Source organism: Scleropages formosus, chromosome 1 (assembly GCF_900964775.1).
Source record: "Scleropages formosus chromosome 1, fSclFor1.1, whole genome shotgun sequence".
Lineage (NCBI taxonomy): Eukaryota > Metazoa > Chordata > Actinopteri > Osteoglossiformes > Osteoglossidae > Scleropages > Scleropages formosus.
The window spans coordinates 42,858,928-43,003,106 of record NC_041806.1 but is presented as its reverse complement, the minus strand read 5'-3'; the positions used below and the strand labels follow the sequence as shown (position 1 = coordinate 43,003,106).

At 42.2% G+C, this 144,179-nt stretch overlaps 3 protein-coding genes and 1 pseudogene across 4 annotated transcripts; 2 read left to right on the top strand and 2 right to left on the bottom strand.

Moving 5' to 3' along the window:
* Nucleotides 1–34,187: 34,187 nt before the first annotated feature.
* Nucleotides 34,188–37,868, top strand: marcksa (myristoylated alanine-rich protein kinase C substrate a). The gene is made up of 2 exons (XM_018743485.2): nucleotides 34,188–34,569; nucleotides 35,971–37,868. The coding sequence occupies exons 1-2, from the start codon at nucleotides 34,474–34,476 to the stop codon at nucleotides 36,682–36,684; spliced, it is 810 nt and encodes a 269-aa protein (XP_018599001.2). The 5' UTR covers nucleotides 34,188–34,473; the 3' UTR covers nucleotides 36,685–37,868.
* Nucleotides 37,869–43,259: 5,391 nt separating this feature from the next.
* Nucleotides 43,260–53,380, bottom strand: LOC108929090 (histone deacetylase 2). 2 transcript variants are annotated; one of them, XM_018743423.2, is made up of 14 exons: nucleotides 53,233–53,380; nucleotides 52,183–52,295; nucleotides 51,538–51,655; nucleotides 50,267–50,341; nucleotides 49,772–49,910; nucleotides 49,133–49,274; nucleotides 48,601–48,693; nucleotides 48,128–48,236; nucleotides 47,541–47,681; nucleotides 46,272–46,380; nucleotides 46,065–46,195; nucleotides 45,456–45,611; nucleotides 44,999–45,056; nucleotides 43,260–43,680 (listed from the first exon to the last, which is right to left on the bottom strand). In XM_018743423.2, the coding sequence occupies exons 1-14, from the start codon at nucleotides 53,285–53,287 to the stop codon at nucleotides 43,650–43,652; spliced, it is 1,470 nt and encodes a 489-aa protein (XP_018598939.1). In that variant the 5' UTR covers nucleotides 53,288–53,380; the 3' UTR covers nucleotides 43,260–43,649. The 2 variants fall into 2 exon arrangements, with proteins under 2 accessions (XP_018598939.1, XP_029113308.1); XM_029257475.1 differs by lacking the exons at nucleotides 49,772–49,910; nucleotides 50,267–50,341; nucleotides 51,538–51,655; nucleotides 52,183–52,295; nucleotides 53,233–53,380 and adding an exon at nucleotides 49,445–49,474.
* A 2,856-nt stretch (nucleotides 53,381–56,236) lies between these two features.
* On the bottom strand, nucleotides 56,237–110,934 carry LOC108929368 (heparan sulfate glucosamine 3-O-sulfotransferase 5). Its single transcript, XM_018743832.2, has 3 exons — nucleotides 110,764–110,934; nucleotides 58,909–59,050; nucleotides 56,237–58,602 (listed from the first exon to the last, which is right to left on the bottom strand). Exons 2-3 carry the CDS (start codon nucleotides 59,013–59,015, stop codon nucleotides 57,672–57,674), a joined length of 1,038 nt encoding a protein of 345 aa, XP_018599348.1. The 5' UTR covers nucleotides 59,016–59,050; nucleotides 110,764–110,934; the 3' UTR covers nucleotides 56,237–57,671.
* Nucleotides 110,935–111,312: 378 nt separating this feature from the next.
* On the top strand, nucleotides 111,313–111,428 carry LOC114912388 (uncharacterized; annotated as a pseudogene).
* The last annotated feature ends 32,751 nt before the right edge of the window (nucleotides 111,429–144,179 follow it).

The following is a 144,179-nucleotide window of genomic DNA, read 5'->3' as shown; positions in this document are numbered from 1 at the left end:
TATTAATTTACGTGTCACTTTCTAGAGGTGGGATTCAACTTCAACATCTGGGTCCAAAGCAAAGATTCCCTGCCTTGTGTCCTGTGCTTTCACACAATAACCCTGCTGAAACTACCAACCAACCAATTTCAGTAACCGCTTGTCCTGAGCAGGGTCATGGAGAGCCGGAGCCTATCCTGGACTCATTAGGTGCGAGGCTAAAGGCGTGGGGGAGGGGGGCACACCATGGACAGGACGCCAGGCCATCACATGGCCCTGCTGAAACATAAATAAATAAATTAAAATCTTATAGCACATTTTAAAATTAATTATAGCTTTATCTGATTGTTTTACTGAACCTAACTCATGAGCACGTTAATATACGTCCGCACTATTAAACTTTCAGTGATTGCAATATTGTGGTCGGATTTATTAACAAATTGAGTTGCGAACAGATTTCCGGTCCCAGTTACTTTTGTAAGTTGAGGACACAGTGTACTGTGTGTAAGGGAAGTTCAAAGGAGCTGCAAGGCAGGGCAAGGCAGCTCTAGGGCAGATCAACTCTGGGCCAAAGTCCAGGTCTCCTTGTGTACGTGTCTGTGGAGAGATCGAAAGCCCCATCAGAACAAGGTCCTCGCAGAGCCATCTGCCCACTACCTCCTGCCGTCACCTCTCTTTCGGGCTTTGATATGGCAGCACAAAGCAGTGTATTGTAGGAGCCGCAGTAACCTGAATGTAAAATGATGACATTTTTGTACACATTTTTTGTGTGGATGTGTGTAAGGGTGGAGAGACCAAAAACTTCCCAACCTCATCTTCAGGCAATTTCAATGCACAAAATCAACGGCAAGGACAGAAATCTGATGCAAAGTCTTAAATACATTAAACAGGGTGATATGTTTTTGTTTTTTTGGCCAACACAATGACCCTTCACTGTGGACTTCTCAGCATACCTTATTTAAAAAAAAAATCTTGGAAAAGACAACACAGAGCAAAGGTGTCCTTCATCATCCCGTTCTGAGGGATAGCGCGCTCCGTAATGACAAAAGCATCAACACTTTCTTTGAAACTCAGACAGGTGCAGAAATAATTCATAAAATGGGCCGAAAATAACCCCTCTGTTCAATGTTTTAATACAGCCTTCTGTGCAGTTGGGCTGCAGTCCAATGTGACAAAGCCCTATTTAGTTAAGATCACTCAGCGAGAAAGAGAAACTGCTCATATGGGGCCAAAAAAAACAAACAATGAGCTCATCTGTTTGCAACCTCTGCCCGCCGCTCCTGTTTGTACGGGCGCTGCCACAGCTCCCTTTATGCTATTACGTATGGTAATGAGAATGCTACAAGTCTTCTGGGCAGAAAAGCAGAGGGGTCCACAGAAACCCCCCAACCCCCAGCCAGCGTTCGGCCTGCTCTTATTGTTTTGCTCGTCTGGGCGCAGCCTACAGTGGCACTACATTTAGTCTGCCAGACCCTGGGCTCCAGAGCCCTGGAACAAAAGGGCCGTCTGTAAGGTCGCAGGCAGCAGGCGCCTGTGCAGGGCCCTCATCCTCCCGGGATAGATGTCAAAGTTGTAAGACAACAGCCACCACCCTGAGCCAAAACAACACTGCAGCTGGAAAAGCGAGAAGGAAAAAGGGTCTCCTTTGCATATGGAGATGAAACAACAAACAACCATCTGTAGTTTCTCACGTGTGTCATCAGTATTACGACCTGATGCTTAGCAGACAAAACGATCAACGTCAACATTCACAGCTTGCAACTGTGTGTGTTTATAGAAGTGGACGTTTGACTGAACCGTAGTGCTATCAGCTGATGATAAGAGCAATAAGGAGGTGAAAAAAATAATGCATGGCAGGTGGCAGCCAGGCTCTTGGAGATGGTTGGGTTACTGATTGGACTGCAGGCCATACCACATACAGGTCCCACATAAGTATTGAACATTCAAGGTTTCACTAACCGTTGGGCAAGGGGGAGTTGCTGGGAATATGACAATGGGCGGAGGGTCACAATAAAGTAGGCGGGAGGCTTGCCCTGATTGACCTCCTTGAGGAGAAAAAAAAAGGTTTCCCAGGGCTCTCAGGAGTAAAGCGAGGCCTACAAACCGTCATCATGGATCAGTGTTTTGAAAGGGCAGAGACTTTCACCCAACCCCCAAATCTTCCCACCACCATCTACCAAGGGCCCAAAGAAAAATTAAAGGAGTTGGACCTCAGGACATCTGTCATAGATGTGTTTTTATATCTGCAGCTATTCCACATATATCTTAAAATTGCATGATCTTTTTTTTTAACTTTGACTACCTTTCTCCTGTACTTGGGGCTTGGATTCCATACTTTTAGATCTGGGAACAAGGGACTAAGGCACATTTGGACCTAATGGACTCCAATTGGACTTCAAGAAGTGGCTCCTTCTGGAATCCCTCTTCTGAGGAAAATTAACAGTTAGTCAGCAGAATGATCATCTGGCAATCATTTTGGATGGAAATTACAGTGGTCAGACTCCAATTTTTGATTTCTTCCCAAGAGGAAATAAAGGGGATTCCATCTTTCCTACCGTATGTTATATATTTCAAAGTCCAAAAAGGAGACCATGGTAACTCAGAACTTGAACTTAGTCTCTGGCATTGCCTTTGATGGTCGTCTGAATTGCCTAGAAAAATCAATGAAAACTGCAACCGTCTGTCTGTGCTGTTCGCCTCCCTAGACAAATGAATCACCCAGAACACAGCAACAGTGAAATACTTTTGAATCACCAATTGATTTACTTTTTTTATTATTATTATTGACAGGGAAGCTTTGCCCTTTGAAAAATAATAGACAGAAACACTAGCCTGCAGAGCAAGTGACAGTTATTTAAATGTCCCTTTGTATGTCCATGAAAATGATTAACAGTCATGAATAATCCCATTATTTTAGCATGTAGCTAACAATCAGAGAACGGTTACCCTTGGACTAGACAATGACTGTTATGAAGAAAGCTAACAAGCGTTGACAACTGAAAACATTCATGGCGTCTGTTCCATGCATTTTTCTGACAGTTTATATTGAAAGATATTATTTTGCATCACATTTATTTTAATAAGGCATGAAGTACAATAAAGGGTGTGTATACATAATACAAGTCTTGTGTCATAACCAGCATAAATTAATAACTTATTACTCTTCAGTTTAATTCCAGATTTATTATGCAAGGAATATAAATTAACAAAGGCAATCGTTGGTAGAATGGCGCTGCGGGGGGGTAGCACTGGTGCCTCACAGCTCCTTAGGGGGTGAGTTTGAACTGGAGTCAGTCGATGTAGAGTTTGCATGTTCTTCCCGTGTTTGTATGGATTTCTTCCCACCGTGCAAAGACATGCTTCAGTAACTCCAAAATGCCCTTGAAGGGTGTATGGTGTGTATTAGCAAATGTAGTTTGTCTTTGCTTGTCCTATTGCAGACTGCCAACCCACTGAGAGTGTATTTCCCACACTCCAAGTTTCTGAAACAGACTCTGCACCACTTTGACTTTGCATTGGACAAGTGGTGACTGATAATAGCTGGAGTGTTTAAATGTCATCATTGTACACAAAATGATAAGACTGCAATATTACCTTTAAACATCCGACCTGGAAAGATTTTGGGTGGACATTCTTACTGAACTAGTACAAATGCTCTAGTGGAGTGTGCAACTGAGGACAAAAATGAATATATTTCATACCCGTTCTTGCTTCCCTACTTCTGGCACAAAACCCTCTGGATGAAATTAAATCTTCGATAAATCGGTTTCAAAAGTTCTTTCAAAATCGCAGAAGGAGGCAGTAGGCAAATGTCTTTCGGCAACATTTAAAAACCAAAAAAAGCTCTTCCTTCAGCTGGCTCGTGGGAGAGCTGAAAACTTTTTAATGTGTTAATACTCGGAGGGTTTGATTCGGAAAACCCGACTGGCAGCTGGACTTCATTCTAACGCAAGAAAGCACAACTTTGCCCATGTTGCAGTCTAAATGCCACGTCTTTGTCAGGACAGGACAGCTGAAGAAAGTCGGCCTCAGGGGATTTCAGACTCATTGTGAATTCAGTTGTAATTTCAGCATGAGAGGACAATGCGTAGGTGTAAAGATGCAGCAAAAACAGTATTACACAAGCAAGTAAGAGTTCTTTGCAACACATGGAGAAAACAATGAAAAATACAGATAGCGAGGCTCAAAATTCCTGGGGCAACATCACTGATTACCTTGATCAGCGAACCACACTGAGTAGTGATGCATGTGACTGCCATGGGGGGTGTTCATGCCACTTCCATCTTCATTTATGGGCCACATTCCAGAAACAATCAGAACTTACCTGCTCAGTGAAAACTAGCATTTTCCTTACGTGGGAAATTCTTAGGAGTTTTGTTTCCTCTCCTCGATTACCTTCTGGCTTTTTCCCTTTTTAATTGCGCATCATTGTTATTACTAACTCTACTTGTTGTATTTCTCTCTGCATGTTTGATTGTAACCATCCTAAAGCAACCTGTTGGGAGGAACGCTATGCAAAAACAAAGTGCGTCAGACTAAATTTTAAAACAGAACTTTCTTTTTTTTTCTTCTTTGTCAACTGGGAATTTTTTGTTCCCCTCACCTCCACGACCAGCTATTTACTCTGCTCTTAGTTATATGCGTCATACCTGCAGTTTTGGATAATTTACAGCAACCTTTTTCCATGCTCCCTGACAGAAACAAATTGAAAACCTTCCACGCAGTGACACTGTCTTGCCGAGGCCTATTATAAGCTAATTTCTCACAACTGGTGTTCTCCATCCCTATACCTGTCGGATTGACATTCAGCAGCCTATGAAACGGAACTATCACAACCCACTGATGCAGATAGTCATCGTTATGGGACAACAGATCGTAGCAACAGGTGTGTCCATCCCAGCAGGTCTGTGTTCACAACCTATATTACTGGACATTCGCACTATTTGTTGGGAAGGAAAGACTGGGACTTAATGTCAAAATGGAGAGATGAAGCCGGTACATCTGGAAGGGGGCTGTAACAGGCAATCCAGACACAGTACGTCACCAACCAGCTCTGCAAAAAGAGCTAAGGCCCACTTGTCCCCTCTTGTTAGTGGCAAGGCAATTAAAACATCAATTTGTAAGCTTTTCTAAAGCTGGGCTGGTAAATTGTTCTCGTTCTGTGAACAGGAAGGCATATGAAAGTTTTTCCTTAGAGTGTGCTGCTGCTGGACCACTAGGTTTGCAACTACCAACTGAACAAATGAGTTGAAACAAGCACCATCAGTGATCCTTCAAAAAATAATCAGTATGATGAATTAAATATTTAAATGTTTGTTTTAATATTGACAGGGGGTGTGGTGGCGCAGTGGGTTGGACCGCAGTCCTACTCTCCGGTGGGTCTGGGGTTCGAGTCCCGCTTGGGGTGCCTTGCGGCGGACTGGCGTCCCGTCCTGGGTGTGTCCCCTTCCCCCTCCGGCCTAACGCCCTGTGTTGCCGGGTTGGCTCCGGTTCCCCGTGACCCCGTCAGGGACAAGCGGTTCTAGAAATGTGTGTGTGTGTGTGTGTGTGTGTGTGTGTGTGTGTGTGTGTGTGTGTGTGTGTGTGTGTGTGTGTGTGTGTGTGTGTGTGTGTGTGTGTGTGTGTGTGTGTTTTAATATTGGTAAATACATTTTTTTTTTATAATTCTTGGGTATCATGAGGAGAGACCATTCTAAGATTTGGGAACAATTTGAAAAGAGGCTGGATTTCAGTGAATAAATAATGTCTCCCATTAACCCGAGCTACTGAAGCTTGGTTTTGGCTCAGCAAACTGGCCTCTCTGTGAAGTGCTAGCGCTTTGGACACAGTGCAGCAGCAGGGCTCCAGAGCTCCAGAGTCGCGGATTGATGCTTGCCTGGAAAATGCTGAGTAGCCAGTGTCATTCTTTTCATAGGGTCTCCTTTTGAGTGGAAAGCTGCACGTTTTGTGAAAAGAAGCACACAGCCCAGACCGTGCAGCACAAAGGACTGAGTGATGAGCCTGACCGCTACTTCTGAAACCTAAAACGTAAAACTAAAAGGCTGGCAACAGAAAGTCAGAGCATATGGCATTGGGGTGGGGAGTGGGGGTGGCTGTGGGGGTTGGGGGGGGGGGTTAAAGCATTCTGTCCGGCTTAAGAGGAAAATGGACAAGTGAAAGGCTGTCACGATCAGTTCTCTGTCCATCCCTGAGGAAGTTCCTCTCCAGCGTTCAGCCTTTCACAGGTTTACCATTTCATGGTGATTCATGGTAGGTTGTTATGTTGGACGATCAGTCTTCGAACGTGTTTTTAACTACTCTCAGACAAAATGGAGGACAGTGTGGTTGTGTGTGTGTGTGTGTGTGTGTGTGTGTGCGTGCGTGCGTGCGTGCGAGACAGAGAGGAAGACTGGGGGAAGGGGGGTGCAGAATCAGGGGGAGCGACCCACCATTTGCTGCTCTGCGGGACGTTGCTGCACCTCCCCTCTCCCTGCAATGCTGGGCGTTGAGGTGCCGTTGCCATGGAGATGTGGGTCAGGGCTCTGATGTGAGAGCGCCCCGTGGATTTGAGCCTGGCAGCGGCTGGAGCCGACAGTAAACTCCAGCTGAATCTAGGTCACCGGGACTCTCCGGAGCGGCGCAAGCCCATGTCTGAGTTTTGCTGAAGTCGGGGGAGGTGGGAGAGTTGGGTGGGCTGCGAGTGGATAGGCGGAGCCCAGGGGTGCTGTCTAAGCACTTATATGTAGGTTGGGGTTCACGTCTGTATTACATTTGATTACATTTGGGCACCCTTAAGCCCGGGGTTGTATAATACTTCTGGCTTACTGTGGCACAAATTGATTTACTCTCCCAAGAGGTAGATAAGTGTGACACAATAACCCAGAAAGAAGTGCCAGTGCAGAACGCTCTAGTGGTGGTACACCTGGGATGTAAGTATTTTAGCAGCTTCCTCCCAGAGTTCTCATAACTGCAGTCATTCATCACACGACTCTTCTTAGTCTGTCTCAGCAGCTTAAAATAACCAGGACACTGGAGCTTCAAAGAATGAGTTGTCATTTCGGTGCTCATTTGGGGGCAAAAAGGAAGGAGGAGGGAGGGCAACATGGCAGAAAACCTCACAACAAACACTTTAAACTCTCTGTTCTTCTGGGTTTTTTTTTTTTTCCCCAAGTAAAAGCATATCCTTATTTCTGTTTTTAATCTGGGTACCATTTAGCGACCATTAAGGAAACGTTTACAAGAATTTACAATTCTGGATAGGGGATATCCATTACGGTGAACCTATGATGAGGAATTCCTAACAGAAGTAATGATAACCCTGGAAGAATTTAGTCATGCCATTTAAACAATTAAACTTTACAGAGCAATTTTCTGTGGTTTTCAGACAGTGAACATTTAACAGGAGTTTAACCAATAATGGAATTATGAGCACAGCCTTCCGTAAAGCCTTTAATACACAGCATTTTACTGCAAGAAAGTCAGGGTAACGCAATGACGCAGGAAGAGGAACTGTGTGCTTAACATTTCTGTGCCGTAACAGAGGCACTTCAGATTATGCCCGATTTTCTCGGATGTCATAAACGTCTTTGTACTCAGAGTAGAGACACCATAAGGGTGTCAGCTAGAGAATATATATATATTTGTATATAGGCCTTTCTCTTCTGAGTCATGAATATTTCTCCATCATGGTCTCTAAACTGTGCCTGACATGTCACAAGTTTTGTATGACAACACTTCTCCGACAAAAACTGAAAATGCTTACATGGGTCACCGATAAACCCTGGTAACTTTGTTCCAATAAATGTTCACTAGTTCTGCCACACAGTCATTATTAATTCTCTTTTTGCTGCAGATGATCTCTCAGAACCTGTTAAGGGATTTTTATCTCTTTGTTTATAAATTGTTGTTGTTTTTTTGTTGGTTTTTTGCACTTTTGCACCATGTGCTGCTTTTCCTTTTGCAGCAACGCCTTATCGCAAGAAATATTTTCTTCCTTTCTGTCTCTCTCTTTCCTCTCCCCCTCCCTCTCTGTAGATTATCTGTTAAACTGTTTGGGGTTTTTTAGGGGACCATGTGAGATAGCACTGGCACTGACAAAACACAGCGCAAATCCATCATGAGCGGTTCGCCGAGGATATCTGAAATCCGCCAGGGCCGACTCCTATTCGAGGCAAAAGGACATCTAAACAAATCTGTAGCAGTGGGTTTAAACATCAGTTAGATGACATGTCTGCCTTCTGTCCTCTGCTGACAGTCTGCTGTCTAAGTCTTTGACTCCCCAACACACCACGTCAGAACCTTAAGCAGAACAACAAAAATATAGCATTTGGATCATTTGCCTAGAACTAGTATCACAAAACATTATTCCCTACATTTATCTCATGCACGGAAAAAAACAAGCAGCTAAACAGTTCTTTCCTTTTTTTCCTGATGTATTCATTTGTGTAAACATTCACCCATCCCTCCATTGAAGTTGATGTCATTATTCTGAATGTACAAACAGGCTGCTTTTTGTCAGACGAAGTTTTGCTTCCAGGTGTTCTTACAAGAGTCCGAGAACAGTCGATGTCGGTCCTTTCCTCCCCCATCTGCTTTGTGCACCATACAGAAATCTGTAGCTTTTCTCTGCACAAAAAAAAGGGTCAGCTTGTAAACTGAGGAAGGCTGGCTGCATTCCAGCACAGATCTGAATGATATGCTGGCTTAATTCCTCTTTTATGCCTGATTCAGATGTAAGACATCAATTACTTCATCTTTATGGGCAGAAACCTGATCCATGGAAAGCAAGGAGCCATCCATTAGTAAACCCACCCTATGGAAATACCTCCAGCAACCTGGAGATCCAGTACAAGGGGTGAGGTCATAAAGTAATACCTGTGTCGAACAGCTTTGCTTGACCATAAAGGCAACAGGAGAAAAGCTGCCGGTTTAATCACCCTGACATTAGACCTGATTATATCGGGTTTAGGGGTTTAAATCTTCTAGACAGGTGATTCACTCGAAACATATTGTGGTTGGATTACAATTTAATTTCATACAAATAAAAAAAAGTGGTCATCTGCACTGAAAATTTCCAGAAAGTAATAACTACAGATACAGTTGTAATATGGCTATTAAAATTCACCCTCTGTCAGACAGTCTTTCAATTCATCAAAGAGAATGATCTGCTCTTTCACAAAAGCTGAACCCTCTTTGCACCAGTGTAAATCCTTTAACACTGTAGACAATTTGCAGCCATTAACCTCTTTGGCACACTTGGCCCTTACCATGACAAACAGAGCCCTGGAGCAGTTGCTCTGTGCTTTTAAAGTTTGGCCCCACTGACGGGGAAAGGGCAGCTGGGACGCTAACATAAAAAAGAGGGGTTCTGGTGCTCTGCTGGACAATCTTTAGTCATGTAAATTGCTGAGCATTGAAGGTGGGGCTAGCTGAGCAATGTCACCCAGGAAAAGGCATTTGAAAGTTTCTTGAAAGGGGTGAAAAACATTCGCTGCTAATTCCCTCAGCAGCCAGGTGCTGGGCCATCGCTTTTTATGCTTACTTGAGAAAGTAGACAAAGTACCATAAAGGTCCCTGGTGGTTCATACAGAACATGTTTTTGCATTACTTCAGGGTTCACTTTGCTATATTCACAGCAGTTGGAATAATGTGACATGCAACAGAGACATTGCAAGCCAGAGATCCCTTCAGGCACAAGGAGACCCTCACTAGGCGCCAGTCCTTGCAAAGCAAATGGAAAAGTCAGAGAAATGGAATGCATGTCATGAGAAATTTGTGGCTGAAAAGCATAATGGAGGTCTAGGGGGCCTATTTTCAAAGGTTCAAATGAACAATAGGTGAAGAAAAGTGCTCTAAAGGGGCTTCCCTTCATTTTGATAAATTAAAAAAGTATAACAGTACCTGCATTTTCTCTAAGATCTTGCTGCATTAACTTTTTTCACACAATGAGTTCTGGTTTAAGCAGCACAATAAAATGAGTCTCCATCCTGGAGTTTGTGGTACTGTACTATAAAACCATGTCCATCCTTGTTTTGCAGATTTCCAACTTTTACCAATTTAAATAGAAGCTTCTTAAATATTTTCATGCAGACACTAATTGTACATCTAGCATGTTGGCCTTAATGCATCCTAAAGACTGATGCAGACATATTTTATGTTGATGAAATGCAGAAGAAAGACCAAAGACAAATTCTTGTTTTCTTTTTCATTTTAAATTGATATTTTATGCATTTCACAAACACTAAATGATGTTTTGCATTTTTCTAAGTGTGTGTATTCAATGTCTCCCCTCTCCACAGGACCACTGTTAATACTAACCCCAGAAAAACCATGCAATGTGTTGATATTAGAGCAGGATGACACAACTGCAACGCTCTAACACAGCTATCCCGAAAGACAACACAAACGCAGCCAGCTGCCATGTTTACCAAAGACGATGATTTGATTCTTTTTTATTTCAAAGTAAAAATGAAAGGATTTACATAACCAGTTTCAGCCCCCTTGTAGGAACTGATTCAGTCTCCCTAAATATCTTCACCATGGAAACTCACTGCTCTGTTAAAATTGTATCAAAATCCTTGTTTCATAAGAAGCCCAGAAGGGGAAGAGGGTCTGGGCAAGGGGGCTTATGAAGTCTCCTTAAACCCATCTTTGTATGTGTTACATGATGTTCTTGATATCAGGGCTTGGGCTTTCATTCAGTTTTGGAACCATTGTGGCCAGGTTTACTACACAGCCAGGAAAAATGGATACTAAGATTGTGACCTGCTGTTGCATAGTTTTAAAACATGAGAGCATTTCAGAATCTTCATACATTGGCTTACTTTTGAGATGTCATTACCTGTAGTGTTCAGCAGTACTAAGATGTTTCATTATCTAATAACAAGATTATTATAGCATTGTGGAATATCCTGAAAACACAGTGTTTTCTTATTGGAGATAACTGTTATAAGCAGGACCCCTTCAAATTATCATGTGTTGACATTCAGGTCATTTTTTGAGAGTGCCAGAATGAAATGAAATAAACCACAAAAAACACAATCGATTCTTAAGCTGTTCAGGACTATTGCACATGAACTGTTTTGAATATAAATCGCACCAATAAAAGGAAACAAAAATCATGCATGTTGATATTTGGTCATATATATTTGGTCATATACTCACAAATTCATTCATTCATTTACACACACACACATTCTCAGAACCGCTTGTCCCATACGGGGTCACAGGGAACCGGAGCCTAACCCGGCAACTCAGGGCGTAAGGCTGGAGGGGGAGGGGACACACCCAGGACGGGACGCCAGTCCGTCGCAAGGCACCCCAAGCGGGACTCGAACCCCAGACCCACCGGAGAGCAGGACTGTGGTCCAACCCACCGCGCCACCGCACCCCTTCATTCATTCATTCTTGATAAAAACTTGTCCTAATGCAGGGTTGCAGTGATCCAGAGTGTATCTCAGAAGAATAGGCTGTGAAGTTGTCGCAGAGCCATCACACAAATGTTCACTAACTCCAACATTCACACACACACCAAGACCACTTTAGAGCCACAAGTTCACTTGAAACATGCGTATTTGGACCGTAGGTCTAAAATTGGTTGCAAATTGCTACCGCTCATTATCCTTAATTAATCTGTCACCCAGAGGAAAGGGCATGGTTTGTGAAGCGTTGGATAGGATCAGGGTCCATAAGGGAGAACTTGTTTATAAAATGTCGAACATTTAGAAAAGAGTGGTATCACTTTGTATCTGATCCTGTAAGATGGCAGGGATGTTCTGAGAGGCCAGCAGGTAAAGACCCAGTGAGAGATGTTTGACAGATCTCCTCTGGTAGATGTCATTCCTTACTCAGCAAAATATCCAATGGTCGTGGGTCAGGGCAGGAAAAAAAATTTAATTTGTAGATATAAATTTACAAAAAGTCCACTTTAGAACCACAGAAAATCGGGTTTGTAAACAAACACACTTTGTCCTACATGTGGGTTTACCAGTTTTTTAAACTGTTACAGATCCTCAATTTAATTCTTACAAACTCAAGGCCTGTTAAATAAAAGCCAGAAGAGCTTTTTGGAGCTCTTAAAGTAAGAGTCACAGAAGCCATTCCTTATTATAATGAAACAAGGGTGTTTTTTTTTTGTTGCAGGATTAAACAGGAATCTAGTTTTCATGCACTGCATCTCATCACTTCAAGAAAAGTGAAACTTGTCCCATCTGTCTTTCTGCGGTTTCTTTTCTGCAACCACATATTTAGGTTTAACATCTGTCTGCAGCACAGATGTAAATGTGTTGAGATACTTACTCTGTAGAATTACTACGTTATTATAGATGCACACAACCACACTTCCCAAGAACACAGTTTTTAAGAAAAGATTAAATGTGACAGTTTACCTTGACTCCTTGTCTCTGGATTAAACAAAAGTTAAAAGCTAACTGTGTGGGGATCAGTCTGGTCCTGACATTCTGACAGGTCCTGAGAAAAAAATGAAATGTGTTCTGTGTTTTGTAAAGATTTTGGAGGTGAGATGGTGAGGATTTTGCCTGGGGCAAGTCCCGCAGCTCTGCAAGACCTTGTTCCTTAAACAGCAGCTTTACCACGGGCCATGGGTTTCGAGGAGGTGTCTTGGGAAGTACTGGTGGTGGCCTGTAGAAATCCCCTTCTTACCCACAAAGGTGGGGTGGTGGGCGGGGGGGCTGTTCTGAAACCCCCTCAGAGATATCACATCAAATTTTGAGGTAGCAAAAAGATTAGAGACCTCCATAACAACTGAAGCTCGTCAAATATCACGAGAGACTGGCACAGAATACGCAGATTTCATACAAACTGAGATGGATTTAAACCCATGTCCAGACCTACAGCCCTGAAACTCTGACCTCCCCCCCCCCCCCAGGACTTCCTGTTGTAAAGTTTGATACTTGCAGACAAATGGGAAAGGAAAATCAATTTACAACTGGGAACTGAAAAACTTTCTGCCGGGGCTTTTCAACACGCCGCACTGAGGATATAATCGTGACATGTTACTAGATGCTATACTCTTTAACAGTTTCACTTGTTGTTTCAGTGGCATTTCAGCTTGAATAGAAGAATACGCCAATGATCTCCGTGTCAGTTAGCCTCATAGGATAAAGAATGAGTTAACTTGGGGAAAGTCATATGTTCTAATCACAAGCTGTGAATAGGGAACATCCAAAGGAATTTACACATAATAACAGGTTACAATGCGCAGAGGTGTCTTCATTTAAAGCTTATACAGCAAATTGTCAGAATATGTTACATCAAGAGTTTTACCTGGTCTAAAAAATCATGAAACATTTTCTATGAGCAGAATTTTCAATGAAACTAAAGGGCTTAAACATGTGAGTGCAGCATAACAGGATGGGTCACAGTTTACCATGCTTTTCCCTTTTTTTATTTTTTAATTAATAAGAGAACAGAAGAAAACTGGGTCGTGGCAACACAGAGACAGGTGCAGTAAACTGAGAAAATGCTAATTCATACGGATGCAAGTAAACACAGCACAAGGGCAAAAGGTCATAATGTGCTGTTGAGCATTCCTACCATTAATTACAGAATAATTCCCATCCTCTTTGCAGTGCAACACCCTAAAGCAAAGTCAATTGTACAGATTTCTTTATTATGCTCTCTCCTTCTCTCGCATCTCACAGTTCCTAAATCACCTGATGACTTGCTTCATTCTTTCACAAAATTACAGCAACAGCCATTGTCCCAACCAAGGCTTGAATCAAGCAGTTAACCGGCTGTGAAACACACACAAGGGACCTGGGTAGATTTGATATTAATTACATTACATCTTTACATATTACATTAAAAGTCCCGCTGATGGTAGAGTGTGCAGAGCTTCCAAGGTGCGGTCTTGGGTGAAGGACTGAATGGGTGTATTTTCTGTGCTTAGTTTTATGCTTTAGTTTAAAACAAGCCGAGTGTTCGGTTCTGGAGCTGGTTTCTGTGTTCTGACGCTGTCTGTTGAAGAGACGACTGTGGCTGAGCTATAACCCTACCGACCCACGTCCGAAGAGCTGCCGTCGCATCAGATAAAACACACAGACCCAATACAATTCAAGCTCATCTGCCTGTATGAAAGCACACTTCACTTCATGGCTAGTACGCACCTCGCAGGCGGAAAGGTCAACGCGTGCTTTTATTTGCATGCCCTGGCATTGGTCAGGAAGACACAAAACCAGAAGAATGATATCACCATTAACCTGCCTCCAGCTGTGAGGCTTTCAAATTAATTTCCCAACGTTTATCTCCGGTACAATCAGTGGTTCAGCACAAAACACTCCTCACAATACACAAGAGAGAAATATCAGTCAATTACCAGCTATGGAAAAATCTCCTAATGGAATTAGTTAACTGATAGCTTATTTGTGGATAATTCATGCAACACAACTAATGTATAACTGCGGATCAGTGATGTAATGGTGTGTGTCAATTTATGGGGCGTGGTCACAGAGCTGTAGGTTGTACGCTGTCTTGCGCACAGCTGTAAAATGAGGACTAGTGGTGTGCGGTGAGTATGAAATACAGCCATAGCCCAGCACTGTGCTGGCCTGCTAACTCTCTGTGACATACAATGGGACATGGTGTCTTTTTCTGGATGAAAGCAAAAGGTCTGCAGACGGTGAAGTGAGGACACAGCAAATGGAGAACTCGACGTTTGGGCAGTTTCTGTTCCATACAGGTCGCCACAGCAACGCGTTTAGGCTCTATATGCCATTCGAGTGGCCTATGGGTTTCTAATTTTTTGGAATCCCCAAGGTGTTCTTTTGCTCTGAAAGGCAGCAAGTACCATATACAGTAGTATAATGCTTAAAGACATGTGCTTGTCTGAACTTTGCCAAATCAAGTCCGATGTTCATGTAATATATCCAGCTGAGTAAATTGTCAGGAATTTGTTTTAGACAAAACTGTCAGTCAATCTATAAGTGAAATAAAGGAATAATGTTGTGAGGCCGAATTCAGCCCTCAAGGACCAGGGAAATCCTGATAAAAGACTGTCACAGAAGGGTCAAACAGGTAACCAATCTTCGGCAGTGGAAGGTGAGCCAGGGGGTATTTTGAAGTATGGTTGATCTAGTCAGACAGGTCAACTCCCCAATGAAGAACTCATTCTCCACTACAAGGACCTGTACTATGCTGAGAAGGTAGCATTTGCAGATATTCTGCATAAAAATCTGGACTTTTTACCTTTGGCTCATTTACAGTATGCATGCAACTGGTAGTGTAGTGGTTAGAGCTATTTCCTTTCGACCCAAAGGTTGCAGGTTTGATTCTAAAATCCAGCTGTAGTTTCCTTGAGCAAGGTACTTATCCTAAATTGCTCCAGTAGAAATGACTCAGCTGTATGAATGGGTAAATAATTGTAAGAAGCTTAACACTGTCAGATGCTCTGGGGAAACGTAAATAAATGTGTGCAACACTGGTCACGTTGTTCCAGTGCACATTATCTTCAAACTCTTCACTTTTGTTTTGGTGTTTATTGCATGCAGTGACTTAAGAGAAATATGAATGAATCAATGAATTAGGCATTTGAAAGATTCGTCACTCTGCTCGTAACAAGAACTGTTTAAAGAATGTTAGTGATGCGGCCACACAGTAGGTCTGAAAGTATCCATGACATTCCTAGGAGAAGGGTCAAGAATTTGATTGCATCAGATGAGGGCAATCTCTGCAATCATACCAAGGAAAATCCTGTACTCTTCCCGTAACATGCATTCCTCACATGTCATAACTCATGTCTCCGGTAACAACAATGATAGTAGCACAGGTAGCACAGGCAACTGTGAGTATCATACCTGTCTGTAGCACCTTCTCTCTGGGACCTGTCTGGCACAAGTTGCAAAAGGCAGTGACTGTATTGTGTGTCGATTGTTTAGCCAAGTGGAGAAACTGTAATACTATACATCCCGTATATCCAGTCATAAAGTTCTTTTGGTAACCATACCCTGGGTCAAAGCTGCTGTTACATTAGAGGCAGTTGCTGTGACAGCATAACTGATGGCCCAAAGCAACATAGGCTCTTTTGAGATCTTCAAAAAGAGTTGGCTTCTGAAAGAATATATTTCACCACAATCTCTCTCCTTAAACTAACAGGGGTTAGCTGGCCAGTGAGACTTTCCACTAGGTCAGAATATAAGTACTTTCTGTGGAGGATCAAGTAGCACTGAGACTGACCAAAGCCTCCTTCTAGTCAGAAGTAGGTCAGATCATTGGTCCACCAGCAATACATGGATTTTATTATTTTTGACAAGGACTTGTGTCTTCCTGGCAACTCCAAAAGGGGATCTCTCTGCTTGTCTCCTATCCTTTGCTGTTTGCTGCTTTGTAGCTGTCCAAACACAAAAAGCAATCTTCCGAAACTAAGATTAATCATGGGGAATTCTTGGGGTTTTGTCTGAAACGTAATTTACTTCCTCCAGTGCCTAGTATGATTTTGAATTCTGTTTGATGTTCACAGAGGCTTGCATTCATTATTTATGCTACTATCCGCAAGCTTTCTGTGAGGAAGGAGAGCATCGGCCTTGAGATTTTCCAGGGCTCTCCCTGTGTTTGAGTCAGTAAAATCTCCATCTTACCTGTATGATTTTTTTAACACAGGGAGAAGTAAGAGAGCTTTATCTTCTTTGGATTCTTAACTTGATTCCTATCCCCCGTGGCTGTGTTTTGAAATACATCTTTGGCTGTAAGATTCCATGTATCCATATGCCTTTCAACATAAGTGCCTGCACAGTCTCCCAGCAGGAGGGCTGCTTCCTGCCTGTTTTACAGGTTAACAAAGTTATTTTAGAGTGGAACCTGGATTTTAGGAATATCATGAACATTTGGTTACTGATCAGCTGTGACTTTCTTTTGCCTAGTGTGTCGCTTGTTGAATCCATTGGAAGACTTCTAGGACCCGATTGTAAAAAACACAGATTGCAACAACTTTCCAACGATTGCAAAGACTGCAGTATCATTTAGTCAAGTCAAGAGTAACTGGAAGAAAAAGACACAAATAGATATGCAGATTGGATGAAAGGGACACAACTATTGGTGTGAAGAAAGAAATGGTTTCTTTCTGGTGAGTGTCATTTATCAACAGAGTTTTTTTTATTGGGCCGTCCAGTCTTGTGAGGCTGTGGTGTTTTTGCTGAGATGGCAGTTCAAAGCTTGTGTAGCAGACCCTGTGGTGAAACAAGAGACAACACCATGGCCAAATATTTAGCACCACGTAGGGTCACCACCTGGCTCCAACTACAGGGTGTGACTTTGCCCTGTGACTGAGGAAAAACAATGGCTGTAACAAAACTGATTTGAAATTTAAAGATTCTCTAATGCAAAAGAAAAACAATAAAATGCAAAACCTGCTGTTTATTCTGTGCACTGAAAAGAAAATATGGGAGAAAGCGCTGCAGTCATAATCCACTGAGATGCCTTGACAAACTGTCTAGACAAAATTTGCAAACTGCTGTCGCGTACGTTCAAATTAAGTATCAGGATTGATGACAGAAATACACTGTCGCCTATTTAAACTGCTTTTATTTGCATTCAGTGGCAAAAGTGGAAAAAAGTGAGGCTCATTGATGTGGTCATTGCTTTAGATATTTTCTTGCCTGGTGATGGTTGTGGATGGGTGAGGGAGGAACAAACAGGGAGTAGAATTAATCGATCTGTTCGACTGGCCAGACATCAATGTCTCGTGACAGACGGCCATGGACAGATGGCTACGGTTGTCTGCGGAGAAGGTGTTCAAACCCACAAGCACTTCAGTGTCCCTCTAACAGCTTGATAAAAAAAATGGTACTGAAAAAAAACAGCTAACCTTTGCTGTAAATCCTGGCTATGGCAAAAGGCCTCAGTCCTCAAACAGGCAAAGCAAACAGACTGCAAAGCTTTTCAGCAGACAAGCTATTCTATGGAATAAAGAGATTCTTGGCCAGCCAGATAGAAACAGATGTTAAATGAGCAACAGGGAAGCTTGCGAGCTCTTAACCCCTAAACTCTGATGAGGAGTAAGCTGGCTACTCTTGGTTCTGACAACGGCAAATCCGGTGGAACTGTCTCTCTCTGGCTTCTAGACCTCTGTTTACCTTCCCGGAGCGCAGCTAACAAGCCAGTCCTTCTGTCTCTGGCTGACGTCAGCTTGGCTCCATAAGCTTCTGTGGAACAGGTCAGCTTGACGGGGACTTGAAAGAATGAATGGATTAGATCCAAAGTCTCTTTGTGTGCACCAGAGTGTTGTAAGGTAAAACTGTTGGTCTAAGGGACACTGACCAAAAGCTGTAGGACTCTCCAAAAGCAATCCAATTTCTTCCTTGCTCTCTCTCTATCACAAACTTAGACCATTTCAGTTCTTATCTTTGTTGTGCCTGTTGAATGTTTTATGCCAATCCAGTCTAGCAGTTCAGCTAATTATTCCAGTAATTGGCAGTGATCATCATTGCCTGCAGCGGCATGAGCATTGATCCAGCTGGGAAGATGTTCCCCAGGGTTTACCTCTCCTGACTGATGGCTAGGGCAATGGACAAGACTCCAAGCCAAAATGCTGTTTTCTCTTGCTTTGTTCAATTTATTACCATTTTATCCTTAAACCCACTAGAATTTTTGTTTAACGATCTGTCTTCATTTATCTTGCCAGGTAATGTCTTTCTAAATCCTTCTACGATCGCAAGTTTATTGTAAGGTGTCCAGTCCATTAACTATAAAGGGAAATCAATTGTACACAACTAAAACGACCAGTGTTACTGTTTCCAATGGTGTCTTTCATGTTCTGACTCCATTTCACATTTCATAATAGTTTTAGGTTTACAAGATTTGCATGTTCATTTTCATTACGATGAATGTTTGAACTAATCCATCTAAAACATGACTGGTATGATTTCTTTTTTGACAGTCCAGCACAGGAATGTGTGTACCTCTCAAAACTGCCTTTCTCTTACTCTGTACCACTACCAAAACATGTGTCTCTATGGAAAAGACAACAATGGTCCTCTCAGTAAATTATTCCTCCACTGCGCTTAACAATTTTGTATTTAATGTAAGGAAGACCTGCACAGCCATCCATTTCAGTAGTAAGTGGTTGCTATGGAAACAAACTCAGATGGGAACCCAAGCTGTATTTAAAAAATTGCAAGTGTACTCAGGCCTTCACAGAGAATGTGTTTTTTTGTTTTACAGTAGGGCAGTATTTCTGTGATGACTGTGTTGTGAGTAAATGTGGGGATTAATGGCCTTGTTGCCGCCTTAAGAATCAAATCTCTTTAACAAGCATATTTTGTAACCAGACCTAAATTACCTGTGAACGGAAATATTCATGACTGATGCTGAAACTCCCAGACTGCTGATGACATTTATGGTTCTGTTGATATTTGACACTTACACAACTACAAACTGAAATGAGATAAATGTGTTAAAATTCTTAAAGGAGAGGGTTTAAACATGCTATAAGGGCCCACAGTAGATTTAACCTTTACATTGTAGGGAAAGATTTTACCTGGAAGAAAGATTAAGTCAGGGGTTGATTTAGTAATGTTTTGGCATCCACCACATGCTTGTGACTTAAAAGTTATGTAAATTTGTGAGGTGGGAGCCACTGAAACCGTAATATTTCTTCACTTTCAGTATCACATGGCTCATAAACAGGGTTGCCCGGTCCTCATTAGCCCCTGTCCGTTGGGACAGGAAAGGCTGTCTATGAATCTGATACTATGATCCCATACTGCTCGTTTTGTCCCTCCAATTTTCACCACTGCTGTTGATGTTGGGTGAACGGGGGTGGGGGGTGGTGTTGAAGAAGAGTATGGTGGTGTGGTGGCAGGGGGTAAGTTACCTAAACAATAAGCGCTGTTAGGAAAACAACAGGTGTTCCAGAGCCATATGAAGCCCAGCGCTGCGATGCAGCCAGCTGCAGCCTTCTCCCATGTCTCTCCTGAGAAGGCATCCGCGGTGCCTACTGGCTGCCTCCATCCCCCACCACCCCAACCTTCTCACCCCGCAATGTTTCTGGAGACAGCTGCAGCAGGCAGGATGTTGGTCTGCCAGCCAGTGCCTGACCCCCCAGCTGTGGTCTCACCCAAAAACGTTGCTCCCCTTCACCCACCCGTACACCACCCTCCCCAGGCCACAGCTCCGGAGGTGTCGAGCTAACTGAGGTGTAGTCCTTGGAGACAGTACACAGCTAAAGCGGAAATGACCTGCCCCAGCTGATGGGAGTGGCAGGGGATGCACGTGTTAGGCTATATCACACTAGGGGATTAGCGGACATAACCGTGTAAAGCAAACAACAAGTTTAATGATACAGGAATGAAGGGGCTAATTTGTGTCTAAAACAATCACACAGTGCTGTGGTTTGGAGTGAAGTTGTGAAACTCTCCAGTGAAACCCATTTGAATATATTTAGTCCTTTTGCTATGTCAGAGACTGATTTTTGATGGATAATCACCATAATAAGATCAGAATGATCTGTCAGCCTCCTACTCTAGGCCAAGGAAACACAGGAGACTAGCAAAACAGATTAGTTACAGATATTTCTAAGTGTCTAAGTAGAAATATTTTTCCAAAAGTATTACGAGTTTTTTGGCTACACGCCCACTACACTTTTTCTGAAAACAGCACACCACCAGGCCAGAGGGTTTCACTTCACACTAGGTACTGGAGTCTGACCTGGTACATGTACCAGGGTTCCTGGTAAAATGCCATGGGGACACACACCAACCCTCACCACAGACAGGACTTGACAGTCATTGTAAATCCCCAATAACAAAAACATATTTTTTATGTTCACTCTTTATTCACATTGATTACTTTTTACAGGAAGGAGTGTGTGGTGGTGCAGTGGGTTTGGCCATGTCCCACTCTCTGGTGGGTCTGGGGTTCGAGTCCGCTTGGGGTGCCTTGCGACGGACTGGCGTCCCGTCCTGGGTGTGTCCCCTCCCCCTCCGGCCTTACGCCCTGTGTTGCCGGGTTAGGCTCCGGTTCCCCGCGACCCCGTATGGGACAAGCGGTTCAGAAAATATGTGTGTGTGTGTGTGTGTGTGTGTGTGTGTGTGTGTGTGTGTGTGCGTACTTTTTACAGACTGGAACACATAACTAACCACTTCGAAATCTTAAACTGCAGCAGAGACTGTAATCTACATACATACATATCATCTTGATGAGTTTATCGTAAACAATGCTTATTTCATTATATCATTTCTGATAAATATAATCGTCGACTCAGGCATCTCTTCTGCATACCCGGCCCTTTTGGCATCACTCAGTATTTCTCGGTAATGTAGCCATGCATTATTGTCATACTGCTAAGAAGGGAGTTAAACGCTTGTTGTCTTGCTAAATAAAATGAACTGGTGCACCATTCACAGAAACTGAAGTCCTGTATTCCACAGTTTCGTGGATAAAAGTTAGAGACAAATGCTTTTCAATTATGCAGGATGTACAGCGGTACACGTGCAGTCTAAAATTAGATGGAGAGGAGTAAAGCGTGACATGGTCTCAAAACACAACCAAAGCTCAGAAACACGTGAGCGCGAAGAGGTGTTTCCGTTCATTTTTACAAACAGTATTTGTTTCAAAATATTACCAAGATGACCCAATCACAGAATTTCAGAGGAAAAATTTGAAAGTAGATGATATTTGCCTGTTTATACAACAGTTCTGCTTTGGTCCTGAAAGAGGCGGTCCTGTTTAACAGGGTCATGTACATAAGTGGCTTCACAGCTAAATCTGGGCTGTTCTTTTGTTTCTATTTCACATCACAGTGAAATCTTAAGAGTGACCCAAGGGTCAGAATCCCATTAATACTCTACCTGAGAGGAAGGAGAGCTTCTGGAGATCATGGACCAATGCAATGCATTGCCATGGAGCTTTGGCTGAGTTAATGATGTCATAAAAGCTATACATAGATTGTGATACAGTAAAGACTACTTCAGAAAGATTACTCCGACTGCTAAAAAAAAAAAACCTATTATGGCAGAGGACTAAAATCGAAAAATACAGATTTTTTTTTTTTTTTACTATCTGTGATAATCTATCCAGATGGTTGAGAACAGAAGAGTTAAGGTGGGGGTTGAATGCACAGTATTTGTGGATAAAACAAATTCAATTCATAGCAAAGCACTAAATGGAAGTCATTTATTTGTGACTGGACAGCTTTCCCTTCCTAATGTTCTGTCTATTTTTATATTTAGATTTTGACATATTGAACTTGTCTAGTAAAATTATGTAGCAGCATAAATGGCTAAAAAGAGTAGGGAAATTTGGATAGAAAGGTCAGCTAAGCAATAAAATAATCACAGAGTGTATTCTAGTCTACTGACGTCATGTGGCTGTACAAAGTGTAGGAATGTTTAGTACGTGTTTATGTTTATGAGGTGTGGACAATACTGAGTGAATAGCAGTATATGCATACATACACACACACACACACACACACACACACACACACACACACACACACACACACACACACTACAGAGGTTTGTGTTTCAATTCTGTACAAATAGTTCTGTAACAACTCAGTGAGAATTTCACTCAAGTTTATATAACAGGAAAAGTGACACTTTGCTGGATGGCCCTGTTCTCTTTCTGGTAATAATAGATAACCCCATATATTGTACTGTACCTCTTGTTCTGCTGTCTCCCTGACCACCAGGCTGCGGTTCGGTCTGGATGGGAGTTAATCTCAAAGCAGCCTGGCAGCAGTTAATCTCTCCAGATTCTGTGGCACATCTTTATGTGTTTCCACTGTTGCCATTTGGAGTCTGATGAGAACAATGTTCCCCTGTGACTACAGACACACTGGAGAGTCAAGCTTGCCATTGGCAAAACAGAAGACTGAATGAGACAAGATTATATCTTGTCTGTGGGGCATCGGTCAGCCTATGGAAGGGCAAAGCCTGTGGAATTCCATGCATGACTCATCTGGGGGTAAAAAAAGTAATGATGGTGACTCCTACCTGCACTGGTAAGAGTGGACCCTCCGGCGAGCTTCCAAATGACATAAATGTGTTCCTGTTTCTCAGCATTGCTGTGAATGAGGCGGTAACATCGAGGGTGGAGGCCCTACGTTGTAGACTCCCTGTCCAGAATTCCAGCCTTCCAGATATGATGCACAGTGACAAGCTTGTTTACAAAGGTCAGATGTCAGAGGTCAACAGCCCCCTCCCTGCACTAAACATGTGCTTATCGTTAACGGGAAAACCGTAGGCCTGGAAGGGAGTATGGACCCCCCCGGAGCTCTGAACGGTAGCGGTCGTCCGCAGCGGGGCGTCGTCGCCAGGCTGCTTTGAACAAAAACCCCAAAGTGAAAAGGGAAAGGCTTTTGATCTCAGAGCTTTTGGAAGAGAGACCAGCGGATCTCGCAGAGCCACACTTAACGCTAAGCAGAAGAGCCGCGTTGATCTCATTAAGTACTCATGCGAAAGCCACAACATTCAAACGGGGGGAGGGCATCAGGCGTGGGATGGGAGATCAATCAGTAATGCAGGAACTGGAGCAGGGAACATGGAAAAAAGCCCAGATCAAGAGAATCGGTCAACAACGACATGAAAACCATTAACCCACAATCATACCTGAGAAAAGGGCCAAAAATGGAGCACTGAACCATGTTTCACTTGTGCTGAACGTCCCAGGTAATCAGCTGTGTAGTATTACTGCACCATTTAACTAATCCATGAAGATGCAAACCACCACCAACCATAATTCCATAGATATGTCCCGCTGTGATGGCATTGAGATATTAATAAGAATTATCATTAATTCATTGCTTAGCTGATGCTTTTATCCACTGCAATTTAGACTCTCTGACGCATTTACCCCGAGGGATGTTTTACAGGACTGATTCAGGGTAAAGACCTTGACCAAGGGTGCTATTAAATAACAGGGAATGGGACTTGAACCAGCTGCTGTGAAGCTACAAGTTCAGGTCCTGGACCACTTCAAAATCTGCTGCTCTAATTTGAAAATCTGAAACCAAAGCATTGGTCACTCACTTGCTAAGGGTCAATCAGGAGTGACTGACTGCTAGATAGTTATTTGCTACTTAAAGATAATTACTCCTTTGCTAACAGTTAATTTGAAGTGAATTTATGGCACAGAGGTTGAGTCTGGGGTTGGGGCTGGAGTGGAACAACTGAAGGGCGTGAGCAGCCTTGATGTCTGAAAAGCACTGTCATCTTGGCATCCTTTCCACCCTCAGTGTGCTGGTCACCTGGCCTTAAGTTCAGCAAGGCGGACAACAGCTGGATTCAACCCAGTTCAGGTTCGCATTGATCTCCAAAATGCCTTTTAATTTCTGGGAAATATGAAGCTCTTGTGAAATTTTTTGTTTCAAGTCAGAAAATGGTCAAATGATTTGCAAGAGCAAACACTTTGTGGATATGCAGCAAACAAAATCACACACAATGAAAGGATTCATTTGGTTTCATGCAACAGTGAAGTGCTTGTTTCCTTCTCGAGATCATGTTTCTTTTTTTGTTATTTCCCAAGTGAAAAAGGCAGAGGGTGTGAGACCTGGCAAGAACACCCCAGTACCCTTTTGGGACAGGCACGTAGTTTCGGTATTGGGTCCCATGAGGTTTGGCGGAGCAGGATGAAGCAGAGCAGGCCTGGCACCCAGCATGCTGGTGGGCCAAGGCAATGACTGGCTGAAACACATGGCAGCCCTGTTGCTGTGCATCTGTGGGCCTGCCGACAGCCCCTGCTGACACAGCGATCTGCACAGACAAAAGTCTGATCGACACTGAGCACAAACAACTGTCTGTCTCTCGGGGGGGCTGTTGTCAATCAACAGTATCTCTGCACAAAGGATGAACTACTACTGAATACAGAGGCATGCAGTAGTCGCCAGTGGCACCTCCGTTAATTTTCCCATAAGTTTCTTTTTTTGTACATTATTATAATTATTATTGCTACAGTTTTTTTGGATTTTGCAGCTTTTCAACCAGTATCAAAACTATAGCCGCTGAAGAGTCCTCTAGAGAAAGGCGATAGCTGAAGGTCTTGGGTAAGGGATAAATCCCAGGAATTAGGTCAAGTTAGGGTTAGGGTCGGTTGATCAAGTGATGATAATGATGATGATTATGATTATAACTAATACATCATTGTTGGTGGTGACTTTTAGCAATTGAAGTAGTTACAAGAGCAGAGCACATCTGTGTTCCTGATTTACATGGGAAACATTTTGACACTTAAATTAAATTTATAAATCTCCTGGAAGATCTTTAAGATTTAACATTTGTGGTATGTTTGTGTATTTTGCTTTTAAAGGTATCTTTTGCTTCCCTAACGAGTCACACCTCCAAGCACCATTCCCAAAATGCAAACTGTTTGGTTCCAGCTGCAAGGCAAAATGTCACATAAACACACACACACACACACACACACACACACATACACACAAATGGACATACAGAATTTTCAGTTGTGGCAATAATAAGCTGTTAAACACCACTCTGAATCTGAAAGTATTTTAATAACCTTCCAGAGTGGCAGAGTGTGTCCTACTGCTTTGATTTGTAAAGTGAAGACCAAATGATAGCATATGCATCAGCAGATTTGGTTATTTTGCACTGCCTGATGTTGGTTGGGAGCATATGCGTCAGCAGATTTGGTTATTTTGCACTGCCTGATGTTGGTTGGAACTCTAACACTTGCTTATTCAGTTTGGTACTTTTATTGTATGATACTGTATGATTGATATTTCATTTTCAGGCTGAATGCAAACACATCATGAATATTTGAGTCTTTGGAAGCACGCTTGTGAATTCATCACTTGGAAAACTATTAACTAACTAGCTCCTTCTCACCCATGTACGTGACGTGGCCAAGAGGAATCAAGAGGACTCGAACATTTACATGGCATCCCAGAGACATTTTGCAGTCAAACACATTTGCTTGTGTAATGGATACCTTGAGCTCCTCTGAATGCCAGTGAACCTAATTAAAAGGCACTTTTGCCTGCCGCCGCTCTGATCGACTTGGAAAGGTTGAGGTCTGTAACTGGGGCCTTTGTGTTAATGTGACCGCCGCAGTTAACTCCTTCGTTCCTGGACCAGCCCATGGCTCATCCTGTCACCCCCACCATCCCCCAGCCCCCTACACACTGACCCATGTGCCTCCCAACCCACAACCCCTCCCCCAACCCAGGCCTGTAATGTCTGCATTCAGTCCACACCTCTGAAACCCTAAACACCCCCTCCCCCAGTGGGAGTCAATCAAAGGACGAGGCGACAATGGGGCAGCACTGCAAGCTTCGTCCCCCCGGACAAAGTGGAAACTGCAATGGATTACGGGCCAGGCTAACTCCACATCTGCTAGTCCAGAGGCACGCCCTGAAATAGAAAAAAAGAAGATATATTCACCAGTGCCCCCCTTCCCCCCAGAAGAGGTGGGGCAGGGTATGGAGAATGGCTCTTAGAGACAAAGCAGTGAGAACAAAACTCAGGTCTAGATGCGCTGGAGAACAGCAATTATGACTGCAAAGCGGAAGGCTCTCCTCTCCTTGGCCTACAAAACAGAGCCCTGTAAAGAGGAATATCCCTTTTCCCCATCATTGTGGAGTGCTTAGTATTCAGTTACTGGTCCTCCTCTGCAGGACTGGCTCACTTATGCATGGTTGGGTTGCCCGCCTGTGAACATGAAGGGTGCCCAAGTCTTCCCACCAAACACAAAGGGCACAGTAAATAAGATGAAGAAAGCTGAAAACTCATGTCTTTGCAGTGGGAAGAAGTGGGAAGGTTTTAAGGAGGTTGTGTTTACACCTCTGTTCCATTCTTTCCAACTTAGTCCTACCCTATCACATTTTCATGAAATTCACATTTTCACATTTCAGTTTACCATTCCTCTTATGGTCCTGTTTTTGACAACGCAGCCTTGAGCGAAACATGTTTTAGCAAGGCTTGGCACAGGTACGGCCAATTTCTGGTCATATGGCTTTCGCTGAAAACTAAAACACAATCTATATGAGGGGTGTGGAGGAAAATTCAGGGTGAAATTAAATTGTGCTTAATATGTCTGTCAACTCTTCATATTCACGTTAGACTCTAATTCAGAGCAAGCAGATTCTTGTCATTGTTTCGTCTTTACCTTATCACAATAGTATTTGCAGTTGTTTTGGCACAGATGGAATTCTAGTCCAAGCCGGTCAGTTCAGTTTGAAACTCATTGGTGATAAAAGCCAAATGCTGACATGACCAATCTCTCTGAAACCAGAGAGTGAAGTGAAACTACAGAGTAGCCTTTAGCCCTGAACTACTTTCCTTTGTCAGTAGTTTCATCAAAGTGGTGCTATGGAGGCCTTCTGCTGTCCGTCAGGTACAACAGAGACTGCACTCCGATCCCCTCTGGCCAGTATAATTCTTGACAAAACTTGTGATTTTATCAGCTCGAAGCTTTTGGCACAGCCCTGTAGCAAAATGGAGGAATTTCGTGAAGCATCCAAAAACCTTTATCAGATTAACCTATAGAAATACTTCTTGGACGCATCACTTAGGAGAAGATCTCAGTAAACAAAAGGAAGACACTGTCTAAATATTATTGTGGCGGTCTCTTGGTGGTCAGCTGTTTTGACATTAATCTCATTTGTTTGGAAAAATGGGATTCTGAAGAACAAAACACCCGAAGAGTTACACACCCTGGAAGATTAAAGATACTTTCTAATGGAGAAAGAAGCAGTTTTAAGCACTCAAGAGTCTCAACTATGAAAAAAGGCTCACTTCAGGGTGAGGTGTTAAACTGTACTTGGATCAAAACATTGGACAGATGACTGCACTTCACAACCCAGAAGTATCTGGTTATGTGCCTCCTGTGTGTTTGCCGATTGAACCAACTATGAGCCCAAATTTACCAACCCATTGAGAGCAGCAAGCAGAGGGCAACGACAGCAGGATTTCAGGTACCAAGAGACCTGGTCAGTCTGCTGTTGATGTGGACTGACGAATCATATGAAAAAAAATTTAGTAATGTTAACATTTCTAATACAGTTAACACTACTTCATTTTATCCTCCCCTCTCTTGTGGAATGATGCTTGATTATTTATTTACCTAATTTATTCACTTATCCATCTTATTTATCTAGATACTATTCTCTGTTTCTTCTATGTATGTATGTATGTATGTATGTTGTATATTGTATTCTGAGCCAACTCAGAAGAATTTTCCTCTAAGATAAATAAAGTTTCAGTCATTCATTCAACAGGTGATTATTGATTCTTTTACCTGCTTTTGTGTTCTTTAAAGCAACTTACAACATAGAGCTATGAACTAAGCTACCTACAATGATTTACCCATTAATGGTAGGGTAAGTAATGGTGAGTCATTCTTAATCACAGCAACCACTTGTGTGGTTTCCAAGGTAAATGAGGGTACAGAAGTAGTTGACCATTATCTTCTATGCATGGCTTTGGGTTGTGACAGAACATGCGACCTTCATACAAACCCAGTAAGTATTGAACCCAGATTCAAAAGAACAAGACGGATGTTCTGAGGTACCATCATTACCTGTTTTGTCTCTGTCCATTTGTAAAGCTGGGAAAATGTCACTGGATGATTTAGAATAGTACAGTACTTTATTCAAGGGCACTACAGCAAAAGCATGATTTTAAGGAAAGTACTTACTGTGAATTACTCTACTAAAAATACCCAGCTGTATAAATTTTACAAACACCGTCAGTTGCTTTGGATACAAGCATCACCAGATATCATCCCACCTTAATAGAGAAAATTTGGGAAAGCAATGGGTGGTTACAAAGGCATTATATGAATTTTTATACATGTATCTAAAAAATGGTCTAACTTTACAATTAATATTGGAACAATAAATAAATCACATGATAATTGTATAAAAAGGTCCACAATGAATGAGAATGAAACTAAATCATATGCATAGTCCAGTGGAGTTGCTGCCATCCATTCAATGTAATAAGAGGAACATTTTTGGTGCTGTGGTGTCATGAATGTTGTGGAAGTATGATTACAACAGCGCTACACTCATGACCTGACCCTTCAGTAGAGTCAGCTCTTTGCACAAGGCCGTTGAGAGGCATGGGGGCCTGTTTGCTTAACATAATCCCTGTGTTGTGTTAGAGGCGTGATCAGCAATCTACAGCACATTCTGCTGGGCTTAAAGTCAGTTACTGAAATTTGATTTCATGCAAATAGACACGAGATGGACTTTTCCCCGATGAGGAAGTTTTGACCAGCAGGTAACAGCTACTGTGGAGACAAGGGACGTCATACCGCAGAATTTACGCCATAATTGATGCACTGAAAGCCAAGTTATACTGTTGTAGATTTACAGTAGATTTCTGGATTGAAGTCCACCTGCTCCCATTTCCTCACCCCAATAAAGTAAGCAAAACTGAAATGACTTCTATGTCCCTCTCTTCATACTGTCAGTACAAGAATGCTGCTTAGCAAGTTTCAGATGCAGTCACCAGACACAGCAAAGCAGAACATAGCACTTAATTTCTGAGACTTTGGGTTCCACAACAAACCACATGTAAATTATGAAAGCGTTTTCTTCTACACGTCCCAAAAATGGGAACCACGGGAAGTAGAAAATGAGCACAAAACATATACAGCCTATTCACCCCCTCCCCCCCGACTTAATTTTCTTCACACAAATTAAAATAAATGTATAATACTAAAAATTTAATTTAAAATAATCCTCTCCAAATGACTCCTTTTGCCACGTATTTGCTGTCAGCAAAACAAAAACACATCAGGAATGGCAAGAATGTTAATTAATTCCAACAAGTCCACTAAAGGTAACACCATCCAGCAGCTGGCTCTTTATTTGTCTTTGGTGTTACCCGTGGTGGATTTGCATTGTAAACTTGTCCTTCTTCGTGTTATTGCCCTCAAGCAAGTGAAAGGCCAGCAGCTTACACATCAGCAGAGCTCCCAGGAAGAAGGCCAATAGGGACAGGATAGAACTCTTTTCTCCTGTAAGGAGGATGATGACAAAGATGAGTGTTTGATGGGCTGCTGAGTGAAGGCATGCAGCCGCAGCCAGGTTTACACTCATCTGCTGGATCTAACAGTCCTGCTCTTCGTCATTCATTTTTACAAGCGGAATGCAGGAAGAGAGATTGGGTGTCAGCTTTGCCGTTGACCTGGAAGTCATTGCATCCTACACTGTCAACTCAGGAGTCTCCATGAACACAGTGATCTGACCCAGCCATCTTTGGTCACTGTGACCACAGATTCATTTATTTCTATCAGACTCATTTTAACACTGCTGGGGTATGAAAAGGCTGCTTCCAGTAAACAATGCAGAACAGTGAAATTATTACTATTAACAGTTTTTACATGTGAACATCATTAAAAATACACTGTTACAAGAGTGCTATTTAGTTGCTGTGAGAGATTTTCTCTTCAGCGTTACTACACAATCATATATCCAGTTATCACTGTTCATCGCCAGACATAGATGTATACCAATGTACAGAATTATGTTGTTCAGAATGCACTCTTCCTGGATTCATTGCAAAGTAGCAGTTAAAGTACATTTCTACGTATAATAAATAATCAAAAACCTTACACTGTAACTAACAATTTCAAAAGCCTGGAATGCCACTAAGCCACAAGAATGCAAGATAAAGGAGAAAAGAAAAACATCTTCACATGAAAAGCCTTCTGCTAAAGTAGAAATACAGAGTGACTCTGAAAATTATTTAATTGCTTAGCCAAAGCTTTTATACAGCTGGAGCTTTAAGTGCAGCAATTTATGTTGTCCACCTAACCTCTAAGAAAACCCATTCTGTGGGCAGAAGCTAGTTTGCCCACTCTGGTTTAAACATTTTTCTTTGATTTCAGGATTTCCACATCTGGGCTGGCCAAAACACCTAAAAGATCTCCAAATTCCTTAGATGTATTGTCCATGAACTCTACTGTATGAGCATTTCTGTCCAGTAAGAAAAGTCCTCTAACCTTTTTTGGACCACTCTGCAGGGCAGCAGGACGGCACAGTGGGTAGTAAGGATATCTCATGATACATGGGCTCTAGGTTCAATTCCTATTTACTCTCCGTGGAGTTTACATGGATTTCCACACACAGTCCAAAGATGTGTGTTTCAGGTGCATCGGTGGCTTAAAATTGTAGTAGTTTCTTTCTGTATCGTTACCATGTCCCAGGCTCTGTGCTTTCAGGACAGTCTCTGGGCCACCACGATCAGCATGGAACGTAAGTGTTTATGGACAATGAATGAATGTAAATGCATTGTAACGTCACTTCAGTGGGAGCTATTATCCATCTTGGGATTTCAAACCTTAAAGGAATCCCAGAATCAAAACAACATTCATTACACTGATGTATTAAGAAACCCAAGAAGCCTTCTCTTGATATATGTGGAAATTACTGCAGTGGTATGTGGAACAAATCACATGATGATAACATCCAGACCGGGAATTCAGAATGTGGGCTATGGCCTCTTTGGGACTGGGTGCTTTTTATCCTCATTGGATCCGATAGAGGAAGAAGTGACTACTAGTACTGACTTTTCGCAAGTGGTTTGCCAGCAATGAAAAGATTTATACCTCACATAGCAGAACCGAAAAAGAGACGATTCTGCATCATCTCACTGTCCATGTTAGTCGTTCTTTAACAATACCGGTAATTATGTGTGTAACCCACACAGACTCGAGCGGAGCTCGCCTGCTGTCACATTTTCATGTTCCTTGCTAAAGTACTTTTGCAGAACCAGACTGTACGGCCAAAGAAGGAAGTTTAACGTGAATCTGGACCGCCGAGTATGTTTCAGTTTACTGCAAATATCTTCCATCCCTTGTGTTTGTATTAACTGTAAAATAAAGGAATGGACTTTAGGTTACAGTGATTCAGGACTGAATGAATGTTTCAAACTACAGCACTATTACTTGTGTTGTAACCTTGAAAGATACCAGTGTTTACAGCTAATCTGATAAAACTGTCTTCAGCTCGAGGTCTTTGGCATTTTGGAAATAATACAAAGGAGGGCAAACAGGTTAGGCAACTTTTTTTTTGTTTTAGCTGCCACCTGTACTCCTGCAAAATAAAAGCAGATGCGTATAATGAGCTGTGGCATTAAAAATCCTCTTCTGCTGGCAGATAAATCACTTTTGTCCTCAGTGAGTGCTCTTTTTAATTCCAGTATTGTCTGTTTTCCTTCGTAACTTGAGCTCGTCCGGAAAGGCACAGCGCACACACGACACGACGTGAATGTGTCACACTTGCAAAAACGTGCATCCCCTACACTTTCGTCTCGGATATAAAGATGCATTTCAATGCTGAACGTACTATAAAATGATAGCTGCGTTAATTCTGCCACAAAAATATCCTGAAATATATTAACTTCGCTGTCTCTCGTCTTCGGCTACTCCTCTTCGCGTATGAGGAGTTCCGCAAACTACACTTATCTGCACTTTCCCTCCTTTTTTTCCTGTTAGAATACCACGTCCACGTGCCTTAACGTGAGCAGTGTCCCTAGCCTAGAGTCCCGAACTTTCCTTTCCTCTCAACGTGCGTAGAAAAAGGTTGCGCACTTTCAATTTCTCTCCGCATCTTCACATTTCCCCGCTTTTCTCCCACCTTCTGGTTCTCCTGTCTGCCTCGTGTACTCGTCGTCGCGCCCGTCTCACCCTTCCCTCATTCTTTTTTTCCGCGCCGCGCGACTCCTAGCGCCCGGCCCCCCGCGCGAGGGGGATGCGGCTGCCTCGCGCGCGCGTCACGTCACCTCGCGCCTCTCCTTCTCCTTCTCGTCCGTCGCTTCAGCCCTGGCTTCGCTTCAGACAGCGAAATCACCATGGAAACCGCATGATTCCCGGCTACGAGACGGAGAAAACGAATTTACTCCTCCATGGAGGAACGAGCAGCACCAAAAAAGCGCTGAAATTAATCCAAATACAAATCCTGCAGCTATGGAATATCATACGCAGTCGCACCACGCGCCAAAACATATCGGAAGATAAAGAAATAGACCGTTCGACGCTCTTTCAGTGAAACTTTTAATACGGTTTTCCATGTTATATAGCGTGGATTCGGGCTCGTCGCCCCTCCCTCCCTCATCATCTCTTTGCTACAAATAGCGGGTCACTTAAATATTATTCGTTCATTCTTTTCATTACGTGTACCTATGATTTACATTAAAAACAAAAAAAAAAGTGATGCCCGTGTTTCTCTGCAGCCTCATTTTCAATAAAATCACTTGCGGTGTGGAATGAACATGCCGGTCTACCGAGTGACTGAAATTGTGAGCCATTACAAGGGGGCCGTTCGTTTATAAGTCTGTTTGTCCCTCTGGAAGGAGCCCCACGCGTGAGGGACGCGGACTGGCGAGATGCAACTGGGATTCATTTGCACAAGATGGTGGACTGTAATGTGGGTGTATGTGGTGTATGGGTGACATGTTTTCTCACATGTATTGCATGTTCTCAATTCCCAATCCAATTTTTGGTTACTCTAACAGATTGGAAAATAAATAAATGAATGTCACAAAACGACCAAAAGGTCTCTTTTTAAATAAAAATGGCCAAAATGTTCATTCTTCTCGACTGGAAGAAGTCACGAGCAATCCAGCATTAATGTGGAGTCCGTCTCCCTTTTCATCATGCCCATCGCACTGTTGCTGCTTTCCTGCAAAATGGATCAGGACTAACGAGCTGCTTTTTGCCCAAGTGTTAGGAAATCTTTGCAAAAAAAAAAAAAAAAAAAAAAAATCTTCTGATTTACAACTTACAGTACACCCAAGACAGTAAATCCGGATTTAATGTCATTGTCTAAATAGTAACTGTCGCTTCTTCCAAAACTCAGACGCTTCTCACTTGAAAAACCCTCCAGATGAGGAAAATCCATGCATTTCGTTATAAAAAGCATTCACATGAACATATAACCATAAAGCAATTATAACAATGGAACAAATTAATGAATAATTACTGAAAACGTATTGATTTGTGGGATTTAAAATATCTTTCTAATTTTAACAAAAGATGTTGTAATTATCACGTATTTGTCTGAATTTATCAAATACTTTCTTCAATTTGCTAATCATTTAATTGGAGAGAATGTAGCTGGGACGAGGGCGCTTTTTTTCACATTTCTAAAATCCGCTCGGTTCCATTGTTCGCGAGGACTGAGGCCCCGCCCTTATTCCCGAGCTCCTTTCTCTGATTGGTCTAGCTGGGTCTTGAATGACGTCACTGCTCCGAGCGCCCATTCATGTGTGTACTTGGGCGTTGGACTCTGCATCTTATTACCAACAAGGGAAATTTCTCCATTTTCCACCCCTGTCTACGGCGGCGCGGACACAAATCTGGGATTTTTATTACTTCTCTTAACTTGGCAGTTTTTTTTTCGTTGCAGTTTTTTCCCCGCTGCAGTTTCGTTCAACAGTGACTGGACGTTGATTTTTTTTGGTTTTGCTTGTAGAGTAAAACTTTGCGGAGGGGGACGTTTGCGCAGAGTTCTCGTGCGAGGGGGAGAAGAGGCTCGTGCTCTTTTGTTCGCGTTTTTTGGACCCGCTCGGTTTTCTTTGTTGCACCGAAAGCATGGGAGCGCAATTCTCCAAGACCGCCGCCAAGGGCGAAACCGCGGCTGAAAAGGCCGGGGAAGCGGCCGCTTCACCCTCCAAGACAAACGGACAGGTAAACGCTGTTTTTTTTATGAATGTTTTAATTCACCGGCTCAGTGAAAATGCGCGCTTTCTAGGTGCGCGCGCTCTGTGCCATTTGCATCGCACGGGAGCCCGCATCCTCGCGCTCACCGGTTCGGTTGAGTACGGAGCTGGACTGAACCCTCGGTGAAAATTAAATATATGTTCTTTGTCACAGATTTAACCATTAATTTGGAAGTACCTGTTTGCCACTGGCCGTGGAGAAACTAAGTCAGTGGACACCGACTCGTGCAGAATCGGGGGGTGTGTGCGTGCAGGAAACCCGATTCAAAACATTTTATGAGCTTTGCGCACCTTTGCTGTCGATCGGACGCGAATTGGTCGATTCGGCGCCGCTTGGGTTGTCGCGGGACTGTTGCTTTGTTTGACGGAGCCACGCTCGCTGCGCTGCTGGTGTGCGTTTTTGGTGCCTTGTTTACGGAGCTCACTAAATTATAAATACTTGTTAAATCTTCGAATCCATAGTTTTTTCCACTTCTCCGTGTCGCAGGGCTGGAAAGTGTGAGATGATGGGAGTTTGATTTGCGAGGTGGTTCTCCGAGATCGCGATCACCACGCCTTTTCCCAGGGATGCGCTGGAGATGCTCACTCTCTGTCACACACCGGGGTGGAGAACCACCAGCCTGTGAAACGTCTCTGTTTCGCCTCCCCGGCTCGATGTGGGTGCTTATAAACAAAAAAAAGAAAAAATCGAGTGGATATTTATTAGGGTATTTTCTAATTGAAGAAGCGTCGTTTCTGGTGAAGGATACGTGATCTGGGATATTAATGAGCATCTGCCGTTTTAATGAGCATCTGCTCCGTTTTGGCGCTACGGTTCAGTGTGAACTGTGGCGGATCGAGAGCGCCCCCTACTGGAGGATTAGACTATTTTTCCTCGTCTTAGTATATTCCCAGAGAAATTCTCGTGAAAAGAGTAAATTGGTAACCGCTTACTTGAAATGGTGGGAAAAGAGAAGTAGGTGTGATTTAATACGTGTGACGAAATAATCCGGTGAGAGTAGGTTAGTGTTGTGGTTATAGCTGCTGTCTTACTCACACAGGACCCAAATTATTAGAATCCCTGCTGTGTTGTACCCTTAGCTTGAGCAAGCCAAGGCACTTATTCTGAAGTGCTCTAGTAAGACTGACAGAGCTGTATAAATCGCATCTCATCATTATACGTTTCTTTGGAGAAAACCATCAACTAAAGATGTAAATGTAGTGTGAAGCAGACAACGGTGAGTGGCGATAACAGTGAGCGGGCAGGAGCGCTACTCCTGCTCAATTTCGTGGTGTCTGCTGCCCCCTCTGTTCTTTGTTGGTACTGCAGGGTTTATGCAAATCCGAGCATGTTTGCAGCCCTTATTAAAGGCTTTCCTTATTCCTGCAGGAGAATGGGCATGTGAAAGTGAATGGGGATGCTTCTCCTGCGGCAGCAGAGGCAGGAAAAGAGGAGGTGCAGGCCAACGGCAGCGCCACAGCTGAGGAGAGCCCAAAGGAGGAGGCGGAGGCAGTGTCAGCTGAAGCAGGCAAGGAGGAGGGGGACAAGGAGAATGCCGAGGCTGCCTCCCCAGCTGCCGAGGGCGATGGTGCTGCTGCCAAGGCGGAGGAAGGTGCCACGCCCTCTACTAGCGGAGAAACCCCCAAAAAGAAGAAGAAGCGCTTCTCCTTCAAGAAGTCCTTCAAGCTGAGTGGATTCTCCTTCAAGAAGACCAAGAAGGAGACGACTGAGGGGGCAGAGGGCGAGGACGCCACTGCTGCCTCCACAGAGGAAGCCAAGAAAGAGGAGCCCGAGGCGAACGCTACCACCGAGGACGCCAAGCCTGCCACGGAGGAGGCAGCAGCACCTGCCAGTGGGGAGGAGGCCAAGGAGGTGAGCTCACAAGAGGCCAAGCCCGAGGAGACAGCGGCACCGGCCGAGGAGGCGAAGGCAGCCCCCGCTCCCGAGGAGCCGAAGGAGAAGGCCGCAGAGGAAAAACCTGCCGAGCCCGAGGCCAAGGCCGCCGAGCAGGAGGTGCCCAAAGCAGAGGAGGCTGCGGCACCCGCTGCGCAGGAGGCCGCTTCCAGTCCAGAAGCCCCCGCTGCCACTGAGGCAGCTGAGTAAGGCTGGAGGCAGCCCAAGAGAAATAGAAGTGGTGAAAGAGGGGGAAAAAAAAAATGAAAAAAGGAGAAAAAGATAATCAAAGACCTTTTCCCTGTTTGTATGTGGGAGCGGTGCCAGGGTTTGGCTTTGGAGAACTTGTCTACATCCAGGGATATTTTAAAGCTTTTCTTTTGTTTTCCCTACCCCCCACAAAACCCATCTCGCTCCATTGTTACCACCATTCCAAGGGGTAGAGAGGTGGGTGGCTTCGATAAGTAATATGGGAAAAAATAAATGCATCCACACTCTGCCGCATTATTTTTTTTTTTTTGCATCAGTATTAAATGTTTTTTTTTTTAATTCTTTTCTTTTTTTGCATTTTTCTACAAAATGTAAACTTGTCAAATGTATGGGCATGCCCATGGTCTGAAGGAGATGGGTAGATAAGCGAAGATATAATGAAGGGGGTGATGTGGTTGGTAGAGGCGCCTTTTTCTCACGCCTGTGAAACATGCTACAGATTGATGTAATGGGTAGTCTTAAAATGGAAATCACAGATGTCTTTTGTGTACCATGCAGTGTACAACACTAAGTCATTTTTTTTCTTTTGCTCCGAAAAGACAAAATACAGTTTCCCAGAACTAGGTTTTAGAAAGTCATTTAAAGAAATCATAGAAGCTTTTCACTTCTCTCATTAGCTGTACCAGTTGGTGATTCAGTAGAAATCCGAGTTGTATAGGCTTTATTGTTTATTGCTGGTTTTATGACCTTAATAAAGTGTAAGTATGTATAGGCGGGGTGTTTTTAACTGTGATTATTGTACAAATGAAATCTTGATCTCAAGAAGCACATGAAGTTTGCAGCTCTTTTCCACCCTGCTCATTTTTGTAAGATAACAAAAGACAAAGTCATCCTGGAAGACCTTTTAAGCAATTTTGAACTCAACCAAGCTGTGATAAGTGGAATGGTTACTGTTTATATACTGTGGTATGTTTTGATTACAACAGACTTTTTTTTTCTTTTTTTTTTCTTTTTTTTTTTTCCAGTGGTCTTTGACAAATTTAAGGAATCTATCAGATGCAATGTTTGTGTAGCATCTTGTCTCTCTTTCTTTTGTAAATACTGGAGAAGCTTTGACCAATTTGACTTAGAGATGGAATGTAACTTTGCTTACAAAAAAATTGCTATTAAACTCCTCTGCTTAAGGTGTTCTAATTTTCTGTGAGCACACTAAAAGCAAAAATAAATGTGAATAAAATTTGACAGCTTTGTCATTTTTGCGCCGAGAACTAACACGCAGCTGTGTTAGCCGTGGTGGGGGAGCAGCTCATACCAGCCAAGTGGCTTGAGTCCAGGACCACCAGGCCACATAGTATTAAGATAACTTGGTATGTTGCCACGCTAAGCTGGGATATGCTCCCTAGAGGGAATGCGCCCCCCACCTCACAACAGTCACTTATTAGATTCAGTTGTCGGGTCAGAATGTGGCCTTAGAACCGGAAGCTGGCCATCAATTCAAATCCCTGAACTGCTACATTTGCTGTTCACCCAACACCCAACTGCACTTCTGACAGTCATAGCAATGCAAATGAGGGCTTCCTGTTGCATTGCTATGACTTCCATCACCTTAAAAAGCTTGTATTTCCTTCATGTCTGATGGGATCTCAACATGTCTCCACCATGAAGATGGGAGCTCCAGTATTAGAGTGTCTCCTGTGATGTCCTCTACTAGGCCCAGGTCACTATTCCACAACAAGAGTTCTTTCTCTTATGGTTAAAATGCTCAAAGTATCAGAATCAACTTCAGATCTCCTTTGGTTGCTCACATTTGCTTTCATGGTAAACTCTTACCGCTATATCACACGTTTGTATCTGTTGTTCTGCTAAAGAGTACAACTTAAAAACACATTAATCAGAAAAAAGTAAAACTATTACAAGCCTAATACATTTTTCATATATTGTGCTGAAAGGAGGAAAAAAAAATTAAAAGGACTGCGAAAATGTAATTTGGACCATAGCACATACTACATATGTCTCTTTTTTGCCATTTACCTCCATTGAAGTTGTTCTGTAGTTCAATAACCCCATATGACCATCACTTTGTACGTGCTATCAACTTCCAGAATGGGCTGGAACACTGATAAAAATGGCTCACACACCAGACAGACACACAACTACCTTAGTATTAGTGCAGGTAACTATAACTATCGATGTGTCCGGGTTGTATTTCAGGTCCAGTAACCTATTATCCGGACTTCACAACCAATCAACAAAATTAAGCCGAAAATACAACCAAAGCTTCCCTCTGAGCAAGTGTGGGAACAGTTGTAAGCTTGTGGTAAATGTGGTTGTGCTGTGATACTGTGTCAGCAGTTTTCCTTCAGACAATCACATTTCTGCACAGGCAGATGCCGGATCTTCAGCAACACGGATGCTTTACAGGTTCTGCAAGATCCAAGTCAAAGAGCGTGTGGAGCTCAACCATCACCCTGATGTCATCAATGCCAGTAAGGCCCTTACTTTCTCAGCATCCTTGTGGCCAATCCCCGCTCCACTGGCAGTTGGAACCACCTATTTGCCCCCACTCTCAGACAGTTGCCACAACATTTGTATAAATTAGAATTTTATGGCCTTGCATTGGCATGCCAAAGCAGCATCTAAGGGACCATTTGGTTCATCCCCATTGTTCTGCACTCAAACAAAAGCTTTTAACTTCTTATGACGACAGCCTCAAGATATGATGCATATTGGAGGCAACCTAAGGGGCCACTTCAAATGCAAATACAGGGAATTTATCACTGGCTTGACACAAAGACTGAGACAAACCACAACCATTAGATCTACATGTGGGACACAGTTGCTGGCTTCCCAGAGTCTCACACACCAGTCAGGCACATTTGCATACACTTACATTTATTAATTTAGCTGATGCTTTTTTCCAAAGCAACTTACAATGTTAAACTATTTACTCTAATTTACCCATTTATACAGCTGGGCAATTTTACTGCATCAGTTTAGGGTAAGAACCTTGTTTAAGGGTACTACTTCTGGAGGTGGGATTCAAAACTGACCCCTTTGGGTCCAAAGGCAGCTCTAACCGCTATTCTACCAGCTACCCTTACCACTTGAACACAACAGTAAAAAAAAACAGAACAAACAAAACTAACCCCCTTACAGGCTAATAGCAGTAAGCAAGCTGTTGGTTCAAGTCTGCGGAAACTTTGTCTACATTCAAGAAGGGTCTGAAAACGCACCTTTTCCGGACCCATTTCGTCCAAGATCTCACCAGCTCATGTACAGTGTAAATGTTCATGCGCTGTAAGTTCACGAGCATCACCAGATACAGCCTTTAATCAGCCACTGCTCCGGCATTGTATTTGCTTGCTTGTGTATCTTATAATACTTAAAAAAAAAAAAAAAAGCATTGGTGGGAGGGTATCGGGATTTGTCTATCCTGTGTCTTATGCACCTACTCGAATGATGACCCTCGGTGCAGCAAGTGGTAGGGAACAAACTAGGTTTGCTTGAGACTTTCATGTCTGCAGCTATGTCTCTTTCTCTTAATGTAATGTATAAATTGTACTTTTACTGAGACGTATGTCGCTTTGGACAAAAGCGTCTGCTAAATGAATAAATGTAAATGTAATGTAAATGTAGGTCCCACTCCTTGCTACGGCAGCAATACTCTTGGTCAAGGACCCTGAATTGCTCTAGCACAAAAAGCCAGCTGTATAAACAGTAAGGTGCTAAGGTACTGTCAGTCACTTTGGATAAAGACTCAGCTAAGCAGAGGATTAATAAAACCAGTAAACAGTACAGCAGGCCAAAAGTAAAGGTCATGCTTTTATGAGCTGGACGTTAATTTTGCTCTTTAGCCACACGTCATTCAAACTGAGCATTTTCCTGGATTAAATCTTAACTATCACGTCTTCAGCTATATGCTTTAAGCCGCACAGGTGTCTTGCACAATGGCTGCAGAACACCGAACATTTTTTGGCTTCTTCACATATTGGTAACTTACTACAAATTTCGTATGGGAGACGACACTTTTCTTGGGAACCTGAGAAAACCTGACCTCGTGTGGTAGGTGGTGGTACTGCAGTAGCTGATTCCGGGTCTCGTTCAGTTCACTATACGGCTGACATTACATGGTAGACTTGACAGTAATTAGTGCGCACACACACACACACACACACACACACACACACACACACACACACATTTTCAGAACCGCTTGTCCCATACAGGGTCGCGGGGAACCGGAGCCTACCCGGCAACACAGGGCATAAGGCCGGAGGGGACACACCCAGGACGGGACGCCAGTCCGTTGCAAGGCACCCCAAGCGGGACTCGAACCCCAGACCCACTGGAGAGCAGGACCCGGTCCAACCCACTGCACCACTGCGCTACCGGGCCCCCTTAGTACACACTGCAACATAATTCAATATTTACAGTGTTAAAAAACATATCATGAATAAAGCTAACAATATTCAATGGACTGTAACCACTTGCGTTAACATTTCTGGAAAAATTTTCCTATGATCAAAAGTTCACAGATCTTAGTGAAGCACTAGTTATTTTTTACTAAAATTAAACCATTTTATTAAACTTAAACTTCAGTCCAAAGCAAACTTTGCCACAGAAAAAAAAAAATACACTTGACAGCACAGTCATCTTCCCTGTTAGCATTGCCCAGATAAAGATTTATAAGCAACACAGGTCAATGGCATTTCAGAACCTTTAGGCCATTACAAAGTGCTAAAACGAGACACTGGATTCCTGTTATGTGAGAATTAGAACTGAAAAATGACCCTTTACCAGAGCAATGTATTTGACACTATTTACTAAAGTCATTACTTCCAGTTGTTTTGTCTTTATGAACCAGGATGGATGTATTTCAGCAATTAATACGTCCTGTTTACCATACTGTGAATTTTTGGTAGATACCCCTAAACTGAGTTTAATTTTTTCCTTTTATGCAATGCCACAATTCCTGTAAATTTACATGGGTTAGACTCATCAATAAATAACCTCGTAATGGAAATCATATTTACTTTGTTAAAGTGATTAAAAAACCTATAAATATTATTTAAAAACACTTTCAAAGGGAATTAAAACGCTGAATCACACTAATTACAAGTGAAAAATTATAATACAGCACCCTCTTGTGGTGGACAGAAACATAACACACCGATCCACCGCAGGGAGTCCCCGGATTACGAACGAGTTCCGTTCCTTTAAGTCGGATTTGTACGTAAATCGGAACAGTTCGGTACGGTTCGTGTCTAACTTCAGTCAAATGTTTGTCTTAGTATATAGTACTGTGTATCGTGTACCTTTCTATGTATAAAAAAAAAAACAAACACTTTGATAAACATCTTTTATATAACAATACAATACAAAGTAATAATAAAGCTAACTACAGTATGATATAAAGATAGAAAAAGATAAATGTTACTACTTATAATAGAGAGAGGAGGACACAAAATGTGTTGTGTAAGTATAAAAAACATTTAAAAAACTAATGTTCGCTTTTCCAATGTTTGTTGGTTTTTCACCTTTAAGCAGTCATGATCATTTTCCTTTTCTTTAATGCAACACTATCACTTGATCACATTTATGCTCTGGTGCCATGGTTACAAGGATAAAAACAACAAAAAAATTAAATCCAAATATAGGAACACACATAAGACACTTAACAGCAATGTGGTCTGTGTCATACTGGGTGGGCAGGAAACTGAGGTGTGTGTATCCAGTCGCAGGATCTTTATTGCCGGTACACAAGGGAGCAGGCGAGATTCATGGTCAGGGACAGGAGTGGGTCGGTTGATGCATAAAGGTAGGTCTTGGGGAGAATCCAATGTCATAGTCAAGGAGGTGATGCAAGTGTTGGGAGCCGTGGACATCAGCAGCAGGAATAAGGGACTGAGGAGAATGAGGAACTGCAGGTGCAGCTTCTTTATGCGCTACTGCTCTAATTTCGGGCAAATGCAGATGTTCGGGGCTTGGTCATGGGCAGCGGACTGAAAAGCAACAATGTCATTATTACTTGTTAAACGGGCTTAGAATAGTTTCTTATCTAGAATGCCCAGGAGGGGTGGGCAACCACTAGCGCATAGACCCCCAGAGGTTTTTCCTCCCTCAACCTTCAGTTGGGAGTTTTTGTTCCTTTCCCCGGTGGCCAGTAGGCATACTTATAGCTCTGTAAAAGTACTTTATTATGGTAGCCATTAGTCGACTGTCTTGTTTCTTTGTTTGTTTTTATTGCCTTACGCCTGTGTTAAAGCGCTGTGTCACTGCGTGAGAAGAGCGCTTTATAAAAATAAATTGAATTGAATAAGAAGGAAGTCTTTGTCCTACCTCAGGCTCACGCGCCCACGAGCCAATGAACCACTGCAGACGTGCAACATTTTGAGTTTGTTATTACGAACCATTGTATGTACAGCAACTCAAATTTTTAATGTAGCAGGCTTTTGGGGGGTTGGGGGGTAGCGGTTCATAACTACAGGTCTTGCGTAAGTTATTAGTAACATTAGTAACCCAGGGTCTGCCTGTACATGTATTTTGCCATAATATGGTGAATAAATAAATCTCACTGCAGTATAAAATCAAGTTTAATATGCATATTCAAAATATCAAAGAAACAAATTCAGTCTAAAAAAGTGTTTTTTTCCCCCTAGAATAAAGATTCTGTTGAAAAACGGATAGAAAATGTACCTGTAAAAAAATACAATAAAACTGTCACGGGGGATATTCAAAGCAAATGCAATTTTTCTCCTGTAAATTAATTTCCAGAAATGACACCAAAACAAAACACCATGACAGGTAATTTATCTGCAAGAAACAGACTGCACAAACATATTACATCTAGGACAACACATAAAAATAAATATAGTTAAGGTGTGGTGTCCAACATGGAGTCCAGAGAGTGCAGAGGTAGCACCCCACAGTCACACCAAGCAGTTCCTTCCAGAGCGGCGGCGCCGTCAAGCACTGCTCATCTGCTCCGTCTTAATGCTGCATGAAAGGAGGTTTTAGTTAAGTTCAGTTTCTGCTACACACAATACACATTAATCTGTTCACTAGTCACACAATGGAACTGCGTTACCTCTAATCTTACTGACTGACTGACTATCACATGGTAACCTTATGCAGGGGTGCCCACCTTATAAATTTCCAAGTAAACTTTGAGATGCACTTCGTGTTATTTTCTCATAAAGAGAGATTGCATACCAACTCGAAATAAGTACTTAAGTGCCACCCAATGTGCAAATGGATAGCAGTTGTGAACAATAAGCACTGCCTAGCATTTTTCAAAGGAGTGGAGAAGCAAACAGCTGGTGAACAAGCTGCAGGAGGTCCCATAGCTTCTACGCGTACCAGTTCTCAGCCATGAGTGCCGCCTCCTTATCATTCTCCACCTCCACAAAACACCTTCAGCTCCGAGCTCATACACAGGTGCTATCTGCACTTCAAGGCAGATGAACATAAAACTCACATTTTTTAAAATTTCTTATAATTATGCCTTTAACATTACGCTCGTATTGGGTATTCTAAAATTTTGTGTGATATGTGGGTATCCTGGAGCTGCAGATGAGCTCAAACACCCTGGTCTAGCCCAGGCCAGAGGTGTTTATTATGCTTTCTTATTTACACCATGTCATAACTCCTGCCAGGAAACTTAAAGAACCTAAGTGAGTGCAGAAGCTGCAGACAGAGAGAGCTAGGCTACGACACCACTCTGCTCCCATCCAAAATCCCCCATAATTTCCAGCCCTCAATGGAGCTGTCCGGGCTGCCAATATCTACTTTTATACTTTTAGCAGATACTTGTCAAAAGCGACACACAACTTAGAGTGAAGAAAAGTACAATTCACTAAAAGACAGTGATACAGAGACACGCAATTTTCAAAGTACAGTTACATAGTTTGATACCAAGATTTTTGGCGGCACACTACTGAAGTAGCTACATACAGAATTAAGACAAATTTACCAAACTGATAAGCCCCTGCACCCCTCCCCTCCCCTGTGTCACATTCAACTTAGGACCTTTTTGCCTAATGTACCAACTCGCAGTCCCAATTAAATTCTAATATAGGCAACAAGCTGTATTCTGTAAACTGCAATTTACTTAAACTTTTCTTTTTTGAGTAAAGTGAATTAGGGCCGCAGTAATATACTTCATGACGGTCTTTCCAGAAAGCTGGAGCTTCCAGCTTGTCTTAGATGTGCTCATATGATGAACAAATTAATGAAAGTATCAAAATGACCATAGCCCATTTTAATTTTAGGGAGATAATGGCAAGCAGCAACAGCAGATTAAAAAGACCCATACCTCTTTGTGTCTGTCTTTTCAGAACTGCTTTCCTTTGATTTTTCCTCCTCTTTCACTTCTGAATCAGGAAAAACAAACACATTCCATTTCTTGCATGACAGGCACTGGTTTCAAGATTAAACAAAATGTTTGTTCTGTTCAATTCCATATATTTAAAACATGCAAAAACATTAAAAACAGGAAGACATACTGTTACAATCTCAAGATGCATTAAAACGTTTTCCTTTGTGCTTTGAAAGTTGATTCCAACTTCTGTTGTGAATTCAGTAATTTTAGAAGTTAAACAGTTTTTCCCCAAACTATATTGATGTTTCAAATCTTACCATTAAAATTCTGTGACCTTTCCTAAAGCCTCGGAGCCCCCGACACAGCAGTTAGCAGACTAACTTAGGATTCATTATGTTTCAGAGTGAAGCAGATGGCAGTCAAACAGAACAACAATTCCAAGAGTTCTCACCGGTTTTCTTTTCTTCTGCCTCCTTCCTATCTTCCTCGACCCTGGCTCGCTTTGTACCCTTTTTATGATTGGCCACGTTCCTTCTTCCGCCCTCCCCTTCATCCTCAGAATCTGAGAACTCTTCATCACAAGCTATTCTCTTGTCAGATGCACGGACTGCAAAGCAGAAAGAAGTCTCAACACTGAAGTTCACAGATTCCTATAGGACTTATAAAAAATGGTGAAGGTGGGAATTCAGATTCCTTTGAAGGCTTTGATTAAATGAACAGGGTGTAATTCTAGTCCACAAGAGCTGCAGGGCACCAGACTTCCACATCACTTAAGCTCTTAATTATTGTCAAAAAATTACTCTGATAAAGTAAACCTCAAGTTTTGGGTTCTAAATTAAGTGCTAATTAATCTGCAATCTAAATCCTGCTGGACTCCAGCCCTAAAGCACAGGAGCTGCCCAACCCTGATGTGGAATAATGGAAAATCTCATTACCCTTACAGATCTACACAAGACTATATGTAACGGTAGGAAACTACAGTGACATTACTGGAAATGCCCTTGGACATGTACACTAAACCTAACACGAGGTGCGAGTAAAAATGCTGGGGCAGCCATACTGGACATGCGCTTGTCTGCATCCTCTGTGTCCTCATCCACAGTGTCCTCAGGGATGATGTCCTCAGGAATGGCTTGCATCTGAATCCCTGGGGCATGGGGCAGCATGCGTAGGTTCTCAAACAGACGCTGCCTGTGGACAAACAAAGACCCATGACTCATTGCATGCATGCGCAGGCACACACAAAATCAGAAGGCCATGCACTTACTTGATCTTGTCCATGTATTCCTGTGTGTTCTGGTTAGTCATATTGGATGGACTTATGTGCAGCTTGAAATCCGGTCCAAAGTACTCAAAGTAATCATTGTAGGGGAGTTCTGCACAAGGAAATGGTTATAAATTAGGATGGACACAAATTGGCTCATCAAGTTACAGTTAAAAAAAATTTTAAAGCCAAAGAAGCCAGGTTCTGTTACTTGCTTCTGTTGCAATACCCTTGATCAAGCTACATACTGTGAATTGATAGAGAAAGAATTTTAAGTGGCTCAGTATACAAAACAATATTGTAAGCCACTTTACTTTGGAGAAGAGTGTTAGCTAAAGGCAAAGATAATTCTAGCATTTTCCAGTTTTTTTACTTTTAAACTGCATTTCTTGCGTTATACCGTTTCAAATTTTTTCATTCTTGCTGGAGCGCACGTGATCCGTTTTCTCATTCAGCCGGTAGATGGCAGTAAAGTCACCAAAACAGCAAATATTTCCACAAATCACACCAAATAGTAGTTTGTAAAGGTTATGTATTATTTTCAGTAAAAAAGTTTCAATTTTAACTTAAATATTATTAAAACAATTACACATTATAAAAAAACCACATGCAATATATTTTAATGAGATTTAGTCAGCAGTAATTCACATTTTGTGCATCAATTTTTCCATTCAGCAGCATGGAAACAATTCAAACGATGGCACTGCACAACCTGGGTTTCTAATGTGTGGCTGAAATGTCTGAAAGACACAGAGTTCAAGGGTTGTTACTGTATTCAGGAGGTCAATTAAATTAAGGCTTCTTCACTCATCAGAATCTTTCCTATTTCCTGAATATTTAACATCAGACCACCTTTGATCCTGCGGTCCTGTAGCCTGAAGAAGTCTTAACATACAACGATTTTATCAGAATGCAGTCCAGGGAATAAAACAGTAAAGTAAATAATTTCTAATTAAGGTTATTCACATCTTGAATGTCTCTCAGACCTCAGGCTGAGGGTAAAAAGCATGTATATAAAAGTAATTTCCAGATTTTATTTTTTTCCCCACATCAAGGGACATGCTGTCAGTATACTGAAGTTACTTCAAGAAGAATGGATCAGTGCTCTATGATACAGCCACTCTCTGTCTTATGCTCTTTACCATTCTCACATCACCAAGGTGAGCACCTTTATTTTACCAGCTCCCTTCCAAATGAAAGTTACACAATTTGTTGTGAGAAGGTTATGGGTGGAGCTACAGAGACAAGAGGGAAAGGAAGTCAGGTTCTTACCATCAGGGATGTCCGTGTCCAGAGCCACAGCTGTCTCATAGGTCCAGCAGCGAGCTACATTGCGGATGGTGTAGCCCCCTCCGCCAAGCATCAGAACGGGCAGGTTGAAGGACTTCATATACTCTACACACTTGGCATGGCCTGGTAACACACAGCAAAGTAACTTTCATACAAGGGCAGAAAAAGGCCACATTACAGCATGTCTACGAAGCACAGGACACCATTACAAAAAGGTAACAAGAAACATATTGTAAGAAGCAAAGTCACAGCTAAGTGGTGTTACTCATACTGAATATGTCCTGTAACATCTTTTATGACACCAATCAGAAGTTTGGAAGGAACAGTCTCGTCTTCATCACAAAAGCACCAGGAATGAAGCATGACAACATGTCTGGAAAAGCTGCCACTTCTCCCACATCAGGTAATGTAGTGGTTAAGGGTGTGGGTTTACCTTCCCTGAACTGCTCTAATTTTAAGAACACCTACCAGCTACATGGATGGGTTTAAAAAAAAAAAAAAAAAAACCTCTAAGCATGAGCGTCAGCTAAGTGTCTTGATTAATGATTTCAATTAAAATGGTTGCTCACCCCGGATGGTGAGGTTGAAGCAGCCAAGGCGATCCCCAGACAGTGAGTCCGCACCACACTGCAGGACTACAGCACTGGGCTGGTACATCTCCATCACCTTGGCCATCACCTGCAGACAATTACCAAACAGGAAGACAATGTTTCTCACCCTACACCCAAAAAACGTTCAGAAGTAAAGGGAAAGCTATATCTACAATTGTCTACATGCAGGACTCAGGTCAAAGAAGTTAATACCACAAAAGGTAGGATTGTGAGATAATGCACCACACAAAATTCATAACTAAGTTGCAAAATTGATCTATGGGAGTATACTGTTGAACAGCAGGTGATAGAAATCATGGTCTACTAGACCTATTTCCATCAATCCAAAACCTCATCTTCCTCACAGACTTCTGCTTATCAAAATGCATGAAAGTGCTTGATGTTCCCATCTACATGTCTCCTTGGCAAACTGTCAATTCTGGCATACTCACCGGCTTAAATATCTGCTCATATGACTCGTCATCAATCCCATCTCTCAGGGGGAAATTGACAGCGTAGTACTTGCCTTTGCCCGCTCCGATATCCTGGGAAAAAAAGTTAGCCGACGTTAATGGCCTTCTCAAAGGCGCCAGAGCAAAGCAGCCTGCGATACAGAGCCACTATTTGTCCTTGTTAATTCCCCAGCCATTTATCAGGGAGCTTTCTGCTCTTCAGCATAAATGTCCACAAAAGCAACCTACAGTAAATGACATAGTCCATTCATCAGCAGAAAATCACCTCGGTTTTCAACAAGAAAATATGCAAATTCATTGTAGGTATTTCCACTCCAGTGAATTGTGGGAATTGCACTAACAGAGAAGCAGAGTACATAAAATATACAGCTCATGTAGCTCCCATGACTGTCGTTCACTGCAACAGGAAGTAAATTACATTTAGATTATGGTTCTAAACATACTACTAGGTTACTAGAAAACAAGATCACTTCAGAATTGCAACATGGAAGTTAGAGGGGGGTGAATTTACTCTTAGGTCTCCTGTTCCAGGGAAGTACTCTCCGTATTTGTGGAAGGACACAGTCATGACACGGTCTGTGGTATAGAAGGCTTCTTCAACTCCATCTCCATGATGGATATCAATGTCAATGTACAGCACTCTCTGGTGGTACCTAAGAGATGATGATACAACAGAGTCAGTTACCTAAGTAGGATACTTGGAAACAAAGTAAAAAATTATTGCCGCCTTCTTCCAATGAAATAGTGATTAATAAGAAGAGCTGTACAAGTCAGAGGGACCTAAAAAATGATTGGCCATGAAAACTGTCTACAAAATACATACACACACATTGTCTGAACCGCTTGTCCCATACGGGGTCGCGGGGAGCTGGAGCCTAACCCGGCAACACAGGACGGAAGGCTGGAGGGGGAGGGGACACACCCAGGATGGGACGCCAGTCCATCACAAGGCACCCCAAGAGGGACTTGAACCCCAGACCCACCAGAGAGCAGGACCCAGCCCAACCCACTGCGTGCCCCCATCTACAAAATACCAGGATGAAAATATCAATGTCAGTAGTCTCACTATCTATAAATCAGCCTTCCACCTGTAAACCTAAAGGTGTTGATCTTCAGCTTCAAAGACAAAAGCTCCTAGTTGTCAACGTACTTAAGCAGTTCGAGGATAGCAAGGACAATGTCATTGACATAGCAGAATCCTGATGCCTCTGATTTCTTGGCATGATGAAGCCCCCCTGCCCAGTTGACCGCTATGTCTGTCTGCTGCCTGTTCAGTTTCACTGCACCAGCTGCAAGGTTAAGAGAGCAAAGGGACCGTGAATGTACACCATAAGCAACAGAGACATTACAACTGCAGAGGTCAATTACGGGCAAATGACATAACATGACATTCTTTGGTAAGCAGAGGAATTAAGAGTAACCCAGGCATTATACAAGTATTTAAAGGACACCAGGATTTTTCATGTCTGACAAAATGGAGATGAGCGTCCAACTACTGACATGGTCACTCAGTTGTTTCAAAAGCCAAGCTTTTCGTTTTACAAAGTTTTCCACCAAATCCAGAAACACGGTAACTTAAGACAAGAAAACTCATGCGTATGTTGATATATTCAGAATTGTTTATATTCCACAGCTTCCCACTCACCAGCTGAACCGCCTGCTGAGAGCTGGCAGAACTCAAACAATCCGTCAAACACCGGACAGTCCTCTCCAACATTGACTGGAAAACAAAATTTTCAAAATTATGCCACCTCATAAACAAAACCATGACATATCATGACACAGATGTTTCCAGGGATTGACACACTCAGTTACATGTTACAGTTCAAGCATTCTTGAGAAGTGGAACAAAAATAATATGCTGATTAGATTTTTTCAGTTTAAACAAAATCTTAATGTTTTGACAAAACAGGGTTTTGGGTATCAAACCTTTTTGCAGTTGACCAGTGGACAGTGAATACAGTGGATAGAATACATCCTTGCCACGCCTTGATTGAAAATGGACATGTGGATCACTGCTTCCATATTATGTCGTCCAAATCCACAACTAAAACTTTATAAATGAAGGAATATCTGGAGGAGCTGACAAAATTACGCATGTCTGTTTTTGTCACACATTATTTCCAGAACAGCTATTTTGATTTTGCCTTTTTATGAAAAGATGACTAATGAAATGCAAACATTTTAAATGCATTTTTTTCCTCTCCCCAGAAAGACGGTGGAGTTGACATCTTAGTGTCGTGACATGGCCGTTCCAAAAATTATTAAATTTATTAATAAAAAACCAAGTATACAAAGATGTGTCACATATATCAAAACCAAAATGTGGAAAGGGGGGCCCTTTGGATACGGCTGCTTGTTGATTTTGCAAATATCCAATTATGACGACTCTAAACTTGTGACATTTTTTGAGAGACAACATTGACAGGAAAAAAAAATATATATATCTGTCACATACAGCTAAATATAAATATTGCCTTGTCCCTTCTATCAGTCTGTATAGGTATTTTATTTTTTCAAAAAAATCTGTATACATTTTTTACATTTTGCAATTGTGAACCCTGGTCTCTCTTAGGTTCTTCTTGATTATAAAGCAAAATAAAAAATTACCCCACAAAACAGGATAAAGGAACAGAGATGCATACAAGGTCATCTAAATATTAATTAAAAGTTAGATGTGTTTTTTTCCAAATTCTCTAGAATGCCTGAGTTTACAAATTATTCAATAGTATAAAACTGAATTCATTTTATTAAATGTGTGAAAGGGACTTGATATAGTTACGGGTTGCTAAAATGCCAATTCATTCAGAGACCTACCTAAATAGAGCCCAGTACACAGCAAAATACAACACTTGATGCAGCTGACCTTGTGACTTAGGACTGAGCCCTAGGGGACACTCCATCACCTTCACTTACATCTCTGCATCTGCTTACTGAACTCAGACATGTTGTCGGGTCGAATTGATCGCAGGAACTTGATGTAATCGTCACTGTGATACTTGGTCATTTCGTCGGCTGTGGCTTTGTGTGGTCTCTGTAGAATGTAGGAGCAATTTAAACAGTGTATTGGGGGGGGGGGGGGGGGACTCCTGAAAGGCCCGTTAACATACAAAGGTAAATGTCTTCTTCAGCCCAGGTTCCTTTTCTTGGTTACATTCCAGTCCTCAAGAACTATGATAAAAATTAAGCAAGTAAACAGAGCACATACTATTGACTGAAGTGGAGATACATAAGAGACAACACAGAGATACGTTACCCTCATTTTAAAATTTTAACACACTATTTGCTGAGGTGTACATGAGCTGCTATTTACCGAAACCTCACAAAAGAATCACTTGCTATGCCATGTATATTATGTGGCTTCTTCTGAACTAGAAAACCTGTCATACACACTTCATGCTGAGAGTAATCTTACTCCTTCTTGTACTATACTTCAGCATGGTTATACCTAATGATGGCCATTACAGCAGAAGTGAAGCCTTTGCAAAACAGACTTATTTTTAACCAGGATTTGAAAGGTATGCTTATAAAGCATTTAATACCAAAATACAATAAACTTACATATATTTCCATTTTCCTGTACAGGCCATAATTTAAAAGCAGGTTATGGGTCATCCGGATTCTGTGGGGTTTCATGGGGTGTCCTTGTCCATAGTAGTAGTTCCCTATGTCACCTAGAAATCAAAACAAGGCTCAGTTAAATTAAGCTACTTGCCTGTTAAATTCACAAATGGTCATGAAACTATTTTTGCAACTTTATGTCAAGCTCTGAAAAGAAGAAATTAAACTAAACTACTAACTAAGACACAGTCGAGTAGTGCGCACATTCAAAGTCACAAGGCTGAAGCTGCAACCTTACGGCATTGCTAAGACAACATGGAGCTACGATCACCTTTTCACTACAGTTACATACTGTCAGAGAATGTGGTGGTTAAGGACATGGATTTGTCACTTGAGTACTGTACTCAGTACTGTATTGTTGGACTAAAATGCTCCAGAAAAATAATACACAGCTGGATAAATGGGCCAAATACAGCAAGGTGGGGTGCAACTAAGAAATTACCCAAGAATAGGAGCAGGATACTGCAGCTTCTTGTAAGAGTTCATACCGTTTTTGTTGCACCCCACAGGTTCGCACTGTACGGCGGTGAGCAGCCTGCACATGCGCAATAGCGACACCGTTCCCCATGTTAGACCTCCATTACAGTTGGGCCTGAGATACGACGAAGACTTTCAATTACACTATATGTGTTTTTCTGATTTTTGCAGTTTGAATAAATACGACTCAGAGTCCAGCTGTTATAATTTAACAGATTAATATTTTTAAACTAGGCCGAGTCCCCTCTGTACGTGAACATTCATGGCTAGCGCGGCTAGCTGGTGGTAGCTAACCGGTGCTAGCACGTCGATGGACGGTAATTAGTTACTCATTTTTGATAAACCAGTCATAAAGCTCCCATTTACGCCCAGATAACATTATGCAATGTGGCGTTATACAGTTAGTTTAGAGCATGGCTAATAATTATTTTGCACGTTGAGTGAGGGAGCGCCGCGGCTATCCTTCCGCCACACACGGTTCTCCGTTCATACAGACGAGGCCCGCATCCGTACCGTCGTAATAGTAGCAGACCTTCTTCTTACTGCCCCCGTGCACGGTGTACGCCATGGCTGAGCGCGAGACTGTGAACCGCGCGCGCTCTTCCTTCCCGGTGAATGTGGCTGAGAGCGTGTGCGCGCGCAGGCGACGAGGAGGAGTGGGAGGTGCAGCTCGCGCAGACGGCGGGGGGGGGAGGCAGTGCCGATGAACTGATACTGAGTACAGCCTTACTTCTGACACACAGACACACACACAGTGTGCTTGTCCCAAACGGAGTCGCGGCGAGCCGGAGCCTAACCCGTAAGGCTGGAGAAGGAGGGGACGCCAGTCCGTCACGGCAGCCCAAGCGGCACTCTATCCTAGACCCGCCAGAGAGCGGGATCCCGCCAAACACGCTGCGCCCCCGTAGCCTCACTGATACTGAATGAATACAGGACTAGAGCTGCTACCAGAAACAGGGCTCCTGTGACACACTGTTACAGTACGAATACAGTGTTCTTACACTGGTACTAGTCACGGCATGGAGCTAGTGGTGTTGCTCTGATACACACTGCTTCTTCACTCACTGATACCCAGACCATGTTGCAGCCTGGATACAGTATTACTCAATGTGCTGATTGAGTATTTTTGCACGGATTCACATTACATTTATTAATTTAGCTGATTTACAATGTTCAGACACTTACAATTATTTCAACTTTTATACAGCCAGGTCATCTTACTGGAGTACTGCAGTTGGAGGGGGATTTGAGCCTGTGACCTTTAGGTCTAAAGGCAGCAGCTCTAAGCACTATGCTAGCAGCTGCCCCGCTGATACTCTCCTGATACCGGATAGCATTGCTGCACCGACAGTCTTACTGTACCGAAGCGGTGTTTCTTTTCTGATATCGGATAGCGTTATCATACCGGTACAGTGTTACTGCACTGATACAATGTTTCTGTATTGATACTGTGTGCTATATACAGTGTTTGTGCAGCAATACTGCCACTGTAGTTATATGGAATAGTGTTTTAGGTTTTCTGCCAAATCTAGTCTTTTTATAAAAAAAAATATATTGAATATGGTCTATACACGGTACTGTATCTGTGTGTGCGTGAAAGAGAGAGAAGGGGGGAACGTTTCTAGCTGAGAAGGCATTCCCCTTCTGCCTCCACGTTCCTTCGGCCTTTTTGATTAATACCCAACATCAGTGGTCGTGCCCTCAAAGTTGCCCATTTCTTTTGCAATTAATGAAACTGTATTAGCAGTGAGAGATTAAAGACACTTATCAAGTACAGAAAGTTGCTGGGGTGTAAAACAAGCTAATTAGTTTTCCATTTGCAAAGATTAATTAAAATGGCCATACACCTCCGCCCAGGCTGTAAATTAAGCTACAGGAGTAGAAACAAACACATTCTGTTGGAGGCATTTCCATACTACAGAACACAATTCATGACATTTTCACAACAATTCAACAGCGCAGTATAATTAGAACTTCGGGTTAATTAATATTACTTTAGAACTGGTAGATGAAATGTGAATGATATGCCTTAATTTAATTTGTTTTCAGTGCTATAACTTCAAAATCATTTTGTTGGGGGCAATGTAATTTGGAGCGAAAGCTTTAGCAAAACCGGAGTTAGAGCACAAATACTAACCCTGCTGCAAGAGTTGCACTTTTATGTAAATGAAATTGAAATTTCAAGAACCACCCACTGACATTTCACAGCTCAAAGGACAGACAGGAACAGATCTTTCTCCTGGTAAAAACTCCTCCAACAGAGAAAAAAATTCAAGAAAATGTTTAATCGAAATGGAAGCAAGTCATATCCACAACCTATTTGTGAAAAATTTCCATTACATGGAAAGGAAGGTTAGGACTGTAAATGAAGGTGAAAATGTTTAAAGTTATTTGAAGGCATTTGAAAACTTTTAATTAGATAGATAGATAGATAGAGCGAATTAGCTGCCTGGGTAAAATTCCCCATAACTAAATACAGTAGGTCCCATACTTCTAAACTTTTGAGTAACAGACTTTATGCTGTTAAAAAATCTTTTGAGAAGTATTTGGGTTTTTTTTTCATAGAGCTAGCATACAATTGAAATTGCGCACTAAACCTTCACCGATTTCGCGATTCGCCAACAGATAGCAATCGTGAATAGTAACCATTCTTTTAAGTTTGCCAGCACCCTTTTCTGGCTCCGGCCACGGTTCGCATACCCAGCCAAGGGACTCAGAGCGCCCACGTGCTTGAAAGAGGTGCCCCAGTTCATCAGAGGGAAGAGGATGGGAAGGAGAGAGTTGACTGCTCTGTTCCCGTCCAAAACACGGAACTGTCATGTTGTTGACGTCTATATTACATTTAGGAGACACTTCTCTCCAAAGCGATGTACAATTCAGAGTAAACAGAAGTGCGTTTTGCCAGAGACAGATAAAACGTGATTTTCAAAGTCACTTAATCTGGTTACGCTTGTTTTTCCTAGTGCACTTTGCATGAGAAATTAGAATTAGAATTAGAATAGAAATGTAGAATTTATTACAAGCCCCTGGCTCACCCCATGTCACATTTAATTAAATTTTTAAGTAACAAACCAACTCTTGGCCCCAGTTTAGTGCACAACTATGGGACCCTCTGTTCTAAATAAGTCCACATACAGTAGCATTATTCTGGACTACCTCAGAATAACCCCAAAGCCATGTTTTTAAATTATTTTCAGAATGTATATTTTATTAAATCCAGAAAATAATTTTCTGCATGTGTATATATAAACACATTGTACATAAGACCAGAAACAAAGAACTGTTGGAAATAATGTGTTATGGCACTTTCGTGGACTGCATGATTAATTGTAGACATGACTACACATCCAACAGGGCACATATTCAATGGGACATGAGACCACTCTGCAAAAGATGAAGTAGCGCACTGATTTCCATGCAGTTTCAGAAAACACATCTGCCTCATGCCAACGAACGGTGCCTTATTGACCTTCGGGTAAATGTTCACTTGCAAAAAAACAAAAGTGAGGCAACAGTATTAAGAGAGACAAGCTGATCTTGTTTATTTTTTTAATGCACAGAATTTGCAGGAATATTAAGAAACACAGACTCTTTAAGCTCAGACCAGTGTTGAAATGTTTGTCTTCATCCTGTTTGAATTAAAGCCTTTTTCGTAGAACTATCATTATACAAAAAACAAGACTGTCTGCACATATTCTTCTCTGGTTTTAAAAGTCTTGATTTGTGTAAAAATAAAAGAAATATATAAAATAAAAAGTATAGTATTTGTTCTTCTTTCTCACATTCCATGGGGAAAAAAAAAAAACATAAAATTAGTTATAAATAAAATCCTTTCCGTTTTGTCACACTGAATTAGTACTGAATATTGAATTTTTTTAGTTTTGTTCCAAGAAATTTTAGTACAGCCCAGCACCAGTGTTTTAGTATTTTACACTCCAGAATTTAGTTTGAATATTTTTGCCTTGTAGGGAGATAATGAAAAACAACACAAAATACAGCAAAACAGAAGAATAAACATGTTCTGTAAATGAGCATGAGACCAGTAAGCAAGGAGAAAAGCAAAAAATATGTGGTTCGTGTGGATTGTCCGTAAAATAACGCTGAAATAAATGCTTGTTGCATAATCTTTACTTTGCTACACATTTTTTGTACTGTGATTTTCCTTGACTTTACCTTGATCCCTTTCCCTGGTGTGATGAAATAATATTATGCTTTTTTAATGACTTTTCTTTTAATTCCGTCAGGAAAATGTATTCTCTCCAGCGCTTTGTAACAAAGCAAATGCAATCAATTTTTTTTCTAGAACAAATAAATTTTCGATTTATTAAATGAAATAGTGGACTCAAATATAATCTTTATCCTTCAAGGCACACACATGCACACTGACGCACACACAGACGAAAACACAAACACAAAACATGACAATGAATGGGCCCACTTGTATGAATTTTGTATGACTCCATCCGAAGAGAACGCAAAAAAGTGCAAAATAATATAATCTGACCGGCTTCTTGTGAGTTCCCGTCACCTGATGGGATGTGATACTGTTTTCTCTAATGGCCTTAATTGTGCAGCTGCGTATCACGTTTCAAAAACGGTATGGCCTCTCTCAGTGTTTCCAGCGTGCACTAAAGTAATCTATCACGGGCACTGGCTACAGATGAATGCTGCTTAAATCAGAGGATGCCAGGTCTGAGTTTCTACTCGTGGATGTAAACGAGAAGCATATGTAAGCGTGGTTACTTACACAAGCATGTAAGCATGGTTAGTTCTCGCAAACTTTCACGTATTTATCGACAACGTAACACTGATCCCATCCCATATTTGGTCACCTCATGATGCTTTTCAGTCTTAGTTTCAAGCAAAGTGCTTTATTATTGTTTCGAAAAGAACATTTCTGAAAATGCCAGAGTACCAACTCCCACAAAGAAGTTTGTAAATTTCTGGTTTCCTCAGGGCCAATTAAATGTCCTCCCGGTGATCTGGTAAAACTTCTGATTGAAGGGGTGGAAGAATTTCCGCAGCTTGGCCACCACTGAGGGGTCCACCTCTGGGTGGGTGCGACCTTTGCTTCCCGCAAGGCACTTGTTGAAGACAATGTTAAAGCGCAGGCAGTAGAAGCCCCTGGTGGCGTTGAAGTACAGGTTGTACTGACTGATCCGCGAGGGGAGGTTGAGGAACTTCTCCACCAGCTGGAGTTCTGGCAAGGGGTTTGTGATGAGCCGGTCCCCATCCACAATGTGGAACTGCTCCACAGGAAAGTACTTGAGCCAGCGCTCCAGGTGTTTGGTGTATATGCTGGTCCGTACCGCTTTATACTTGGTGTTCACCTCGCAGGTGCCAGCGTCGATGGCCAGCTTCTCAAACTTGTGGTAGGTCTTGTTCTTGCGCTCCTTACCCTCCAGCACCTGGGTGTAGTCGGAGATGGCGCGTGTGGTGGGCTCCCGCACGATGACGAGGAGCTTGATGGAGGAGTTCATCTTGAAGATACGCTCGGGGACCTCCTCCGTGATGAAGTAGGCTGGGCTCTTCTCGATGGTGATCTGGTGGGGGAGGGAGTAGGGCATCTTCTCACGGTACCAGTCGATACCTCGGGCATAGTTCTTGTCGTTGTCAAAGAAGTGGATCTCCTGGGAGGCCTTGACCACAGCCGGGTGCAAGTTGAGCATCTCCAGCAGGGCCCGGGTGCCTCCTTTGCGGACCCCGATGATGATGGCTCGAGGAAGCTGCTGGACCAGGTGGTGAAGCAGGTTCTGCTCCTTGGTGGCATTGCCCCTGCGCAGCTCGTGGAGCAGACCACGCTTGTACTGCAGCGTCCGCAGGGGGATCTGCTCATGGGTGTGGGGGGCCGCTCTGCTGTCCACGGGGCAGATGGGCTGCAGCCTGGAGACAAACATACGGAGTGGGAGCGCAAAGAAAGATTGGTACTGGAAATAATCAATAGTCATAGAAAGGTCTAACAGCAACAAACAAATTAACTTTTATCGTGCATTTTAATTTTACCGATAACTGCATTTTTTCATCAACTTTTATTTCTGTTGATTGTCACACATTATTATTCGATGTTGCAAAAGTGATTTTTTGCCACTTGCCAATGTGTCGCCAATCTGATACCCTATGAAATAAATTTTTTTCCACATCTATAGCAGCTATCCCAGAGCAATTCCAAAGTGCACAGTCGGCACGCACCTCTCCAGGCTCCCGACTCTCGCCACGAGGTAGAGGAGGCTCCCGAGAGCGAGGCTGCCCAGCACGAAGAGCTTCTGTCTCAGCAACGCCGGCTGTTTGAACAGCATGGCCCTCCATCAATCTTCAGGACTGTGTCCTCGGCCTGCGGACGGAGCACAACACGTCAGCTGCTAATCACCGCCGGGACTCGTGTGGCCTAATGTTTATTAACACGCTCTCCATCAAGTCCTACAAGTGATTAGACCACACTGGCTGAGGCCCGGAGAGTGCCGCACATCCATTAGTGGCTGGGGGAAATGCGTCTATGTATATATTCATTTGTATATACAGGCTACCGGGTCTCATTGCATTATTGATCTGCTGCTGAAAGTAGAGGGTCTGGCTGTCGCAGCACAATGTGTAGGGCTGAGGTTTGTCAGTTTTGGAAACCGTTTCGTGGGAAGAATTCTTTTGGCGAAAATGTAGATGATATCATATGCAAGTTTTGCTGACATGTACAAATCACGCGGTTCAAAGTACAATCCAGTTCCTTAAGTGGTCTGCGAATTCAGTAGCTCCATAAAATACTATAATAATTTTTCATCTCACATCAGCTAGCAGTATGCACCAGGTAACCAGGTGTGTGCTCAGAGAAATAGCTGCGTCTGTGAAAATAAAATGTCGTAATAAGATGCTCCGCGAAAACAATTGAAAAAAAAACGGATCATAGGATATAGAAGTCTGTTCTTAAGCAGCCACAGCTGGCTGTGCATTCAAGTACTTTCATTTTCAGTAGGAAAGGATCTACAATATTCTTGGTTTGCTTTTGTCTTTAAAATGCGTTGGTTACATTGTGTACACATTTTCATGAACAATTTAAATGCCATAAATATTATAACTTGGTACTAGCCCAGCTAAACGGAAAATTTCTTTTTTAATTACAGAATTTACTGCAGACAGCGGATTTGATGTCCCAAGTATCATAAAAATGTCTGTCAAGGAGGATTCATAGCCATGTGCACTCATGAGATGCACCTGCAAGGGGCAGTATCTCACTGCTCAGTGGAGTTCGGAATCCATGCTATAAAGGAATGCTTTTTTATTGAGGGGCTTTCATCCTGCTTTGTGCAAAAAGATGACTGCGGGGGGAATAAGAAAGCATACACTCCTCCGATCAGCTCTCAGCTGGGGGAGAATGACCGAGACAGCATAGCTGCGGCCTGTTTGGAAAGCAATCGCATTTACTGGTATCCCGGTCGAGTCCTAGGGCACCGAGGGCATCTGCGGAAGGACCACGGACGAGGACCTGTCTTCCGGAGAGTGGGGTGCTCTCCTTGCATGATGCTGGACCAAGGCATGTGACTGCCTTCCTGGACAGAGACCAAGAAGTTAAGGCATCTTTTAAAATAACACCACCCCCCCTCTCTCTCTCTCTCTCTCTCTCTCTCTCTCTCTCTCTCTCTCTCTCCATCCCTCTGTCTACTGCATGCATATTTACACGCTGCCAGTCAAAAGTTTGAGTACACTTCCTGGATACTTGTTTTCATATCTATGTTTTCAGTCCAAGTCATTGGTTTCCGTCGTCCTTCACTTTTCTTCCTGGCCAGAGATCTCCTGCACATTTCGGAGGTATGTTTTTGGGGTTGTTACCTTGCTGAAACGTGATGGATTGCCCAAGTTGTCACAACCTTGATGGAGTGGTATGCTTCTGATGTGTCCCATGATAGCCATTCTGGATGAGATTACCATGGACTCTGTGACTTCAGACCATGACACTGCCTCCTCCATGCTGGAGAGCAGCAACCACACAGGCACAACTCATGTTATCAACATCTTCATGTCTTACAAATTAACAGCAGTTGTACCTACATATTTCAGGTTTTCACTCTTCAGTTCATAATGCCTCCATCACCAATTTTCTGTGTTTTTGGCCCAGGAAAATCTGGTGTAAAACAGGTGTGCTGAAATATTTCACTGGTACCTTATATATATATAACTCTGCTGTATATGATCAGTGTCTATATATAGTATATATATATATATACATATATATATGTACAGCAGAATTGCCATAGACTCTACAGACACCACAAACATGTGTACTCTCCCCCACCACAGATCCACCCAACATTCACATTACAATAAGACATATCCAAAAATACTACAGCAGATGGCTGCTATCATATCTAATGTAATGCACTTTCACTAATACACTGTATAATGGGCATGTGGAGTGAGGCTGCTGTACTGGCTCCTGCAGTTACTCAGAAATAAGTAATATTGCACTTCCTTAGCATCTCAAAGGGCTGAAGCCAAGCAACTGTAATTTCACTGGTATGTAACAATACCTTAATAAAATAAAAAAGCCCCCATAGCAAGAGGCCGACCCCCTGTTTTCGCCAGTTGTGTTCTTTCAGTGAAATGGGAGTTTTCTTCTTGTGTTGTATCAGTAAGATACTACTGCCTAGTGAGTCACTGCTCACTGAATATTTCACTAAAGATCAAGACCTTGGGATTAAATGTATTGTTGAGGGTTTAACGAATACATTTTTGAGTTCATGAGCAAAATATTCAATACGTATATCCACTGCAGGTAAACAAAACCATAGGTACTAGGATTAAGTTTTGAGGTATTTGGAAGCATGCAGACTTCCTTCTGAATAGTACTGTATGTCCGTTATTACCACTACTCTTAATGGACGCTTTATTGCTGGAGGCAGACTGAATAGACTGTACAGTATAGACCAAATTTCTTGAACTGCAATAGAGTACCGTCCTGGGTGTGTCCCCTCCCTCTCCAGCCTTATGCCCTGTGTTGCCGGGTTAGGCTCTGGCTCGCTACGACCCCGCTGGGGACAAGCGGCTTCAAACTGTGTGTGTGTCTGTGTGTGTGTGTGCGTGTGTAATAGAGTACAATCGAAAGTTTTAACACACTGGCTTGACACTTGATTTGCCTGCACTGAAAAACACAGAAACTGGACATCTGAGGAGTGAAAGCAGGTCTTATGAACCAATAACTCACAATTTAAAATATTTGGGTCCAGTTGTTGCCAGTGAAGAAGGAAAAATTCTAACTAATGATGAGGCCATAAAACATTGTCAGTTATGAAAGTGGTTCCCAGTAAGAGTATTCAGACTTTGCACTGCTTCTGGAATTAAGACAATAGTTTTTTTGACCTCAGTGTATTACGGAAATTTCTTCAGCCTTGGTAATAGGAAGGTGGTGAACACACACCAGGACATTTTTGCTCCGAAAGAATATTGACAGATTATTGGTTGGCAGAGCTTTGGGGTAGACAAGCTATAAACAATATTATATATATGAAAATATTCAGCTGCTCATGCTTTCAAAGAGTCTCTCCTTTCTTTAGAAAGCACTTCCTCGCACCCCCTTTTCACCTGTAATCACAGCGCTATCTGCAAATTCCTGCTGATACTCTGGACAGCTGGATTTACAGCAGATTGCCTTGCACAAGACTCCCGTGAAAATCAGCTGTGATTTCTGGATTCTTTTCCAGCTGCTAAACCCTATCTGGTTTCCGTGGTGACTAGACCGAGTCTTCTCCCAAAGCACGAGACAATCGCTCTGCGATCTCACGTGGCAACGTCGTGTGACAGGACTAAATGCAACGTGTACTTACACAAGCAGAAACTGAGAGCAGAGTCATAAATAAGTTCTGTTCCCAGATCTTTTGACTTGCCTGAATAATCAGAACCCAACAAAGATGTCTACTCTGCCATTTTTTAATGTGGACAGCCCTCAGAGGAAGAGAAATGAAGCCATCTTTCACATAAATCAAACAACCGAGGCTACACTCCATCCAAAAGGAATAAAAATTGTTTGCCAATCCATGGCACTAACAAATAATGTCGAGAAGACAACGCTGCACGTGCTTTAGAAGTTTCTAGTTTAAATGACGCCAGCTGCAGAACATTTGCCCAAACTCAAGTTCACGTCAGGTTGACAAACAAATACACGGAACAATAACGCCAACCCAAGGCTAGAGGGGTTTCTCAAAGTCTTCGGAGGGGTTCCCGTTATTATTATTAATCCCTGCATTGCTGGCAACTTTGTCCAAGGCAAATTACAGTGTTGGGTTTGAACAGTAAGTTACTAACAATTATTTGCTCCATTATATAGCTGTATAAATTTTATAGTATAGAGTGCTGCCGCAGCTGTGGGGATCCAAGCTACAGATGCTCTGGCTGCAAGGTAACAGCGCTAACCACTTTGCCACCTGCTGCCTCTTGTTTTTATATTCTTTTGCTTTTACCTCACTGACAGAAAAAAAAAATCCATAATGATGCAGAGGAATATTTGCGTTCTTGGTGGCAAACGTTTAAAAGCTGTCGATAAGCAACCCGAGGCTTTGAAATCCATGTTCGGTGCTGTTCGGTTCCTCGCCACTATTGGCCCTTCTCCTTTCAGACCTAATTTAAATGTTTATTGTATGCAAATCAACGTATAAAAGAGCGCACTCCGTGTTTTGCTGAGCTGCCGTCAGATGAAGAAAAGCTTGGCATTTGCTGTATCATCAGAAAGACAGACACACGAGGGCAGGAAGGACAAGTCGTCTGGCTCCGAAGTGAAGAATGAAAACACATTTTTACGAAGGAAAGCAGGAGATAGAGAGTCTGCTTGCTATTGTATACAGCGGACAGCTACATTCAGTGAAATTGCTACAATGTTTTTTGTTATTTATTCATTTAGCTGAGAATTTTGCCCAAAGCACCTTATAATGTTAGATTTGTGTGCTAAGCGACTACAATTACTTATCAATTTATAGAGCAGTGTAATTTTTTTACTGTAATTCACTGTAAGAAACATACTGAAGGGTGCTACAACAGGAGGCTGGATTAAAACCCTGGTACTTTGATTGCTCTAACCAATATGCCACCTGCTGCCCCTAGAGAAATTTGGATCATCTCTGTAACTGTATTTAAGTTGTTTTCCAATTATATTTTTGTAGGCCAACATTGATAAAACGAATGCATGTTGTGACGTTAATATGTGTTTGCATTTTTGACAAAGAGTTGACTCACTTCTTTACAATTATGATGCATCTGGAATAAAAGGTGATTCTAGTACTGAAGGACAGCTATAATTAAACCTGTCAAAATAAATTCTGTCAGGTAATGCTGACACCCACAAATATAGGCCTAAAATGCATATGTCTGTGTGGATTTATAGAAGCAGTCTGTCTTTTGGGCGCATGCTGGTGTCATCTGTAGCACCACCAAATGAAAAGGGGTCTGCTTATTTGGGGTTCCCGCTGTGGCGGGCTAATTACGCGTCTGGTGGAAGCCTAATTCCGGGGGTCCCATGCTGTGGTCGCAGTAAAAATAGAACAACACAGAGTCATCTCTAAGGACACAGTCAAACATCTAAGTGCTGACGGTTAGTTAACATCAACCAGAGAAGCTGAGCCATAATATTTGAGTCACACGTATTCACAAAGACAGACAGAACAGAACCACATGCATACATGCTCTATATATACAAACCACTGACAAAACACATTCTGGATCCTGTCTTGATGGACCACAAGCAACCTGTCCTCAGACAGCCTTATGAAAATACAGCTTTATTAGCCATTTTTTTTTCTGATGCTTTTCTTCAAGGCAACTTACAGTGTCAAGTTTGTGTATGAAGCGACTTACATTATTACAGTATCAATTCAATGTAAATACCTTGATCATGAATATTACAGAGGAAATGGGGATTTGAACCTGGGACCTTCGATTGGGCAACGATGACTCATCATAGCACACTAAAGTTGCTGGACTTATTGGGAAATTCTCTGGCACCACTCACTACTCTTTTTCAAATCAAGTTTACCATAAAGATGACCAAGTTAAAACACAAACAATGTGGGTAAATGGGCGGTGCAGTGGGATTGGATAAGCAGCAGGGCCACAGTGTGGCTAGAAGGGAGGCCAAAAATGGACAGAAAAGTTCATCTTATTACCACATTGCTGAATTCAGCCAGGGCACCGTATCTGCCCAACACCCTTTCGACTGCCTTTCTCAACTCCATTATCAGCTTGTTTGATCTCATCAGCAGCACTTTACTGTCGCCCATGTGGTGTAGCCGCTGGATGAGAAATAAACATCATATTTGCATTTAATCTCGAGACGCACAATCAGTGGGATAATGTCTCTGGCATCACCACTGGGTGACGGTGATCCTGGCACTTGTTATGAGTCATCATTGAAGACCTGCTCACGAAAAAACAGTGGATGCCAAGTTCCTGTCTTTTTATTGGCATCCATGCATGTGCTGTCTCTTATGTTACAGCTTATATTTGATTTTTTTTTCCCTTTAATAGATTTAAATTCTATGAAAAAGTTAACAAGCAGGTTTCGCTGGCCCTCCCGATGACCCCATTCATGATAGCAGAGAACAAACCAGGGTCATGAATAATTCAGCATGATGCAGTTTTATTACTATTATTATTATTATTATTGTTACTATTATTATTATTATTATTATTGTTGGTACTCATGCACCAGGGAATGATCACGGGTTCTGTTTTGAGTCCCTGCTCGATTCCCTTGAGCCGCACCCCCTCCCGCAATCTCTATGGGCTGTGTCCATTTTGTGATATTGCACCTACATTATTTATCGCCCATCACTGCTGGTGCCTTTGTCCTGTACTCTCCTCTGGCACCGTCTTGTCTACCCGCGCTGTCTACGCACCCTTCTGGGGCCCCACCCCCCACCTCTGTCCCACCATGCCGAGCTCTTGGTGGGACGAATACAGCCACTGTTCTTTTGCGCTGTAAAACACGCACCCTCTTTGTGCTTTGGAGGATTATGATGTAAAACAGTGGGATGAACGTCACAGCGGCAAACACTCCCTAGCCCTCCCTCTCTCCCACAGGCACAGAAAGACGCACACATACACAAACACATACACACAAGAGGACTAGGGCGTCATTCCAACTTTCAGCTTTGAAAATTCCCTGAATCACAGCAACGATGTATTTTGAGCAATATAAGATGTAAATCGTAAATGTTAACGTTTATGCAACGATGCAAAATTATTCCTCACAGGAAGATACAAAAAGCTTTGCAAAACGAGTCTTTAGAAGGTTCTTATTGTACCTTTTGGAGTGCAAAATTAAGATAAAGATGTGTTTTCATGCAGAGTTGTGTACAAGTTAAATTCTGAGTAATTTTTTACTAAATGTGTCTAAACCGAGGTTTTTTTTTTTTCCCCATCAGGTGATCGAATGGCTGCTGAGAAGAGCTGTTGGTAAATCTAAGGCTCTCTTTGAGGGCAGCATCTGTCAGCCAATACCACAGACACTCCAAACAAAGTGAGCGTCAAGAGCGTTTGTCACACCACTTTAGTTTGGCCCTCCACTACTTTAACACTTGATAAATACTGGCTGTCTTTCAGCTGACAGATTGTTACTCCCTACAAACTCCAGCACTAAAAATAAAGTGCTAAGCACGCTATTGAAAGTCCAACTAGTGCGTGCGGTCCAGAGCTTACTGAGTTGATGGCAGGTAAAAATCACAGTATTGGGTGACACCAGCAGCGGCTCCACACTGAACTCAAGCAGACCAAAGAACCCATTTTACTGCTTGCTGCAGACGTAACCTTGAGGCAACAAACGTGTCAGAGGCACCGTGCAGTAAACACACAGCTGTGAGAAAACCTCCCTTCTGTAGACTCCGTGTCGGACCAAATGCCAGTTTGCTTCCAGGTACACTGCCCCAATAAAAATATTATTTTATCAGAGCTGGAGAAGAACAACCAAGACACAAAGACCATCTTATTCATCTGTTAACTCTGAAGTACATTGGAAGGAACCATATACAGTACACACATTGCATTTCCAGTAGGCAGCAGGATGTGTCTCGGTTGTCTGAATTCCACTGGAAAGAAGCACTGAGGGGCAAACAGCTTTTCAGGAGTAGGCTTTCCAAATGCTAGGCCTAAGCACCCAAAAACGTAGGGCAAGGAACTCACAACGCTAAGCCAAAGGTGGCTAAAAGCTAACCCTACGGCCCAAACTAGATATGCCTATGACCCAAAAATATAGGGATTGGACCCGAAGAATTTTAATACTAGACCCCTAAAAAGCTAAGACAACGGCCTCTAAAAGTCAAACCCAGGCCACCAGAATTGTCTGACTAGGTCCACAGAAAGCGTGACCTCTGTGCACTGAAAGGTAGGCAACCCTGATCGCATAGCCTACTGTTAGAAAAAAGCCATGCACGTGTAACCTAGTGCTGTCAGTGAGAAAGTCAACGAGTAAATCTTCAGTAAGAGATCCCACAGCATCTCAGCAGGAGGCAATTACTGCCACTGGGTACACCTAATGGTAGATGTAGACTCCTGGTGTCCCGCAGGGGAATCATGGGTAATTGCCAGGTGAAAGAATGGAGAAATAGCACCCCCAGTGCACTGGCAGAGGTGCGATGGATTAGCAGGAGCACCCCCCCCCCCGCTGCGAATCGCAGCCGCCGTACCCTCAAGCCATCACGTGGCAGTGGCCTACATCTGCTTCACCCATTCATACAGAGACAAGATGCCGTTCCACACTTAACGTTTAAAACGGTGGCACTCCGGGTGTGTCAGGTCAGGGGAGCGATCAGGCATGAGCGAAAAGCGGCGGACTTACAGGTTAAATTAACAGCAAAACAAACTGGGCGAAAAATACAAAACAAATCACAAAAAGAGGAGCTTTCATCAACAATAGCATTCAGTGCTCTTTGAGGAAGTGTAACAAACGCCTGTCCCTCGTAGTCTACTTAAAAACTGTGGCCGCACCTGATCCTCACCACTTAATCAGTGGTGAATGTGACTCTACAATATTCTCATGCTGTGTATCAGAGAGCTTCAACCACTTTAATGACCAAGTTGAAAAACATAATAAAACTAATGAGAAAGAACTAAATATGATGCAGGCACATGAAGTCCACACCCGCTTTCTGCTCCTGCCATGCCCACATTCTAGCTGCGCTGAACCGCCGCGCTAAGCACCCTTCCCGTCTGGATTATGTTTGCTTCTGAAAGATCGCTGCCGTTCCAGCGCAGCTGGTTTTGAAAGCATCAAGAAGAACACGTTCAGGACAGTCAGCAGGCCATAATCATAATGCAGTCAAATCAGATGGAATCAAACAGTAGCCCCTGGGAGGTGTTTGTGTGTGCGACAAAGACAGCATAATTATAAACCTTTGCTATGGGAAATTATTCTCACGCCTCTGCCATTTAAATATTTGTCATGGTCAGCGAAGAGCCTTCCCCATCATCCTGCAAATCAGCAAAACTAGCTATATTTTACTATGACACGTTGAAAATAAACACGAGAATCAGGACAAAGACCCTGAGCTTAATCGCTTTTTCCGTTATTTTTTTGGGGGGAAGAAAACAGCAGGAAAATTTCCATTAAATATCAGATTTAATCAAAACACTAATATAAGATATTTCCAGACTAAAGTGAGTAAATTCACACCGCCCACCAGTTTTCCCACAGAAATAGACATTAGAGAGAAACAACAACAGCTGCTGAACGAAAACGGAAGGAGCTGCAAAAACGCAAGATATATTGCGTCTTTTTAAAGGCTGTCTCTTGCAGGAGTGTGTATATACAGCATGTGTGTGTGGAGGTTGAACCGAGTAATCTCTTTTACAAGCAAGTCCTTCCCTTTCCTCCCCCCCCCCCAGGGACTGGGGGGCTCTGGGGAGACGGGACCAAGATCACGGTGAGATCAGAGCAGCGCGGGCCAGAAGCCCTCCCGACCGCTCCCTCGATCGCCTTGTCAGCTCTGCCTCCGGGGACACCGAAGTGCCGAGACAGATAACACAGCCAGCAGGGCAAAGAGCAGTGTGGCACTTAATGGGCAAATGTGACACACACTTCCACAGATAATGTCACTTATGTTTCTAGAACGTGGGGCTGACTTCAACGGCAGCCTAGGTAACGTACGGTACATTTAGACTCACGGTCATTCAAATTGCCGCCGCCGCCGCTGGCCTCACCTGGAGCGCTCCAGATTAAGCTATTAACGGCAATACTTTCCGCAAAGCGCAAGTACCGTGCAAAAACAATACTCAGGTGACGAGTCCCAGATCCATAACCGCTGATCCACACGGCTTCACTTAAATCAAATGGAGCTTTAACCCATAAAGACCTGCCACACACTGGCGTACTGAGGAAGTCAAGGTCATTTTTGACAACGCGAAGTAAGACGGTACGTGGAAATAGGAGAATCAATATGGGCGAATTGTTCAGTTCAGTCCTGATCTCATGTGAGAGGTTTATTTTAAACCAAATCTGATGTTTTTTTGTTTGTATTTTTGATCCTCCACTGTAATGGAGGAAATAAATGTGCGAGCGCTGCTGGGAAACGACAGAGAGAAACCCAGTTCTCCTTGGTCACCGGTGGGGAGGCGACAAGCTAACTGACATAATTGATCACGAGGGCCCTTGCGGCGAGGCAAGGAACCCGCTTCACTGCCTCTGTGTTTGCCACGCACGGGTTCGCTTTGATCTCCAGCGGCGGGACTCAGAACCTGCGTCTGCCAGGGAAGGATCCCGGGGAGGTGTTTAAAATTTCATCCGGCATCCTCCACAGAGACTGCTTGCGGAAGAGCACTTCATCGCTCCCAGAGGCTGTCGGCAAACAGCGGGTCCGAGCCGCGCTTCCCCCGTGAGAAGCGATGTTAACCCCATGACCACCGCGGAGCCGCAGCAGAGAACGGAACGGAGAGCCCGGCGATGCATTGACAGCCTGCGCCCTCAAAGCGAGCGTCATCCACAGAGCCTTTGACAACCCGCCTCCTTCAAAATGAAACCACTTTTAGCATCTGACACCTTTTCATTTCGGCGAGGGAGAAGCGACTTTAATAACGCGCACACGAATGGGCTCGGCATAAAGATTTTTACCGCGATTTAGTCTTTTTGGCCACATATATGAAGATCAAGAGCAAACAGACTGGCGGACCCATTGAAATGGCCTATAATGCAAATACATGTGAGTCAAAGCTGCTTACACCATGTGCTTGACTATGTTCACACTGCAATATGTGCAAAGTTTACTCCCCCCCAGTGCTGTGCCAACTCAATGTTTCATACACAAGTGAGGAAAAAATCTATATGAAAGGCGGATAATAAATGCCACTGATCTCTCCCATGCCATATCTTAGGCAGAGGGAAAAATTCTAAATTCCTTTCAAAGCCCTGAAAGGGGGATGTTCAAGAAGATGTAAACCTCAGTTACACTGTACTTTGAGTGTTTTTTCAGCATTCCAAAAAGAGTCTGCATCAGTCTTCAGGCATTTTAGGTGGATAACCAAGAGCGTGTGGCATGAAGAGCGCCAGCTGCGGAGGTTTCATTCGGGCAATGTGAAACACTGTTGCTGCAAACTAATAAAACATGAGTGGCCAGAAACTTGAAGCAATACTGCTGTAACATCAGGAAATACACACACAAGAATCAGTCTTATGCGTTGCTGAGCTAAAGTAGTTCTGCATGGAGTTGTGGAACCAAACTCTTTCGCAGATAAGTAAGATGTTTAGTTGCAGTCATTTCAGCTAAAGGTGGCCCATCCAGTTATTGGTTGTGAAAAGCCAGTTACCAATGACTGCACATTTCATTATCCTCCATACCAAGGAAATGACATAAAAACTATACTGGTGTCATTTTTTTTCCTTCCTCATGCTTTATTTATATGCTCAAAGGAAAGCTGTCATGAAACTGAATGCGAAAAAGCTGAAAAATAGAGAACTCTGTACTTGACTGCATGTGTTTTAAAAAATTTTGGAAGATAAATTAAATGACAGCGTGACAGCAGTTGGTAATACTAGAACCAGAGGGAAATAAGCCTTAGGGTACTTTTCTTTGATCAGGTAAGGGGTTTAATAGGGTTTACTTATTTTGATTCTAATCAATTTTAAGGGTTTATTATGTATGAAACCCAAAGTTTTCACCTTAGATAGAATCAGGTCATGTTTAGAGGTCCCGGTGTTCTCAATGTAATGTTTACAACGTGTACACGTAATGTCAAATCTGATTTTAATGTCATTAATCGTGTTTTAAATTGAGTCTGAGCGTACATTGATTGCTTTTCTTTGCGATGTTTTTAGAGTTAAACTCTATTTTGCGGCGAATTGTGCTCACTGATTTAAATAATTGTATCGGAGTTTAACGACGAAGGAAAAAGAAAAGAATGAGTCTATACTTTGCCTTAGCATGATGCTGTCAGATACAGTTATCCACACAACTATGAGACGATCCCCTTTTTCTACCGGAGGGGAAACTGAGCACTTGTGGGAGGAGGCTGCCCGTCCCCGAAAAGGACCAGAGGCACTCTCTCCGCAGGAAGGCCATAGCTACTGTTTATGCTTTGGCACATTTAATGAATTGGAAGTGGATCACTGTGAAGCGCCACCTCCGCCGCTGTGTTTCCAAACAGCGCTTGTCTCTGGCCTTGCTCAGACACGGTCTCATCAGCCAGCCAGCCACCCGACTGGCCAAGAGTCGGCGCCTGTCACCTCCAGCGGACCCCTACGTTTATCATCTCACGCCACCCGGCCGCAAGAGCTCTTTTGAGGCTTGCTAACGAGAGAACAGAGAAACAGAGATCCTCTAAACACATGACCATGAAACAATAGTCCAAAACATCATGCACTAATATTTTGTAAAAAAAAAGGAGGACTGCGGACACCCGGAAAGGCAGTTCATTCTCAGTATCAAAATGATCTGATTTCTTCGTGTTATTAAAATTAAACCTACATGAGGTGAGAACAAGTTAAAGCTTGAGCATTTCTGTATTATCCTCAAACACATTTCTGCCCGAGTCTTGAGGGAAATTTCACACATAATGTGTCTCTAAACACTCATGTTTTTGTTTTTCATGTCGTTGTGTCACCATGGGCATGCAAATCATTAGTTAGGCAAATGAAATATAAAATGCTCATTTACAGAAAAGATGGTGCAGTAAAAGGTGTTGGCATGCTGCTATTGTGCAGGATGGTGAACCCATGGTTCCCTGGGCACATCTTTCTCAGCATCAACGCCCTTACCGTGGTAATATAGTCTGTTAGATCCCAGACACACTTCAGAAGTCACCTTATAGAGAAAACTTCAGGGAAAGGATGCTAAGGAAGCACACAGAATGCTAATGCATTAAGTACCAAAACTCCATTAATAATGTATATAACCTGTACATTATTTTTGTTCTTATTATGTTGTTACCTCTCTACCTAAATTAAATATTAATTATGTCCTGTTTGTGCTGTTCTCCAGGGTTCTTTTTATTGAAAATGTAAATTTTTATCCTGCGAGAAATTCGATTTTTTTTTAGGAAATCAAACTCTTTGTGCAACAAAAGACATGGCAAAAATGAAAATTGCAACATTTTGAAAATGCACCTTAAATGAAGAAAAAAAAAAGATTTTTAGGTCGAATTTTTTTTTTTTTTTTTTTTAAACTGAATACGAGTACAACAAAATTAATGCCAGTCATGGCAGCACTGACAGAAACACATGAACATGAATTCAGGCCATTAAATGAGTTTTAAACCAACATGAGGTGAATGAATGTACCCAACACACAGTTTTCCACAATTCTGACCTTTACATATGAGAGCCCAAGTGTCAGGTCTGCTGGGGAGTCCAAAAAGATGAGGAATGGTATACATTTCAGCAGACACCCCATTATTTGTTCATTTTCCCCACACTCAATTAGTGTTTAAATCCCATACAATCTCAACTGTGATCTATACCACTGACTTTTAATGGTTCTTTTTACAAAGAAAAGTAACCATTGTTGTTTCTTATGGTTGAGATTTGGACAATTTGTTATTGTTTTTTTGCATTGCATCATTATTATACTAGCATGAGAGTTTTCTATTACTTTTCTGTTAGAATTACCCAAAGCTAGGGATTCGGTACAGATCCATGAGTCTCCTCTTTCTCCAGCAGTATTTTGTCTTTCCCTTCGTGATTAAGAAGGCTGTATAGCATATGAATCGGGATGCTGGCTGCTACCCCAGCAACAATTCATGGCGTGTTTCATTAACTCCCAACCACGCCTGCAGTTCTGACTCGCGGAGCACAACGGATGTTGCAGTGTCTGTCCTCTTCCCCTTTTAACCAGAAAGCCAACAGAAACTCTTTATGATAATAATCAATCACAGCAGCTCAGTTGTTGGGGGCTGGAGGTGGTGGAGTGGGGGGGGCTGCTGAAGGTTTCCTAAAAGGCAGAAGTAAGAGTGCATCTGAAAGCCATTTACCATACACTGAAAAGATGGATTTAATTTATGCAGAGCTAAATTAAAGAAATTTTTCCTAATGTCATGTAGCGGTGATAATCAGTTCAAACTCGTTTTGGTGGAGCATTGGTAGATACAGGTTGGGATGTAAGTATCACATATTAATGAAGATTCTGAAATCTTTTGGTGTTAGATCTGTACTCTGTCTTCACAGGGAGTACCAAACTTAAAATATATAGTTCATGCTGATATCTTGTGCGTCCCACTTCCAAATTGGACATCAACATTTCACTGATGCTTCACAGCCCCTGAGCTGTGGTTTCAGATGTGTTTTTGAATCCAGTTCAGTTTGTTCTGAGCCTCTGTGTTCCCCACAAGTTCGCTTTGGTTTCTTCCCACAGTCTAAAGACATGTGTTTCAGGTGAACTGGTGATTCTAAATTGCGCTGAGTGAGTGAGTGAGTGAGTGAGTGTGTGTGTGTGTGTGTGTGTGTGTGTGTGTCAGAGAGATGGAGAGAAACAGATTGCCCTGTGATGAACTAGGATCCTGGCCAGAGTGTGCCCTGACTGATGTCCAGTACTTCTGGAATAGGCTCTGGAAGACCTAGACCTTGCATCTGACAAGTAGTTGATGAAAATGGGGATAAAAATGTAATGCTGACAAATGAAAAACTACTTGCAAATAATTGGCAGTTATCGAGTAGGAGTTCGGTGCTTTGTCCAGTATTGTTTACACCCAGGTAATGCCAAAGAAAAACAAAAACTGGCGTAAAACACTGAGGTCCGCATGCCAGCAGCCATGGTGGATCCCTCACTGTCGTACAGGTAGAGGTCCTGAAGAGGACCTGTTATGGATGAAAGCTACTCAGACACATTTTGCATTTCTGGAAGGCAGCAGAGCAGTGGGAAGAGGAGGCAATAAAACATAAAGCCCGGGCATGCCACTTATTACGATCAATTATTTATATGGCTACATTAGCGAGGCAAAATCCGCCAATTTCGCTGGGAGATGGCGGGGGGGGAGCAGGGTGGGGGGCTGCCAGTGCAGGCTGAGACAGATGGAATCGAAAAGCCTTGTTACGTGCAAACGAAGACTGCAGCGAGCCCGTAGAGCATGAATAATGGATTCGGCGTGTTGCTTCTGGATGTGTTGCCTCGTACGTGCCGAGCAGCGGGCCGAGTGCGAACCTGGCGTGCTTCAACGACATTTTTTGACTGTCGGTAATATGAAGGACATTACTTCAAACCAAATCCACGAAGTGTATCGGAGATAAAATTGTCGTCACCTAAGTCTATGTTTTATGTTTTTGAGAAGGGCTGGGAACAACAGATAAACACATGTTTATGGCTGCAGTACTTTATACACAATAAATCTGTATTTTATATGAGTGTTTTATCTACAGTACATTTACATAATAGATATTATGTATCTACACTAGATATATTGATTTAAATTTTTTCCACCTATGACATTAAATTAAACGTAATCTTAGATTGATTTCGAATAAATGAATGACCTAAATAAATCTTTAAAGAAATTGCTCTGGATCTGAAATATATTAATTTTGAATTAGACAACTCAGATATGGAAAATTTTGAGTACGTTAGAAAAATACTGATGTCTTTACTAAGTTCTTTGGTGCAAATGAGATACCGAGTAACTAATAGTGAAAAAAGTCTCTTCTCCACAGTATTTGTTAGTCACTTCTAATTTATTTAAACTTCAAATGGAAAGATGCTTCAGTTTTTGACAGTAGCAGCTGAATAGAATTTAACACATCAGACTGTTGAAAGAACAACCTTCTCCTTGGGCATCTGAAGAAGGATGGGAAAAAAAAAAAAAAAAAAAAACATTTTAATCTTCCCAGTGTAAATAAATAAAAAATAAAAAAAAAAAAGAGAAACTGAATTATTATTACACATTTCTAATATCATAATAGATGTGACCACGATAAAATGTGATACAAACATGTGATACAAACATAATACTTCACATGGATTGGGTTTTTCCTCTGCCTCACACAATATGAATTGTATAGCCCTTAGTTTAAAAAAATAAATAAAAAAATAAATGAATGAATTATTACATGACTTAGTAACACTGCTTTTTCTACAGCATTTCGAATGTCTTTGTTTCAGCATTAAAGTCTCATAGCACCCTTTTCTTTCCGAAATCAACTTAAAGGGCACTGGTTTATGTACCTGTTTCGCTTCATCGTGTCACTGCGGTCGCAGTTAATCATGTATATAGCAAAGGCGCGTGCAGTTACTCGCCGTGTCGATTGGTCATGCACTCAGCGCACCTTGCGAATGACCTCGTCCAACTCTGCACATGACTTACAGATTGTTCCTGTCTTTTAATATCAACTTCAATTATGAGCTAAAGCTCTGGACTCACCCAGAGGCCCGGGGCTATGCTGTAAAGCTATATTACCCTTGCTGTTGTCTTTCATGACCATTTTTCAGGTTTTATGATGCTGCCGTGTCATTATAAAAATAAAATGGTAATGAAATTATCGAAGCAGGACCTAGTTAGTCTAAAATTGTTTTCGGTATCTGCTGGTAATCAGTCACATAATGAAAGGTGCAAGGAAAACCAGTTTACAAGTTCCTGGAGAAGATTACGATAGCTCCAAAACCAAACGGTGTGTCATTAACTTTTTTATGTTCTGAAGTGCTGAAACGGTTTTTAAGTTGCTCATTTATTGTATAGTACCAAAAAGGTTCATCTTGAAATCTATCATACATCAATAGCTGCTTGCTTGGACCTGGGTGGATGGGATGCCAGTCAATTGCATGCAGTCTCACACACACAAATGCATACAATAACACTAAGGGCACTTTAGAGTCATCAGCTAATCTGCAACACATGACTTTTGACTGAGTGGAAACCAGAGCACCTGGAAGAAGCGCACACAAACAAAGGAGAAGATTCAAAATCCACATAGATGAAGTTGGATTCAAACCCACATCCAATATTAGAGTCTAAGAGCTGTGAGGCACCAGGACTTCCCACTGTGTGGCCATGTTGAACATGACTCATATACAGTAAAATCACCATGCCCAAGAGTTAAATTAACTCTGTGATGAATTAATATTGACCACCCAGGATCCGAACAATACTCTTAAAGCTGATTTATCACTGGTGCTTTTATTACATAAATGCTAGGGAGCAAGAAGGAAAAACCCTTAACATTTACATTTATTCATCTAGCAGACAATTTTTTTCTTCCAAATTGATGTACACCTCAGAGAAAAATACAAAGAGTGCATTACATTAACATACGGAACTTTATTTTGACTTTTAATTTGTTTTTACTCTCCATATTGTAATCACACTTTTTCCACCTTTTCGTTGGTACATTCTGAAACGCTTCTGTTCATCGCTGAGGACATGCACGGTGAGAGCAGTTCATTCACATGTCCACTTCTTTCCAGACTGTTTACTTGAAATTTGCATATTGTTGCCCAAAATACCCATAATGGCAGAGAGGCACTGATGTTCAGATGAAGCCACATTTTTGCAGAGATGAGAAACTAAAATTAATGTTGTTGAAAAGTTCATACAGGGCCTGGGATTACAATGGACTGACTGTACTGTTTGTATCACACACGTTGTACATTGTAGCTGTGTACCCAGAGGTATATGACTTGAGTCCAGGTAGAAGTGAAATCTCAATTTTTCTGCATTTCCTGGTATATAGTGTGAAACTCAGTTAATTACTGAAATCTGTGCACTGTACGTTGGTATTGCAGACGCATTACCTCACTATCGATTTCAGCTTGTTCACGGCCTCATTAGAGCACGGCGGAGAGTTCGCTCACGAGCTCCGTCGGCGCATGTTGACGTGTAAATAAACCCAACGTCGGCACCCTATCTGACACTGTGCCGAGATGACATATCGTAGTGCCTAGAGTGCGGCATCCAGCAAACACGGCACCCCCAGCAGACCTCTGCTGAACCATTAAAACCGGATGGAAGCGGCGCTCATCAGTGGTCACTCGCTGCTGCAGCCACGGGGTCAACGAGTTCAGACAGTCATTCTTTCTCGCTCCCTAATCAATGCGGCTGTAGCAGGTAACCGAGAGGCGGGCAGAAATTACACTGTTTCCCTATTCTGTTTCAGGGCCAGTCCAGAAGAACTATTTAATTGGGTTGAATTATATTGTTCTGCCAATATAATTAGGGAAATTTTGTTAGTTTTTTTTTTTTTCCCAACATTTCAACAAACCAGATTCACTAACTGGCAGAATTACAAGAAAGTTAAAAACAATGCTGTCTGTGTCTGAATCTCTAACAGGGAAGCGTTACTCATGTATGCTTTATAATTGTCATGTTTAATTTAATGGTATTTATCGCCCTCATCACTCCCGACAGGCGGTGTTATCTCAGTCGGTGTTTTTTAGGGTTGTTTTACTACTGCTGTAAAATAAATACGAGCTAAAATAAATCCCGCAGTTTCAAAGGCAACACGCAAACCGTAATGGGTTGCCCTGCGTCCGCATCGTGCGTCTTGCTCGAAGGGGGAGAACGAGAATAATATATGAACCAATTGAAATTCCGACCACTCAAAAGGCAGCCGAATTCCAGGCAACGGGTGATAACTAAAGTGGGCCGTGACGACAGTCTGCCTCTGAGCGTGCGGTGGGGGGTTCTCGATATAAGCTTTACGATTGAAATGGGAAGCTCAGAAGCCATCCGTGCCGATTCTTTTTCGAGCGCATGCACCGGGCATCCCGCTGCCCAGTTTCAACTGAGCACTGCCACGGTCATGCGCGATAACCACCCACCAGAAATTCGTTCCACCTTTTCCTTGAAGAACCATTTCGTCAACAGGCTTTTATTTCCCGAAATCTGAAAGCCTGACTTCGTCACACTGACCGCAGTCATCGGCCCTTCATTAAAAAGGGAGAGTTTCTGTATTATAACAAAGACTTCCATAATACATTATAACTACCATGACATAGCCAAAGCCTTCATTAAAAGTTACTAAGTTCATCGCCTAAGCTGTTTACAGTTTTTACTCAGTCTACAGCTGGGTAATTTTTACTGTGTCAATTCAGGGTAAGCGCCTTGATCAAGAGTACAACAGCAGGAGCTGGATCTGGGACAGGTGGTAGTATAGTGGTTAGAGCTGTTGCCTTTGGACTCAGAAATCACAGGCTTGAATCTCCCCTCTAGCTGTGGTACCCTTGAGTGAGGTACTTACCCTGAATTGACACAGTAAAGTTACCCAGCTGTCTAAATGCATAAATAAGTGTAAAGTAGCTTAACATTATAAGTTGCTGTGGATAAAAGAGTCAGGTAAATGTAAACCTGAGTGTAACAATTAAAAAGCAACAGGTCTAGCCTTCATGCCCTTACTGTGTACTATAACACAGAGGACCTGGGGTGTATCTACCCTCACTGTTGCTCCATTTTATGCCCTTGATTTCGATTTTATTTTAACATTATTAAATAGTATCGAGGCCACTCCCTTTCAACCTTAAAATTTAGTTCTGCATTAAGAATATACAATAAAATTTTCCTGCTGCTGGCAGTGAAGAAAGTGTTTTGGTAGAGTTTTCTTGGGCAGCTCGATTGTTCTTGTCAAAAAGGTAACCGATAAATAGAAAAGGATACAAAATGTGTTTTGTTACCGATTTGAATTTTAGTTATTTATACGCACTGGCAGTCTTAATTTGGCAATATTTTAAAGGAAGCTGTCAGTTCATTTTAAAACAAGCCTATAAAGCTGTGATTTTGCTGACACACAGGGAGAGAAATGAGGGGCAGGATTAATCACGTACGGCAGAAATTGTGTAAACAGGGACATTTCTCAGGCTGTCGGAAGGAACAGGAGAGCGAGGAGGGTGGAGGAGAGAGGGTGACACGGCGGGCTGATGGATGTGCAGAGAGGATTCTGCTCGCTAAACCCTGGCGGTTCAAGGCTGCTGTGCCAACCGGTACGTTGGTAAGGCTGTGCGCTTGACACATTCGCCCTCCTGGTCCCCCGTCAAGCACTGGGGCAAAGTCATGACCAAGGGCAGGTATAGTAGAAGTCATCTGCATCGGTTGGCTCTGCAGGTCAGGTGTTCACATTTCTGTTTACCCAGAATGCTTTACTGGGCATAAGACGAACGCTCTGACCTTCAAACAAGCACTGCCTGTATTGAGAAAATTGAGATGAATATACACCTGTACAGCTATCAGAGTGTGGTTTAATACAAGAAGCCTTAATTTGATTACACACCACACAATGCCACGTGTTATATAATATATAAAAGAAACACAGAATGGTTACATAGGTCATCTCATATAAAATACACACAGAAAAGAAGCACTAGGGCTTTGGAGATCAGCCACTGCACACTAAGCCACTGTCTGTACTTACCATTCACTACCAAAAACCACTTATCGATACAATTTGGGTTCGCGGTGGTCCAGAGTCTATCCTGGAAGCTTACGGTGCAAGACAGCGTACACTCTAGATAGGACTGAAGTTCACTGCAGGGAAATCTCTCACACACACACACACACACACACACACACACACACACACACACACACACACACACACACACACACACACACTGACTGAAACCGCTTGCCCTGAGCTGGGTCGCAGAAAAGTGGAGCCTAACCCAGCAACACAGGGCACAAGGCTAGAAGGGGAGGGGACACAACGAGGACAGGATGCCAGTCCATCACAAGGAATCCCAAGCAGGACTCGAACCCCAGACCTACCAGAGAGCAGGACCCGGCCAAACCCGCTGCACAACCATGCCCCCCACTCCCCTACACACACACACACACACACACACACACACAGTAGCTGAAACTGCTTGTCCCAAATGTGGTCGCAGCAAACCAGAGCCTAACCCGGCAACACAGGCGCAAGGCTGGAGGGGGAGGGGACACACCCAGGATGGGACACCAGTCCATCACAAGGAATCCCAAGCAGGACTCGAACCCCAGACCTACCAGAGAGCAGGACCTGGCCAAGCTCACTGCACCACCACACCCCCCACTCACCTACACACATTAAGGGCAATTTAGTGTCACCATTCCACCTGAAACGCATCTTTTAATTAGAGGAAACCTGAGCAACTACAAGAAACCTGCATGAACACAGAAAGAACATGCAAATCCACACAGACTGAACCAGATCTAAAGCCACCTCCAAACCCACAGTAAAGGACCAGTGAGACACTGTCACCTGCTGCACCTCTGTACTGGCCAGTACTAGCCAGAATAAACAATATGTTTATTATTGTGTGGTTATTAGTTCTGTTTAAACATAGATTTGTTTGGTGTAGGAACAGTGAACATTCAAGACTAAAACTACACAAAGCATGTATTTGGCTACTAGGAGATTTAACAAAATTTTAATTCCACTGATGCATGAGCAAGACAAATGAACATATCTGAGCAGCAAAATGTGTGAATGACAGAAAAATGACAGGTTTTGAAAGTAATCAAAACTCGACACCCAAATTGTACTTTCCAAAGAAGCCCCACCAATGCCACAGAAGACCACACTCGAATAACCTTGAAACTAAAGTGTCAAGACACCTTGAATGCAAAGCATCTTCATAAAAAGAAGCTGCAGAGTAAACTCACCTGTGCTCCCCCCAACACAGATCCAACATGTGCACGAGGTAGGGGGTGGGGTTGGGGTTTAATTCGGGACAAATCCCAGAGAATAATTCACAGGCCCTCGTCTCAGCATCATGTATCGATTCCCCCCAGGGAGCCTCGCCATAATCTGTTCCGTGGGACTGGAGCAAACGGACCCCTCGCCATGAGGAGAATGTTAAAGCATCAATTCCTGAGAAGAGTGTGTGACGATCGATAATGCGGCACGCCCACTCTCCCGCTCCCTCGGGGTGCATCGAGATGCTGAGAAGGAACGAGTAGCGAGGAGGAAAGCAGTGCGATGGCCTCTTGGTGTCAGTTCAGCTCAGCCACTAATAAATGATAGTTATGTTTATCCCTCTGTCTGTCCGTCCGTTAATTTTTAATCAATAATCGCTTGTCCAATGCAGGGTAATGGTGGGCATGAAGTCTATCCTGGAAGCTCTGCGCATGAAATAGGGTACACCATGGATGAAGCACTGGTCCATCAGAAGCCAAAAGGTACACACACACATACACTCCTTCATTCAGACATTCACACACACACTAAGGCTACTGAAGTGTAATCAATTAATTTGAACCATGTCTTTACACAGTGGGAGGAAACCAGAGCACCAGGAGGAAAGCCACATGAACACGGGAAGAACATGCAAACAGCACGCAGACCATCCCTTATTCAAAACCCCATTTGAACCCACAGCGCAGACACCGAGAGGCACTTGTTCTCCCACATCACCCTACTTATTGCTACTGTTTAAAATATGAATATACGATGAACTTTTCCTCGCAAATTTATGACAAAGTGCTATGTTACATTTCCTCTTTCCTGGTTCAGAAGGCTCGGTGAGAGCCATGATCCGCACCGCTGAAAAACAAGGATGCTGTGGGGCTGGGGCGGAAATGTGTTTGCTTAGCAGCGCAGAACAAATTTTCATTTAACTTATGCAAAACACACAAGAGCAAATTCATTTTAATAATTCAAACAGAGGCAACGGATTGTTATGCCAATGAACTTACCCATGTCCCAAGCCTCTCTAATTATAGACTTTGGTGAGCCAGAATGAAAGCAGGTATAGGTGGGATATGGATCAGAATGATGGAGAAGGCAGCTTCGGCAAGGCTGCGGCATCTCCTGCATCCAGTCATCAAATGCATAAAATAATGGAAAAGAGAGCGGAAAAGGTGTCGGTTCAGACTTGCAGCAAATAAACACATCACTGCACATGTGTGCGGACCTCCTTTGCACAGGAGCAAGTGGTCTTTATATTCATGTGAGCGTTTCCCCTCTGGTTGCTCCAGCACTTTTTTTTTTTTTTTTTTTTTAAAGAGGACAAGGGGTTATCTGCTGGCCAGTGCAAACGTGTTTCTGTGCCACAGATAAGAGGTCGGCGGTGGGTCCGCCTGTCTCCCTGTGCTTGGAACAGCCTTGAGGATTCTAGCTCGGCACCTTTCAAAAGGACACCTCTGTTCACCTCTCTGTCGGCAGACCTTCGGTCAAGATCTAAATAATATCTCTTGAGCTTGAGCTTCATTTCACCACCACATAGCTTTGTATATAACATAAAACTGCTTTTTTTTATCACATTGTTTGTGTTCCCAACTGGCCCGAGAGTAAAGCCTAGTTATTGTTCAGTTTCACACAACATGCTCTTCCTGTAGCTGCCCGTATCAAGTTCAAGAGCTGTATCGTGATACCTGCAGGACCTCATCACTCACAATGCCCCAATCAGACTGCTACGCTCTGCCACCTGTAGCGGCCTGGTGGTCCTACACAAGTGGCCCAAAGTCAAAAGCCCAAAGTTTCTTGGTTCTGCATCCAGTGTAGTGGAATGAGCTCCCTCTATCCCTCACAACTGCTGAATCCCTCTCACCATTGAAGAAGGGTCTCAAAACATACCTCTTTCAGACTCACTTCTCTCCTGATCTCCTATCACTATCATCGATATTCAGCTACGTGGGTGACGTATGCTGGTTAAACGATAGTATTAATTTGATTGACTGTACTTTGAGAAACATGTCTGCATCTATATCTATCTGTTGGTGCAATGCAGTTTTATTTTCTCCGATTTCTCTGCTGCTTTGCGAAAGGAATAAGTGTAAATGGTCACGATGGAACGCAGGGTACAAATGCACTGGAAAGATCATGTTTCTGTCTTCTGCAATCATTATATATCCTCCGATTCCCATGGCTTATGTAATAGTCTAAGCTTTGTATATACTGCAGTGCCAGTCAAAAGTACAGTACACTTTGTGGAAAGTTTTTTTTTTTTTTGAGGCATTGTCAGTTTTCAGCAGTAAATCACCCACATGTCTTCTGCAGTGATGCAGGGTGCAAAGACACTGGCCACTTGTGGTTTGCTTTGTTTTCACTCCTCCGCCCAGTTCATCCCATACAAGTATTGCCCAGATTACCCAGTTGTGCTCACGTGTTTGACTGGAATTGCATCATATCGAAAAACAGTGGTCATATATCGCCTCTGTAACAATTATCAAGCACATTTACAGAAATCCAACACATAAGAATTCATCATTTCTGCAAGTACTACCGAACGCAGCTTATTTTAACTGTCTGATTACATTTATTAGTCTGCTGCCTGACTGACACCCTTTTTCAAAGCGACTTTCCCATTTACATAACTAGATGTTATAGTAGAAAAATTAAGGTTTACTGCCTGCCTCAACTAGAGAAGGCTGCTGATGGGACTTGAACCTGCACAAGAGAAGTCCTTGCCCTTTTCCCAGTCTCTATGCTCAATGTGATGTTTATTGGTATGTTGGATTGACTTTATTCATTAAGCTGTGGTGGAAAACATAGGGATAACAGAGGGAATTAGCAAAGCACTGCCTGCCCCCCCGTACAGTAACCGCTACCACGTCCCTGTAACACAGATCCCACTTTTCCAGCTGGGTTGTGCAAATCCTAAGCCATTAATTTACAACACGCTCGGGCTCTGGCTGCATTGTGAGGTGACAACGGTGAAAAACTGCAGCGTCACCTCGTGAGTCCACTTTTAGCTCTCCTGCATCAACTTACTGTATTTATGTGCTGATGCAGCCTCAGGAAACAGATGTCCTTGAGTGTTTCATTCTAATTATTAATGGGAAAAGTTCCCCCCGGTTACATTCTGACCGTGGCTACATGCTTTAAGGCTTGTGCCGAGCCTTGATTACTGTGTACTTACAAGCAAGGCCAATTTGAGAGCAAGGCAGTGCACGCGTCCCCACCCGACCAGCCAGCCCTAAAAAGCCGTAACCAAACTGCCACAAAGACCTATTATTTTCAAGGTGCTCAGAGTCTTGTTGGCAGTTCATATGACCCCTCCTTAGACTTGTGGGTCTGAGTATAACAACACTTAATGGTGATACCAGCACCTTCTACACCACTGAATGGAAATGTGCCGAACCCCTTACACTGCTAGCCAGAGTGCATCAATGCACCTAATTTCCAGTTTATTTGTCATTTATAATCTAGAGATGTTTTTCAATATATTCTGCAGATCTGAAGAATAATATCACTATGAAACTTTGATTTTTTTCAAAGCTCATAGCACCGTGCTTTCCCAGTGACTAACAGCATAGGGAAATGTGTTATGTTGATAAACTTTGTATTACTTTTTTTGCACACCACATATGTACACAACTGAGTTGAGCGCACACACACACACACACACACACACACACACACACACACACACACACACACACACACACACACACACACACACACACACACACACACCATGTGTTCCAAGCAGGGTCACGGCAAGCCGAAGCCTACCCCGGCAACAGAGGGCAGGAGGCTGGAGGAGGAGGGGACGCACCCAGGATGGGATGCCAGTCCGTCACAAGGCACTCCAAGCGAGACTTGAACCAAAGACCCACCAGAGAGCAAGAACAGGCCAAGTCTGCTGCGCCACTGCGCCTCCCAAGTTGAGCATATAACCCCATCTTTAACAGCACACATAATTATGCTATGATGTCCAGGACAAAAAATACTACATTCCAAAATTACAAATAATTTGTGGGTAATATGGTGACTCAGTGGGTAGCACTTGTGCCTCACAACTCCTGCACAGTGTGTTTGAATGTGGGTTCAAATTTGTCTGTGCAGAGTCTGTCTGTTCATATGGGTTTCTTCCAGGTGCTCTGGTTTCGTCCCACAATAAAATAGCATGTGTTCCAGGTGAATTGGTGACTCTGAATTGCCCTTAGTGCATGTGTGGCTGTGTGTGCGAGAGACAGAGTGAATTGGTGTATGTGATTGCCCTGGAATGGACATGCGTCCTGTTTAGGGTGCGCTGTGCTTCACCGCTTCACCGCTATGCTTCCAGGATAGGCTCTGGGCCACCACAAACCTCAGCTGGATAATTGGTTACTGATAGTGGATGGAGTAAATAATTTGCCCTGAAAAGCATGAAATGCAGCTGAGTGTCCCCAAGAGCTAATATGGAAACTAACGATGTCATAACCCAACAGATCATGCCGCGCAGAGGAAATGGCAAGAATAAATTGCAATAACCTTTCAAAATCTTGCAGCTTTTAAAAGTATTAATTTCTACTCGAGATAATTGGATAGGACACCTATGTGGCCAGGCAATATTTTTTTATGGCATTGCCCTGTCAGGAGTCTAGATTGTCTTTCGGGCCAGAGTGATCGTTTAGCGCAGAATGACAGTGAATCTTGGAAATGGGCCTCCTTAGAACATTATTTGCCATAAATTATGGGATGAAATGCTCCTCAAGGTCACTCACAGGGCCGCCAGCTCTCCTGGCGTGTAGGGCCAAGGATCAGGCGTGACATCCCCTTTGGGAATCACCGCTCCTTGGCAGCCACCTGTGCGGGGTCTCTGTCAGTCTGATAGAACAGTGTATGATTGTGTGCTACCCTGCACCCTGTAGTACATCAAACGCTGTTGTCTGCAAACCACTCCCATTCATTTCAACAAAGCGTGTTCGGTAGCGCACGAACCGAGCGCTGATGGCGCCATCTTGCCAACTTCCTGTCAGACTCTGCACTCTGACTGATCTCATATGAACGCTTGCACCCCACCGAGGGATGAAGGGTAGAACGCAGTGGGGCTATAGTGTAAAGTCCCGAGGCGGAGAGCATCGCAAATTATGAAAAATAAATGTATATCTCTACTTCTTCCTTTGGAGAAATAAAAATTACGCTCTCGCACTGAAACACGGACAGTTAAAACGTTTATCCGATTTAAAGCGTTTCATTCCATAAATGCTCAGATTTTCAGAAATTTAGGCTTGTGCTTAAAGCCCGAGTCAATCTGGGAAGCGGACAGTCAGACTACGACACCGCTGTGAACTGTGCAGGTTTTCTGCGGAAGCGGGCCCCCTTCACGAGCCCTTTAATAATGCACACCGACGGAAGGCGACGGACTCTTCTGTCGCCGGCGAGCGCCAACTCCGTGGGGACCCACCAAGAGAAGCAATTACCCGGCGCCTGCCATGAAGACTTTAATAGCCAGAGTTTGATCGCGAATCTTCCTGCCTCGCGCTGTGTGAAGATGTCTTAAAGTGCAGCTCTACCCTCGGATGCACATGCTAAAAAGGAAATAAAAGGTAGAGATTAACCCGGCGATCTTTGAAGCCACCGTCTGCAACTGTGCATTGCCTCAGTTCAGGATGAAACATTTATCTGAATTGAACAGCTCATTATTTTCACCGCGCTGAGGCACAAACATGACAGAAAACGACGGATGGAAAAATGTGTCCGTTAAATAAATGGATTTCGAGATAATGATGGAATCAATAATAGGAATGCAGTGATGTTGCTGCTAGACAATGTTTTTATTGCAGCTGATTTATTGGGAGAGTTTTTCTGCGGTATGCATGACAGCCACATCTCAGAGCCACGCGAGCACAAAAGCACAGCTGTATTTTCAAACATTATAGCAATACGCCCTTTCCATTATGTGTGACACTGAATCAGATTTGGATGACATGGCTGCACTCTTTCATGCAAGACCACCGGCATCTGATAGGGAAGTTTTTACATTTTTTTTTCCCCCCTCTTGTTGACTCTGAGCAATAATTTCCCCCAGACACAGAGTCAATCACACGGCGGCGGCTCTGTCATCTGGCAGTGTCACAACAAGAGCGGCCAGACCGCGAGATCTGTCACGTCTATCTGACAGCTCGCATCCCCGCGCCGTGTACGCCGGTGGCGAGTGCAGACGCGAGACTCTCTTCTGCCGACTCGCAGCCTTTAACGGCGATCCAGTCGGGCACTCGGCAGGCTGGTATCTGTCTGCACCAGCCCGTCTTTGGAAAGCCCTTCCATTCCATTTTCAGGCTCCAGTGGCTCTATTATTTTGATGCATGAGGATTTGTTTCTGCTTCTCTGAGATTTGGCCTCATAACATTCTTCAGAAATATAAATTTGGCATAATGAGAATTTGGCAATTAGTGAACCTTCATTTGCTACATTTTCCAGTCTGGGTGATTGAAATGCCTGTTGACCTGAACATTTACTCGACATATTTCATTTTTAATACAATGCAGAAAATGTTATGCGGTAAACAGTTATTTGGAAGAATTACTGTCAAGGCAAAACAAATAATGCGGGCAAAATGACAAAACACATAATAGTTTTAACCAAGTCCGCGTAAGAAACCCCCTTCCGACAGCGATTTGCCTGCACTTCCTTCTAAATCCAGCACAAACAGTGCAACAGGTGTTGAGCCCTGCAAGGTGTCTACAAACTACAAAAGCCACCTCTGCAGAATACCCAACAATATATCACACACACAACAATATAAGCATGTTCACACATGCATGCACAGAGGACTCTGCGTGCAATATGCATAGATAGATGCACAGGTAAACACTGTCACACACACACACAGGCAGCGGTCTACAGAAGAATGAAGACGTGGTGTGAGGTGGCAAACTCTACAGACAGGGATCAATATCTGAGTGAGGTAGTGACTGACAGCAGCTTTCAGGGGAGCCTATGGTGTTACTGCACTAATGACTTGTAAATAGAGTCTGATCTCTATAACCATGCTTGCCGTTTACTCATTTCGTTCTGCTAAAGCTTTTTGGGCAGAAAGAAGCCAAATCAGGTGTGTCTCATGCACCCAAGAAAGGAACAAGGCTGACAAACCTGAGTGCAAAAGAGACGCCTGCACTCCTGCCTTTTGCACAACACGCTCTCTGCTTCTTACACCTGAGAACCTGGTACTTTGAACACTGCAGCACAGCACTGGCATGGCTTACCATGCTGCACTTCACCTCCTGCACAACAGCATTCTCTTCTCTACTCTGCGATGTAGCTAGGAATTCTCCCTCTTTCAGAGAAATAAATATGAGCGTGTATCCCAATTTTGAAAAATTGATTTTGGAGGAAGAATCAAAAACTTGAGGACCTGAGGGAGGATCCCCTTGGAAAAAAAATACAACTTAATAAAATAACCTGCTGAAATTTAAAAGACTCCATTTGTAGATGGAGGGTGGTTCTCCTGGATGGAAATATCTGCTACCTAATGTACTTATTTGCTGAACTTTAAACGATTGATAGATTTAAATTTTGCTAATGGGGGGCGGAGGGGTGTTTATTATCATCAAATAATAGCCTGTATAGATAACACAGTAAGTCGAGCACAAAGGAGATCAGGCATCAAAGGAGTCCTAAAAAGATGTTTTCAGACCCTTCTTGAAAGCTGAGAGACATTCAGCATTCCTGAGAGTGAGAGGGAGGTCATTTCACCACACCGGTGCCTTTGAGCTTTTGATTTTGGCTCATCACCAAATCATTACAATCATCGTCATCATTCAGCCCTCCAGCGATGGCCCTTTCTGTGCTCCTGCACAAACAGCACACTACAGGCCTGTGCAGAAAGAGTGTGGCATTGCTGATCCTTGACCACGGGAGCACAGGAGAGTGACAACGGGGCAGTGGACTGGCACTGCGCAGGCAGAGGGAGAGGGAGCGGCGCCACTGGTCACAGACGGCCAGGCTTTTGTCCTGCACTGATGTGAATGCTTTTAAAGTGCCAGTGAGTGTTGGTTACAGATAAGGGAGTTTCTCCGCCCGTGTAATTACCTCGGTTCTGTTGTGCGCTGTCCGCGCCAGTCAGCCTGACAGGCAAGAGGCATCTAAACGGTTTCTCTTATTCTCAGACATTCATTATTATTTAAACTCATTTTCACTCCCCGTCTCATTGCATGTCTTCATGCGCAAAGTACGGTAGAGAAAAAAAATAATAGTCAAATGAGGAAATTAAGCCAAATGCTTTTAGCAGGTCAATAAAAAGAAGACTTGGGTTAAGAAGAAGTTTAGAATGGCGGGAGACTGTTGGAAATGGAATATATGAGCTGGAAGCACACCTCTGGCTGTGTACAGCTGTAGGACATAAAGGGGGAAGGAAGAGATAAGTAACAATTCTGCTGTCATAACTGGCTGTTCTTTTGTGACTTTGCATCAAAAACAGTGGAATTCTTCTTAATATGCTGACTTAATGTTTGTGTAGATATTTCTTTTCCCAAATGTCTGTACCAGTAAACAGGGGGGGGGGGGGGGGAATTAATTGCAAAAATATTTTCACGTTTGCATATCAGTAGAAGATAGACGCTATGCAACAAGACCCAAAAATGTCCAGCATCTCTGCGGCACATTTTAAAGCATCTACAGCCAACAGCTTTTACTGCCTGAAAGCTGAAATTCCTGCAGTTGTGCTCAGCTAAAATTACATTAGGCACAAACTATTTTTGGAATTGCATCTTTATCAGCAGTATTGCCTGAAATACAAAAGTGTACTAATGCTATGTATTGAATGTAATTCTGTACTTTTACACTAACCTATATTTAGTGCCCTCCAGCAAAGTGTTGGGTTAGGGTGCTATACAAATACACAGTGAGTTGAAAAGAAATGCTAAGAAACCTTTGTCATGTAAAGAAGCTGCATTTTTCACTTCCTTGGATTAGTTTTTAATGAGGATTTTTTTTAAGTCAAAAAGTAAAGCTTCATTACACACAGCCCTGATTATTCTTGTGATTATTTACAGGATTTATCACTGTGCATGTTACAGAGCCCGTATTTTGCTATGTCCAAATGCTTGGGTGGGCATAGGCTGAGAACTGTGCTATGGAGACACAAAGAAGAGGGCCAGTTATAGCCAACGTGTCTCTAATTTGGCTTTAATATGGGGAAAGTGAAAATATTTTATGGGCCTGGTCATACAAACTCTGATGGGAGATCATTTAAATATACAGTGGTAAGAGGACACTATGGTGACAGGGTGGCACAAAAGGTAGCTCTCGTGCCTCATAGCTCCTGGGATGTGGATTCATGTGGTTTTGAATCAGGCTCAGTATGTACAGAGTCTGCATGGGTTTCCTGCAGTGTCCGGTCCAGAGTGTACCCTACTTCTGGGAAAGGGTTTAGACCACCACAACCCTGCAATGGACATGCAGTTATTGATAGCGGATGACTGAATTGATTTTACTGTGTATGCCAGCAATTGTGGAAGGACAAAAAGGCTTAAAAAATAAGCTACTTTTCACGTGTGACAAGCTTATCATCACTCAGTGCCTTTTCTTTGGTTTGTTTTAGGACATCTTGCTTTAGACAGTTCACCTTGCAGTCCTGGGGTGGATGTGGCACTGGTGCTGTCACTGGGAGGTCAGTGATAAGCAGAAACTGCACACACTGGGGGGTGATATAGGCCTCGTAAGTGACCAGCAGGCTGCCGACCAGGTGGTGATGGATCATCAGTCTAAGCCTGTTTGACATGGCAAACACAGGACAGGAGAAAGAGGCCAATCTGCTTGAGGCGAGTTCAACAGCGGGCATCGCCCCCAGGCCATGGCAACTGTCTTCACTGAGGTACATTTACATTACATTACATTTATTTATTTAGCAGACACTTTTCTCAAAAGAGACTTTCTCACACACACACACACACACACACACACACACACACACACACACACACACACACAGTCTGAAACCACTTGTCCCAAGCGGGGTCGTGGAGAGCCAGAGCCTAACCCGGCAACACAGGGTGCAAGGCTAGGGGGACGCCAGTCCACCGCAAGGCACCTCAAGCAGGACTTAAAGCTCAGACTCACCAGACAGCAGGCAAAGGCCAAACCTGCTGTGCCACCGCACGCCCCAAGAGGCTTCCAATGAACTCTATATAGTATTATCAGCCCCACAACTTATTCACCAAGGTGACTTATACTGCTAGATACACTATTTACAAAGGGTCACTCATTCATACACCAGTGGAACACACTCTCTCTCTGTCACTCACACACTATGGGTGAACCTGAACAACATGTCTTTGGACTGTGAGAGGAAACCAGAACACCCGGAAGAAACCCATGCAGGCACAGGGAGAACATGCAAACTCCACAGAGACCGAGCCGGGATCAAACCCTTGTCCTCTCGCACCACCCAGGCACTGTGAGACAGAAGAGCTAATCGCTGTGCCACCATGCAGCCCAAGGTACTCTTCCAAAGATCCATCACCTGGCACATGGCTCGGTGGCAAGAAGTAAGGTGTCACAGATAAGGACAGCAAGGTCGTCCTCATGGAGGGATGCTGTTGCAAGGCGTTTGCCGTTTGCCTTGTTGTCGGGTTTGTTGTCAGGATGCCTGTGGCGCACGGAGGTTGGGGGGAAGAGAAGAAAACTCTCCCCAAGTCCCCAGTGAAGAGCTTTTGCCAGCAGGCTTAATAAACCATGAAGAGTGCATTAATAAGTAATGCTGTGCTGTGTTGACAAATAATGAAGAGTTCATCAGTTTGTGGTTGAAAGCAAATCAAATCACGCAGCCAGATGCCATCCTTAGACTGGAGCCAAGGATTCCCCATAAAATCACATTGTTGTTTTGAATGCCGTAATGCTTCACAAGCATAGCAGCTGATGAGATGGGTAAGGATGCTTGAAGGTTGCTGGTTCAAGTCTCGCTAAGGGGTCTTGTACAGTTTCCTTGAGCAAGGTGCCCGAACTGTTTCAGTAATGTAGTGGGGACTCCTGTAAATTGCACTGAACAAAAGTGTTATATAAGCAGCAAAAAACCCTCTTCTTGTAAATCATAAAAAACACACACAAGGAAAAAGTGTGACCAGAGCTGCGACCCCATTTCAGCTTTGTTGCCTTAGAGTTTACCAGCACCCAGAGGCACTGCAAAAATGGCACTTTTCACAACTCACCTGAAGTCTGAGGCCCTTGACTGAAATGAGAATAAGTCTCACTTCAGTGGAATACCAAAACCCAGGCTGCCAGTTCAAACCTCCCCGAGAACAAAAAACCGAAAAACTTCAAACCCTCCCCGAGAACATGTGGCGCTGTCTCAGAGGACAATACCGAGAGTTTGAAATGTGTGTCTTCGCATCTTCCTAAACAGTATCTCTGGTGCCTTGTGTTACTTTCTCAGCTAAGCGGTGGGGCTTGAAAGTAAAACTGAGAGGAGTTGTCTTCGTAAAAATAACCCCGTTTTATTTATAGGATATAGTCATTTTATGAAGGCTCATCTGAACAAGGCATTCCTTGTCATAAGTCTGTTTATTGCCGTATATTAAACCACGTCCCTCTCGTATAAAGATCTGTTTCATAAAATAAATCACGATGGCTATGTGGTTACTTGCGATGGCAATCAAAGAGTGGTGCAATGCTTGCCGGGTGAGGGAGATCGATGCCTTATTACGTACAAATTGTTATTTTCCGTATTTCATTGTGCTAAATATGCATTTTGGGAATGTTTATAGAACATACCCAGATGCACGCTGGGATTTTTGCTTTGGGTACTGCTCCACAAACATGCAAATATGTATTTGTCCTCCTGAAGAGTCCTCTATAAATCACCACGGGTGTGTGACATTCATTTTTGCAGCGAGGCGGCAGGCACCCACCCGTTAGTCCCACACCTCGGTATCAATAATAATTCATTCGGTGCCAATGTGTTAAGAAGCTGTTACCTATCACACAAATCACAGAGCAAATCCATTTGGACGCCGCAGCAATTTGCAGCTGAATTTAATTCTGCTGAACGAACCACACGGCTCCGTGTCCCTCGATCTCTGGCGTCGCCGAATCCAGCGCTAATGAGATACTTTGCAGCTGTTCGCAAACATATTCATTCCGAATACACCTGACACCTATGTAATGATGTGGATCTAAACACAATTACAGGGGGATTACAGTGAGTCACAATTCCCCCCCAAATGCCGAATTTGTACTAAACAAGCTGCATAGTTCAGTAACTTGATCATGTAAATTTATGTAAAAAGGAAACATTCCTGTACACAGCAGTGAAACCAATTCCAAAGTCTCGGCCTTTTTGTTTTTTGCTGCTGCTGTGAACTTTGTACTGCGGAAAGTAGTATGAACAGACCCATAGACAGCACTGCAGACCAGTGGAGCTAAACATAGAGGTTTGGTTTTCATCTTACACTACATTCTGCACTGGGGAAAGTACTGAAGAATCAGCAAAGGATCGTGGGCTTGGAGTTCCAGCCGTTGCCTTGAGATGAAAGGACCTAAGTCAGTATCCCCCCGATGTACACTTGAGCAGAGTACACACCTTGAATTGATAGAGTAAGAGTGGATAGATGGGTGGATGTGCTATCAAGTTAGAGCAGACCTATAGCAACCACTTGCGTTGTTTCTGAATAAAGAGAGGGAACGAAAGTGGGTGGCCATTGCCTTCTTCTGTGCATGTATGTCAGGTGCAAACATAGAGAGAACATGAACTGAATTTAAGGCTCACGTACCCACCAAACAGCTCAGAAGCTGTGAGGCACTGGCATTACCTGCTGCATCACGGTGTCCCAGCCTCTGCTAGGTTGTAGGTTTAGAAGAGGGTTTGAATTTGACTCTGTGTGGCATTTGCATGTTTTTCCCCATATCCATGTGGGGTTCCTTCCACTGTCAAAAGACTGTTTCAGTTGAATCAGTGACTCTAAATTGCCTTTAGTGTGTACGTATGAGTGAATCAGTGTATGTGTGAATGATCTTCAATGGACTAGTGTCCTGTACCCTGTCTCATTCCCTTTGCTTCAGGGATAAACTCTGGACCAATAGAACCCTGAACTGAACAATACTGAATGAATAATTTTAAACTATTCTGGACACCCTGTAAGTTGCCTTGGACAAAGGAGTCAGATAAATATGTTTGTAACATCAGGTCAGCACCACGGACAGTGTCACAACTCAGCAATGGTTAACCTAGGGTCTTTTATTTTTCATTTTGCATTGCACTCTGCAGTGAGGAAAGCAGCATCACCTACCCTGAAACACGGTCAGTGCCAGAGACCATCATTGCCGAATCAACCTTCTGCCATCCCAATCCTGCACGTGTCAATGACCTGGAGCCATCACGCAGAACTCTGTGCCTGTCCCATCCCTCCATCTGCCATGGCTTCTCAGCCACACCTACTTGACCTTTACACCCCAATATCTCCTCTTGTCTGTTAAATACAATATGACAAATGCGTATTTGTATATTCAGTAATATACTAATAAAATGCAGGTGTTCATGAAAATATGACCAAAAGAAATAGCAATGAATATACATATTTTATATACAGTATAAGCATTTTTAAATGTATTATTTTGAGTTTTTGTACAAATATGTATGCTGTGTAACACTTTGCCGGTAGCAGCCCAGTGTAACAAGTCTTCAGCAGATGAAAAATAAAACCCCTATGTTTTTCAAGAGCCAGCAATACAACTTTGCAAAGCACAAAGTCAGAAATTACATAGGGGGAGATGTGTAAACTCCACAGCTCTACTGCTAATGATGTCACAGGTGGGTTCATTATGCAGAGAGGAAAGGTGTTGGTTCCATTAAAACATCAGTCTGATCAGCCAGCTGGAAAATGACTAGGCCTCTGGGACAGAATTTGTACAGAGAGGATATTTATCAAGGGAAAAGGATCTATGGTGTCTTTAAAGTTCTGAGAGAGAGAAAAAACAAAAACAACACAGAAAACATGCTAATTCTTGCAAAATTCAAAATAAAAATATTTTGTGAAAAAACTTCACAGAAGCGCTAACAATAAAATTTGAGAAGTATCCAAACTATACACGCTTTGATGACCCTTCATATTTAACGATCTGTATTTCATATTTATGCATTCAGTTCAATTATGCCCAGTTCATGTCAATTTGGAAGCCTATTTAAATCCAATAGTTCCACAATTTCTCCCCTGGACACCATTTAATTATTATCCATCCATTGTCAACAACTTCTTGTCCTGAGTGGGGTCACGGTAAGCGGAGCCTAACCCGGCAACACAGGGTGCAAGACCAAAGGGGGGTTGGGGGTGGCGACACCCAGGATGGGCCGCCAGTCCATCGCAAGGCACCCCAAGCAGGGCTTGACCCCAGACCTGCCACACAGCAGACAATGGCTGAACCTTCCGCGCAACCACACCCCCTTTATTATTATCATTATCATCGCAGCAGAAATCTTAAAATTAAGAACATTCTCATCAGATTGGAGTGTTGTTTTACTGCCTGGCAATGTAATACGAGCACATTGAGTTAAAGCCCTCGTGTAGCGGTGGGCTGCGCCAGACCACAGGATTACAGGAACCAGACCACAGAGCTGAGGCCACTCTCCACCCCCTTGTGCTGGACCATAAAGCAATGAACGCACAGGACGTGTCATCTTAGGCTGGGGGGTTGCGGGGGGATCGCAGGATGAAAGCCAGCAGTTGTGACTGAATTTGACATCATCGGGTTGTAAGCTCAAATTCTAGGAAGATAACAGCAGTTGTACCTTTGCACAGGGTAGTTTAGTTATTCACTCATTTAGCTGACACTTTTCACCAAAGCAACATACAATGCTAAGTTCCAATACTTACATGTATGCACCCAGTTATACACTTATAATTTTTACTTGAGCAATTATGGGCAAAAACTTTCCTCAAGGGCACTGTGGTGGGAAGTGGATTTAAATCCAGGTCCTTCAAATGCATAGCGGTGGCTCTCACCACTAGGCTGCCTGCTGCACCTCTCCAGTTTGAGTTATTTAACATTTCACAGTGAACAGTGGTGAGGTTCAAAGGAGTGAAAGAGGCTTTGGACAATGTAAATGACATCATTAAAGGACGTAAACATAGTATAGGGGGAAAATGCCGTCAAGACAACATTAACTAAAGGTGACCACTTAGTGACTATAGAAGAGGTTTAAGATTGCCATCTTCCATGCATCGCAGGAAGAACCAGGAGCACTGAGTAGAAAACCACATGAACACGGGAAGAATGTGGAAAATCTGCACTGATGAAGCCAGATTCAATCTTACATCCAAACAAAACAGCCTAAAAGCTGTGAGGCACCAGTGCTAGCTGCTGCTCCACTACCCAATACTGCCCAGTGCAAGACACATTCAAAATATATAAATGCATACTTGATCTCACAAGGAATGCACTGACCATTTTTACCGCTCATTGTGTATGTTGCTGCAGTTTCTCAGGATCTCACGGGTACAGGGATCCAGAGTGGATCACTTGTCTGTATTCACTGGCACACTATGTGAGATACAGTGCTGATCTCGAGATCACTGTGTGAAGACGCTCAGCTGTCGTTGACTTTGGGTCTGGCACATGGACACACAAACACAAGGAAGTGAGTCATGGAAAAGTCCCTGTGGGCCTAAGAAAAATATCCAGCTTAATTTGCATTACTTCACACGTTAACTATCATTTTAGCACAATTTGCCTATGTTTAACATTGACGTGAATAAGGATATATCAAATAATTGCAGAGAACAGCACAGGAGAAATGCAGCATGCTCTGAAAGCAGAAAACAGGAACTCAGCAGTTTATTGAAGGGTTGGAAAAAAACAGTCCCCTCGCACTCCTTTCTGCACCGGTAATCAGGACCTCGGAGATTTTAAACGTTCTCTGTGAAATCTGTGGAAAGTGCTCCCTGCAAACCACTTACTGGTATACATTCCTCCAAAGCAGCATTGGAAGGAGCACTTGTGCTGACATACTGCAGAATACTGGCATAAAAGCAGAGCAGCACACTAAAGAGAAGAATGTAAATATATTAAATGACTGCTGGGACAGCTAGAGGTGTCAAAAGCCCCAGCAGAGAAGAATAAAGAATATTCACTCCCTCCATTAAAATAAATCGTTGGTGCATTAAATAGTTTTGGAGCTATTGAGTTTATCATTATTATGGTCATGTGTATACGTTGTTTCTGCCCTTGTTGTTCATTATGTGAAATCATGTATAATTTACGTAAAGAAGAATTTAAACATGAAAACCAAAGCTAAAAATTACTGGATCCATTTATGAATGTGCCGGAATTTGAGGAGCACCGCTGACTGTCCCTCACGGGGGGGGGGGGTCAGTATGCTTGACCCCTGATTGCTTGTGCAGGAGTCACTCAGAGCCAGGGATGTGCAGGAAGGCGATTCAGGGAGTGTGGTGCCTTTGCTGGCTTGATGACCCAACTTTCTAAGCCAAAGTGACAGCTCTTGCTTTCAGGATAATTTTAATATTTAAAAAACCTGACATGGTGTCAGAGCACTTTAAGCCCGAGACAATTTAAACTTCCGCTCCAGGGTTATTATACGTTGCTGTTAATCTGTTTTTATTCATCTGCTTTAAAGGGATCCTATTTTAAATTTGTGGGCTTGCATGCTTGAACGTTGGTTAATGGGGAATTTCAAATTGGATATTTTAATGAAGGGCTCTCTTCACTGTCCAAGGGGAATTTTTTGGGGGGGAACTTATGAGTAACGGAATTTTGCACCCTACATCGACAGTATTATATTTCTTAAGAAAGTTTACGCTGCAGGTCTTGTTTAGCCATTATTTAACTTGTGACTCATAAAAGCTATTTCAGAATTTCTCATTTAAGGTTCAGTAATTTCTCGGTTTCCACTCGTCTACAATTAATAATACCACAGCTTACAGTAGTCCCCATGACAGTGGGAGTAGCTCACAGGTATAAGGCCAGTGTTAGATACCTGTGAGATAGAACTGTATTCATGAGGTCCAGATCAAACGATGCTCTTTTGTACCATCTGTTTTTCACACTGTCAGCTACTCAGGCACTTTGGTGGGGAGAAAAAAAAGCAAAACGAATTTCCTTACAGTGCTGCTGGTTAGCGTTCAAGGTGGAGCACATGATCAGAAAGCAGCTGAAAGGTAACTGGTTCCCTGTTCAAGTCATGTCCCACCCCTCCCTTCACTGGTCAGCTACTTGACAGTATGTCTTGACTTCCCGCACTAAAATGAATTAGTACCTTTGAAACCACACACACACACACACACATTTTCAGAACCGCTTGTCCCTTACGGGGTCACGGGGAACCGGAGCCTACCCGGCAACACAGGGCGTAAGGCCGGAGGGGGAAGGGGACACACCCAGGACGGGACGCCAGTCCGCCGCAAGGCACCCCAAGCGGGACTTGAACCCCAGACCCACCGGAGAGCAGGACTGCGGTCCAACCCACTGCGCCACCGCACCCTCTCCCTTTGAAACCAATGAATGAAAAAAGAAACAATATTCCTTGCCGAACTCAATTACATAATTAGTCAGCTGCAAAGTATCAGAATCACTCAACAGGTATGTTTAGTGAAACTGGCACATAAGTACGCTGTTTGTTTTTAGCAGTGGTCGAGTACCTGTCCCATCTCTTGGGGGAAGTGATCAACAGACTGAAGCAGTTGAAGCCAGTGTCCATGGTGGGAGGGAAAATTGAATACTAATTGGATTTTCTTATTTTGACTGCCAAAGCTTTACAGTTTTTCACCCTTTATGGCCTCTGACACATCCCTTATTACATCTCCTCAGGTTATTAAAGGGTGACCTGAATACGGAATCAGCTCTGGCTCACTGTCCTGTGAAAGTAATAAACTTTGGAGGGATAAAAGTCCTAGAGAATGTGCTGTGAAAGGAATCTGTTTATAATAGTACCAATCGAAAATGACCTATTCATGAATATGTATAGGCCTCAACAAAACGTACACAATATGCAGATGTTGTCACGTGTTTGCCCATAACTGGCATGATAAATCTCCACCAACTTGACCATTATTTGGTTTTGAACATAAACCATCCGATTACCACATATGAGGGACATTGTAAATAAACCATTCTTGAGACAACTGTCTTTAATAATGTGCTCTTTTTGCAAATAATGTTCTGCATTTTGCTTTTCTACCCAAAACTATAACTAGTAATTACATTAATTCACTTCAGAAATCTATGTCTAGGTGGCACGGTGGTGCAGTGGGCAGAATTGATGCCTCACAGTTCCTGGATTTTGGGTTTTAATCCACCTCAGTCTGTGCAGAGTCTGCATTATTTCCATGTATTCGCATGAGTTTCCTCTTAGTGCTCTGGTTCCCTCCCACAGTCCAAAGATGTTTTAGCTGAATTGTTGACTCTAAATTGCTTGTACATGCTGATGAAGTCCTGTGGCCAAAATACACCAATGCCTCAATTTCATATTTGTGTCTAAATTCCATACTATAATCATAAAAAAAAAAAAAACAACTTATAACTGTGAGTGCTTTCCTACAAATACTGTATTTCAGGTTCTTCAGAGGATCCATCACCCACTGGAATACTTTTTCTGCAACATTTGTGGTATGCACATATATTTTCTTAAAAATTAATTTACAGATGGAAAAATCTCTTTCTGTTGCTTTTCTGATATTTGGCACTATTTGTTATCAACAGAGTAGTTTACGATACAGAATCTATAAATACATCGTTTTTAATCGAGTACCTCTTTAAAACAAAGCAGACCTTCATAACAATAACCAAAATAGGGCTTTCTATAATTAGTTCTTTGAACAGCAAGATAGCTTTGATTTTCTAAGTAAAGAGACAGCAAAAAGCTGCAAAGCACAGTAAATCCTATAAAGCAGAGAGTATTTTTGAAAAAGGAAGTAGTGCTCTATGGGGACAGCTGGCCAGCACTACAATCTTAGTTTCTTTCAGCCAGGTGAATTATTCATCCAGCCCATTAGCCGATCGCTCTGGCACTTTCTGCATATAAGGATCACGTGGATGAAGCAGACATAAAGGTGGAGGTGACCTCTGTGGAGCATGCTCAGTGGAGACTGTCCACCTCAGCTTCCCGGGACCCCAGTACGGACAGACTCAGCACTTGTTAAGGGACATGAGCACTGATCAGAGGATAATATTACTGCAAAAGGCACAGAATAGAGGGATGGGATATCACTGCACATTCAGAAAGATGTAGTTTGCTCCTGCTGCCCGAGCCCATTTTTCAAAACAGATGATCGCTGTAAGATATGTATTTCCCCCTTAATCCACTTTTGATAGGGGAACGACATCCCAGCGTAAGCTCTCAGGAAAGATGTGGAAGCTCTTGCAGAACATTTCTGCCTAAACAGCAGCCCTGCGTTCTGCGCATTACTGGGTGGAGGAGGAGGAGGACAAGAAGGAGGCCAACAGAATGCGTGAAAGATGGGGATTATGCATACGCAGTTGTCTCTTCTTCCAAATCACTTTATGTACATATATTGCATTTCCCGTGCAGCTACTGCCCTTATCGAGGGTGACTTTAAATAACACTAATTGCTGAAGAATAGCAAACCCCTGTCTTGAGCCCACAAGCCCTTGCTATAAATTAAACAAAGCCTGGTGGTTAATTATTTTTTGGCTCAAAGACTCTAATAGCTACTGTGCCACAGCAAATTAATTGACCCTATACATAATATCTATTACAAGTAAATTTCAGAGTAACTAAACAGTTAAGCAATCATTTCATATTTTAAAAAAAAGGCCATGCATCCACCTCATCCATTTCAGTGAGCTATTTATTTTGTCCGGTCTAAACCAGTATTTTATTTCAGCAATTTCCCCGAGAACTACATCATTAATCTCTTTTAGCAAGTAACCCTGATAAAAGGTAGTCAAATTTTCTCACACCAATGCTATTTTTTTTGCCACTAAGAAAAGGCAATCTCCGTGATTATGTTTTTGCGTCTTGTTCTTCCTTTCTAAGTGCCTCTGCTTAAACCTTAATTACGAGGGCCATCTATACAAGAACAGGAGGTAATTGAATACGGTGCAGGTCATCACATTTAATAGTATGACTCATCATTAACACTCCGCTACTGAGATCGATACAGTGTAAGTGAAAAGAACACTCGGCTACAAAAGCGGAGGATCAACTGAGCGCTCCTTCGGATGGAGTTATGGGACGTTACCCATGACTCAAATAAGGAGAGGAGATGGAGGTTAGCTCAGTGTCTGAGGCCTGCTTAGATTACTCCTAATCAGCGAAGCTCAGGGGGATCGGGAGACTCGGGGGGCCTCAGCAGACAGACAGACTGACTCCCTGAATCGCCTCCCCACCTCTTAATCTCTCTGTTTGGCAATGCAATAATTTATTAAAAGAATATTTGTAAAATCTTACCCTTAGTTGCAAATAGCTGCTGTTACATACTGAAGGTCATGAACTGAATGGATTCAGTTAATCTTTCAGAAGTATGATAAAGAGAGCCATGTAAAAAGGAAGCTACGCATGTTGCTGGAAGCAAATGTTTTTCAGTTAAGCAGCCAAACAATGTAAATAAAAGATCACAGAGACATACTATCATGTCCCAACTGGGAGCAGCGTAAGCAAATGCAAGAGTGGGAAGCTTTATGACTCCACCCCTGTTGAGAGCATCAGGAGAACTTCTAATTAGTTGTGCAGAGGCGTAAATGTGTGCCAGTAAATGAACTGTGCTGCCACAAATTGCCTGGACGACTCTGACTTTCCAAGCACTGATGAGTTGAGTGAAAATGGTGTTTGTCAAGCTTAAAGCCCTGTATCTCAAGTGGAAGGATAGAGCCAAAAAGGCAGACAAGGGAAAATACTTGTGATTCCAGTTCCAGATTTAAAACACACCTCAGTCACTCATTCCTAAGACATAGTAAGATTTTTGTCAATAAAATGACATTTAAGAGAGAAATTTGCATATTAATTGCATTTCTTTGTTTGCATGTAGTATTTTACTTAGAAAAACATTGGCCATATGGTCACGTAATGATTACTTTTCCATACGGAAAACCTCTTGAAGGCATTTTCTTGTGATCCTTCTGAATTTTTACTGAAGGGCCATGTTACAGTCCAGTGGGACATCCATGGTTCACTTGTCCTACAACAACAGTGACCCATCCACTTGACCACACTGCCTTTCTCTGGAGAACATTGACATAACACTTCATTGGCATCGAAGCAGCTGGACAGCCCAGTGCTTCATCTCAGAGTTGTGAGTGGGGAACATCTGGGCAATGCAAACATCCCATCCACTCATCAACCTACTTCTTTTGTAAAAATCAACTTCCTGAGTGCCATCAAGAGAAGAAAAAGCAAAGAGGTTGCACCCCATCATAAAAAAACTGCTCAGCCACCCCACAATATTCATACTCCCTGCTTACATTCTTCACATTTTCAAAAAGGAAGCAGTTTCACAAACTCTTGGTTTTCCAGCAGACTAAAGACATCCAGCTCTGGCAATGACACCCGTTGCTATGGCAATGCTCCAAACACCCCCCTACAAACCATTAATTGATAGCAGCAGATAGCAATGAGGAATTAAACTGATATTCATTAACGTTTGTGTCAGGCTGGAACTCATGCAGCTCCTTTGTACAGAGGCCCCATGGAAGTCAGAGCCATCCTGCATAGCTCTCCACATGACTTCTGCGATATATAATTGCGAAAGTAACTGATAGATCTTGAGCAGGTCTTCTTAATCACATATGATTTTAAGAGCGAAAAACAACCTAAAGCCTTTTCAAGCATGAGTCTGATTACTTTTCAAAACTCAACCAGGGATAATCAGTACAGTGGTATTTAATACCTACACTGCATTTACACATACACAGCTCACCCCTCAATACAACATCAACCCAGCCAAAATAAAAAGATCAAAGTTTTCCAAATGAAGCCTGTATTCATACAGAGATTCCTGTTTTCATTTTACACTACATTTTAAATGAAAGTTAGTGCTCAAGCAATCTTTTTTTTACGCTACACAGATATTGCCCTTTAAAAAAAAGGTCTAATTATGTATTATTAGTCAGACTTGAACACAGAGTCAAAACAAATCAAATTTAAATGAGAAAATAAGGTGTCTTTCTAGTCCTTCTTCTCTCATTGCTCAAAAACATGGGGGAGGACACCCTGCGATTGATGAACCTGACTCTCATTTAGTTATGCCTGCCATTACTCTGCCAGAGAGTCGGGGAAATCGACTGAGGTAAATCAGCTTACTGTTGAAAATATAATTAGAAATGATTTTTGTATTTAGTACAATGGCATTACGTCCAAGCACATCAATAACCCTTCAACAGTTCATCTTTTTTATAGTCACTTTCAGAGGCCACGTGCAAACACAGAGACGGTTGAGCCTCGATACAGCTGGACTGTGAACTGGTGAAGAAAACATGCCTTCCAGAGGGGGTTACACGGTCCTGCAATAACACAGTGCAGATGACAAGAAAACATTGCTCCAATCATGTCTGCTGGCACTGAATCAGCTCAGCCGGCAAGACTTTGAAAGCTGCGCTTAGCTGCAGAAAGACAGTGTGGTGAAATACATTTCGTACTATTGATTTACAATTGCTTGGGAAAAAAAAAAAAACACAATTACCCACAGACCTCTGCAGTTTTCTAAACAAACAGTGAGATAACAAGATTTCTTTAGCCCTTCTACAGCAATTGTGAGCAAACCATTGGGTAGCGTTAAGATAATCTGTGGCAGCAATGGGTAGCGTTTCCCATATCCACAATAGCCATTATGAATTCATATCTAATATTGATCTTGTCTGCAGACTTTGAAATGTACTAGTGCCCGATCATGAGATCGAGCTAGACTGTGATTTACAGGGTTATTCAACCAGCTCAAACGTGGTGAACATCTCATATCAGACAAAATCAACTTCGCTTTGACATAAATTGAGTGTACTGGATGAAACACTCAATTCCTATAACCTTAACAACAAAGAGAAATGAAACTAGATATATGATAAGCTTTGGATGAGCGTTCTGAAGAGGCGTGTAAAACAGGTTTACGCAGTTCTGAAAACATGACATCACCAAGTTGAAAAAAATTACAGCTGGATTTGGATGTATATACAGTGTATATATATATATACATATATATATATATATATATATATATATATATACACACATATATATATATATATATATATATATATATATATATATACACACACACACACGGTCCTGCTCTCCGGTGGGTCTGGGGTTTGAGTCCCGCTTGGGGTGCCTTGCGATGGACTCGCATCCCATCCTGGGTGTGTCCCCTACGCCCTGAGTTGCCGGGTTAGGCTCCGGTTCCCCGCGACCCTGTATGGGACAAGCGGTTCAGAAAGTGTGTGTTTGTGTATATGTATATATATATTTAAATACGCAGTTTATTGACATCCATCACATGGGCAAAGCTAAAAAATTAGAAATGCAACATGGAAGTTGCTAGTTTCAGGAGTTACTCAATTTCCTCTTGTTCCTTGTTTATTTTTGCTTTTTTTCCTCATGGACTTCGGGGTTTTTGTATCTTTCCTTTGTCAACACCCCTTCCTGGGATATACAACCTTAAATTTTCATAGTTTTAATTTTCTCAGTCACTGACTATGTGATGAGGTTAATTTATACTTCACCTAATGATCTACCAACTCCAAAGTACTGAACTTCTCCATAATATTTGCTGTCTCTCAAAGAGTGTATTATATCTGGTTGCTCCCACCACGTTTACTTGCCAGCACTGGGTGGTTTTATAGGGCCCTGGAACCCAAGCATTAGCACAGCAGACGGACGGGTGACTGACACACATTTTAGAGCTTATGTCCATGAAGAATGTTGACCTTTCTCCACCAATCCACTGTGGACTTTCAGTGGGACTGAACACATGGCACCAGCACATTCTGCCATACACGTCGTATAAATATCCCCCTGCCAGGCAGCCCAGCCTTGCGTTTTATCAGTAGTGCAAGCCGCGGGCACGGGACGGAAGCCTGAAATGCTGCGGCCACAAGGGAAACAGAAAGCCCATCTTTAGGAGGAGGAGGACGGGCGGGAGGCCAGTAGAATCCATGAAAGATGTAGGGCCAGAAATATTATTTATGCATCCTAGATTCGATTACATGAGAAACAGAGCGTTGAAAGTAAATACCATTCCATGCTATGGCACGCCATTGTTTTTTTGTTTCTTATTCAAAACATGGTAAAATATTATCCTTTCGGGGTTTTCTGCACAGAACCTATTCATTCTTTTAAAATTGAAATTTCTATGCAAATTTTACAAGCCTTGTTCCTGATAAAAATGTGTCGCAAGCATTGATTATTGAAGGTACATTCACATACATTGTGTAGAGAACATATTCTTCCATTTTCAGGTTTTTTGGCACATGAACAAAGGTCCTTGCCCATGAACCCAAGATCATCTGAACATATTCGCCCACACACTTTTTCACCTTATACTTTACTGAGTTAACCCCCTGAAACCCCAATGATGCATGTGGACCATCTCACAAAATTCAGATCAAATATGCATTTTTACTTTTTTCTATATTTTTTTGTGAAAAAAAACATGTGAATTAACTTCTGGACAATTACTCAGAGTGTAATAAATTTTCATCAAAAGCAACTTCAAAAAAGTGTAAATAAAAGAGAGTGCTGCTCTAGGCTGTTGCTGAAGGCCATGACTAACATAATTAATTCTTCTTAATAAAAGGGAGACAATTACCCAGCACTTTGATATTGAAGGTAAGAGATCACTGATCCAAAAAAAAAAATCCACTGTAGAGCTAAAAAAGATAAACATGCAATGGTATTTTTTCATTCTTTCAGACTTTTCTTCATATAAGACTTTCGGAAGCTTAAAAAACAATTCATGTACATTAATTTCAATGTTGAACTGAATTAATTACAATTGCAACAAAGCAAATCTGTCACAACCATAATTTAATTATGTTAAAATATACCAGTACTATATACTTGTTCAATTATGCAATATTCTGGAAATGGGACATCATGTAATGACATTATTAATCATGGAAGTAGCAGGGAAAATTCTCATTCTATTAATCATTTATTTTGTTAGCAGTTTAGAGCATATTAAGGGTTAATCTGGTAAGAAGTTTTTTATCCATTGCATTTATTTTCACAAGCCATTTATCCAGTACAGGTTCACAGCGATCTGGAGGCAATTCCAAAAAACATAGAACACAAGGCAGGGTACATCATGAACAGAATTCCAGTCCATCTCAGAGCACTCACTCACCCCAAAAGCAATTTAGAGTCACCAGTTCATCTAAACCACACGTCTTTGGATAGTGGGAGGAAAATCTAAGCACGTGGAGGCAGTCCACAGAAACGCAAACATGAACCTACATTCCCGAAGCTGTAAGGTGCCACACTGTTTAATTTTCAAATGAAAATAACCATTTGATATTACATTTCATTTTAGAAAATTTTATTGTTTATTTTCGTGTTTCTCATGTTTATCTCACACATTTTGGCAATTAATAACCTCCATCACTTTTCATGGTGTAATGAATTTTTAGCAGATGTGCAGTAATACTGCATCATTTGTTTGTTTGTTCATTCATTCGTTCTTCATAAGAACCTGTTCAGTGATAGAGAAGTGGTCCTGAGTGCCAGGCAAGGCAGAATACATCCTGGATAGGATATTGGTCCATCACAGGGTACCCACAAACACACTCATTCACTCATTGCTACCAATTTAGAGTCACAAATTCACCCGAAAGACGTGCTTTTGGATTGTGGGAAGAAACCAGAGCATCCCGAGGAAACTCACAGAAACATGGGGAGAACACGTAAACTCCATGCAGAATGAACATGGGTTGGAACCTATGTCCAATTATACAACCTAGGCACTGTGTGCAGCGCCATGCCACCCTTTCACTAATTTTTTGATACAAATTAAAAACAACTCAGCTGAAACAATGTCAAAGTATAAAACAACGTATACTTCTCAGGGTATTTTAATAATTCATGTACCTATAGAAATGATTGCTTCAAATATCATCTGCTGACTGACGGTTAAATGGCCTCAAAGTGTAATTATAAAAGTAAATGGACATAACAGTCCATCCATTGTCAAGAACCGCTTCTCCTGAGCGGGATTGCAGCAAGCCGAAGCCTGACCTGGCAACACAGGGTGCAAGGCCAAAGGGGAGGGGACACATGCAAGACAGGATGCCAGGCTGTTGCAAGGCACCTCAAGGAGGACTTGAACCCCAGACCTGCCACACAGCAGGCACCAGCTGATCCCACCGTGCCATCACATCCCCCCATTGAAGGACATCAAAGTAAATGGACATAAATCACAATACATGACTTAAAAATATTGAGCAGTTTTTGATGGTAAATCTGAATATACAGAAGGATTATATCACTATACAGAAATATAGAGAAACTTTGGTATTTGAATCTGGTAAGAAAATAGTCATTGAAATGTAATCGTGTAATCCTGTTATGCATGCTCCATAATTCCACAGTGACCTCTGGGGGTGGGAGGAATACATCACAATTCATGAACTGAACTGCCACCTATGAGCTAGGGTGTATTTCAACTGATAAACAACATGGCTGCTGTGCTGAAGTAGGTAATAATAATGCCAAATGTAAACTGTGGAAAAGCAGAAAAAGAAGAAAACATAAAAAAAGAAGACGAATGATGCTCTTCATAACTATATTTTAACTGACTTCACTAATTGTTGATTTCACATATTTTACTCCAACCATTTTACTCATGCACTACATTTTACTCCAACCATTTTACTCATGCACTACAGACATCCATCATGTTTGCATCCCCAAGGGGATTTTATGAAGTACATGGACCTATACACAACAGATCTTTCCAAAAAAGTAACACAACCAGGCAAACAAATAAGTTTCCCTTCAAAAACCTCCAAAGGCAGCACAAGAATGTGGTAGTACTGAATTGCTTCCAGATGGTGATCAGATAAAAAAAATAGAAAGAAATTAGAATTAAATTTTTTCATAAACCTGAAATCCACCCCCCTTGAAAGCAGTTTAGGAGATCCAAGGGAAAAGAAAGGGACACTGGTGTCAGGAAGGTCAGGGATTTGATTTGTTCTCCACAACACGTCTTGGTGATGACAAACTGGTGGCATTTTTCTTTCTCCTCAGACGGTTTTAAGTGCCTGGCAGCTCGTCAACAGTGTGGTCCTTCCTGCCAAACTACGCGGGGTACTCTGCTCTCACCTTCTCCCTGAAGGTCGACATTGGACCGTCTTTCTTCCAAACAGAGTGCATTTTCCTAAAACAAGTTCCAGTCTTACCCTGCATTGTCATCAAGATTAACAAGGTTCTGCAGCTTCCACTACTGTTTTGGCTCCATTACATTTATTAGCTTGAATTAGCCATCAACATAGCTGTAATTTCTAGTACTTCCCTAAATTGTGATATATGTATGGGGATGGGGAGGAGGTTTGCGCTTTAGTAATTATTGACAAAAGCATAGAGTTCAGTTTTGACCAATGTTCTGAGTGGCCAGTGAAACCCAGTGGCACATAGAAGATACACGCACATTTGAACTGCCACAGAAAACTGTGAGAGCAGAAACCATCACTGAGGGAGGAGATAACACATCTATAGGATTGCCTGATCAATGAACTACATGGGCTTTTGCAACATACAGGTTTATGCCAGTTTAGAAATTTCCCATATGTACAACTGAGGCACACGCAATACATGACCAGCTATGAAAAAATAAAATAATAATAAAAAAAAATGCCAGCCTGGTCCTTGCTGCAAATAGTATGCAAATCAACGAATGTACATCGTCACATCATACTTAAGGACCATCTCACACACATACTTCCACATACAGTATAAATACACATACTATCAAGTCTGAGCAGGTTTTATTCTTTAAATTGGTAATTCTTTGCTTTGGATTAATGTCAAGTATATTCTGTGTGAACACTAGCAAGCAAATCATTCCTTCTCTAAGCAAAATACATTCTGGAAGCTTCAGTTGAGAGGCGCTCATAAAAAATACACTGTCATGCACTCAGTAGATCCCAACCATTAAGAGAAACCTCAGGGGGACCTGAGTGAGGGATTCAGGCTTTACAAGGAAACAGAGCGATGATTAAGCTCAAAAACGGCTCCCCTTGTCCTTCTTATGAAGAATCTTATGCTAAACCCTTCCCTACAAAACTCCTGCATGTGAGAAAGATTTTTTTCTTTCCTTGCAAACTGACACAAACAGAATACCAAATCATGTGACGCTCAGCTTAAAACATCAAAGGTGTTGTGCCAGATTCCACTCATGCCTTCTTTGTGAGGATGCTGTGGAGAATAATGCTGTGGGGACTGATGTGTAGAAGATGCTATTGAGAATAATGCTGTGAAAACTGATGCACTGAAGACTGATGTAGAGAACGATGCTGCAGGCGCTGATGTGGAGAACATTGCTGTTTGGAAAGATGCTATGGAGACGATGTGGGGAATGATGCTGTTTGGAAAGATGCTCTGGAGACTAATGTGGAAAATGATGCTGTTTGGAAAGATGCAGTGGAGACAGATATGGAGAATGATGCTGTTTAGGAAGATGCTGTGGAGACAGATATGGAGAACGATGCTGTTTGGAAAGATGCTGTGGAGACTGATGTGGAGAATAATGCTGTTTGGAAAGATGCTGTGGAGACGTATGTGGAGAATGATGCTGTTTGGAAAGATGCTGTGGAGACGTATGTGGAGAATGATGCTGTTTGGAAAGATGCTGTGGAGAATGATGCTGTTTGGAAAGATGCTGTGGAGACGTATGTGGAGAATGATGCTGTTTGGAAAGATGCTGTGGAGAATGATGCTGTTTGGAAAGATGCGGAGAATGATGCTGTGGAGAATGATGTTGTTTGGAAAGATGCTGTGGAGAATAATGCTGTGTACAATCACAAAACAGTTTCATAATTGCTCCAACAGCTCCGACTTCAATCACTCCTCAACTAAAGTCTTGTGCAATTCCAGTCTCCAAACACAATAATTATATGTTTTGCTTTTATACAACATATTTTTTAAATTTAGGTTTTATTCTGAAACAGGGCTATTTAGCAAGCTGGCGTTACATTGAATATTTTAAGAAAATGAACAACAATATCGGTACTGCCAATACGGATGTGATTTATGTACATAATAATAAATAATAATTGTCTCTATTTTTCTAAAAATTTTATTTTCCCAGTTCGGGTTTCGACATCAGGAATGAGACTTTAAGGGAGTTTCTGTCTCTAAGAGCTAGTATTTGTTTGCAGGAAAAAAAAATGTTCTGTACTGTAGTGTCCCTCCTGACTCCTAAATTAAAATCTGGATCGAAACAATGTGGAATCGCTGAACACTCGACTCGATCACTCCACATGATCATGACTGAAATGTTTTCTTCCACTTGAAAATGCATGTTACTACATTTTTAGAAGTCACCCGCGGGATAAAATCACCAGTGAGTGACCGAAAGCCCGGTGACCTTATCTGCTATGAAGTTGGTCTCTCAGTTGTGTTAAAAATCAAAAAGAAGCCGCGGACACAAACTGGAGACATGATTTATTACACCCTTCCGTCATCCCGTATGGATTAGTGTAGGCATTTTTTGGAAAACAGAATAACAATAAATCCAAATTCCCGGAAAACAGACTTTACATCTGGCTTTTATTCTGTGAAAAAAAATTAAGTAATCGCTTAAAAACATCACACAGAGAGCCAGTTGGTGACTGGTCATCTCTCGCGCGCGAGCCGCGATATCCGGTCTCATCACACGAGTCGACCGCGCCGCGCTGAGAAGAGCAAGAGAAGACGTGAAAATTCAATAACGAAATTGCTTTCATACCTGTGTAAACGAGTTCTGGCCGGTGTGTGGGGATGCGCTCTAACACTCATATCCCCCAAAGAAGTTTAAACGCCCCGCTGGACTGAAAGTTGACGTTTCCCCCGACTCCGCGGGGCGCCGGCGGCTTGTGTACGTACGGATTCACCTACTCTGACGTACCTGTTCGGCATCGCAGCGGGACACAGCTGTCCTCTGTCCTCTGTCCTGCCTCCTCCGAACTCTGTTTCAGGGCGAAATGCGTAATAAGATGCGAGATGCAGCGCGGGTCCGAACCGTTCCCTCCATAGCGAACCGCGAGCTGTCACCAGGTGCTTTTCTCCGTGAGCGCGCGCTCGCTCCCGCCCCTTTTTACCCTCCCCTCTCTCTCTCTCTCTCTCTCTCTCTCCCTCTCTCTCTCTCTCTCTCTCTCTCTGTCTCGTTACCTAACTTTTGTATCAGACTCATACCCCCTTTCCCTACCTCTCTACCTTTCATTTTCTCTTTTTCCCAGTTTCTCTCTCTGTCCATTTTTCTCTCTCTATCTCTCTCTCCCTTACTCTCCCATGCACGCATCAAAAACAGTTTTCCAGCAAACCACGTACGGTTTCCGCAAACCCTCCCTGAACTGAAGCTTGGCGTGCTTACTTAAGTTAAGCCCTGTAAATATTATAACGACCCGCGTTACTGTCTTGGGCGGGAAACTTGTTAAATGTAAGTAGTTGCCCTGTGGGTTGCAGCCATACCACCCTGAATACGCCCGATCTTGTTCGCTCTAGGAAGCTAAGCAGGGTCGGGCCGGGTTAGTGCTTGGATGGGAGACCGCCTTGGAATACCAGGTGCATTGTGGGGAAAAATGTGACATGTGGGTCTGCAACCACTGGGGGCACTTCTGGGAGAAATGAGAGGGTAACCAGTTGGCAAGGCTCTTAGAGGATAGCCTGGGAGCTTTGAGAAGTCTGGCTGAAAGTAGAGGTCTTGGTTGAAAATGGGGTCCTTGCATGAAGAGCATTATTTTTTTGGTGTTCAAAGAAATCATTCAGGATGAACATTGCTTTTGTGTTCTTCTTTGTCCCATCCATACCCATGGTGCTGCATGCTACAATATTCTCAAGAAGAAATTGCTTGAAATCATCTGGCAGCCAGCTCACAGCGGCCTATGAACATGTAGGAACAGCTCTCCTTGGCATTTTCTCCATTTTACAGGGTCAATAGGACACACTAAACTGCGACAGAACACTAGGTGTTTCATCCTACAGTTCGCCTTACAAAGTGTGTGCTCTGTACTTGTGACCACTTCCCTGGTTTGGAGATGCTAGGGGTCTATGTTATCAGTGTCACCTGTAGAGTGAGTATCCCCCTGGCAGCAACTGACATATAGAATCTTCATGATGAGCACCACAGAGCAGAGGGTAGCACTGGTGCCCCACGGTGAAGGATATGTGTCAGGTGAATTAGTCACACTTACTTACATTTTACATTTACATTTATTCATTTAGCAGACACTTTTCTCCAAAGTGACATACAGCTCAGCAAAAAATACAATATTTGCATTACACTAAGGGAAAGAGACCTAGCTGCAGACGTGTGATTCTTAAGTAAACCTAGTTTGTTACTTTCCACTTGATGCACCGATGTTCATTGCTTGAGTAGGTACATAAAATGCAGGATAGATGAATCCTGAAAACCTTCCTACATTTTTTTTTTTTTTTTAATAAGGTACACAAACATTCACATACAATGCAGGAGTAGCGGCTGTGTAAAGGCTTATCTGGGGATGATCATACAGTTACAGTGCATGAACATTTATACCATACATGAGCTGGAGAGATCTTGGGCAAAGTGAGTTGAAGTGGAAAATACTTGCCCACAGAGTGCATATGTGTGAGGGAATGAGTGTGCTTGATTGCCCTGCAATGGACTGGCATCCTGCCCATGGTGTACCTTGCCTTATGCCCTATGTTTCAAATTCAAGTTTCCAGGGCCTAGATATTTAGATAGGACTACAAGTGTCTCTCTGGGGTTGTTCCATGACTGCTGGAGGACTGTAGAGTGCTAGGCCCTCTTCTGCATGCCAATCAATATGTGCAACTGGTAGTGGCCAACAGAACACTTTGACTGTGGAAATAAGGTTCTCCCGCAGGATGGCAGGGCTCACACTCTATGACAGAGTCCAAGCTCAGCACTTAGAGAGGCCCTTGGAGAGGAGTCAGTACTGCTCCATACTGAGGGGGATCCAAATGGGATACCTCCAGGATATCTCTGAGCAGGCCTAGGAGCACTTGCACCTCCATCACAAGGAGTTCAAGACTGTTGTTGCAGAAGAGGGAGCACTGTGTGCCCCGCTGGCCCCGTTGTTGTTTTAACCCTCGCCACGATAAGTCATGTGAAAATGGATGGATAGATACAGGATATCTGGGCTCAGTAAGAGTTGTTAAAATATTTTTGGTTCAAGGAGAGGCCATGTCATGTCCACAGGCTGTCCATTTTGTCTTTCTTTGTTTGAGCGTACTGACTCTGAATGGACTGGGCAGTTGTCCATCATCATTGTCCCAAGAAAGATGACTGTGATTCGCTGAAGAACCAGAAAGGCAGGACTTCCTCCATGTTAAAAGACACTTCCTTGAGGCCTTTACAAAACTTTCTCTTGAATAACTGTTGTTATATATTGTAGTTACTTTCAATGTTTCGCATCTTAGTTTTGCTTGCTTGCTTGCTTGCTTGCTTGCTTGCTTGCTTGCTTGCTTGCTTGCTTGCAAATAGTGTAGCCAGTAAGGTGTTAGAAGCCTTTATTTTGGGTTTATTTTGTTTCTGGGCTTTGAGGTAGTAAGTGATTAATTCAAGGATTAAGTTAGGCTTTTTCTTTTCTGAGTACATAGGTTTTCTGTTAACTTTTGTAATATTCTCTTGTATGTTCTCTTTTAGGGGTGCGGTGGCGCAGTGGGTTGGACCACGGTCCTCCTCTCCAGTGGGTCTGGGGTTCGAGTCCCGCTTGGGGTGCCTTGCGACGGACTGGTGTCCCGTCCTGGGTGTGTCCCCTCCCCCTCCGGCCTTACGCCCTGTGTTACCGGGTAGGCTCCGGTTCCCCGTGACCCCGTATGGGACAAGCGGTTCAGAAAGTGTGTGTGTGTGTGTGTGTGTGTGTGTGTTTGTTTGTTTGTTTGTTCTCTTTTAGTGCTCTTTGTCTTTCACAAGAACATTGACACACTTACATTCATTCATTTACTAGATGCTTTTCTCCAAAACAACTTACTTCTCAGAAAACAATACAAAAACTGTGTTACATCGACAGACGGCAGTTTGGATACAGACACATGGTTCTTGAGTGCAGTCAGCACACTTCTGTTTACTGCACACTTTTTATTGTTCTATCCATTCATAACAAATAACTTGACCCAAACTACACCCCACAACACCCCCAGATGGCCTTGGGTTTATAACAAACCAGCCACAGGCAGTACAGGGTGGAGTTTTCATGCAGTGAACACTGCAAAACAATAATAAAGAAAAAAACAAGAAACTTTCATCAGTAAACGGATCCACACTCTTCCAGGCAGAGCACCACAGTGAAACAAATTCCTCTGGTAGTCCGTTGAAATATTCCAGCCACACCAAACCCTCATCACTTAATCAGGTGTGGGTGGTAATCCTCGAGGTGGATGTAACCCTGCTCCTGTAAGCCACACCAATTTGAGTGATTCTACTTTTGAAATATCAAAATATGATGAGACAGTCAACAAAACAGAAGAGCTATTAATTGACAAAAAATTTTCTCACCGTTTCAGCAGGCAGACGTGAACATGTGGAAAATATGCAGAAAATATATATTTTCCATGAAAAGAACAGGCACATAACTCAGTGATTCAAAGTCGAAACCCAAAACACAAATGCCACCTGCCCTATACAGAGAGCCGAATTGTGTGTGTTGGTGCAGAGCATATTGCTGAAACTGAACTGGACATTCCAGTAAAATGTGAATGGTGCTTGATAAGAATAGCCTAATGAAAGGCTTAATTTATCTGAAAATTACATAAAGGCAATTACCTGATAATCTATTAGAACATAATGTACTGGGAATGTCTTTGCTATGAGGGCCTACCCTGAAAATTAAATATTAATGCCCAGACGGGAAAAAAAAATTAACTGTTGAAACTTGTGGTCAGCTGCCTGCCAGTCAGAATAGAGAAGCAATAAAAATCAGAGCGCACTAATTGTTCTCTGGAAAGAATTCATTGTTCCAAGGGATCGTAGAGAGCTTAGTTTTACAGTAAGAACTTGGGTCACAAAGGGTACTAAAGCACCTTGTGTGCCTTCAATAGCCCTTGGAGTAACCAGATGGTCCTGAGTTAGAACTTTCAATTATTCAGTCGTTCTGAGAACAGACTGAGCCTATCAAGCGTGAGAAAACTTGGCTGGCTTTTTTTGGAGCTAGAGAGCATTGTGTAATGTAATTTTTTTTTTTTGAGCTTAGTTTCTTTTATTTAAAATTTCGTCTGTCTTATTATTCTGTTTATCTTTCTGCTTGTTTTTTGTAAGCATAAATCATTTAAAAAGGAATATAAGAGAGCAGAGGGTGCATGGTGCTTCAGGTTTGGTTGGGTCCCGTTCTCTGGCGGGTCTAGGGTTGAGTCCTGCTTGGGGTGCCTTGCGACGGACTGGCGCCCTGTCTGGGGTGTGCCCCCCCAACCTTATGCCCTGTGTTGCCGGGTTAGGCTCTGGTTTGCCGCAACCTTGCTTGGGACAAGCAGTTTCAAAGACAGTGTGTGTGTGTGTGTGTATAAGAGAATAATTTATAGAAACCTGTAAGGTCTTTATTGTTGAAGTTTACATAAAAGTGTTGAACCTTTGTGGAATCTGCAGAATTTTCACAAACAAGATATTTTCAGAACATTTTAATGCTATATTATTTAACTTGTTAAGGTTTATTGTGCCACTGATAATCAAATTTGATATAACTGTCACAAAATGCTGTCTTTATTCAACAGCTATGATGCACTACGATTTCTCCATTTTCTAATGCAGCAGAGAATGTAAGGGGATGTCCACTGCAATCATGAAACCACTGAAAGGCTGATATGTATTAAACAACATAAAACAAAACTTGAACATCAGCTCACTAAAAGTAATCACCATCATGCACAGCTTAAGACATTTAATAGGACAAATTATCATATTGGCCATTAGTGATATTAGACAGAAAGTTCTGTTGACAGGAGTGTATGGAAACTACGTATTTGTATATTAAAAAGATCACTTATGACATTTTAAATTAACTAATGTATGCTGTACAGATTGGCACTGTGACTACAAACTGTTGAAAAATGGGTTATAACACACAGTAAAAATTTTACTGTAAGCAAGTTGTTCTTTGAGAAAGGGGCCTTTTTTTTTATCAAAATACGTTTAATTTAGTTTATTTTACCATTTTGACTTACACAATACAGGGAAACTAGGATAGAAAGGAAAAGGTTTTGATTTGTTATGTTTTATATTGTCTTATCTATTGTGGCTTATCTTTTGCACTGCAATCATTTCCACAGCTGGATATGTATTAAGGCAAATTAAATGAAGTACCTTCTCCAAGGAAACAGCAGTCATGCATTGGGGATCCGAATCAATGTAATAAAGTGTTGTTTTACTAGTATGTATAATCATCTCCAGTGCAGGCTTGATACAAACTTCTTTGTGTTGTGTCAGCAAGTACCAGGGATTTAGATGGAACAGTACAATATTTATTTACCTTTTTAACAAAAATATGTATCTGTGCTTTTTTCTTTTCAACTTTCAGCTCTTTACAGTAGTGTTGTTAAGGATGGGAAACCAGTTCTTGCAGGTTTAATTCCATGAGGCCCCCCCACTGCTGTATCCTTCAGCAAGGTGCTTTGTAATTCAGTAGTAAGGGAACGACACAAAGTATGTAATCCATTTCTGTAAAAGGGCTACAATCCACTATGGATCGTCGCCTGCATCCTTACTGTAATCATTCTGACAGTGATGGGTAATCCAATTGATGTTGCTTACATGGAATTGCTTTCCATTCCACAACGTTTAAATTCATGGAATATCCAGACCTGGAATTAAAAGGGCTGGTCCTCTTATAAGCATCGCAATTATAAGCCTTGAAACGACGGGGTAATCAGACCACATACTACAAAGCTTAGCACTCAAATGAGTTGTCATAAAACTTTCCAGATTTGAAGGTGACCACATCCTAAAACCACTTTAAAAAGTTTTTATCATAATAACATTAGGACATTGCTTTTTGCAGATGAAGCAAACAACAGGGCATCACCTAAAGAAGATGGCACAGAACATTCTCTTTATCTTAAGGGTATTTAGATTATGAAAACAAATAATACTGATAATATAGAATATTGAAAAGTTATTTACCCTGCAAGAACTTAGTGGCTGTTTGACACTCACCTTGAATAATACTGGTCTGAGACAGGTACACGCATTTTTGTAATCAGTGTGTATCTGTCTTGTACATCAAATATGGTACAGGACTGGTAACCAAAAGGCAGCATGTTCAAGTTCCAAAAAATCCTCTGCAATGTTGTCAGCTGCAATATGTCCTCTTGTAGAATGTTTGTATTTCATTATGATTTTGTGAGTAGGTCTACAGCCTGAGATGTTTTTACATTCCCACTCACCTGCAGAACCATCTACTTTTAAAGAATCAGTGTTTTGGAAATACATTTAGGAAGAAGGTACAAATCTGATTTTTTACTGATATTTAAGGATATGTCATGTGGATTATTATTTTTAAAAAGCATTTTTCTATTCATTTCTTAATGTATGTGTTTATAAAGTCATGCTGCATTCTATACGGTTAAGTAAATGCAACAAATAATTATGACAAAGTTACAGCTGTCTGCAGACCAAGCCACAATTACTGAGATTTCACTTGAATTGTGCCTGCTTATTTTTGCTTCATTTTGTTGCGTAATCCTTTTTTTTAAATAAACATCTATTTATGCTATAATTAAAGAAATTGTTTCCAAACCTTTCAAAAATAAAACACCTCTAAGCAAAGATCAGCAGATTACAGCTCAAATCATATTTAGTCATTAAATGACATTAATTTGGTTTAAGCAGCTCATTTTGCCTTATTCTGTCCCAAAACAATGAACCCTCAGGCAACATGATTCATTGTATGGGACATGACCTGGTCTTTCTTGGCATTTGCAGCAGTTTTATTTTCTTGGCAAAGATCAGTGTTTATTACTCATAATCCCCATTATTGTATTCTATGTTCATTATGCTGCTATTGATTTGTGGTTCCTAATTTATCCAAAGTAGCTGAAAAACAGGAACCTCTTCTCGCTGGTGTACATTCAAAACTGACGTGCAGGAGTAGTATCTAAAGTAGAGGACCAAATCCTTGACTTCTGTGGATTCTCCCTTTCTAGGCCAATCTTGGGAAAGGCAGACTAGAGATGGAGCCTGAAACTCTCCGTGAGACCCGAGCTGGTTTCTGTCCATGCACACCTGTCCTCACAGAAACAGCTGGATGGACACTCAGTCCAGCGGGCAATGTACCCCTATGCTGTTCCACTCCCTTGAGGAATCAACGACAGATGTAAGTCTTTGCTTAACAGAGGTTATGATTTTGATTCAAATGAACCCAACAAGTTTTTCCACTGGAAGGAAGGGAAAAAAAAGCAGTATTTTGCATTTACAAGAGCTCGGCCTGCTCACAATGTACTTACATTTGTGTGTGACCGATGCCCCCGAACAATCCCAATTACTGTGTGTTCACTGCGGGGAAACTGCTGATCACAATCAGCTAATGGCCTAACTGCGGCTCCGCTCGTGCCCTGGGCTAAGGCTAATTCTGCACTTGGAAAGGGCCAGTGTCATACTTTATTAAATGGAGTTAGCACATTAGCAAGAAGGCTAAAGACCTAGTTAGTATTTTCGTGGACGTCGGACCCCTAGCCAGCAGTATGCAACTTGACAGTATTTTAGCAGATTGAGTTTCCGCAAAGTAAATCGATTATTGAGTAAGTACTAATACCTTAAATTGAGTGACTTTAGCTAGCACAATACCTTTAAATTAAGATTACGTAATCTAGAAAGATTTACAATTGGGTTTCGTGGTGTAACGGTAAATCTATAAGAAGTTTCTCTTTAATCCACAGTAGACTCTTAAAGATTTAATTTGACAAATCCCATCTACATGCCATATCTCCAGTCTGACAATTACTGTGGTTTGTAATAACCTGCTAGGACTAATATCGTTTCATAAATTTAAATGGTTGCACAAAAGTTTTTGTTCACCTTCAGTACATTAGGAAGCAATCAACATCCAATTGCTTTTTAATGCTTCCTGTTAGGAACTGTAGGAAGCCTGACACACTCCAATATTACACACCTGTCTTCATCGGTCCTCTGTTAATTTTCAGTGTCATCGAAAGGGGGTACAAATAATAAAGATAATGTTAGCTGAGTAATGATTTCCCATTTTCTCTCAACTTGTACCCTGTTATAAGTTAGATCAGTATGGCAGTGGAAATTAATTTTCTTTTCACCTAGAAAGAACATTACCGTGATTAATTTTGTCGTGGTGCAGAGCAAACTGGAGGATTCCAGCTATCTGAGGGGTGAAATCAATTTGTTCCGAATCGAGAGAAGCTGAAAAGCACTGGCATAAACAAGTATGAAATTACCCTTTCTGTCTTCTCCGCTAATGGAAAAAGAACAGCAATCGGAGATGTCCTTTGTGTTGATAGTAACCCTCCTTTTCACCCTGTGCTTACAGACAAAAAAAAAATAAAGAAAAATAATAATAATAATGATAGACAGAATTCTGTTGGTCCATTCAGTGGTACCTTCATCTGGCTCAAAACTAGTTGTGTTGTGAGCCACTCTGGAAGTTCTAATAATGAGAGAAAATGTGTTGTGCTTACTGTCATTAAATTGCCACCGCCGCTTTCACCAAGATTGATGTTCAGCTGTAAGAACTGCACACACCGCATTTTACACAGTTCTTCCGTAATGCACGCCCGCATTAACTTCACAAATATATTTTATAATGTCATAACAGGGATGTTGAAATTTGCTGTCTATAACCAAAACAGAAGTGTCTGGGCTACTGTTAAAAAAAAAAAAAAAAAAAAAAAAAGAAAAAAACTTGTTTTTCTTGATTTATTTAATGATTTTACTCAGCCTACTTTATTGTTGATAATCCTTGATTAATTTAGGCACTTTTATTTATGTTTTGCAAAGAAGGCTATGGTTTTTGAGCGCATCCAGCCTTGTTGACAAAGAACATCTTGCTTCTTTGGACGTGTGGAAGTCACTGAGAGCACTTGTTTAATTTCATTGAATGTGTTTGATTATTGCTGTGACAGGAAGGCTAGTTGGGGAACCTGCTCTCTTGCTCCACCTGCTGTCCACTGCTGGCATCGCTCCCTCTGCTCGAAGCGCAAAAAAAGACTTATTAAGGCTTTTGTCCCTTCTGCAAACCCGAGAAAACCAGGGACAACCATTACAAACCCAGAAAAGCTACTCCTTTTGCAATCTAGAATTTATTTTGCCTGCAGTCTTTTGGATGAAATCTTTTAAAAACTTGATGATACAGGTACATGCAGTGGGATGAAGAAATGTGGTGATGATGATTCATGAAGGTGAAATCCTGGTAATGTCTGGCCTTGTTCCTCACACTGCATGGAATTGGGGTTTTGGGGGGGTTCAGAAGGCTTTGGGGTCCCTGGAGGGGGCTCTTGTCATAGCCCGGTCCAGACATCCGGTGTCTCCAGGATGTGAAAAGGAATAAAGACAAATGCCTTTGTTCTTCTGTGAAACCAGAGGACAGCATGATTGAAGACAGATGAAGGCTGGTCTGGGAGCTCCCAGCATCATTGTCATTGTTCCACACGTAGGGAATGGGAACATAGATGAGCAAGAGGATGTGGAGGAGGCCCCCCATCCCTGGCCTGCAGAGCCACACAGACACATGGCCACACCCAGGCCAACATCTCCAAGGGTGGCCCCTTGACTGATGGAACCATAAGGGGATGTTCCAGTCTCCAGCAGTGATGGATGACAGTCCCTACCCACAGAGGGTGGTGGATCAATACTGTGAGAGCAGAGCAGTATGGGAAGGGGACATTACTGATGTGCAACAGGGTCAAGGTGGCTGAGCCCTGAACCAACTCAAAGGAAGACTGCTTGAGAGGGTATTCAACCATCTCCTGGTTCCTCAGCACAGCGTAAAAGCCAGTAGGTGGTTGAATAACTTGAGATGAAACCCATGTTCCTGGAATCCAAAGGTATGTTATTATCATCTTATCCCTGTTACAGCGCTAAGGAATATGATAATTAAAAGCAAGGCACACACGGCGCCTTGCAATTTTACAGCTAGTTATTTACTAAAGCAATTTGAGGTAAGTACCTCACTCAAGAGCACTTGAGCAAAGCGTAACAATTCCTTTCCTGATGTCTGAACACACAGCGTCGAACATTCAGCTCTGCCACCCTTTCTTTTTTTAAATTTCTTTCAAAGAACCATTGATGTGCAAACCATGTCCATACCATTTCACCCTTGCTCTTTAAAAAAGGTCTTTTTATTCCTTTCTGTCACACTCATTTCTGTTTTATTACTTCAGTTGCTCCACATACCTCAAATTCATTTGTTAATAAACCCAGTTTATGGTGCACTGTGCAGAGAGAGGTTTGCTTTTGTATGAGTGATGATGCCTTGCTGCTGGTGATAATGCTGCTTTCTGCTTAAAGCAGCTCAAAGGAAAGTGCCGGAAGAAGAGCCCACACAGACTGCTTAACGGTGCTTAAGAATGCCGTAACTAGTGACAAAAAAAAAAAACATATTCTCTTTATTTTACTGCATTTCCACTGCAGCAGTAAGGGTGGGAATGAGAGGACACCTAAAATTTGGGGGATCTCTCATTCCCTTTTCATTCCACTCCATCCATCGTCAACAACTGCTTGAACCGAGCAGGTTTGCGGCAAGCTGGAGCCTTGCCTGACAACACAGGATGCAGGGCTGAAGGGGGATGGGACACACCCAGGACAGGCCACCAGTCCGTTGCAAGGCACCCCAAGCAGGGCTCGAACCCCAGACCCGCCACTGAACCCGTTGCACCACCACGTCCCCCTTATTCCTCTCCTATACATTTAATTAAATGGCATTTAGTACCCCTCCACTCAAAAAAAACAATTGCATGTCTTCATGACTTCTGTGGTCAATTCTGTTGACTTCATTAAGATCACTTTGTTGAAATTGCTTAATGAATTAGCATAATATCAATTTAAATACCAGAGCAATGAGCATTTCATGTCCACAGGGGTTGGGTCATTTCCGAGAAATCGGCAAGTCAAAGTTCACTCAACGAAATGACAAATCAGCACTGCAGGGGGTATAAGTACATCTCCCCTCTTTCACGCTTGTAGAGTTAATGATTTCAGAAATCATTTAGGCAATGTGTGCGTTTCGACAAATTACCCTAATAGGCTCACACCTTGCAGAATCCAGTTGGTGGAGCAATTTAGATAATGAGCACACACTTGTGACAATTAGAGTGTCTTAGCTTAGTACACAGTTGGTCGTGTGGTTGTTTTGACACGGCGTCTTCGTTGTGCCCTCTTTTGAGGACCTTATGCCAGCGTGGCACTGCGCTAATTGGCTGAAAGCTGCACACATGTACGTTCACATCAGTACTGTTATAGCATGGGCTCTGCATATAAATGAACAATTGGTGATGCGATTTAGTGCAAGTGATTTATGGCACTGTTTAATTTTATGGTAAAGTAATCCCTACAAACGAGCTGGAAAGACTTCCTAGACATGGCTCTCATTGAAACCGAGACATTTAAGTAAATTTATGTAATGTCTTAGCACTCCAGGAATGTCTCACCAAAGTGTGTACTCTACATAACTTTAATATCTGTGAAGGATTTATTGAAGGACAGAAATTTGAATTAATAACAGAAAATCTGTAACATGGATGAGGTATGGATTTAATAACTAATGTATTCAGTTTTTAATACACACAAAAAGTTTGAATATGACATGAAACGGAAACCTTTTCAGGAGAATTGCAGTACAGAAGGTACTAAAGCTTTTTCAGCACAGTGCTCAATAATGCCTCCCTCCTGAGACCCAACAAAAAGAAAATTTAGCAAGTATTTGTAGGATTTCAGTTCAGTTGTCCAAAGTGTACCAGCAAACATGTGATACCTTTTAAAACATGGAATACATTTCATGAGATGCTTTAGGATAGAGTATTACAGTAGGTACAGTTTTGAAGAAACACTTTAAAACATACGTCCTCTAGAGTGGACGGAAACGAAGGGTCAAAGGCAGATGCAGAGAAAGGTACTATTAGCTGCAATGCAAAATCATGCATAAAACCAAAAATCCGACATAAATATTAAATAAAGCAAGAAGTGCTGTGCTCGCTTGCTTGACCTCTAGTTTTAAAACTTTAGTTTAAAAATGCTGTCCTTCAGAACATGTTCAGTTCTGTTTGCTCATAACTGGTAGGTCTTAGGGGGTGCAGTGGTCTTGGCCAGGTCCTGCTCTCTGGGGGATCTGGGGTTTGAGTCTTGCTTGGGGTGCCTTCCGACAGACTGGCGTCCCGTCCTGGGTGTGTCCCCTTACTCCCTGTGTTGCCGGGTTAGGCTCCAGTTCTCTGCGACCCCGCTTGGGACAAGTGGCTTCAATCTGTGTGTGTGTGTGTGTGTGTGGGTGTGGGTGGTAGTTCTTATCGGTGTCCTTAATATAGCACCTGGAGCAAGGTCCTAATTACATTATGAAAATATTTCAGGTGGTAGGTATGTAACAGGACACCCTGAGCAGTTTCTCTTTAAGCTGCATAGCTGAAGGGTTTTTTTATTACTAGAATTGTCAGTTTAATCTTGCTAAATGTTATTGATGGGAATTTAAAGGCAGAAATTAATTACAGGCTTGAGCTGTTCCAGCGTCATTCGCCGTCATGTTGGGTGCATCGCATTACACCCACCCACCGCTACCCTGTCACTTGTCCCTCTGGAGTTATTGGTTCCTAACAATATTAGAAAGAAATACGGTTAAGGAAGTTGGCAGCGATGCAACTGACCGTGACAATCAGGATCTATTTATTTTTACCATGGACTTGCGTATAAAACAGCCACACCGTGACGAACCTCTTAGCATCAACAAGAGGCCCGTATTGTCCGTCTCGACCAGCCTTTGCTGTCCCAATATGTGTGTGTTTACCCATTTTGGGGATTAACTGTGAACATGAAGCATAAAATGAAACTGTGTAAATTGGCATGCAATGAAAAGGGAGGATTGATTCTGAAATCAATATGTCTCTGATCTCCGTTTGCCCCATCTCTCCATCCCCACATGCATCGTCACACTGCATTTCAAAGACCTTTCAAAATACCCTCCGGCACACAGTTTGATAAACTCGGCCCTGGTGCCTAATTGTGGAGGAGATGTTGAAGGGGTATGGGAGACATGGGACAGCACGGGCCAGGCATGCGCCAAGTCAGGGACACCAAGGTTAAGGAGACGTGTGGCCGCATCGCAAACTACTGAGAGTATAGTGCAAAAAACACAGGTGACAAGTGACAGTGACAAAGCCTTTGCAGTTTCTCATTCCTGAGCTCACCAGTAGCTGAGAAAATAAACAGCTCCTGCCTCACACCCCAGGCTGTAGCTGATTACACTTTTGAAAAGGTGAATATACATCTCTTCATTATTCAAAAATTCCTGCCATTGCCAAAGTCAGATGTGTGTGAGTGACACAGAGCGAGTGTGTTCCACTGATGTATGGATGAGTGACCCAGTGTAAGTAGTGTATCTAGCAGTGTAAGTCACTGCGGTGAATGAGGTGTGTGGGCTGATAACACTACATAGAGTTCAGTGGAAGTGAAATAAATACACAATGTGCGCAAAGCATTATTGTATTTAATGTGTCTTACTGTAAGTTCTCCCAGTCGTACAATATCATAATTCTGCTACATCAGAATGTCTGCTCAAAGACCCTTTTCAGTGTCATGCTTCTGATTTATGAGAGAAAAGAACCAAGATAAATGTAAAGATTACACATACTCTAAATTGCACATAATATACCGTATATTAGCAATTAATTTTGAACAGTTTTAGGTTTTTCCACAACTTTGTCAGATTTTATTGTCCTTCTGCACCTTTTCTTAGCTTTGAAATGGTTTTGTTTGAAAAATACATTTTGTCTTAGCTTTTATTTCAAATTTAAACAAATTAAATATACATCTTTTTTGGAAGTAGTGACATGAAAGGGATCATATGTGGATGTGTCAATGTTCATTATAGCCTGGCCATTTGGGACTAGAAGGTAATGTACAAATACACAGCTTGCTCTCATTTACAGAGCTTTCACATTTATCTTCAGCACTTAACTGAGGATATTCAAACCATCGTCTGGTCTTTACATCCCTGTAAGACACCAAGCCAGACGTAGTTCACAAAAAAACTGGAGTTTGTTTTTTTTTTTTTGCCCTATCAGTTCAGTAGGGGTGTGCTTGTGAAATATTTACCAGTTCACACAATTTACACTTGAAGCGTATGCCTGCATTACTCATACACATAGCACTGCGGTTCTTGCACTGCAAGAGCCAGATAAGAGAGCCAAAGTAATAAGAGAGTGAAATTAAATGATGGTCACATCAAATAAAACAGATAAATTAACATGTCCATCCTTTCCTACTCAGCTGGCTGGAATCACAGACTGTAAATGTTCAATTAGGCAATAAATCCTCTAATTGATTGAGGCTGTCAATTGACTTGACAAATATACACCACTGAAATCCAGTTAAACGGTAACAAATTAAGCTGAACGCTGTCACAGTGCTATTAATGGCACCCAATGACCTCCCTGCATTGTCATATTTATGAACCGAATGAAGAACAAACACAAAACAGAGTCATGGTCTAAACTGGGAATAAAGGAGTGTGAGGTGTCATCTGGTTTAGTGGTGCATTTTTGAGGGTTAGCAAACCTTTATAAAAGTTCCGCATCGTAGTTGAGCACAATTTTACTTTTAAATGAGTTATTTGCTGTAGAGTTGGAAGACTCCCTTCCTGAATTCAATGTCAAGCATGTCCTCCTAAGGGGGTAGGGGGGTGTGCCACATCTGCTTCCATTTACACCGATCGATCCCTCTCTGATTCCGAGCTGGCTAACCTGTATTGTTCAACTCTTGCATAATTCATGATTTGTTTTGCATGTTCGTTAGAGAAAAGGGGCGGAGAAATGTCAAGTTCTAATTGGCTTGGGTGGGGGAGGGGGAAAGGTCATTGGAGATGGTAATTCACCAAGTGGCATACGGAGCAAATGCCACGCTACGACTCTCAGACATGCGATCGGCCTGTGAAAGGCCTTGAAGTGGTGTGGTGCTCAGTGGAGGCAATTAACTCCTCATGACCTTACAGCTTGTGTTCATGATGGAACCCCCCCACCAAGACCCCATTAACAAGTGATGGGAAATCATTCAGTGTCTCTCTCATCTAGGCTTTGTCAGCACAGAATGGCTCAGATAAGGATATCAGTTATTATACTAATTAGTTTGATTATTTATTACTTAAGGTTACAAATTATTCTTATTTTTTTGCTTAGCTGGTTCTTTTTCCCAAAATGACAAGTGTGTGAAGAGTCTATACCATTTGATGTTTCTCCTAGTCATAGTGAGGAAAGGTACCTTATTATTATTATTATTTTTCTTATTTTTATTTTTTATAGAGCGCTCTTCTCACACAGTGACACAGAGCACTTTAACACAGGGATACAGCAAGAAAAATTGATACAAACAAAGAAGACAGTCAACTAATGGCTACCATAATGAAGAACTTATTATAGAGCTACAAGTATACCTACCGGCCACCGGGGAAAGGAAAAAAACTCCCAACTGAAGGTTGAGGGAGAAAAAACCTCTGGTGGTCCACGGGCCAGTGGTTGCCCACCCCTCCTGGGCATTCTAGAAAGTAACAATTTATAAATCAGTGTTTAACAAGTAATTATAATGTTGGTAAATGGCATCCTGGATCCCCAGCTTGGCATGGAACGTCTCGATTGTCACGGCAGATGGACATCATCCTCTGTCAGCACAGTATTCGTCTGTGACCACTGGCTGGCCTCCTCAGGTCTTATGTAGCGAGGTAGTGCTCAACGAGAAGATAGGACAGAGTCAGTAATTTGTTACTTAAATAAATTTAAAATGCATTTTTGTAAAGGTGATAAAACAAACAGCCAAGGCAGGTTGAATTACATTACGAGGTGGAATGCCTGAGTGAACATGTAAGTCTTTAGTCGGGATTTGAAAACAGAAATAGACGGGTCATTTCTGACAGTAACTGGTAGACTATTCCACAGTTTAGGTGCTCTGTAACTAAAGGCGCGACCTCCTACTGAGGTCTTATTGATCACTGGTACTTTAAGGTAACCTGCATTTAATGAACGGCGATATCATCCTGGGATATAAAAATTAATCATCTCACAAAGATAAGCCGGAGCAATGCCATGTATTGCCTTATAGGTCAAAAGTAGGATTTTATAATCAACTCTATAAGAGACCGGGAGCCAATGCAAGGATTTAAGCACCTTGCCCAAGAGTACTTCAGTAATAGTGGGGCTTTAACCAACTAATTCAGATCTCAAATCCCTGCTCTTAATAGCTACACATAGTTTGGAGGGTAAAGCAGTGCTTCATTCTGGTGCTCTTCTTTAGTACTCCAGAGTATGAATAGCTGGGAGCTTCTTCCTGTATTACTAATATTATTGTGATTATTATTACTTAAAGAAAGCCTGTATTCATATTGATTTCGACATTTCCCATTGATCTAGTTATTTAACTTCTGCAACTTCAATTAAGCACTATGCTCAGAATGACGAGAGATCTCCTACACTTCAGTTGGCGCCATCAGGTGACATTGGTGATCGGGTGACATTGGTGATCAGGTGACATCAGGTGTTGGCGGGATTCTCTGTTCTCAGCTGCTACAAACCCTGCTGCCTACCACCACACTACAACACCTAATATCTTCCTATCATTTACTCTGAAAAAACCTGCTGCCATTAAATGGATACTACATAAGGCAGAAAGCCTCTTTGATATTTTAAAGGATGTATATTAATGAATTAAGGTGATAATCATTGAAATGGCTGTGCGAGTTGGGCAATCGATGGAAGCAAAGTGCTACAGAAGGGACATCAGTATGCAAGCTCACATGTTGGCCGGTAGGGCACAACGTGATGAACTAATGGATTTCCCTTTGTCGCTCAGTGGAAGTAGCGCTGTTCATTTCCAAATGGTAATTCTTTATTAAGAGTAGCAAGTGGCCGGCAGATCGTTTGACTCCAGGCCCATTAAGTATTGTCAAAATGTATCATTACGAGATGCAAAGCGAGTAAACAATTCCCCATTGTGCATGCATCACAACACCAGGAGTTATTAAGTCCAATCAGCAATTAAGGTCCAGCTGTCAAGTTCCATGGTTTGATGTGTTTCTCATACTCTTCCAAAGGCCTACCTGTTAATAAACCTGACCCTTTGGGTACTTCTTCCATCTAATAACCATGGTCTTCTTGCAACAATAGTTGAAAACAAACAGCAGGAGTGGAAAACTTAGCTGATCTCCAAGTGCTTTAATTTAGACAAGCTGAGTGTGAGAAGACACATTAAATGCAAATATATTAATATGCACGTGAAAACCTCCTCCTAAGGCTCAGTGTGCATATGCCATGTGTATGCCTTGTTGATCCATCAAGGAATAAACTAAGCAAAGAGGCCAAAACTCTTCCCTCAGCCCCGAAGGGCAAGATCAGGAGGATCACAAATACTGTACTTACAGGCTATAGCAAATTTAAAAGGAGCGTGGGCCGCACTGGGAACCAGATCGAGCAGCAGCCGCATCAGCCGGAGTTTGAGGGCAATAACCAGGGCACAAAACTAGTGACCAGAGCAGAAGGGCACAAGTCAGGGCACACTGGCACAAACATGCAATGCATTTTTATTGTGAGCCTTATCCATTTGTCCGTAGCAGCGGATGGATTCATCACGTCGTTGTTCTTTTTTGAGACATCCTCTAGTTATTATCTTATTAACCACTTGATGTATGTGGTGCTGATTGTGAGAATTCCTCAGGAAACGCTGAATATGCTTTTGCTTCCTGAATGTCATGCCAAAGGTATGGTTAAAAAATATTGTACCTGTAGCTCTACTCAGACACAGCTGAAGTCGAACAGGTCAGACACTATAAGGCTGACTATGAGCAAGCAGAAGTCATGGTGCCGACAGGTGTCTCCTCCTTTATTTACCTGGGCTGACTTGGCCTTCAAATAGCATTCCTTAAAGATATAAAAACAGAAAGTGAATACTGAAAAGCTGTAGGCTCACAAAGAAACAGGAAATTGTGAACATGAATTGTGAACACGTAAGACACAGGCGCACTACTGTACATATACTACGTAAAAATTATTATTGTGTGAGTACTGCAGATATATTTTTATTGCCTTTTACAAGTCTTATGTGACAGTGTGCTGGGAATTGGACACTAAAAACTTAACAAGGACAGTATGAGGAAAACACACTGGGGTGCAGGTGCCACAGGGACCTCATCCTAAGCGCTCCCACTTGACGGGAAAGTGTGCAGCAATCAAGCAGAGTGCTAATAAATGTTTGAGATATTGGGATGTAATTTGTCGATGCTTCGACTGCTTTTACATAATGGATTTAATGGGAGATCTGACCTGCATTCTAATTGCCATGTAAGTGCGGTGAGTGACATTGTGCACCACTTTGCAGTTGTACTAAATTCCCTGTTCAGGTGAAGAAACATCAGCGCTGAAATAAGGCATAATGTTACACGTTAGAATCAAATTCACTTAATCTGGATAATTAGCTTGACACCCTGTATCTTATTACCCTCAAGCAGAGGTGTGGATGCATCACTGGCTGCGTAAAAGCACAGATGTGGCAAAGAGGAAATTCAACTATTGTTGAAATATTTCACATTGTGCAGCCATGTAGGTAGAGTACACGCAGAACTTTCCTTCCTCTGACGTAAGTGTTTCAGCAAAGCAAAGATTTTGTGATGGTTCAGGTAGGTGTTGCAGAGATGAAGGACAAAGTTGCCCTCAGTTGTTTTTTGCTGTATTAAAATTATCTTTACATAGATTAACTATTACAGGACTCATTGGCAATTTAAGAGAAAAATGGCAAACAACTGGATTAAGTTGACACTTAAAATAAACTGGTTTAACCCATTGAGAGCTCTGCCCAGTCTCCGGTTATAATTTGCCCATATATTATTACTGGTTTAGGCAGCCTGAGCAGTGCTGCTTGTCAGCGACATTGCAGCCGCTGTGACAGGTGAAATCCCATGGACTTTACTGTCAGGAGTACTCCGCACACTCCCTTTGCTGAAATATCCGTCAGTTTCGGGATACTTAAACGAAGCATTTGAAAGCTCTTTTCCTTCTTAAGCTCTTCGTCTTCTTGGGCTGTGTGGCAGCTGAACCTCTGCAACTCTCGGTGTCTCACTGAGGGATGGGCTCTAGGTCAAAGCTTCAGGCCTGGGGAACAAATCTCCCAAGTGTATGAGCTCAGCATCCACAGGCATGGGGATAGCTACTGTGGCGGGCAAAAGTCATGACCTATCAGAAAAATTTTGCTCAATGCCTCACTGTTAATTTGCGACACACGTTATCACTCTGACTGGGAGAAACTTCCCTATCAAACCTCCAGATAAGCCATTTAATGTGAACAGAGTGTAAGTGATGAATTGACAAAGTGGAACCAGTGATTAATTTTCTGCTCAAACATTAAATAAGCCATGTTGCAGTCAATCAAAGAATATGAATTATATTTACATCCATGATAGACATATTGAAAAGCACAGAATCAGTATAAAAAACAAGTTTGTGCTCTATCTATCTATCTATCTATCTAATGTCAACTTACATGTTATTAAGTTAGTGTGTTTCGACAAAAAAAATAGCAATTAAATAATAATATTAAGTGGACTACAGTAATATAGACATTCTACAGTACTACAGTTTTTCTCTCATAGGATACTTTACAGATCATTTTACTAGGTAATACAAAACAAACAAGAGCTATTAAGAACCTGCAGGCTACAAATAGGAAAAAAAAAAAACATCTTAACAAAGCGAGTAACCCTTTGGATAACCTTATGTGTGTTACATTTTTGTATGTTTTGCTTTGCAGAATTCATGTGCCCCGATTTTGTTGCGTTTGCCTTCAGTATGGAAATGAGTACTTTCATCTTCAGATTCTGAAGTTGCGCTTCTTTCATTTAGTAAGAAAAGGAGGGCATCTCTTGATTATTTTTGTCCTTTATCACATTATTTTAAGCATACTTTATTCACATCAGCATGCTCATGCAGTCGGCAGAGGAATGAACAATTTAACAGCATTGACAGGGACCTGAAAGTTCTCGGTGGGTTAATGGAAGGGCCTCTTCACATCGCCGCTGCCAATCCCTTTAGCAGATGCCATGCTGACCTGTGTGTCACTCAATCTGGTCTCCCCGGTGATGCCAGAATGACAGTATATGTGTTGTCAGAGGAACTGACAGATACAACATTCTTGTAACCTCAGAAAGAATACAAATTTCCTCAGAGGAAGGCAAACAAAGAAACGAAACCAGTGGCAAATATTTCCTCCCTCTCATTTGCCTCCAGATGAAGAGACAGCTGAATTACTTTTGATTGATTTCTGCTGTTCTACGAAAAGTAATTTCTTATTTAATGAGAGACAGTTATCCAAAAGGAGTCTGTGGATATGGCAATTTTTCCCTAATGGGTCAAGAAGATTTAACATTCATCAGTATCTTTTCTTCTGTTTTCTCTGCAGTGTTATCAAAACAATGCCCAGCTGTGCTGAAAATGCCTGTGGGGCATTTTAGTTTGATGTCAACAATAAAAAAAGGTGATGGAATTCTTAAGTGCCTTTGGAGAAAAGCATCTGCTAAATAAATAAATGTAAATGTAAATGTAGATTATCTAGAATGCTTAAACTGATATGAATATTATGTATATTTACACTTCCCAGTAATTCATTTGTTACTGTGTTATGACTTATTTTCTCACCTCTACAAATGCCTCCACCTGAAGTAAAATAGATGGAGTATAAAATGGCAACAAGGTTGTCTCCCAAATACTGTGATGGTTTTCATTGTTGTGAAAAGAGGACAATATTTCTTTTTAAAAGGAGAATCAATGGTGGCAATAAAAAGAAGAGAGGCTAATTGAAGACTGCTTGGAGGTAACAGGATTAATTGGGGGCAAGGGATACCATTTCAGGTCTGGCACCATAAAGATTTTGCTGTGAGTTTAATTGAGGCGTTTCCAAATCTGTATTCTCACAAGATTGCGCTACCTGTTTTTTAATCCTCCGGGGTTTATTGAAATTAAATTGAAACAGATGTGCTGTTCAGCGAACCACACACCAAACACTGTCAGGTTCGACCACGCAACCACCTGAAATATAAGCAAAAATACATTTTCAATGAAAAATCCCGTTTCTCTTGGCTGCACGTGGAATAATTGTATTTCTCTTGACAGAATGCTTGACAAGTAAAGCTTCTTTATATGTATGTGTGCTTAAAAGTGTGAAATTTGTGTCTGTGATTAATTCAGGGCAAAATATTTATACACCTGGACAGCCAAGGACATCCAGCTTGCATTTATAATTGGAAAAAAAAGTTGATGATTATTTTTTGTTCACTGTTTCCTCAAAAAAAAAATCTGACATTAAGACAAAGGCAACAAACTGTGGCACACATCTTCTTCTGAAGCATGACCATAAGGCCTGACAATAATTGTACAAAACATGCCTTGAAAAGGTTAGAAATATCACATTTTATCTGCTCTGGTCATGGTACACTTACTGTGGCCAGGAAGTACTGGATGAAAAAGATAATCTAAATCTCTAAGGTTGCCCTCTCTAAGGAAGTGCTTTTCTGTAGTAGAGCTTCTGTGTTTCCCTCCTTTATCCTAATTTAATTTCCCCTGCCAATTTCATTTCTTCCTGGCAATTATCTGAAAAATGTTTCTTGCAAAAGTATTCTTTTCCAGAACCTTTAATTTACGATATCCGGTACGGAAGTCTCACTACTTGTCAGTCGGTAAAATTTCGAAATCATAGACATTGCATTCATACCACCCTACAGAGTGAATAGCTGAAACGTGTCAGTGCGTCTGTTTGAGTTTTGCAGGTTTTCAGAGTTTCGGGTTTTCGTTCATCGGAGCTATGGGATGCTACTGTGTTCATCAACAGTATGAAAGACATCAGTGAATTCCATCAGGCAGACAGACAAGAGCACGCTGTGAAACGCTAGGCTCACAGTGTTTCCGAGGTTGCTGCGATGATTGGATGTGTGTGGTTAAGATAAAATCTACTGTGTGTGCCCCAGACATGTCAAAGGTCCCTTTCACACTGCAGTTTGTCACAGAACTTGGTGATAGAATGGTTGTGCTCTAACTCTTCCATTTTTGTTCTACAGTCTTCACATTTCTATCTCATTTCTGCTTCATTCATTTCCGTAGAAGAGAAGTCATGTTCCTAAGCTGCACATAGTTTGTAGAGTTCAAAAACACCAGGTACAAAGCATAGTAGCTGTTTTTTTTTTCACATTTATGGTAAAACACTGACCTGCTTGTGCCAAACTGCAGCGTCTAGGGATAGTGGTGTTACTCTGTGTGCTGATGATAGATTTACAGAGGAATGGGGAAACGAGCTACGCAAATAGAGTCATGCACGGAAGAACACAAATACAGCGCTGACACTGGACTCAGGCACAGAGTTTAATGAAAATTTGGTCCAATGTCCAAAGTCCGATGATTTGAACGCTGATGGTAAATGTCAAAACTAAGCAAAGCAGGAGCAAAGTTCTGAAGCTCTTGAAATAACTGGACTGGATAATCAAAGCAAGGTCAGCAGGATGAATAACTGATGCATTTTTTGGCAGAGCAAATAAACTCTTTGGTACTAAGCAACTAGCAATCTCAGATACAAACTGTATAAAGCAACTAATGTCAATCACAAACAGGGATGCATGCCCAAGGAAGCTCTTTAGATGTCAGATGGGACTTTGCGTCGTGTCTCTGGGGCAATCCGAGATGACAGACACGAACCCTTTGTTGAGTGGGGTCTGTGTCCTTGGTTCAGGGTCCATGACAGTATGCTGATGACAGATTCACCCAGGAATGAGGAAACAGGCTGCAGAAAAAGTTATGGACTGTTCAGACAACTCACATGCACTAACTTCCCAAGGCAGTTTGGCCACTGTTACTGTGACAATATTTCTGTGCATTCACAGTACGCCACACCGTTCTGCATTTTGCCACATCTGATGAAATATACAAGACAACAAGGTCCGAAACTATATATTTGTTGCTTTTAATATTCTGACATAGCCCGTAATACCAGCCTCTAGGTCATTTTAAGATGATCCACCAAAGGTAGCATTTCCAAGAGGAGCCTGTCATGAATTAAACATTGTCCAGAAGCCTTTTTTAATTGCACATACCTGCCTTTCTGATTATTTCCTGTTTCCGGACAAGACCTGAACTGAGTAAATTACATTTACTGGTTATGATAATAATCAGTTTTAATTACGAGGAAAACAGGATGGAACTGTGTGTTGGTTGCTCTGTTTATGTAATTTCCCCTTTCAATAAAAACTAATTTACTGCATTATTCCTGCTAATGTCCAGTATTCTGACAACAGGCTGGCAGGGTTGCACCAGTATGACAACAGTACAAAATGTTACTGACACTGCATATGACATTATTTGCTCAGCCAATGAGATATTTGTTCACCCGATTAAACCTGTTTAATCTGCAGAGCTGCGGTCCAAAAATGTGATACATCCTGTCAGAATTGCGTATTGCAATCTACCACATTTCCTCCAGTAAGCAGAGGACTTGGCTGTATTGACCCAGCATTCCAATTAATCTGTGTTTTCCATGTAATCTTTTTTAAAAGCCGTCATCTCCTTTTAATGGAATAATGAATTGAAAAACGATCTTGAGCCTCAAGGAGATACAAGGCTTTTATGTTCTGTATATCTACAGAAGAATACATAAAAAGACAAACCTTGTGTTTGCCTTTGATCGTTAAAAAGCCTTTGGACAATTTGTTATACTCGATCGCTTCAGGAGATTTATATTTACAACTTTATCATCTTTCATTGTAGTGCCGCAACTGATGCGACGTATCGGGGCCTAATTTATTTCCCCTCACAAATCTAATAAAATCATTTTCACGGTGACAGCGAGGAAAACAGGTCGGGAGCTTCAGCTAGAAAAAGCTTCTTGCCTTTACTCACAAACATTAGGAATTTTTGTTAAATATGGTGAACTCTATTAAGATTGCGATAAAAACCGACATTTTTCTTAACTACAGAAAAATTAAGATCAGTCGGACTAGAAAAATTAAGTAGCTGTATCTCTCATCTCAGAGCAACCTCTGCCTTCAAAAAAGCATCATCATAAACAAGTCCCGCTGCTATAAAACATCCATTGACACAAGCAGTAGATTTATTTTACAGCGATAAAATGGAGAAGAAAACTGGATCATTTGTATATCGCACCATCCATGTTCCAGTGCGCAGAATAAATGGAATGGGCCTGTTTGATTTACGCACAGCTGGGTTTCCTTTCATTTTATTCTGGATAAAAAAAAGAATCTGGTAAAAATCTGAGAAAAAACAGCGTGCATATTTCTGCTCTCCCAGGATATGCACCGAGTGATGGATTGCTTCCATTTCAATAAAAGGTGGCATACATTAACATTTATCCTGTCTTTAAAAACATGTAACGTTATTTCCATAAATGTAATCATGCTAAAAACTACTGAGGCTTTTTTTCCCAGGTTGCTAGAGTCAGCATCTCTCCGCCTCTCAATCCTGATCCTGTATGAGTTTTCTAAAGCAGCAAGTTCTTTTTTATGCTGTGCTGACCTTGATAGAAGCTCCGTTGCCAACTGCTCTCCCGTTTACCATCTGGTGTGAAGTGTGGATGAACGTGTGGGATGGAAAATAGCTGTAACATGTAATGAAATATCATCAGTAACAAATCTGTCAGTCACATGGCACACCTGGAAGTCCCATGTGTGAGGGCGTGTCAACATCTTCTGAAAATACAGAGAAAATAATGTCACCTCCACATATTGCAATCAATGACATAGTGATTCGCCATTATGAGCAAATACTTATCACTGACAAGTCTGACACGTCCATGCCCACATCACCATCAACAGCACCTGACACAGATCAAGCACCGGACACCAATCAGTACACGCATCCTTAAAAGACCCTCCTCTGCTCCCGTTCCCTTGTGGAATCTTGCTGAGACAACCGTCCCTCTGTGCTATGTCCTGCTCTTCCTCATCCCTTGCTTCCTGTATCTGTTCTCTGGCTTTCGACCCTTCGCATCATCCCCTGACCATGTCCATGGATCCTTGCTCTCACTCTGACCGCTGATCGACCGACTCTTCGCCCATCCCCAACAACAAGAACTTGCCTGACCCCCTGGTTCCTGATGAACGATCCTGCAGTTGGGTCCAGCCGTCCCGGTGTCCTCAGTTCTGAGTGACAAAGTCTGTTCATAAGAAAAAAGTCTGTGTCACTAAAGACATTGAAGGAACTCTTCCTTCACACTTTTTCAATATTTTAAAAAGTACAGGAATGCCCTGTGGAACCCATGTACCCCCAGCAGTAATGAGGCTTAACAACCTGAGGATCTCAACGGGAATAGGATGTTCAGTGGGTGATACAGAAACTGACTTTGTAAAACGTCAGGTAAGTAAGGTAAGGAACTTCTTTTTGAAACCAAGATTGTGTTAAGAGACAGCAACAATGCAGCACAATATGTCTTTAAAGGAAAAGTAACAGGTAATGTTGAACCTGAGCTGAATTTCATATAATTTGACTGCATGTTGTACAATTTATTCGTTAGCATGATGCTCGACCCAATGGCCACAGTGTAATAAAAGATGTTGTCATCTTTCTGAATTTTTTAGTATCCTAATGTCTTTTTTCCTTTGTGATGCTCTACAGATGTCTTTAATAACTGATACACAAGAATTAATTCATCTTTTGAACATTTTTTACCTTTTGTAGCTGGATGAACCTTAGCTATCTTTAAAAAAGAGCACAGTAAACTTTACCCTTTTGTGGATGGTCTGTGCAGACCTGTAATGGTATCTCTTGCACACATGGACAGCCAGATTCCTTGGCAGCCGACCTCTCTGTCTGCTACACCAGGTGGTTTTTGATGAGATGAGGGTCCTGAGCTTGTGTCAATATAAATGTGATTTCTGTTAATGGGGAGTATGGCTTCACAGGAAGGGCACTTCTACCCCACCTCTCCATCTGTTGATATGTTACGCCAGAAATTTGCAGAATGTCTTCTTCTTTGGGTTATGAAAGCCACGGATTTCAGACTATGAGGACAGAGGGTTAAGCAGGGCCTCTTTTCTTTTGCGTTCCCCCGCGTGAGATGCATGTTCTCTCGTCGGGAAAGTTTTGGTCTTGGAGGTCTGGTGACATTATCAAATGGACTGACATTTTCAAATATTTGCAGTTCTCAGCAGGTCCTGATCCAGCAGACATGAAACATCAGTCTTTCCTTCGCCAAAGCCCAGCTAGCCATGTGTCTCCATCTAATTATCGCCCCAGGAATGAGATCAAAGAGTGCTCTCTCCCTGCAGTCCAATATGCAACACATCCAAACCTAATACAATGAAGCGCCCAAAAAGAAATTTGTTACAATGGCCTTCAATATACTATATCTAAATCTATATCTATATCTCTATCTCTTCCTGGGCACTACAGTTGGAAAAACATGCTAAGAAAGAATGTTTCAGAGCAGCATGGAGCACAACAGGGAAGGACTTTTAACTGACTTTGTCTGTACCACGTTGCAAGTACCAAAGAAACTCTTCTGTATCTTTGACAGCTTATTCTGAATTGTTACAGTAAAACACCCAGATGGATGGATGAGTCAAGTTATAATTGGGTTAGGATAAAGGCATCATTTATGTAAGTGATTAGATAAATTAGAGGATCAATTCATCAGTGTGTAAATTTGAAAACCCAAGAACGCATACGTAACTGAATGTGTTTTTTGCAACCCGGTCCAATGATTACGTATCACCCAGTTGGTGATAGTTAGGATATAAAATAAGTTGTTTTTGTTAAGCAGCTATTTGTCCCATGCTTTTTGTATTGTCAAAGGTACATGCAGTACATCCCTTTCCTCTGTACTTCCACTAACTAGTGTCAAAGTTTCAGCATTCAGCAAGTAGAGAGAGAGTTTCACACGTTCTTAATGGTGTATAAAATGAGACAATTTTATACAGAACAGTTACAGAGAAGCTTACCGTGTGTTTTGCTCCATAAAGTTGATATAATAGCACAATGCTGTCAAAGGTGCTTCACAGAACAGATTCTGCTAAAAGTCATCTTGGAAAGCTTTGTCAGTGTCTCTCTATTTGCCATATGCCTCCTTGAAATAAAAAAAAGATATTTCTGGAAAGTGTAGAAAATATCTGTTATATTCAAAGGACCTCAAAATTTAAGTGCAACACTGTGGATTTGAACAGCCCATACTTTACCTCGCACTGGAAATGATGATTAAGACCAACAAATAAGTGTAACGTATGGATAAAATGTTTGTGCTGAGTCCAACAAATTGTCTGGAATTTTCTACCACACTTATTTATTGGTTATCTAATACTTTTCTCTAAAGAAATTCTCAGTGTAAAGTTTTTATTCTAAGCTGCTCGCAATTATTTACCCTTTCGTACAGTTGAACGATTTTCACTGGAGTAGATCAGTCTCAATACTTTGCTTAGGGACATTAAAGCAAGAGGTGGGATTCAAACCCTGGACCTACGGTAGGCCTATATGTTGGGCAACAGCACTAACCTCTGTGTTACATGCTGGTGTATTAAGACTTCAGAAAGAGGGTAAAATCTGTTTAATTAGGACACCAGGTTGAAAGTGTTCATTCACTGTCTGCATGGAAAAAAGAAACCCTGGGCCTGGCCCTGTGGGAGAACTGTACTCAAATAACACTGCCTTATATGTGATTGTATTTTTTACATTTTTTTAACCAGTACATTGTGTAAAATCCCCATGCACTGTTCATTGCTTTTGGCATGTGTCACAAATATTTATCTTGGACCAGATGTGCCGTGATAATTCCAAATAACCTTGTTTGTTTGCCGCACTGCTGATTTTGCCTGAGAACCACTTCCTGGGTCATTTCATGTTTGCACAGACGATGTTTGCATAAGGATGGTGCAGGACTGGCACAGCTGCACACACCACCACGACTGCCCCTCACTTACATCAAGGATACTGCGTTTTATTGAACTTCCATTTCATAACATTCACTTCAGTGTACAGCTGGAGGGGCTGAGGAAGCCCCACCCCATGATTTAATGTGACCCAAGAGACCTGCTGCGCTGGACTTGGAGTGCCGAGCCTGGGAGCACATCATCACTCTGGTCGAGATGAGAATGAGTCACGGCGCACATTACGCCATGGCGTCCCATGGAATAAATCAAGAACTGCCCCACAAGGGAGATGAATCTGCGGCTGCAGTCGGAGAGAAAGAATCCCAACCACCTTCAGTATCACCTCTGTCCACAACGGTCAGAGTTAATATTGGTTTATAAAGACCTCCTATGAGATAAATTTTCCCAAGCAAGGCAAAGCTGTTCTCACCCTAAGGAAAAACAAGTTAGCATATTAGCCACAGTGCATTTCACATATACAGTACTGCGCGTGTACCATCTAGATGTAGTGCAACTTTTTGGTAGTGTCAACTGACTGACCAGGGCTGTACTGAATTAAGAATCAACAGAGTACAAAAAATGATGGAAAGTTTGCTGTTACAACCCTCAAGGCTCTGTGATCAATTTAATCTGCAAATGAAATGAACAAAGTGGCACCGGAAAACAATTACAAATAAAAGAATGACGCCCGCAATGTGGGGGAGCGCAGCGGCCCAGTGGGTGTGGCCAGGGCCTGATCTCTGGCGAGTTTTGGGTTCGAATCCTGCTTGGGGTGCCTTGCAACAGACTGGTGTCCCATTCAGTGTGTTCCCTCCCCCCTCCAGCCTTTCACTCTGTGTTGCTGGGTTAGGCTCCGGTTCACCGTGACCCCACTCAGGAGAAGCGATTTCAGTCAATGTGTGTGTGTGCACGTTTGCGATGCAATTGCTACAAAAAAAAAGCAGTGGAGGGTCTGTGATTTTTTTCCTTTCTTTCACCCTTATTAAACATCAAATAAACCAGAAGACACTTTGAGGCTAAACAGTCTGAAAAGCTTTGTTACCTTTTCCTGTTCTCTGCAAAGATGTGAAGAAGAATATTTTTCTTTAAGTGTCAGAATCAGAACCACTGACAAATGCCTAGTCATATGCTGCTTTACCATGTGCACGTTGAAAAGATTGTCTTCTTGAACTTGCTGAAGGTAACGAACCTTCATTATTCTCCACCTGCACTGAAATCTCGCTTCTCGCTGAAATATGAGACACCATCTATTGTGACTGCTTTCTTTTAAATTCTGCGCTTAAGAACCAAATATTATTCAGGTCTGCTGTGCAGACAACCTAGATCAGGAGACAATGTAAGTCATTCTTCAATTATCTAGATTTCTCTGGATGGCCAAACTGCTGAAAAAACTGTTAAGTCATGTTCAGTTTGCAATGTAAACCCCTGTTAAGAGATGTAAAGATGATGTTGCTGGACTGGACCATCCTAGGTTCCCGTTGTTAATGGAAAAGCAAGCACCACGAAATATACATTTAAATAGGGGTTGGTTAGCACAGCTGACAACCCTATAAATTTGGTCCCTCCAACAACTCTGAGCCAACAGCTGTTTATGTGCTGTTGCAGCATCAGATCTGAGCTCATAGGAATTCCAAAAGATTTCCAGTTGAAGTGTTGGATGCTGATGATGTTCTGCACACTAACTGGCAGGCAAAACTGCCCCAGCAGTGAGAAGACTGGGTGGATAAAGACCCAGCGACTGCAGAAATTTGAGAATCTTGGCTCAGTGTGGGGTTTTGGTGGAAATTCTGTACCGTACGCTAACAAGACAGCACACATTGACATGTCAGAAGGTTTACACAGATTCTGCTAATGTTTTATGCATGACTGTATTTAATTCATACCCGATTGGGAAATGAGAGGGATGGTAAATGTTGATCAACAGTGACAGACGTTTTCTCACGAAAAACGTCAATAAACCAGTTTTTTTTTTTTCTCTCCCTCTCTAAAGTCAGTGCTGTTAGAGTCCAATGAATGTGGGTCTCGGGCCAGTTCCTTCCCAAAATGTCCTGGCTCAGAAAATTTTTAGCAAATTATAGGTTTCTAAGTATATATTCACTTGAGAAACAAAGGACTGCACACCTTTTATCCAACAGGAGGAACACTTTAATGTTCAATATCTCTGAGATAGCTGCATATTTAGTGTTGTCGTTAAATTACTTCCATATCCAATTTTCAACATCTGTTTTCTTTCTCAGTTTAATCCCATAACCTCCATCTGCTTAAATTGTAAGCAATGAAAAGAAACATTAGAAAAAAGATATTAGTATAAATTTATTGATTCATCAAATAGATGCGTTTACCATGGTATACATTGGGTTAGCATTTAGGGCTCTTTCATATTAATCAGCTCCAGTTCAAGAATGTCCAACAGAGAAAAATTAGACCACTGTTTATCATCAGCAACAGCCTGTCCTTCACAAATAAAGTATTTAAACTTCAGCAGACCTCCAGAGTTCTGCGCATGCAGCTCACGTCACCCCATCACTATCCCATCACCTCCTACCTTCTCTCAATGATATCTCAGTGGGGGGGCTCAGCAACCTTGCCTGGCTGCAGGTGCAATCTTTCCAGCAGATGCCAAGCCAAAATGAAAGAACTCCAAGCATAACCCTACACCTACTAGCGCTGTCTAACACCTCTCTTTACTAAAAAGAAAACATTTTAAAATCAAGTTAACAGAAAATAACCCGAATGTTTATCAAGTAATACAGCTTGTAGCAGCTGTTGGTCAGATGTCAGTTTTTAACAACAGGCAAGCCAAGGAGAAAAGCTAACATGATGAAATAATATGATACACTACTGAGAACTGCAGACGCTGGTGTATGAGATTGAGGGTATACAATATGTATAAGTATTCAGACAGATGAAACAGAATTCCTCAAGAAGGTACAGGAAAAGTGCATCGCAGAAAGTGAGGACTGGAATTGAAGACATTAATTATATCAGCGTTGCTCAGTCTCTAGGCTTTCTGGTTGGCTTTAACTGGCGTTAACAACCGTGTCATCGATGGCCCCTGTTTTTTATGGCATCATTTGCACAAAAGACATTTTTCTGAGAGCCCTCGAAGGGAGAAGGTGATAGATTATGGTCCTCAGTTAATAAAATCACTGCACGCAGGCTTAGTGGTCCCTCTGATTCATCTCAAGCTGTGTATTTTTGCCACGCCCCATCAGTCTCACCAGTGAAAAGCTTTGGATCTCTAAAACGAGACTTTGGGGAAATAGAGACAAACCGTTAATGGGGCCTTGATTAGCCATGTCTCTGCACTTTGTTTTTCATGTTCTTATGTTTGTTGCTTATGCGCATCAGGCTTCTTTACGGGGTGGGTGTTGGAGGGTGGAATATTGGTGGGTGGGTGGTGAGGGATTGCTGGCCCTGTTTCAGGAAGCCCTGCTTCGACTGCTGCCAAGGCGGCCGAGCAGATAGAGAACCAGCTGCTACAGCTCCCCTCCAAGCGTGACCTCGGGGTGGATGGGGAGTGGCAAGGAAGATGTGCCACATCTGTAGGCTCCTAGCAGCCCCAGAGAACTACGATGGACCATTACCACCAGCAGCAGAAGCGGTGGGGGTGGGGTGCACAACTACCCACAGGAAGTTCCCGTGAAATTGCGCAGCAGGTGAATCAGCTTCGATTGGCTGCTCCTTCTTGTTCCACTGTTCCGCATCTGTACAAATTTCCCCTTCATGTCATGGTACGTTTGCTTACCAAAGGGCCTCTCTCTGACGTACAGGGACTGCACAGCTGCACAGACACTCCATTCTGGAGAACATGGCTTTAGCTGTCAGACACTTCCTTCACTGCCCTGAATCATAATTGAGTCAATGTCAGACTTCCAAAGTCTTGGTCTTGCAAAAGATTGAAAATCTAGCAGTAGAAAGGGCAAGATCTAGCAGTTTGTGGTCCCCTTTTAACTACAGGTCTCGCAAATGAATACACAGCACACAAGCACGCAATCATCGGTGATGGTGATCTCACAAATGTCCCCCGGGGTCACCACAGGGCAGCGGAGATGAGATGAGCGCGGACTGTGAAAGCTACTAAACGGGGTCAACTATTTGCAGTTTCCTAAATGCTTATGTCTTAAATAAAACATCACCGGACAAGTACTGTCTAGTGGGGCGCAAAATCTCATTCTAAAATGCTGCCTTGAAGAAAAGTTAGCCGGATCTTCAAAGAAGTTTAAGTATGTATGAAGAAGAAACAATAAATCACTTGGTGGGCATTTCATTCAATGTAACGGCACTCATTTTATGGGATGGGGGAATACCATAGTGCATGCAGGAGATTAAGGTTATGCATTTTGTCTACAAACCTGTCAAGCTTGGGGATATGCTATATTAAATTAGCTCAGAGGACATTTTTTGAAGTGTCTGAGGTGACAAATAAACACATAGCGGTGCTTTATTTTACTTTAAAAGCTTTGCCGAATGAATGTCAGAAATCATTGCTATGCATTTTTTGCAAAAAACTTCATTTACGATAACCTCCATTGCAAATAACGTTTTAGAAATTTGGAAAAGAGGCTGAATTCAGCCTCTTTGGACTGGATTGCAATTTGTCTGCTTCTGCTACTAAATATCCCTGGGCCTTAAAGTAAAAAATAATGACAGGCACGACTCATTTGTACCCATCTGTTTAGAAAATGGCAGTAATTGTTGGAATTGAAAACACAACATCTGTTTGGGAAATAAACAGTGGAATGGGGGCATGCTGAATTTATGAGAATCGGTGAGCTCAAGGCAAAAAATATAATATTTATTAGAGCAACGGGTCTGCATTCTGGGTGAAATCTTGGCTTTGTCTGTTTTATGGCAAATTCCTTTGTGGTCGTTCAGTATTGTGAGAGATCATTATATACTGACAGGAAATAGACCAGCTATAAGAAAAAAGTTCTGCTATAGGAAATGTTCTCTTCAGTTTTAGGAGTCTCGACTAATGCACAGTTTAACAGTGAAATATTTTTTTGTTTTCGGAGGTAATTATTGTTTTCCTAACTGTGTTTTCAGTCTCCTGATATTGGCTATTTCTCAGTATGATTCTGCACTGTACAGTGTCCATTATTGAGTTTTCTTTATTGCTGTACAGATGTGCTCTGTGTTCTGCACACATGGGCCCAAACTTTATTATAGGGCCTACATCTATGGCCTGATTCCATTAAAAAATTCCATTAAATTATTGCATTTCTGTGGGACTGCCAGAAAAGGCCAAAGGAGCAGGACAATTACCTGAAGGTAA

What these genes read in the sequence shown, in the direction of transcription:
- marcksa (XM_018743485.2), top strand. Translation starts at nt 34,474, where the DNA reads ATGGGAGCGCAATTCTCCAAGACCGCCGCCAAGGGCGAAACCGCGGCT. An exon ending in CCTCCAAGACAAACGGACAG is followed by an intron (nt 34,570 to 35,970) that starts GTAAACGCTGTT and finishes TTATTCCTGCAG; the next exon opens with GAGAATGGGCATGTGAAAGT.
- LOC108929090 (XM_018743423.2), bottom strand. Translation starts at nt 53,287, where the DNA reads ATGGCGTACACCGTGCACGGGGGCAGTAAGAAGAAGGTCTGCTACTAT. An exon ending in CTGGAACAGGAGACCTAAGA is followed by an intron (nt 48,694 to 49,132) that starts GTAAATTCACCC and finishes TTTTTTTCCCAG; the next exon opens with GATATCGGAGCGGGCAAAGG. An exon ending in GGCAGAAGAAAAGAAAACCG is followed by an intron (nt 45,057 to 45,455) that starts GTGAGAACTCTT and finishes TTCCTGATTCAG; the next exon opens with AAGTGAAAGAGGAGGAAAAA.
- LOC108929368 (XM_018743832.2), bottom strand. Translation starts at nt 59,015, where the DNA reads ATGCTGTTCAAACAGCCGGCGTTGCTGAGACAGAAGCTCTTCGTGCTG. An exon ending in AGAGTCGGGAGCCTGGAGAG is followed by an intron (nt 58,603 to 58,908) that starts GTGCGTGCCGAC and finishes GTTTGTCTCCAG; the next exon opens with GCTGCAGCCCATCTGCCCCG.